We start from the raw sequence: 144,179 nt of genomic DNA, 5'->3' as shown, positions 1-144,179 counted from the left end.
GTTTTGAATGTGAGGCACACAGAAAGAAGGCAATAGCAGTAGGAAGAAGTTGAGGCAATAGGACAAAACCATAAAAGAGAAACTAACAGGAGGATCTTACGCCTTAAAGAAGAGAGCATGAGCTGTCCAAATCACTCTCAATTGCACTGAGGTTTCTGAAGCTTTTTATTCATGAGACTGAAAGCGTGGCTGTAGAACATTCTTCTATATACACTCAGGATCTCCAAAGGGAAATCCTCACCCACCTCCCCAAAAATCACACTTCTTCTCTGACTGGCTTTGAAACAATTTTAGCAGCAAAACAAGATAGAAGCCAGTAGAGACCAAAATAACACCTTCATTACTGAGAAAAGACCCATTGAGAACTGTTGCTTTGAGACAGAAAGAGACAAATTCACCCACTAAAACAGATCCTATTGTGGGTTGAACTGTGTACAGACTCCAAAACTCATACACTGAAGTCCTAACCATCACTACCTCAGAATCTGACCTTATTTGGAAACAGGGTTGATGCAGATATAATTTGTTAAGTTGGGATGAGGTCATACTGGAGTAGGGCAGACCCCTGATGTGGGATGACTGGAGTCCTTATGAAAAGGAAAAATTTGAACACAAACACATGCACAGGAAGAAAGCCATGGGAAGATGAAGGCAGAGCTCTACAAGCCAAGGACACTAGAGATTGCCAGCAAACCACCAGAGGGCCATGGAACAGATTCTCACTCACTGACCTCAGAAAAAACCAACCTCATGAACACCAAGTGGATCCAGATGAAGGTGTGGCCTAATTTCTGTGCAATTGAAAGGCTGCAGACTCCACTCTGAGCTGTTATCAGAGTGGATGGCTGCCTCTTAATAAAAAAATGAGTGGAATGTACTGAAAATGGATGAATTCATCCAGTGGGCCAAATGGTATGCAGTGGTGATGGCTGTGTAAGCCTCCCCGCCCGAATATCTTCACTACATTTTCAGGGATTCTTGGGATGTGGCAAGTGGTCTAGCCATCAATCAGGAAGTTGGCAACTAAATGATTGGACTTTTAAGGAATCCTCTGTGTGGGGACAAGAACTATAGCAGCAACTTATTGCATAGAATGGACAAATCTTTGCTGCTCACGTGGATGCTCATGACAAGCAGCCTTTCAAATGAGAACATAAAATGGAATTACCCACCAACGAGGCTTGTGCACAAGTTGAAACGGTCACCAGCAGGTGCACCAGCAAAGTGGTTATGGAAGGTGACCTCACGTGCAGCAATGGGTCAAATCCAGGAAAGTGAATTTCAAAGACACAGAAGCCAAGGATGCTATGCAGTTGGTTTTGCAATCCCTGCCAAGGAGCCCAAGCAGTACAATGTGTGGAGAATCAGGACATATTAGCAGGGACATTGGCTTGGCTTGGGTTTGGCAGATTGATCACATTGGATCTTTAATGCTCAGCTGTGGTTTCTGCTGGTGATTCATGGCAGTTGACACTTACTGTTGATCTGAAACTGCCACCCCATTACAGTACGTGGATGCTGGTGCCACCATTGTCACCTCAGAGAAAGATCTCTACCATATGTTCGAGTCCCCTAGCAGACTCCAGTCAGACCAGAGCACTTCCTTTACAGCGCAACACATAACAATGGGCACCATCCCATGGCATAGGCTGGACCTATCATGCTCCATACCACCCACACACAAATGGAGCCCTTGAACAGAATAGAAGATTAAAAGAATTAAAGAAGAGACATCAAAAAGCATTATTAGCAGGATGCTGCCTGCCTTATTAAGACCATTTGGATGTTCAGTACTTCATTCCTGCAAGAGGGAAGCATGCCTTTTAAACATGTTTTGGAATTCTGAGCTTGGCAGGGATGGAAGACTTGGCAGTTGCCCAGTTAGGAACCTGAGGAACCCCAGTATATGCAATCACTCCTTATTTTTTTCCCTCTGGAATGGTCTTCCTAGGGTGGGGTTTATGGTTCTGCAGCAGTTGAACCTGACACAGGCCCCCTGGCTCTGAACCCATAGAAGATGCCCTGGGATTCTACTTCTAGTGGTTGGCACTGCTATGAGCCATGCTCTTCCATTGGGAGGGAATCCTCACTTGGGGTTGGCAGTTGGTCCTTCTCGTTTGGCACTTTTCTGCAGATTTTGGAGCTAACACTTTGTGGTTTCCTCCTCTCCAGAATTAAATTCCAGCCACTACTGAAGCCTTGAACTTTGACCCCTGTCTTCCAAATTTCAGTAATATTTCTATTTTCTTCTTAGGCTCTATTCCCAGAATTGGCAAATACTGGAAATTTCTCTTAGGAGGAAATTTGGGTAAATATGGCACTTGACTCGTGTGAGTTCCTTATTTCAAGGGTCATATCCCATATAGCTTTTGTCTGCTTTGCTTGTTCTTCATTTCCTTTAAATATTTCCATTACCCTTACCTTATAACAAATTTTATAATTGTTATCATCAGGAGGTTTAATCTGACACAAAGTGATAGTTTCGTGATTGGAACTGGCACTTACTGATGAGGATGTAAGTGGTACATTGCACTTAGAGAAATAAGACAAGACTTTAAAATTTGGCATGATAAATTATTTAGTTTCTCAAGGAAATAAGGGACATTAACGTATTTTTGTGTTTGAATTAGCTTCAGTTACAGGGTTGTTACCAATTTGAACGTGCATGAAAAGCTGGAAAGCACATGGCTTGTGGACTTCTAGTTTCTTTGGCAGTAAAGAGCGCTTTGAGGAAAGCAACCTGTCCCCAGTGTAGAGATGAAATGTACTTGTAAGACATGATGTTGACACTTGAAAGCTGCCTTCCAATCTGCAGGCATTATGAGTTTGCAATGCTCAGTCTGTTGGAATGCATTTCCAGCTAGTGCCTGCCAAGAAACTTGGGTCAGATTCTCAGGAGACCGAGACATTTGACACCACACAGGTGGCTGGAAGTGGAAAGCAAATACCTCATGGGTAGTGCAGGGCCACTGAGTGTCAAGCTTGTAGAAGCATTCTGGAATTGGAGGTCCATGGGCATTTAAAACATCAGACCAAAAGATGGCATCCTTTGAAAATTTAGCTTGGCAAAATAAAGGAACAGTAGAAACATGTTCTTTATGTCAATTCAAGAGAAGTAATGCAGGGCTGGGAAGAAAACAGCTTTTGTAAAAGACTTTAGATGACATTTTGATGGTTTCAAGCTTTGAGGCATTTTTGTTGTTGATGTTAACTTGTTTTTCAGTTTTGAAAAATTGGCAAAGGACTCTCAAATGTCCTTTCTGGGAAAGTTGTAGACATTATACAACGTCCTAGAGAAAGTTGCAAACAAAGCCTTTTTAAAAATGTAAATAATAACACAGAGCCAGGAGCTTTTTAAAATCTTTTTTTATTTCTAGGTAATAATAGCTACCAGGTAAAGAAGAAGGAAGAAAAATAAGGCTCTCAGCCCTGAGACTTCTTGCACCAATGTTACTTGTAGGTGTAGCTAATTGACTTCTAATACCTATCACTAAGGCCAATTAGAGCTTTCCCATCATGAACCAAAAGTGCCCAGAATAAGAATTTAATTAAAATCCTATTGTGTTTAGAAGCTGTAGGTTGTGGGAATATCTTTTACTATAAATCAGATGATACTCATATTCTGTAACCATATTTTGGAAGGGTTGATAGATCCAAACACAAGAAAACAAAATTTAATGTTTACTCAGATTGCTCTTATAGAAAATTGAAATATTCTTTTATTTCTGTTGTATTTCCACATTCCCAGCTTTAAGGATGCTCTTGCTTGACTTGAGATAATTTCTTTTCTTTTTTTAGACGAAGTCTTGCTCTGTCTCCTAGGCTGGAGTGCTGTGGTACAATCTTGGCTCACTGCAACCTCCACCTCCAGGGTTCAAGCGATTCTCCTGCCTCAGCCTCCCGAGTAGCGGGGCCTACAGGCGCGTACCACCATGCCTGGCTAATGTTTGTATTTTTAGTAGAGACGGGGTTTCTCCACATTGGCCAGGATGGTCTTGAACTCCTGACCTTGTGATCCACCTACCTCAGCCCCCCAAAGTGCTGGGATTACAGGCGTGAGCCACTGGGCCTAAGATAATTTCTAATGAAGGAATTTCATCAATGAGGGAGGTCTTCACTCACCAATTATTTTCCCAGGTCCGGAGATAAGATGAAAAATGTAATACCCTATTCCAAAATTTTGGGAACTCGCCCTCTAAGCTTGCTGTCTTCTTTTCTGCTCTAGGAATCATCATGGACTTTGCTTGCAGCCTTCTACATCTGCGGGGGATTGGTTTCAGGACAACCCACAGAGGTGAAAATCTGCTATACTCAAGTTCCTTATAAAAAATAGTGCAGCACTATAGTACTGTGTTCTCTGCATGTGGGGAAGGCGAACTTTTTTCTTTTTCACTTTTATTGCCTCCAAATTCATTCCTGTCCCCTCACCCATGTGCACCCAGCCCTCTTTGCCTGGGCTCGTTAGTCCTAAGTGATCTCTTTGCCAAGTCTATTCCCTGACCCAGCTCCTTTATATGAAGCATTCCCAGAATGTCTTAATGTTACGGGAAGAAGTGGACTTCACTTCAGTGGATGGGGAAGAGTAGGAAAAAAGGTAATTGTAGGGGAAACGGTGATGTTGGTTAGCACTAAAGCAGCACGTGGAGGCATCAAGCTCTGGAGATGAACAGGGAAGGACCAGAGAGGACACGGTTTAGTTTCCAAGAGATAGCATTTCAACTTTTGTAAGGGCTGATGGTATTTTCTTATTTCCTAGAGATAAGGTTTGTTCTATTAACTTTTATTAGAGGTAAATAATTTAAATATCTTTTAATCTCTGCATTGTACAATATGCATTTACAAAAGTACAAAGGGATAATGTTCACAGATTTGTTTTTCTATCCCATATTGGACAATGACTTACTATTTTATTTGCTGCTTTTGGAATACCATGCTGTCCCCCAGGCAACAAAATTCCTACCATTCCAGACAACAAAAGCTTTTGAAATCGCCTCATAATTTTCTGCCTCTGCACCTTAAGTCATGATTTTTTTCTGCTTATATTTTTCCCATCTATCACCATCCAGCCATTATTCTGCACATGCATATGTGTTCCCCAGAGTCTCTGAGGACATGCCAGGTTCATTATTGCAATGCCTTATTCTAGCCTCTCCTTATTCAACCTTTTTTTCCACATTACAACAAAAAGCGAGAGGAAGGTTTTGTTGTTGTTCTTCATGGTCTCATCCAGTCCTCAGATCTTCTTCTCTCTTTTTTTTTTACTTTTTGTTTCTTCTTTATATTTTTGAGACAGAGTCTTACTCTGTCACCCGGGCTGGAGTCCAATGGCATGATCTCGGCTTACTGCAACCTCCGCCTCCTGGGTTCAAGCGATTCTCATGCCTCAGCCTTCTGAGTATCTGGATTACAGGCACCCGCCACCACACCTGGCTAATTTTTGTATTTTTAGTAGAGATGGGGTTTCACCATGTTGGCCAGGCTGGTCTCGAACTCCTGACCTGAGGTGATCTACCTGCCTCAGCCTCCCAAAGTGCTTTTTCTTAAGGTCTCTAGACATCTTGTGACCGGCAGTATCTGTCAGCTGGACAGGTCAAGTTTCCAGTACATCTGTGCATTTCCAGCATCTGAGTACCAAATATACCTCAACATACCCTCAACAGGCACACATCCCTGCACAGTACAATAAAATTAGGATGGGTTCAAATCTCAATGTAACCGTGTCTATGTTGAGCTTTGAACCCATCATGAGATGAACTTGTAGCCAAAACAAACAACATCAATGAAAGAACGAATATAAATAAACCTCAAAATCCTGGTGGTTTGGCTTGCTGAACTGACCTGCGTTCTTATAAAAAAATATGTGTTCTTTACAGAACTTGATCAGGGTTCTTGTTTTTTTTTTTTTTTTTTCTTTTATAATCAAAAAGCCTGTTTATATTTGCATTTTTATTTCATTGATTTTGAGATTATTTTATATTAAGAGTATCTTTATATCAATCTATAGATGTTGACCTTTGTAGTAAGCCAAAGGTGTTTTTAGAAACTTTTTAACACTATCACATTTTCTCCAGGCATTAGAATGTCAGATTGTTTTTACAATCGTGGAAAATTGTTGGAAACTTCAAACATTGGTTTTGGTATATTGCAAGGTAATTATTTGTGGGTTTCAAACCCCAGTATTTAACTATTCCTTCATCTGCAAGCACTGGCATACTTCCCACTATTGAAGTATAGACCAATTTCAGAAGACAGCTTGATCCAGGAGATCTGAGACAGTGCTACATTGGGGTCATGGATGCTGTGGGTTTTGCATAGTTGTATTTGAGGTGTGAGGCCCTTTATACAAAATTTTGTGCTTTTAGATGCTACCAGTAGCTGAATGCATTGTCTGCATTGTGGGTAAAGTGGGACCGTAGTGCTCAGCAAAGAGAGTTACATACGGCTGTAACACAGTTTGGATTTGCATCCCTCCCTTGGATATCTTTTGTTGAATTAGAATCCCCAGTGTTGGAAGAGAGGCCTGGTGGGAGATGATTGGATTATGGGGACAGATTTCCCCCTTGCTATTCTCATGATAGTGAATGAGTTCTCATGAGATCTGGTTGTTTAAAAGTATGTAGCACCTCCTTCTCTCTCTTCCTCCTGCTCCAGCCATGTAAGGCATGCCTCTTTCAGGGAATCCTTCCCAAGTCATTTTATGAGACCAACATCATCCTGATACCAAACCAGGCAGAGACTCGACAAGAAAAGAAAACTTCAGGCCAATATCCATGATGAACATAAACACAAAAATCTTCAATAAAATACTGGCAACTGATTGCAAGAGCACATCAAAAAGCTTATCCATCACGATCAAGTAGGCTTCATCCCAGGGATGCAAGGATGGCTCAACGTATGCAAGTCTATAAACATAATTCACCACATAAACAGAACCATAGACAAAAACCACATGATTATCTCAATAGATGCAGTGAAGGCCTTCAACAAAATTCCACAGCCCTTTATGCTAAAAACTCTCAATAAACTAGGCATCAATGGAACATATCTCAAAATAATAAAAGCTATTTACAACAAACTCACAGCCAATATCATACTGAATGGGTAAAAACTGGAAGCATTCCCTTTGAAATCTGGCACTAGACAAGAATGCCCTCTCTCACCACTTCTATTCAATATAGTATTGGAAGTTTTAGCCAGAGCAATCAGGCAAGAAAAAGAAATAAAGGGTATTCAATTAGGAAAGGAGGAAGTCAAATCATCTTTATTTGCAGACGACATGATTGTATATTTAGAGCACCCCATTGTCTCAACCTAAAATCTCCTGAAACTGATAAGCAACTTCAGCAAAGTCTCAGGATACAAAATCAATGTGCAAAAATCACAAGCATTCCTATACACCAATAACAGACTTAAAGAGAGCCAAATCAAGAGCAAACTGCTATTCACAATTGCTACAAAGAGAATAAAATACCTAAGAATACAACTAACTAAGAATGTAAAGGACCTATTCAAGGAGAATTACAAACCACTGCTCAAGGAAATAAGAGAGGACACAAATAGATGGAAAAACATTCCATGCTCATGGTTAGGAAGAATCAACATTCTGAAAATGGCCATACTGCTCAAAGTAATTTGTAGATTCAATGCTATCCCCATCAAGCTACCTATGACCCTCTTGACAGAACTGGAAAAAAAACACCTTAAACTTCATATGGAACCAAAAGAGAGCCCACATAGCCAAGTCAATTCTAAGCAAAAAGAACAAAGCTGGAGGCATCATGTTACCTGACTTCAAACTATACTATGAGGCTATAGTAATCAAAACAGCATGGTACTAGTACCAAAACAGAGATATAGACCAATGGAACAGAACAGAGGCCTCGGAGGCAATGCCACACATCTACAACCATGTGAGCTTTGACAAACCTGACAAAAACAAACAATGGGGAAAGGATTCCCTGTTTAATAAATGGTGTTGGGAAAACTGGCTAGCCATGTGCAGAAAGCAGAAACTGGACCCCTTCCTGACACCTTACACTAAAATTAACTCCAGATGTATTAAAGACTTAAACATAAGACCTAACACCATAAAAACTCTGGAAGAAAATCTAGGCAAAACCATTCAGGACATGGGCGTAGGCAAGGACTTCATGACTAAAACACCAGAAGCATTGGCAACAAAAGCCAAAATAGACAAATGGGATCTAATTAAACTCCAGAGCTTCTGCACAGCAAGAGAAACAATCATTAGAGTGAACTGGCACCAACAGAATGGGAAAAATTTTTTGCAATCTACCCATCTGACAAAGGGCTAATATCCAGAATCTACAAAGAACTAAAACAGATTCACAAGAAAAAAACAAACAAACCCATCCAAAAGTGGACAAAGGATATGAACAGACACTTTTCAAAAGAAGACATATATGAAGCCAGCAAACATATGAAAAAATGCTTGTCATCACTGGTCATCAGAGAAATGCAAATCAAAACCACCTTGAGATACCATCTCATGCCAGTTAGAATGGCGATCTTTAACAAATCTGGAGACAACAGATGCTGGAGAGCATGTGGAGAAAAAGGAACACTTTTACACTGTTGGTGGGAGTGTAAATGAGTTCAATCATTGTGGAAGACAGTGTGGTGATTCCTCAAGGACCTAGAAATAGAAATTCCGTTTAACCCAGCAATCCCATTACTGGGTATATATCCAAAAGTTTATAAATCGTTCTATTACAAAGACACATGCATACATATGTTCATTGCAGCACTGCTTACAATAGCAAAGACTTGGAACCAACCCAAATGCCCACTGATGATAGACTGGACAGGGAAAATGTGGCACATATACACCATGGAATACTATGCAGCCATAAAAAACAATGAGTTCATGACTTTTGTAGTGACATGGATGAACCTGGAAACCATCATTCTCATCAAACTGATGAAAGAACAGCAAATCAAACACTGCATGTTCTCACTCATAGGCAGATGTTGAACAATGAGAACACATGGACACAGGGAGGGGAGCATCACACATTGAGGTCTGTGGGGGTGGACTAGGGGAGGGAAGGAGGGACAGCAGGGGGTGGGGATTTGGTGAGGGATAACATAGCGAGAAATGCCAGATATAGGTGATGGGGATGGAGACAGCAAGCCACATTACTATGTATGTACCTTTGCAACAATCCTGCATGTTCTTCACATGTACCCCAGAACCTAAAGTGCAATAAAAAATATATATATGTAAAGACGTGTCTCTTTCCTGTTCACCATCTGCCATGATTGTAAGTTTCCAAGGTTTCCCCAGCTGTGCTTCCTGTACATACTTCCTGTACATCCTGCAGAGCTATGAGTCAATTGAACCCCTTTTCTTTATAAATTACCCAGTATCTGATATTTCTTTGTAGCGCTACAAGTCCAATGCCCCACCTTAATACATGGGTACTATTACAATTCAAGATGACCTTTGGGTGGGGACACAGCCAACCCATATCATGTGAATAACATTTGCATTTTCTTATCTAAAGAGGCATATCACACCGTCTTTCTTCCTTGGAGCTCTTATTGCTTGTGACTAGGGCACAATTATATACATGAAGATGAACCAGGTTTATTTATCTTACACAGGATTCATGAATATCTAATTTTGCTGTATGAATGTGAATGTCCTGTAAAATGGTCACCAAAGATCCTCATTTTCTCATATTCATGCCCTGTATAAATATGCTTCACTCAAGTGTGGGCTGGACAGAGTGACTTGGTTCTAATAATTAGAATACAGAAGAGGTGATGAATGCCATTTCCTTGTTTACGGTATTAGAGACCATTACCTCTGTCTTCCTAGTGGACTGTATTGCCTAGTTGTCTTGCACAGTTCAATGAAGCAAGCTGACAATTTCAAGAGGCCCATGTAGCATAAAACTGAGGACAGCTTCTGAACAATAGCCAGCTAGTAACTGAACCCATCAGTCCGACAGCCCAAAAGGAACTGAGTAAACTCTGTCAATACTATGGAGGAAAGTTAGAGGCAGACTTTTCCCCAGTCAAACCTTCAGATGAAACAGTAGACCCTGAGTCAACTTCATGGGACTGCAAGACCATGGAGCAGAGGACCCAGCTAAGCCATTTGAAAATGCCTTACATACGGAATTGTTAACTGAAAGATGTGTGTTGTTTTAATCTACTAATTTTAGGATTATTTCTTATGCAGCAAAAGATACTGAATACAATGGATGTTGGATGTTGAGGAACGATATGACTGGTATATTTGGTGCCCAAATGTTGGGAATGCACAGGTGCATCTGACACTTTGCTAACACGGGTTGACATGTGCTGTAGTTCATGGGATGTCTAAAGCCCTTAAGGAAGTATTGGATAGGATTCACAAAGAATGCCACCAAAGGATTTCTTCTACTTTTTGGTGACTTAGTGTTGAGAGAGGGGATTGACTAGAGGGAGGCTTCGGAATGCTATCACAGTAATAAAACAATTTAGATAGGCAACATGAAGTTAATGAAATATGTTTAGATTCTGGGAACCAGCCTGGTTTTCATTTAGTCTTTGGAATACAACAGGGACGCAGCTATCAATGGGCAGTCACCATGATGGTAAAAGCTTTGCGTGTTTAGAAAATTATGTAACTCAGAAATATTAGGATGAGAAGAGGCTATTAAAGCCAGCTCAAATTGCAAAACTATATTATTTCAGAAAAAAAATTGTAAACTATACTTGGTTCTGAATTGAATATTAAATAAGAGATTGTAACACCCTGTGGATTTGCCAAAACCAAGTTCCCATGCAGTTTTAGCTTTTACCTGAATCTAAAATTTTTCACCTTGCATTAATAAAGCCCACTCAAGTTTCAAGTGAAAAGCAGTAGATTTAAAGCACAAGGGATTGTATCCTGGATCTAAAGATCAAAGAGTGGTATGAATTAGATCTTGTGACTACTGTGAATACAAAGGCTTCAAATCTTGAGAAAAAGAGACAAGGCATTGAGAGAAAGCTAGAATTTTTCATAGAAGCTACAGGAAGCCGCTGTCATGCTGAGACTGCGTTGCTCAGCTCTGGAGTGTGCCTTAGCTCTCTGTTTTAGAAATATTGCACACATTTCATTAAGTGTAAACACATCTCTCTAATAAAACTGTCAAGGAGGAGATAAGTTAAAAATTAATCATAAACCACAGTATAAATAGAATCACTTCAAGATTTTCTTTTTAACAGGGTCTGGGAGGAAGAGTGGGAAAAACTGTCTAACAAATTCCTTTCCATGCTTCCTGAAAATAAATTTCTTTTTTTCCACATTGATTTGTTTTTAAATTGTCATAGTAAAAATGTATATATTTACCTTGTATAATATGATGTTTTGAAGTATATATACATTGTGGAATAGTTAAATCTAGCTAATTAAATTAATTACCTCACATAGTTATTATTTCTGTGGGCATAACACTTAACATTTACTGTCTTAGCATTTTTTAAGAATATAATATATTGCCAATAACTATAGTCATTATGCTGTACAATATACCTCTTACATTTATTGCTTCTATTTAACTGTAAATATATATTTGTTGACCAACATATTCCTAAGCTCTCCTTTCCCCTAGCCACCCCTGTCTCTGGAAACCACCATTCTACTCTCTAATTATGTGTGATCAACTTTTTATGATTCCACATATAAGTGAGATCATGTGGTATTTGTCTTTCTGTGACTGGCTTATTTCACTTAACATAATGTCTTCTGATTCATCCATGTTGTCACAAATGGGAGAATTTTCTTTTTTATGGCTGAATAGTATTTCATTGTGTATATATAGGACATTTTCTTTTGTTACATGTGCACTTTGTTACATAAGTAACTTGTATCATGAGGGTTTGTTGTACAGATTTATCACCCAGATGCCAAGCCTACCACCTAATTATTTTTTCTGCTCCTCTCTTCCTACTACACTTCACCCTCAAGTAGGTTGTAGTGTCTGTTGTTCTCTTTTTTGTGTTTTTGAGTTCTCATCATTTAGTTCCCACTTGTAAGTGAAAACATTCATATATACCACATTTTCTTTATCCACTTATCTGTTGATGGACACTTAGGTTGCTTTTATATCTTGACTATTGAGAATAGAGCTGTAATGAACATGGGAGAGAAGACATCTCTTAAAAAAGGAATTGCAAATAGCATTCATTTATGAACCGAATAGTTGTTGATGCTACCTGTTACTAATTTTTAAAACTGGATGTTTTGATGTTTCTAAGTTTCTTTACTTATACTTGCATATTTGGCTTTGGGATATTCATAAGGCAAGTTCATTCTAATGAAAAAGGATTTTAAAATGGGTCAACCTCTTTATCTTAACTCAAAACAAGTAATATTTATCCTAATTGCAGAAAACATGTGGTCACATGTTTTTGTACCTTTCCTCAACTTTTCATTTATGTAAGTTAGATAGATCATTCACTTCAAGAAGATTATCTGGAGCATATGGTACTGGGAAGAAAGATAAGTGTAGGCTTATGTTTTTGATGGCCATGTATCCATCAAAATGAAACTACAGCTGTTCTTTAGGTTTTAGGTAAAAACATAAATAAATCCTGTCCATTTTTATAGAACCTTAGAGTTTACTTGATGTTTTTGTAGTCTAGCAAGGAGAGGCTTAGTAATTAATATCATATTTACATTTTATATCAATTTTCATTTGTTGTATGCACAAATATATTTAGGTTAACTATTCCATAAACTGTATGATCCTCATTTCATTGGATTGTTTTTTTCTGAATTGTGGTGGGCTATTCTGAATTATGTTTTTATAAAGTATCAATTTGATAAACATCTTAAAATATTATTATAAATAGATTAGTAGCATCAAGGTTGATATAAATAGATCACTCAATTTTGACTGAATAAATGTAGAATGAATGAATTCTGCTGGAGGTAGAAAGACTCAGTTTTGCATGGTCTTGCCTTTGACGTAGTTCTCAAATTTCCGCTGGCACAGAATATTTATAACGAGCCTTCTAGAATTGCCATTTCATAACCAGCAACATGTTGCAAGATGTTGTTATAGCTACAACATTTACCACTTCTTTATGATAATTTGCCTCAACTTAAACCTGGCTCTGTCTTACTGTCATTGAGGAAGTGTCTATTTATGCATTCAACCTCACTTATCTCATGGTGGAGGGATGGGCTACCTATACTCTTTGCTGTCCGCTGCCCACTAGTACATCCCCATCTGTAAGAACAAAAGCTACTCATTTAAGACCCGTGGCATTTATTTATTCTACCCTTGCCCTTTCTCAATGCTGCTCTTGAATGACCACCTATTCACCATCCATTATTCATCAAAGACATTGGCATTTGTCTCATCACCTTCCTCTCCACTCTAACCTTGCTATCCTCCTGGGTATCCCCAGTCCTCCAACAACTGCATGCACAACCCGGTGAATATTATGGCTTCCTGGTTTCCAGTCTCCGCCCTTCCTATTTCCTTCTCCTCCATACCCCTTCAACCACTCGCTCCCACAAGAACATTTTGGAAGTATATCATCACCAACAACTGTCCCACTGACAGAATTAATAATTCAAGCATCTTTCCCTCTTGCCATAGCCCCTCTACTTTCAGATTATTAATCTATTATTAATAGACCATCTTTGATCATTTTGACAATGTCCAGTGTTTTCATCTTCAACTTTCTCACAAACTGTTGGCTTTTCCCTTTCCTCCCTTTCACTCTTAATAGCTCAAAATATTTAATTCATTTTTTCCGTGATACTGCCTCAAATACCAAACTGTCTTGCTAATCTGTTTTTTCTTTTTTTTACTCGTATGATAACACTCCAGTTAAACCAAACCATCTTCTAACTCCGTGCCTTCATTCAAGCAGCCAAGAGATCCATGACAAAGTCACGCCAACAGCAGATTCATTCCCATAAATTTTATTTTTAAAGTTATTTATTTTTATTTTTTAGAGACAGCCTTTTTCTCTCATCTAGGTTGGAGTGCAGTGGTACTATCATAGCTCACTGCAAACTTTGAACTCCTGGCCTCAGGTGATCCTCTCACCTTAGCTCCCCTAAAGTGCTGGGATCATAGGTGTGAGTCACTGTGCCCCACTGGCCCATTCCTGCAAGTTTTAACTGCTCCATATTTAAATCTAATTGCCCACTCTGATATTCTCCATAAATGATATCTTTTTTTAAAACAACTGTTGTGGGCTCTATCATCTGCATAAATTAGGAAATACAATGGATATACAGTGTAGAGGATACTGATACCATAAACACCTGTGTGCCTATCAATCAGTATAAGAAATAGAAAATTACGTGACACAGTGGCTTGTCAAATATTTTTTGCTCTCCTTCAATTTTTGACTTCCTTATCACACCCAGGCATAGTAGATATCATCAGAGTGCAGCTCTCATTTTTCCAGGTTCCAAATATACAGACCTGGCTCCATAGGCATCTACCATCCTCCTTCCTCCAGTTTCCATAAACGTGTTCATTTTTTTAGGTCATTTTATAAGTGATCCCTTCTCTCTCTTAGATTTTGCACATGGTTATGTTTTTTCATTTTAAAAATAATATTCCAGGCTGGGCACAGTGGCTCAAGCCTGTAATTCCAGCACTTTGGGAGGCCAAGGTGGGTGGATCACTTGAGTTCAGGAGTTTGGGACCAGCCTGGCCAACAGGCTGAATAAGTCTCATGAGATTGGATGTTTTTATAAGGGTTTCTGCTTGTGCTTGGGTCTCATTCTCTCTTGCTTGCCACCATGTAAGACATGACTGTTGCCTTCCACCATGATTTTGAGGCCTCCCCAGCCACATGAAACTGTGCGTTCATTAAACCTCTTTTTTTTTTTAAATAAATCACCCAGTCTCAGGTATATCTTTATCAGCAGTGTGAAAATAGACTAATACACTCCCCCTCCCTAATTTTCTTCTTCCATAGTCTTCCCCGTCAAAGTAAATTTGGAGTCATTCTTTAGCTGCCAGCTAATGCTGTTGGCTCCACCTTCAATTTCCAAAATTTGGTCTCCAGTGCTATCTCTTATGGTATCTCTCTGATACTGAAGCCCAATGAATTCTTTTAAAATATACCAGAGAAGAGAAGAATGCTCAAGCACCTATTTTTCTCTCTCTCTCTCAAGAAGTGAAAGACAAACTCCTTAAAATGTCCATAATCCCACACATGGTTGGTCCCTACTTTTTTAAAGCCATTCTGCATTCTGGACTGTTCTCACTCCATTCTAACTTCTCTGGCCTGCTCAGGCATGTGAGATGGGCTCTTCCCTCCAGATCTTGCCATTGGCTGTTCCTTCAACTGGGATTCTTATTATCCAAGATATATATATATGGCTTATTCCATCCCCATCCTCTTATTCAGGTCTTTGCTCAAATAATCAACTGTGAGGTCGTCTCCAACTCCCAATTGAAGACTGTATCCCATCCCTCCTCTACACTCCCAGTTCCTCATTCTTGCAACATTTTCTCTATAGCACTTTTCATTCACGATGTACTGCATACTTTACTTGTTTATTATTATATTATTTTTCTGTTTTCCTTCACTCTGCCTCCTATGAGGAGAGCTATCTTTGTCTGTTGTATCTCTAGGGCCAAGAACAATGACTGGGCTCATGGAGGGAATTCAATAGATATGTGTTGAACAGTAAGTAAATGAGACAACTATGCCACTAGATGGTAAAATGGAAAGATGTTTCTAGAGTGTATAAAGGGAGGAAGAGAGGGAGACAAGGAGCAGACTCCACCAGTATTTACTGGCTTCTTTTAACACCATTTGCCTGAGGAGTCACTAATCCTGGTTATGGCTCTTCAATGCGAATTTCTCTCTAACCTTAATATGTAACCTTAGTTACTATCAGTATTGATTTTTTCCCTTTCCATCAGCTTCTTGCCCCTCAATCTGCATTTCCATGATTCGGTCATTTACTTGGTTATTGTTCAGTCAAGGTGCTGGGTGCCTCATTTTCTGTACTTTACCATGTAGAGATGGTCACTTTGACCTCAGACCTAGGAAAGTCAAATTTCCAAATCTTAGGTTTGCCATCACAGAAAATGATGCAAGAATGATTCCTCGCTATGATGTGTCCAGCCATCATCTGATGGTCCCTTCTCGTATGAAATGTTTATTCTTAACTTTGAAAAGTCACATTTTAAAATACTAGCTTATTATTCTCGGTTGACATGATATTAGACTCCGTAAGGCTAAACGTTATCAGAATCTCAATTCTAATATCATAGAGTGAATAGTAAAGATTTTGTTTTTAAATTTACATCTGTTTATATCAGTTTTCAAAGAGCAGAAGTCAGATTCTTCACATCTAGAGGCCATCTAGGGCATTCACATAGGCTGCATTATGACAAAGGTTTTCATTCAGATAATTTTTGACAGATAATTTTGAGAGAGAATTCATGGAGAGGAGGAATTCTACTTGGAGAATGTAATTAACTATTTGGGACCCTTAACTCATTGAAAAGTGCTTTCTTTCTTATTCTTTTCTCTGTCTTCCTTCATTTTTCTTTTACAACTTTTTGCTTTAAAACTTGATAAATATCAGTCTCAGAGCTCGGGATAAATACTCCTCCCCATCTAAACGTCCCAGGACAATTCACGTTGGCTTTTCACCAGAGGCTTGTCTTCCTGAAAGTTTAGCCACAGGCCCATGGTGACCTTAGGACCTGAAGTTGTGATCCTGCAGTCTCAGGAATATGCCCACACCCTTCAGCCATGGAAGAAACCCACTCCAGGCTCAGTCCCTGGCTGTCACAGCATTGAGGAAAGAAGCCACTCTTCTGGCAAGGTGAGCTAATTATCTATGTAGCAGAGGCCAATGTAAGATTTCTGGCCTTGTGTTCTAAAGCCCTGCATGCAAAGCCCAAGCCACCCTCACTGAAATGCCTTCTGTGACTCAAGAGGGTTTTGTATTCTGCTCTCTCAGCATAGATTCTACATTTTCTTCTGCAGTTAAGACATTTCAGAGATTTGCAACTCATCGATTCTCAGAAGAGAATCAAAGATTTGTAATATTTTATTTTTAATTCTTCCTGATGAGGTTTGAGAGATGGGCCATCTTGCAAATGCAGTCAGCATGTTCTTCTGGGACATCCACCGAGGTGGATATATAAATATTTTTTTCTTGCTTCCCTTAACCCTCTTTTGTTCCAGATCAAAAACACTGACCCTGAGACTTGCTTCCCTCATTGGGTCAGCTGCCTTGCTTCCTCCTCTTGTTTGCTGATGCAGACTCCAGTCTGCTGCTCTAGTCTGTGGTTCCAGGAAGAGTTGGCTCCTCTCCTTGAGGAATTGGGGGCCTGGATGAGGAGTAAGCCTGTGTTTGAGCCAGATGTCTGGCCACATCTTGCAGCTAGGTCAGTGTGGTAGGGGATGCAAAGTTCAAGCTAATGTGCTTGACTCCAAAGGAGACATTGTGACTTAATAGTCTCTATGAGTTATCTAGATTGACTAGATTGACTGATAACCCTAATTCTTGCCTTGGTTTCAAGGTCCCTCAAGGTCCTCTATTTGGAGAAACTGAATTACTCTTAATGGGGCATTGTGTAAGAAGTTGTTTTCTGTCCACTGAAAAACAGACCATGGTCCCCTTTTCCACTCCTCTCTCTACACACTGTCTCACACACACCCCACAGTCATGAAAGGCATGTTGTGGTATTTAAGCATTCAGAGTGAGATCACTGGGGTTTGAAACTGGTTCTAATATTTACAAACTTTGTAAGAACAATGAGCAAGTAGCTTAATCTCTGTATGCATGAGTTTTCTCATCTGAACAATGAGAAAATTCTACTTATCTGGTAGAACTGTAATAAATTAAATAACACATCATAAGCATTTAGAACTATTCCTGACAGTAATGCTAAATAAATGTTAGTGATTACTTTTATGGTCACAATTTGAATTGCACTATAGGAAATTACACATTACCCATGTCTCCTGTAGTCAAGGCAACTCGGCCACCAACCTTCCAATGGCAAAAGGTTCCAGTTGGCAGAAGGGACCATCCTGGTGCTGATTTAAGTCTAGCATTCATTCATTACCTTGGAGGTGGTATGGTTAAAACCCAGAATTCTTGGCTTCAAGTCTTTTTTTCTGCCACTACCCAGCTCTATGAACTTAGGCAAGTTACTTAGCCTCCTGTGCCTTGTCTTCCTGATCTGTAAAATGGAGGTAATAATAGTAACTCACAAGGGTGTCAAGAATATTAAATGAAATAATATATGGAAAGGGCTGGACCATCAGCGCTGTAAAGCTAACATAAGGACCCCATTGTTTTCCATTTCCAGGTTCCTCTGGTTCCTTTTGGCCCCCTTTTTAAAGTGTATCTGGATTACTTGGATCTTTCCTTATGACCTTTTAACTTCTGGGCTCTCTCAGATGACTAGGGTCAACAGGATACAGAATACCAGACAAGGAGTCCTGGATTCTCCATAAAACCAAACACTTCTAGGTCCTGGTTTGCTAGAAGCTGGAGAGCTGGAGAGACAGTCATGCAAAATTCTGCCTACTTCTCATGCACCTGGCAAGTGCTTTCAGTCGTGGGATCCAGGAGAATTTCTAGCTCTATGTGCCCAGCTGAGGTGGAAAAGAATGGTAGCGACTGGGGAAATGGCTAAAGAAGGAGACTGTACTCAACCCCACATGGTCTTCCTGCACATTCTGTTCTACCATTGAGCCAGGCACCTCCCATCACATAAAAGAGGCCCCTTTTCACTGAACAATGGGCCCTGGTCCATTCTTCAAACTGTTTCTTTTTCTCTAGTTTTCCTACTTCTGAACTTTCTACTCTTTCTTCTATTTTATTCTTTGGACTTAGATGCCCATTTCTCTTTTCCTAATGACAAGCCATACTTTAAAATTAAGCATATGTAAACTTAATATGTATAAAACACAGGTAACTTTATCTGGTCTTATAAATTTGGTAGCACTTATCAGCAAAACTATCTGCCTCTGGAGCGTTTTGAATGTAAAGGATTTAATTATTATTACCATTTTTTGTGTGTGTCAATTTTGGCATTTCAGATAATTTTTCTAGAGGTATATTTCCATAATCAAGGATTCCTTTCTTTCTTTCCCTTCCTTCCTTCCTTTCCTTCTTTCTTTTTCTTTCTTTCTTCTTTCCTTCTCTTTCTCTCTCTCTCTTTCTCTCCCTTCCTTCCTTCCTTCCTTCCTTCCTTCCTTCCTTCCTTCCTTCCTTCCTCTCTTCTTTCCTTCTTTCCACCGGGTCTTCCTCTGTCATCCAGGCTGCAGTGCAGTGGTACAATCTTGGCTCACCGCAACTTCCACCTCCAAGGCTCAAGCAATCCGCCCATCTCAACCTCCCAAGTAGCTAGGACTACAGGTACATGCCATCATGCCCAGCTATTTTTTTTTGTATTTTTTGTAGAGATGGTGGGGGATGGGTCTTACTGTGTTGCCCAGGCTAGTCTGAAACACATGGGCTAGAGCGACCTACCCACCTTAGCCTCCCAAAGTACTGGGATTACAAGTGTGAGCCACTGAGCCTGGCTTACTCTAGGGTTTCTTCTGTTTCCATTGTGAATTAGCATTAATGCAATAGGACTCATTTATATATTTATCTGGTACTATCAATTAAGGTTAGAATTGCTATGTTTTGTCCCCAAACGGTTAAATTCCTGGACCAACTCTGCCACCTCTGTCTGCTCACTCCTCCTGCTCCTCCTTTGTTGATATCCTGAGTTTAGCTCTGGAATGTTATAAATAAATTTGTGGGTTTGCTGGGATGGGGTGTTACCGCTTACTTAAACAAAAATAAACCGTACCTAGTTAATCTTCTTACTCTCACTTCCTGTATCTTTTTGCTTCCTCTGGCATTATTCTTCTCTAGTGGTTTAATACTTCCTCCAAGAATGTTCCAAGAAACTGTTTGTTTGGTAAACTTTGAAAGGTCATGGATGCCAAAAATATTTTTATTTCAGTGTCATTTAAATTATAGTTTATTGGTATAAAATTCTAGCTTCAGAGTTTCTTTTTTGCTTCCACACAACCACAATATTACCCATTATCATCCCATGTCTAATAATCCTATCGAAAAACCTTTAATAATATGGTCTTTGTACTTTCGTGGTTCTGCTTGTCTTCTAACAATGCGTTTCAATCTTCCTTGTGTATCTGATGGTCTGACATTTCGTGACAACGTGATTAAATGTGAGCATTCCTTTCTAGCCTATCCTCTTCCCATAACTGTCTTCTCATTACACATGGCTGTGTGCTGCTCAAGTGTGCACTCCTCTTACCTCCTCCAAACCAATCCCTAGCCACCCTCTGCTGCTTCAAGAGTTTCTCAAAGATTTTTTTTTTCTATTTTTGGTGTATGCATCCGTACTGGGATTATTTGAAATGCATGTCAAATCTGTAACATCTCTAGGTTTGGCTTTAAGACAGGAAGACAGGCCCTGATGCCAAACTGCCATCTTATCTGACACTTGCAATTCTGCTTTACTTCTATATCTTAAGATGGAGCTCGTGGTTGGGAAGATGGGATCCAGGAATAGGTGTGGAGTGTGGCCCAGACAAAACCCAGAATGTTTGAGGGGCAGGTCTCGTGTTTTATATTTTGATGTCTCAGAAATTGTCATGAACTGCTAGAGGCTTCTCATCTCTTTTCTATAATTTTCTTCCTTGATGACTAGGGCTCTGTTAATTTCTATGGATGTCTCCATTGTCCTATCCAGAGTGACTCGTTCTAGAACTACCCATATGTGACAAAGACAACACATAAAAAGTAGTCTTCTCTGGGTGTGCATAAGCCCTCTCTTGACACCAACTTTCTCTTTAGGTCCTCAATTAAGAGCATCCAATGTATGGCATTCAGGTCATGATCATTTTAAAACTTGTATTCATTGAATGCCATTGGTACTTAACCTTCGATTCATGCCAGATTTTTCTGTATCATGAAAGAGAAGCTAATGAATGCTAACAAAGCTAATGAATGAATGAATTAATATAAAAATGAGCAAGTGCATTAATAAAGTGCTATTTGCAGTAGTATTGCTTCCCAGAGGATTGTATCATTATATGAATCGATGGTTATAACCTTAAACCCCAAGGAAAATTTCACTCTAATCCTGGAACATGCTCCTCCAAGATGGACCATAAGTTGCCTGTGGAACATCTGCAAACTTTTCTTGATTTTTAACATGTTTAGTTGATATAATCATGAATTCAGCATTCAGCATTTTCTCAGTGAACATACCAAGTTGGCAACTCTTCACGTTTTTGTTCACTCCATTTTCTTTATTTGGATCCCCCTCTACTTCTCAGAGTTTATCCAGAATCCCCTGTTTTCTGAGGTTGATACATAATCCTCTTGGAGCTAAATATTCAGTAAATACTGCTGAGTCCCCAAGCTGCTCTGTGTTCCCAGGACCCCTCTGTGTGCCAGGACAGAAGTGGAGAGCTGGCCACACCCTCTTCTCTGTTACTGTTTGCTTTAAGAGCATGAAAACAGTTCTGCTTTGTCTATTTCTTACTGGGAGTTCAGAGTAAACACAGCCATATAGTCTTACTTAACATCTCTCAGCCTCCTTATAATTCAGATAAATCCAAATGACAGACATGGTGATGTACTCCATTCATCCATTTATTCATTCCAGAAACCATTTACTGAACCTTCTAGGTGTTAGCCATTGGGTCAGCTCTATAGGATACAATGATGATACAATAGAGAGTGCAAAAAAAAAAAAAAAAAAAAAAAAAGATAACGACCAGAGAAAGTGATATAGAGAGAAATCAACAAATTCCCAGTCTGGGAAGCGAGGAGTTTGTCCTGGACAGAGCTCTGTGAATCTATGGTGTGGAGGCCAGACCTAGAGCAGCCTTTCCACAGACTTTCTTTAAATGATAGATGGGTATGAGTAACGGGATTGAAATAAGACCCCAAGGAATGCACACGGACACTCCAAAGTATCATTAGCACTATAAATATGTGTATGTGTGTGTGTGTTAACTAGAATTAAAGCATTAAAAAATTAATAAAAACGAAAACTTCTAATGAACTATTTCAAAAATTCTAAAGGAAGGGGTGTGGTAATAGTAACCACGGAGGTATCTATAAGTATCAAATGCTGTGTTTATATAAATGAGAGAGGGCATGGGTATGGGCAAGATATGCGTTGATAATAAATAATTATCCATTGACAGCTGGGAAGTGAAAAAACAATGGGAAAGTTTCTGGAGAATCTCAAAAAAACAATAATGCCTGAAGAATTGTTCATTGTGACACCTTTTAAAGGGAGTTTTGTGTATCTGGAGACCTGTGAGGCTCAATGGGATATACAGGGTAATCATGAAATCACTAAGAGCAACGTGAGTTCAGAGCCCTTCTTCCCTCTCTCCTTCCTTCCTTTCTTTTGTACATGATAGAATTAGTGAAGTGGAAAATTCAATCCACACTTTGGGAAGTTTTTTTTTTTTTATAAATGTGCTAATTAAATAGTGGGTAAAGGCATGGATAGAACTAGGTAAACATGTTGTCATGTGGACTTTTAACACCCTCGCCACGCTGGCCATGTTCAGCACTGGCCACGCTTCTGACCGATACCCACGTGGTGTCTCTGTTGTTCCCTTTCCTAATCAGAATCCCATTATATCACTGAACATATTTCTTGGGCAAACGAAATCCATTTGCGATTGCATCATTCTCATAAAAAGCATGGTTCTAGAACAACATTCTAAAGATAACTAACATAATAATTATGGCGATATTTTAGTTGAATGGGAATTGATCCCGTATAAGGTCATTTTCAGCACCTCTTTTTATCAATTTTTTGTAGCCCTTCTCTTGCTGTATCTCTCCTGAGTCTCTCATTCTTCAAGAGCTGTGACTGCGTTGTCTGCTCAATCCAGTGTCTGCCCCAACTGACCTAAAACATTGTCTTGAGACGCGAAGACAAACAAGCCCTGTTGAGGACCTGAGGGCTGCTGTTTATGAAGCAGCTCCGGCAGCCCTGGGCCTTTCTCTCTTGTTTGCCTCCTTACGATCTCATCAAGGCTCACCTGCTACCTGTCCATGTCCTGATGGGCAAGCAAAATGATTAAAGATGATTTACTAATTAGTCCCTACTGGGGAGATATTGATTGCATCTGTCACATTTTTTCACAAACTGTATCTTATTTTATTTATTTATTATTATACTTTAAGTTCTGGGGTACCTGTGCAGAATGTGCAGGTTTGTTACATAGGTATACACGGGCCATGGTGGTTTGCGGCATCCATCACCCCATCACCAAGTCCTTCTATGCTTCCAATGGAGAAGGGTTGGGATTTTAAGCAACTCTGAAGTTCACTGGGGGAACTCAGATCCCACCCCTTAATCTGCCATATGCTCACTGAAAGGATCATGTTGAGTACCCTGCAGAGTCAGAGGAGGAATAGCAAACTTTCTCTCATTGCTGTTTGCTATAAATTGAATTGGGTCTCTCCAATTCAGTGCCGAAGTCCTAACCCCCAATGTGACTGTATTTGGAGATCAGGCCTTTAAGGCAATAAGTTAAGTTTAAATAAGATCAGAAGAGTAAAGTCTTAATCCAGTAAAACTAGTGGTTTTTTTTTTTTTTTTTTTTTTTTTTTATTAGAGACAGGGTTTTGCCATGTTGCTCAGGCTGATCTCAAGCTCCTGGGCTCAAGAGGTCCATCTGCCTAGGCCTCCCAAAGTGCTAAGATTACAGGCACGAGCCACTGCACCTGACTTAAGATTGGTGTCTTTATAAGAAAAGGACACCAGTAGCATGCATGCACAGAAGAAAGCCATGTGATGACACAGTGAAAAGGTGGCTGACCACAATCCAGAAAGAGAGGGAAGAGAGACTTCCCCAGAATTCAACCTCGCCCACACCTTGATCTTGGACTTCCAGCCTTCACAGCTTATTAGAAAATAAATGTCTGTTGTTCAAGCTACCTGGTCTGTGGTGCTCCATTATGGCAGCCTGAGCAGACTAATACACTTGCCATTTTGAAAACAAACTCTCCTGCAGATTAAAAATGTATTTTAAAAGTTTAGATCAATAAATTAATTCAAATTATTAATTAATTAATTTCAAGCTTTTACATTTATATAGGGAAATTTGGGGGTTTAAATTTCTTCCAAAAAGGCCTTTAGAAAACTAGTTACCACAAACTGCTAAGCGTGATCTGGCCTTGGGAATAATTTGTGATGATTGATTTATCATTAATTAGGTTCTTGAATCACAAGGCAATGACTCGGTGTTTTCTTTTTTGTGTAAGACTGGAGCTGACATTCACACTGTAGGCTGGTCTCCCAGTTATGACTGCTTTGCTTTCTCACTTACTGTACTTCGTACCATCCTGGGCTGGATGTGTGGCAATCCTCACCACGTGGCAAGGCCACAGCTGACTAAACTGGCATCTGCACTTTGGAGCTCATGACAGATATCTATTGAGAGTAAAGATGGAGGAGATTTATTAGAAAACTATCAAGATTTTGGAGTCTATTGGTCACTTTTGGAAGCCTTGAAAGGTCTTGCCTGCCTCTTCTTCCCCAGGGTCGGAAGCAGAGCCCTGGAGAAAAGCGAACAGGCCTAAGGAGGGCGGGTAATAATGGCAGAAGCCCTCACATCTGTGCCAGGCTCAGGTTCAGAGACCAGGATGCAAAATGCTGTAGGCTTTTTATACCTGCCCTAGAAATTAAACCCAAAATGTCTAGCAGCCCAGTCGAGTTTCAAGGAAGCTGCTTTGCTGAAGAACCTTGTATTCGTCCCTTCTCACACTGCTAATAAAGACATACCTGAGATTGGGTAATTTATAAAGGAAAGAGGTTTAATGGACTCACGCTTCCACATGGCTGGGGAGGCCTCACAATCATGGCGGAAGGTGAAAGTCATGCCTCCCATGGTGGCAGCAGGCAAAGAGAGAATGAGAGCCAAGCAAAAAGGGAAAGCCCTTATAAAATCATCAGATCTCGTGAGACTTATTCACTAACTCGAGAACAGTATAAGGGAAACTGCCCCCATGATTCAGTTTTCTCCCACCGGGTCCCTCCCTCAATACATCAGACTTAAGGAAGCTACAATTCAAGATGAGATTTGGGTGCGGACATAGCGAAACCATATCAAACCTTTACTAGGCCTGAGAAGAAGTGGCTTATATTTGCTCACTCCCTCAGGTGGGTCCTGATCACCCAGGCTACCAACAACAGAGAACGGGCTACCAAGCCTGAGCAAGCTTCAGAAGAGAGAAACCTCTTCAGTGCTCTTTTCACACCACACATGGCCATGGAGGGAGTATGCAAGGCGCAGACTTCTGGGGCTACTAGATGGGTTAATCAGGATGCTCACCTGCATGCCTGGATCGGGGAGCTCCCAACCCTATTCCTGTCTTTCACAACAGATCAATGCGGGAAGAAATTAACAAGTCTCTTTGCAAAACAAAACATGCATTTGAAAATAAAACATTAAATCATAATTTATTGAAAGAATAGCACAATATGAAGGAATCTATTGGCATGATTAGAAATATTAAAAGAATAAGGCAATCATATAATCTTCTCTTTGGTCCCTTAAAGAATGAATCTGAAGAAATTCAATATTCATTCATAATTAAGGCACTTCTCTAGAAATTTAAATACAGGAGGAATATTTCCTTTTTAATTTTTTCTTTTCTTTTCTTCCTTTTTTTTTTTTTTGAGACAGAGTCCCCCTCTGTCACCCAGGCTGGCATGCAGTGGCCCCATCTCAGCTTACTGAAATCTCTGCCTCCTGGGTTCAAACGATTCTTGTGCCTCACACTCCCGAGTAGCTGGGATTACACACATGCACCACCACACCAAGCTAATCTTTAGCCTGTATTTTTAGTAATGATGGGGTCTTACCATGCTGCCCAGGCTGGTCTCAAAATCCCTGAGCTGAGTGATCCACCCACCTCAGCCTCCCAAAGTGATAGGATTATAGGTGTGAGCCACTGCGCCCAACTGGGAGGAATATTAATCTTAAGTGTGCCTTGCTCATTTTCTACCAGAGAAACAGAACCAATTGGATGCGCGCGCGCGCGCACACACACACACACACACACTGAAAACCTTTGGATTACGGGATTGCTGGGGCTGGCTGGGCATATCTGGTACATCTGAGCTGGGGAAGGGAAAGCTGGAAACTCTTGGGCAGGATCAGATCCTGCAATCCACAAGCAGAATTTTGTCTTCTTTGGGGAAACTTCTGTTTTGTCCATAAGGTCTTTCAATTGATTAGATGAGTCCTATTCCAGTTATCAGTGATAACCTCTTTTTAATGTCAACTGATTGTAGATATTGATCACATCTGCAAAACATCTCAGCAACATGAAGGTTAGTATTTGTATGACTAGCTAGGTGTTACGGCCTAGCCTGTCGTCAAAATATGAGATACTTTGAACTTCACATAATGAAGGACTTTCAAAATATCTTTTTCTTTTGCTGAACTGAGAAGCCTAAAGAGGCTTGTTCTGCCTAAGAAAACAGCAGTCAGAGCCTGGGTGATCTTGGGGGTGAGAGGAGGGATGAGAACAGGGCCCGAAAGCTGCAGTGGCTGTGGTCAATGATTGAGGTAGGAAAAAGGAGCACCTACCTTGGGAGGGTTTTGAGACAGGGATTTTAAGTTGGAGTTTAAAGATGCTTTGCTATGTGATAAGTGAGGCACTGTCTCTGCTACAGCTTCACAGAAACATCTTTTAGGCCAGGCACAGTGGCTCACACCTGTAGTCTCAGCACTTTGGGAGGTTGAGGTGGGAGGATCACTTGAGGTCGGGAGCTCAAGACCAGGCTGGCTAACATGGTGAAACCCCATCTCGACTAAAATTACAAAAAAAATGTAGCCAGGCATGGTGGCATGCGCTTGTAGTCCCAGTTACTTGGGAGGGTGAGGCAGGAGAATTGCTTGAACCTGGGAGGTGGAGGTTGTAGTGTGCCGAGATTGCTCCACTCCTCTCCAGCCTGGGAGACAGTGAGACTCTGTCTCAAAAAAACAAAATAAAACAAAAAAACTCCAAAACTTCAGTAAACATCTGTCATTGTCTCCGGCACTCTTGGAGTGGACTTCACTCTTCATTTCCTGATACTATTGTAAGGCAAGATCAGAGTAGCCTCAGGGCAATTACATTAGCGTTGCACAGGTTTACAGGAGTCCATGAATGAAGACCAGTATTGACAACATTCATGACTGCTGTGTTTGGATTGCTATGTTATAGTCAAGGTTAGGTGGCAGTAAATTGAGAGGATGCGGATACCAGGAATGTGGATTACACACAGTCTGGAACAAAGATTAACAGCAAATAATAGATGCTTTTCCTTAAGGGATGCTCCAATGAGCCTTGGTCACCTGACCTGAAGGTTCCAATTCAAACCTAATTATATTCCTTCCTTCAGCACCTATAAATTTTATTTTTACAATTCCCCAGTAGTAGAACACAGAAGTATATATTATCTTGGTTCTTAAAGCAAAACTTTCTTAAAGTTAATTTTGAAGAAAAATAGGATGATTCTTTTGTTCATCTTATTTTCAGAATAACATAAATTTGGATTTGTTAACTTTCAAATTGCCAAGCCAGCTGGAGATGTGAACTTACTTGTCGCTTACCTGCAGCACTGAGAGGCAAAATACTAACTGAAGCATCAGACTCCTCTGGGTCAGACTCCTCCAGCCTCCAGTCAATGTTATTAGAGACTTTCAACAGCTGCAGGAAGTGAGCAACTTAATAAGAAACATCACAAATACCTAATTTTTTCAGCATGATCACAACACTAAATTCCCATATCAACAGAGAGACAAATACTGATTCAAGCAACGTGAATCAAAGCAGATGCTAGCTGGCCTCCTATTGTTAAACTGATTCAGAAATGTAGGACATAGTTCCAAGACAAGGCTATTCTTGGTTGCACATCAATTTAGTCAGGTGTTAAGAGGGAAATTTACAGCACTAAATGCCCATATCAGAAAGTGGGAAAGATCTGAAATCAACACCCTAACATCACAACTAAAAGAACTAGAGAAGCAAGAGCAAACAAATCCAAAAGCTAGCAGAAGACAAGAAATAACTAAGATCAGAGCAGAACTGAAAGAGACAGAGACACAAAAAACCCTTAAAAAAAATCAATGAATCCAGGAGCTGTTTTTTTTTTTTTTTTTTTTTTGAGACGGAGTTTCGCTCTTGATACCCAGGCTGGAGCGCAATGGCGCGATCTCGGCTCACCACAATCTCCGCCTCCTGGGTTCAGGCAATTCTCCTGCCTCAGCCTCCTGAGTAGCTGGGATTACAGGCACGCGCCACCATGCCCAGCTAATTTTTTGTATTTTTAGTAGAGACGGGGTTTCACCATGTTGACCAGGATGGTCTCGATCTCTTGATCTCGTGATCCACCCGCCTCGGCCTCCCAAAGTGCTGGGATTACAGGCTTGAGCCACCGCGCCCGGCCTGTTTTTTTTTTTTAAATTAACAAAATAGATAGACCACTTGCTAGACTAATAAACAAGAAGAGAGAGAAGAATCAAATAGATACAATAAAAATGATAAAGGAGATATTGTAATATTGGGGTTCAGCCGTTCAGGGTGCCCTCAGCTCCCCTGAGAGGATGTTTCTCCAGGTTCTTGGTCTCCTGCCCTCTCAAAAATGAGAGAGGGAACCACGGCATAGTGCGCAGTAAATGCCGGACTCGAAAGTGTTTGTAGAAAGTGATTTATTGAGAAAGAAATAGGAAAAGGAGAGAGAAAGAAACAGCTAACTCTCACACTGAGTGAGAGAATCCAGAAAGATGGAATCCAGGAGAGGAAAGCAGCTTCCACACTGAGTGGAAGGGAATAGAGAGAGATGGAGTTTAGGAGGAGAAGACAGACTTCCATAAGAGAGTGTGGAAAGGAACTCCAGAGGGAAAATCCAGGATAGAGAAAAACAGCTTCCACGAAGGGAGTGTTCCTGGAAGGGGATCCAAACATGGAGTCCGAAGAGGTGTGGAAGACGGGGACTTTTATCCTGGGAGGACCCCCTCATCTTCTCTAAGATCCCTGGCCAATGAAAGGAGTTCCTTAGAACTTCTGCTGGAGTGATTGACTGTTAGTTTCTTCCCACGAAATTTAAACATAAACCATTAAATCTCCCGGATGGAGAGAGATGGGAGGTGGGGGGCATGGTGCTCTGAAGTTCTTGCCCTTAAAACTACGTCCCCTTGTGGACCTGGAAAGAGAACACATTCCCTCAATATCACCACTGACCCCACAGAAATCTAAGTGTCCTCTCTTGGGTCACAAGCTCACTGCTTTGAACCAACTGATATAGAGAGAGGGTTAAAGTTCACGATTGTCTCAGCTTACCAGGGTCAAATAGATATCCACAGTTGTCACGGAGGAGATGAAATTCCTTCTAGAAAAAGGGCATGGTTAAAGAATAAAGGAGCAGCTACGTGTGGTGGCTCATGCCTGTAATCCCAGCACTTTCAAAAGTTCAAGTGGGAGGATTGCTTGAGCCCGGGAGTTCAAGACCAGCCTGGGCAACATAGCGAGACCCTGTCTCTATTTAAAAAAAGAGCAAAGCATAAAGGGAAAAGAGATGCGAATAAACTAAAAGTAACAGCTGTCTACTACTGAGTATTTGTCTTACTTAAGTTTCAAATATCTTAAACTTAAGCTGATCAAATTCTGTTTGCCATTGCAAAAAAATTTTGAATATTCATAACCTAAAAGACAAAATGGTAATATCTTTTTAGGGAGGAACCTAGAAATTTTTAATGGGTTTTAAATAGTTAACTAAATAATAGATGTTGATAGTTTAATACCTAGATTTATATTTTACCAAAAAATAAAGTTTTTCTATAAATCACTAACACAGTCTAGGCCAAAACCATTAAAACCAAAAGAACTAGTTTAACACTTGGTCATGCTAATGTTAACACATTATTCCAAAATAAATGAAAAGCTAAATTCTTGATGAAGCTAACACAATACTTAAGTCATGTAAGTGTGGACAAAGATCAAAAGTTTAATTAAAAAAAAAAACCACTCAATTTATCCCTAGCAGCTCTAATCTCAAAAATAAGTTCCCCAATGATCAAGGTTCATTCACATTCATGCTCTCAGGAAAACCAGCTATTAAAACCATTCTTTGTCTAATTACATAATCGTATGGGCTATGTTTATTATGAACCTTAGACTGTTTCAATTCTGATCTACTTTTTAAACGTCATAATTCAAACAAGTAGTAACCAAAACGACTGCGTTGTGTCAAAACACGATGTCTGTAGGGGGAAGAGAGAGATGAGTAGGTAGAGCACAGAGGATTCTCAGGGCAGTGAAACTATTCTGTATGATACTGTAATGGTGGATACACATTGAAAAACATAAAATGTACACCACCAAGAGTGAACCCTAATGTAAACTACGGACTCTGGTGATCATGAGGTGTCAATATCAGTTCATCAGTTGTAACAAATGGGCCACTCTGGTGGGAGATGTAGATGATGGGTGAGGCTGTGCATGTGTGGAAACGGGGAAAAGGGAAATTTCTTACCTTTCTGCCTAATTTTGTTGTGAACCTAAAACTGCCCTTAAAATATAGTTTATCAAAACTAAAAACAAAACAAAACAGTAAAACTGCCCACTATATCTGGTTTGGAAGAGATTATTTTCAAAGGTAGACACAGCTTTCAAATTATATCCACTGGTACAGTTAACAGGAGATGCTACATTTCTCGGTCACATTAGCTCATTTCTCTCCCATCTGTATATTCCAACAGACACATGTTTAAATTTGTGCCCATGTGTTGCTGAAGTCCTATAGACATGAAGAATTCCAGTGATGGGGAATTTTCTGTAAATTTGCATTTTGGGGGTAGAAGGTAGAAGTAGACACATGGCAGAGGGTGTGAGTCACCGGGGATATCAGGGCCAGAGATGCCAGCAGGTAAAGATTGGCAACACGCCAGGTCAACATGCCCAGGCAGGAAGTGATGCTGCTTGAGTTGCCTTTTTCAGAGCACTCAAGGCTGCAACATCCCCAGCAAACCAAACAACCCCTGAAAAATCAGATCAGACTTAGCTAAAGGAAAAAGAACCAGGCTAGGGAAAGAAGAATGAATGGCAAAGCTTAATGACTTCAATGGTAAGAATTTATCACTGAGAAGCAGAAGGAAACCACTCATGTGGATAGCAGATGTTATGCACTTGATTTAAGTAACCAAGTGAGGGTGAAAGCTTGCAGGAAGACATATTCAGGACCAGTCTATTAGAAATCCAGTGTTAATCCCAATGCATCCCTTCACCTGTCTCGCCTTTTTCTCTCTATTATTCCCCAGCCATGTTGCATGAATATTAGTGATCCAAACAAGGGATGTTGTAAAGAGCCGACTCACTGAAAAAGACTTGTCCCGTTATGTGGCTTCCCCCTTGTTCCCCAAGTGCTAAGCTAAGTGTGGAGTACCGTTCCAGGGTAAGTTTCCTTTCCAAATGTGCTCTTGTTAGCTCTTCTTTTTTTCAGGAATTCTTCAGTTGCTAGTTCACCATGCTCACTATATGATTGTTTTTCTATAATGTCTGAAGATCAGAGTGGGAGGGAAAGATGCATTTATCTTGAAACATAAATATTCCATTAAAGTTGAGAGAGCAAATAACAAGGAAATCAAGCACCAGCCTCTTTCTCTTCTCCCCTCTCCATGCTCACGAGACTCACTGCCAACTGAAGTAGCTTCTCTGCAGGGATTCTTTTGCTTTCTGCTCCAGGCTCATTGTGGACAACTGCATACTTTGCTATTGTACATGACTTAGAATTCTATCTTGTATTATGCTTCCTCATTACGAGCTTTAGTGGAGATGTACGTGGGTTAGGGGCAGATCGCATATTTCTTACTTTTCTTCTCTTTATTTCCCCAAAGACTCCTCATAAAGACTTTACTGAACAGTAGGGGTAACCAAGGAAAGTAAGGCCACATTATTCTTCTATTTAAGCAAAATCCTAAGCACGCATGGGAAAGATTCTTCAAGTCATCACAGGATAGGGTGGTGAAAACTGGATTTACTACATGCTAAAGTCTCAAAGACAAGGAAAGGATAAAATGCATTTAATGGCTTTTTTAAAAGCTAATTTATGTAAGAATCCAAGTGATTTGTTTTTCTTCCAGCACTTATCAAAGATGTTTAATAGTTCAAATCTGAGCTTATTTTTTTGATGTATAAAAGGCACAAAATAAGTTATACCAAGTTCTTAATAACATGACTACTGAGTTTCCCAGTTGAAATAAGTTCAAAGTAAACCGGATTGTGAAGATTTTATCTCATTTGTTTCTAATATTTAATCAAAAGTTGGTGAAACCTAAGATTTCCCTGTTGACCTTGACTTTAGCTTTACTTGGCAAATTATTCAAATTATAGAGTTATTTCTTGTTGAGGAAAGTGTTTGATGTTTGGCTCAGAAATGTACAGGCACTGCAACATTTAGACTTAAGAGAGAAAACACCAGAATACATCTTAAATAGAAACATGGAATCCAATAACATTTTTGGTATTCTGGAGAGTCTCAACTCTATATCACTGTTGTCATTGGAGAGGCTCGGGACTAGGAGAACAAGGTGGCCATCAACCTTGTCAACATATGAGAAGCTATTTGAAATATATGTAATGTCTCAAAACCCACCAACAAAATGATTTACAAACATAACGAAGTAGATAAAGCCAATTATTTACTGAGGTCCTTGGTCATGATGTTGGGAACTCCCAATTCACGTAAGGAATTGGTCACCAGTATGTGATTTTTAAATTCTTCTTTCTATCATTAACAAAATAAGAGTATTAACAAGAAAAGCTTCTGAGATGAGAATTCTATGGCAAGTGGCTTTGTTTTGGTTCAGGATATGTTATTGGATAAGAGAGAAAATCTTTTATGCAGTCTGAATATTTAAATATTTAAATTTGAGATTCATAATGATTGATGCATACCAAGAAGAGTATGGAGATCCTGTAGTAGTGACCAAAACAAACAAACAAGCAAACAAAACACAGCAAAGAAACTCCTATGATAAATTTGATTCTGTTTGTCATTGAGCAATTTTTCTCTCTCCTATACACTTCCACAGCTGTTCATCTTCCAGATGTTCTCTCCTGTGAAGCTTTGTCTTTTAAGGGGTTTGTGTTCCTTCAACGTAAGTCATTCTTTTCCATTCCCCAGTGTATTACTTGGTCAACACAAATCATTCTTCTAATCCTCATTTAACCTTTCCTAAATTTAATACCAGTCTTTTGAACACTAAACGGAACAATTTATAGACTTGAAGTCTTGGTGGAAGGCAAAAACTGGCTGTCCACTGTGGCAGCCAAATGGACCAATCATCCTTCTTGCCTTCCGCTGTTAACCTGGGGGCAGGCAGGCTACTCAAGCCCAACAAATAAGATGCTCCTGCTCAAGTCTTTGGAACCAGAGAAGGGGAGGCAAAGATAAAAGATGGTAGAGATTATTCGCAATAGCAAAGACATGGAATCAACCCAAATGCCCACCAGTGATAGACTGGATAAAGAAAATGTGGTAGATATACACCATGGAATACTATGCAGCCATAAAAAGAATGAGATCATGTCCTTCACAGGGACATGGATGGAGCTGGAAGCCATTATCCTCAGCAAACTAATGCAGTAACAGAAAACTAAACACTGCATGTCCTCACTTATAAGTAGGAACTGAACAATGAGAACAGATGGACACAGGGAGGGGAACAACACACACTGGGGCCTGTAAGGAAGTGGGGTGAGAAGAGAAAAAGCGTTGGGAAAATTGCTAATGCATACTGGGCTTAATACCTAGGGGATGGGTTGATAGGTGCAGCAAACCACCATGTCACGTGTCTACCTGTGTAACAAACCTGCACATCCTGCACATGTATCCTGGAATGTAAAATTAAAAAAAAAAAGATGGTAGAGATATCATTTCATGGTGGCCATGTTGAGAACCCAGCAGCAATGACAGCTTTGAGAATTTAGTGGCTGCATTCAATGCTATTGGTGTTGACAGTCCTACGGTAGTTGTCTGGCACTCTGATCGTGAAACAGATTGTCCTGCAGTGTGACATTAGTTGCATTTTCCTACTATCTAGCTTCTTCTAGTTCTTGACCACATTTTGAGGCTAAACCTAGAGCTTTCCCAACATTTCTGTGAACTCTTTATTTCTTTACAGTAAAGCCTTTAACAGCTGGCAGAGTTGACTCCTATTATTTCAACCAAGATTGTTACACTGTCTACAAAATAATTCTTTGAGGCTGGGTGCAGTGGCTCATGGTAATCCCAGCACTTTGGGAGGCCGAGGCGGGTGGATCATGAGGTCAAGAGATCGAGACCATCCTGGCCAACATGGTGAAACCCTGTTTCTACTAAAAATACAAAAAATAGCCAGGTGTTTGGCATGTGCTTATAGTCCCAGCTACTCAGGAGGCTAAGGCAGAAGAATAGCTTGAACCCGGGAGATGGAGGTTGCAGTGAGCCGAGACTGCGCCACTGCACTCCAACCTGGCGACAGAGCAAGACTCCATCTCAGTAACAATAATAATAATAATAATAATAATAATAATTCTTTGAGGCTTTGGATTAGGAGTGGGACCCTTCTTGTGTTTCTGGTTTTGGCGCCAAGGCATAGATGTATGTATTCATGGGTCATTTTGTAGAATAGTTAGCTTCTCTTTGCAGAAAGTTGGCAGAGAGAAAGGGAGATTTAACGTGTTGGTGTACTTTGCTTTCTCGATTCAGGTTCTTTTTCTATAAACTGCACTATGTAGATTAAGGAAGGCAGAGGGTTTTATGTGCCCACTGACCCTTGTTGGTTCCTGTCTCTAATCAGGAACTCTTGTGATTTAAACATTCTTGTGCTTTTCTTTTCCAAATGGGTATATTTTCATACCATGTGCTATTCCAAATTCCTGAGTTCCTGGTGAGAACCACATCTTGCCTTGTTCTGTGTGTCTGCACTGGGTGTATTTTTTATGGTGCATGCCCATCTCTACCATTAGCTCCTGTTGCTTATATAGTCATGATTTGTAATAAGCAACTCTGTTCCTCAACCCCAACTGTCCTAAAGAAACATGGAAAACAAGGTTGAGTTGGAGCCGAGGGAGAGAGAAAACCCTTGGTATTGGGTCATGAAATAGGGCAAAACAGGCACGCAGATTATCGCTGGCTTCTGGAAGGGCTTCTTCTTCAGATGCTGGGCTTCTTCCAGTGCTAGGCTGCTGTTTCTTCTCCCCAGCATCTTTTTGCTTTGGTGGTCAGACAACAATTTTGGTGGAGATTATATTCTGGACACTGTGCTTGTAAGACTTCTTTCTTCAGCTGCATGAGCTCTGTGTGAGTTGAGGAATGCCTTCACAGAGCCAACAAGTTCTTAAGTAGCTCACATTTCACCAGGCTATCATGGGCATCACCCATGCATTCATAGGTTTGTAGACACTGAGGTATGTACAGAGAGTTAAGTTTCTCAGCCTTTCTATGCTGTGGACTTCTATGGTTCCTCCGTTAAATTTCTCACTGGTCTGCTTACTGCCTTGAATTGCATTCCCTGACTCCAGGTATAGAGCTGTGAGTTTTTGCCACCAGCTGCAATCTGGGATCGCCATCTCTTCCCACCTGTAATGATGCAGGTTCTGAAGGCTGAGTGTGCTGGAAAGGAGAAGAGCAGCTCAAGGAAAGAAGGCCACATACTCAGCAGTATACCCTACCAGATACAGCAACCCCATTTCAAGAGGAAAATCTTCACAATGTCTTGTTTCTCAATTTTTTCAATTTTTTTTGGTCATTTTTTTCAGTACCTCAAAATGATTGTCTTAAATAGTTTAGTCCAGTTTTATGCTTGTTCTCTAGGTAAACAGGAATTATCTGACCTCAGGCTGCCTTTACTGGAAGTAGTCTTACAATTGTTCTGGCAAAGAAGACAAATGAATTTTTATGGGACTTTCAGTTCTCATATATGAGTGTTTATTATATTTCTCACAGAAAAAGTTAAGTTGCTCTTGATAGAATGTATCATTATGGAGTTATTTTCTGACCTACCTACAGGGACTATTTTTTAAAATTTCCTTTTTGTTTTGTGGAATGTTCCAGATTGATACAGCTCTCTCTCTAGAGGTCTTTAGCAGCTGCAGTATTTTCAGGGATTCATTTGTTATGAAATCTGGCTGGCCAGAATAGGTTAATTCCTTTGAGATACAGCTGCAGCCATTTTTAATAGCAAAAAAAAAAAAAAAAAAAAAAAGACACTATTTTCTTTTAAAATCATTTGTACAAATGGAGTATAATTTTACACATTCCTAAATTTTTCTCCATCCTCCTCTCATTATGTGTTTTGTCGGTATTGTTGCTGTTTTAGTTTTTCTGTCATTTTGCCCCTTTCCCAATAGTTTGGTTGTATTTTTTTTTTAATAAGCTATTTGAAATCCTTTTTATCAATCTGAGAGAGTATGAATAAAACAATGAGAACACTATGTTTCATAAATTCTTGTACGTGTAAGCTAAGAGGCACATTCATTATATGGGGCAACTAAGAGTTGTGGAATAACCCATAGTCTGCTTTCCGCATCTGGTACTTACAAAAATCTCAACAGAGTAACAGAGAAAGAGCAAATAAACCCCTCAACCTGTGTCACTCAGTCTTTTAAAATCTGAGATCCCTTTAAATCAGAAAACATACTTTTATTGTGCTATTGTGTTATGTGAAATGTAAAACAAAATATAACAACCTCAGTTAATTTGAGACTAATCTGTAAGTTTAACAGTTTATCTTTTTTTTTTTTTTTTTGACAGGATGTCACTCTGTTGCCCAGGCTGGAGTGCAGTGGTACAATCTTGGCTCACTGTAGCCTCAAACTCCTGGGCTCAATCCATTCTCCCACCTCAGCCTCCCCAGTAGCTGGGACCACAGGCACACACCACATGCCTGACTAATTTTTGTTATTTTTTGTAGAGATGTGGTTTTGCCATGTTGCCCAGGCTTGTCTCAAACTCCTGAGCTCAAGTCAGCTGCCCACCTTGGGCTCCTAAAGTGCTGGGATTACAAGCGTGAGCCACTGTGTCTGTCCCAGCTTAATGTCTTTGACTCCCAATGGAGGAGGAGGTTCGAGTTCTAATACTGCCTCTTGGAACATTGCTCTACTTCTGTTTTAATTCACAAATGTAACTAGATGTTCTGGAAAAGAAATGTAGCTAATTTGATTTAATGGCATCAAAGACTCAAATGCGACATGAATGCATTGGGAGGGGCTGAGATCCCAGATCCTTACCTGCTCAAGTGACCTATTAGATTACTACCAACTCTAGGCTGGGTGCGGTGGCTCATGCCTGTAATCTCAGCACTTTGGGAGTCCAAGGCAGGAGGATCACCTGAGGTCAGGAGTTCGACACCAGCCTGGCCAACATGGTGAAACCCCGTTTCTACAAAATACAAAATTAGCCAGGTGTGGTGGTATGTGCCTATAATCCCAGCTACTCAGGAGGGTGAGGAAGGAGAATCACTTAAACCCGGGAGGCAGAAATTGCAGTGAGCAGAGATCACTCCCTTGCACTACAGCCTGAATAAAAAGAACGAAACTCTCACTACAGCCTGAATAAAAAGAGCGAAACTCCATCTCAAAAACAAACAAACAAACAAAAAGTTTATCACCAACTCTATACTTACCTATTATTGCCATCAAAAAGTAAGGAAATGTTATCAGACTAAGTGCTTATTAATTCCTTGTTCTGAAGCCTTTGGAGTATACACTTAAGCAGCATGGTTTAATAAAAACACAAACAAAAGCAGCATTATTTTTGAAGTCCGGATTATCAGAAGTAACTTGCATAGTGGTTTTGAGTGGAGAAAAATTAATCCTCTTATAGTTTTACCTTAAGTTGGAATATTTATGTAAATTGCATCATTAGCTCTTCATCAGTAGTATTAGAGGTTCCGATAGTTTAACAGGCCTTTCCTGCTTTTGTAAGTTCAAACTTCTCAAACTTTTGCTCTTCTAGAGAGCTCTGGCAAGTTTTTGTTGTGATTCAAAATGGCAGCCAATCAGCTCCCTCCCTCTCCAGCCTGGGATTCTTTGGCCCCATCCTGTCATCCCAGGGCTCATTTTCTTCCTTTCTGCATTCTTTGCCAACACTCTTGTTTCTGCCCTGCTAGAATTTCTTAGAAGAGCCAGGCTTTTTACCTTTCTGAACTGCAGAACCCCTGTTCCCTGAGACACAACAGTATTGAGATTAGACCAGGTAATGACCCAAATAATAATCTTGCAGGGTGCAAGATTGGATTCAGGAACAACAAGGTGGAGGCTAATGCAGAAATCTGGGTGACAGATGATGGCAATTTGGACTAGGGTGGTAGCAGCAGACAAAAAGAAGTAAATAGATTTGGGATACCTCTTGAAAGCAAAGTCAACAGTACCATTGGATCACCTGAGGGGAATAGGGGAGAGAGAAATAAAGAAGGGCCCTTAGCTTGGCAACTAGGGTGTTGCTATTTACTGAGATGGAGAAGACAAAGAGAAATTTGAAGATTTCTATTTTGGACACATTTTCTTTGAAATGCCAACAAGATATTCAACAGGAAAAGAAACCATCCAAGGGGCTGGATAGATGAGTGAGGCTCAAAAGAAAGGTCTGGCTGGTATTTGAAAGTTCTGTTTTATTTAAAAGATGGGATTTCAAATTTTCTCCCACCCTCCTTCCTGTGTACTTTCCAGTATTGCAGAGGCCTGGAATTTAAAGTGACATAAAGCCTCCTCTTCTTAGTTTCAGAACGACCACAACCATTCCAGGGAGTCAGGTTTCAAATCAAAGCCAAAGTAAACGGAACTTCTAGCATTTGCTATGTTTTACCCTTAGTAGTTCTCTGACCAGTGGCAGCAAAACAACTTCAGCCAAGGTAGAACTGTGGCTGGGCACAGTGGCTTACGCCTGTAATCCCAGCAGTTTGGGAGACCAAGGAGGTGGATCGCCTGAAGTCAGGAGTTCGAGACCAGCTTGGACAACATAGTGAAACCCCATTTCTACTGAAAATACAAAAATTAGCCGGGCGTGGTGGTGTACACCTGTAGTCCCAGCTACTCGGGAGGCTGAGGCAAAATAGCTTGAACCTGGGAGGCAGAGGTTGCAATGAGCCGAGATCATGACACTGCACTCCAGCCTGGGTGACAGAGCAAGACTCCATTGAATAAAAAGACAGAACTTGGATACACGCTACCTCTAAATCCCAGCACCAAGACTTCAATCACTCAGGCTCCCAAAGGCTAAACCTTCAACTCCAGAACCTCTATTTAGTTTACGGGTAGACCTTGTTTTATTGCACCTCCCAGATGCTGTATTTTTTACAAATTGAAGTTCTGTGGCGACTTTGTATACAGCAAGTCTATCAGGACCGTTTTTCCAATTGCATAGGTTCACTTTATGGCTCTGTCTCACGTTTTGGTAATTCTAGCAATATTTTAAACTTTTAAATTATTATGATATCTGTTATGATGACCTGTGATCAGTGATCTTTGGTGTTACTATTGCAATTGTTTGGGCCACTACAAACCATACCTAGGTGAGACAGCAAACTTAATAAATTCACGTATTCTGATTGCTCCACTGACTGGCTATTCCCCTTTTTCTCTTCCCCTCTTTGGGCCTCCCCATTCCCTGAGACACAATGATATTGAGATTAGGCCAGATAATACCCTAATGGCCTCTAAATGTTTAAGTTAGTGCAAGAGTCACATGTCTCTCACTTTAATCATAAGATTAGTGAAGAAGGCCTGTTAAAAGCTGAGATAGGTTGAAAGCTCGACCTCTTGTGCCAAACAGTTAGCAAATTTGTGAATGCAAAGGAAAATTTCTTGAAGGAAATTGCAAGTGCTATTCCACTGAACATACGAATGAGTAAGCAAAATAGCTTTATTGCCAATGTGGAGAAAGTTTTAGGGGTCTGGATAGAAGACCAAACCAACCACAACATTCTCTGAAACCAAAGCCTAATACAGAGCAAGGCCCTAATTCTCTGCAGTTCTATGAAGGCTGAGAACAGGCCAGGAAGCTGCAGAAGTAAATTTGGAAGCTAGCAGAGTTTGGTTCATGAGGTTTAAGGAAAGAAACCATCTCCATAACATAAGAGTGCAAGGTGAAGCAGTAAGTGTTGATATAGAAGCTGCAGCAAATTGTCCAGAAGATCTAGCTAAGATCATTGATGAAGATAACTATACTAAATAATAGTTCTTCAATGTAGATGAAACAGCCTTCTGTTGGAAGAAGCTGCCATCTAGGACTTTCCCCATAGCTAGAAAAGAAAAGTCAAAGTCTGGCTTCAAAGTTTCAAAGGACAGGCTGCCTCTCCTCTTTGGTGATAACGTCACTGGTAGCTTAAGTTGAAGCCAGTGCTCAATTACCCTAAAAAAATCCTCAGGCCCTAAAGAATGATGCTAAGTTTACTCTGCCTGTGCTCCATAAATGAAACAACAAAGTCTGGATGGCAGAACATCTGTTGACAGCATGGTTCACTGAATATTTTAAGCCCACTGTTGAGATCTACTACTCAGAAAAAAAAGATTCTTTTCAAAACACTATTGTTTATTGGCAATGCACTTAGTCAAGAGCTCTGATGGAGATATACAAGGAGATGAATGTTGCTTTCATGCCTGCTAACACAACAGCTATTCTGCAGCCCATGGATCAAGAAGAATTTCGACTTTCATGTCTTATTAGTTAAGAAAGACATTTTATAATGCTATGGCTGCCATAGATAATTTTTCTTGTGTTGGAGCTTGGCAAAGTAAACGAAAACTTTCTGGAAAGGATCCATCAGTCTAGATTAATTACATTTTACAGTAATAACATTTGTGATTCATGGGAGGAGGTCAAATACCAACATTAACAGGAGTTTAGAAGTTCGTTCTAACTGTCATGCATGACTTTGAGGGGTCCAAGACGTGATGGAGGAAGTTGCTGCAGATGTGGTGAAAATAGCAAAATAACTATAATTAGAAGTGAAGCCTAAAGATGTGACTCAATTGCTGCAATCTCATGATAAAGCTTGAATGGACAAGGAGTTGCTTCTTATGGATGACCAAGAAGTAGTTTTTTGAAGTGGAATTTACTCCCAGTGAGGATACTGGAATGTAGTTGAAGTGACACAAAGGATTTAGAATATTATATAAACTTAATTGATAAAGCAGCAGCAAGATTGGAGATGATTGAGCCCAATTTTGAAATAAGTTCTACTGTGGATAAAATGCTATCAAACAGCATTGTATGAGACAGAGAAATCTTTTGTGAAAGGAAACGTCAATTGATGCAGCAAATTACACTGTTGTCTTATTTTAAGAAATTGCAACAGCCACCCCAATCTTCAGCAATCAACACCCTGATCAGTCATAGCCATAAATATTGAGGTAAGACCTTCTACCAGCAAAACGATTATGATTTGCTAAAGGATCAGATGATTGTTAGCATTTTTTAAAGCAATAAAGTACTTTTTCATTAGGGTGTGTGCATTATTTTTTCTTTTTGCACTTAATGCTACTGTACACTCAATAAACTAGAGTGTGGACATAAATTTCATATATACTGGGAAACCAAAGAAATTGTGTGACTTGCTTTATTTTGATATTAACCTTATTGCAGTGGTCTGGAATGAAACTCACAATATTTTCAAGGTCTGTCTGTAGGTCTCATCTATGTTTTTCTTGGTTGTGAGGAGAAGGATCAGGACACAAATTTTAAATTATCAGAAAAAGAATAAGGACATTCTGGAATTCATAAAAAAGAACATTAAGCCTCTCATCTTTCAAAATCTTGCTATTTTCTCTGTATTGTTTGGTGGTGATGGTTTACTTTCTTCTTTCAGTTCTTTCACAGCTGGGAATGATCTTATATGAAGGAGGAAAAGGATGTCTCTTGAGGCACTCAGTTCCCACCATTTAAAGACATTGCATATCATATATTCTCTGTTCTCTTTAGCATCTCTTGTTGAACATGATATACTTCTTGGCCTCTCTGGGATCTTAGATGATGATACATATTTTTTTTAATTGCAGGAAAAATCCTCCCCTATAGTTTTAGTTCAATAAAATCTTTAAAAGACTTTGTTGAAATTGACATAGGCCTAGAGAGAAGGAGAGGTAAGAAACATGAAAGCAGAAAAGCAATTTAAAGCACAGAAACTGGAATAAGCAGGAGCCCAGGACAGAGAGACAGAAACCATGTTTCCTTTACCCCAGTTTACCTGGTTGAAAAGTGATGAGTTGGTTCAATAGGCATCAGAATTGTTTTTACCATGCCAATAAATTAATTTTAATTGAATGTATCTTTCAAATACTATTTGGTATAGTGTCTACAGAACCAGAGTAAAAAGAAAACAAAGAGAAGTTAAAAGAATTTTGTAAAATATGACAAAAAAAAGAAAGATGGTATAAGGTTGGTCATAAGAAGGGAAAGGAATTGCCTTTCACACAACAATATGTTTCCTGCCTTTTGTGGCCTATAAATATAACTAGTGACATGTTGGGGGTAATATAATGCTTTCAGTTACAGATTTTCTCATTGGCCTCTGAAATGTAAATATCTGCCAGCCAGTGATCACCTTTTTACAGTTCACCATGCTCTGTGTGGTTCTAGGTTTGTAATGATGGGTTTCCTTTGCAGATGTATCAGGTGACATCAGCCTGGGGCCCACATAAAGTCACGTGAAGAGTTGGGCGACCTTTTCCTTGCAAAACAGCAGGTACAAAACATGAGCTCATTTGATACAGTTATCAGTCTCATTTTTCCAAAAATATGGTTGTCTATGATATCAATTCTGGTCAGATCCACAGGTTGAATAAAAATCCTTCTGGGTGCTGAAACTCTGCCTGCCGCAGGATCTCTCTCCCACTGATCTGCCAAGTACCTTCAGATAACAAAGATTGAGCTAGTTTGTACTGTTTCGTTGGATGACAGCATAAATTCTTCTATTGAAATAAATCTGTTTAGTGCATTATTTGCAGACATTTCAGTTGGCCCTTGGGAAATGATGTTAAAAAAAAAAAAAGGTACATTTTCATGTGTTTGTGAAGAACTGAGGGAATAGGAGCAGGAAGGGAACTGTCCAGGACATGAGAGAACTTGGAGTTCTGGTAACAGGCAGGGAGCTGCTTAGTGCTGGTATTGCTTTTGTCATTGTTGGTTACTATGGTCACTCTCTGAAGTGTGTACTGATATCTCCATTTTCCGGGTGACGCAACAAAGCCTGCATAGATGGTAAATGGTAGATCCCAAATTAAATCTAGGTCAAGATCTTAATCACTGTGCCCTTCAGCGACATTTACTACAGGTAAAAAATTGTTTCCCAGAAGAAAGGATGTGCAAAAAGCTGGCAGGGAAAGCTCAGACAATCATCTCCCTGACTCAGAAAATCTTGCTTAATTATATTTTACACATGTAGATGATCATGTATCTTGTATTTTTAAAGGATTCTTCTAAGAAATGTTTCTGCTTTCCACCACTTTTTACTGCCTTAATCATGGTGTGGTGTTTTCTTTGTTTACATTTTGGTGGCAGGTGGATTCAAGCAGCAAACTAGCTCTAATTGCATATTTATAAATATTCTTTAATCTTCCCAAGTGTTTACCTTTCTCTTCCTAATTTGATTATAAGCATTTCAAAAAGCAGAACTATTCATCCAATTCATATTGAGTTCCCCAAAAAGTGTTTAGTAAATGCTTGGAAGCATAATGGGCTAATGGAAAATGTACGAACTTTAGACTTAAGAGGGAATCCACTTGGTTCTGCCTCTTAGAGAATGCCTATGGCAATGACATAATTTTGCTATTATTGATCCTAAACAACCTCAAGATACAGTAGAAACTGTGGTCTTATTTTTTTTTAAATTTTTTGCTTTTTTTTTTAAATTGTACTTTAGGTTCTGGGGTACCTGTGCAGATCATGCAGGATTGTTGCATAGGTTCATACATGGCAAGGTGGTTTGCTGCCTCCATCCACCCATCACCTATATCTGGTATTTCTCCCCATGTTATCCCTCTCCACCCTCTCCACCCCCTGCTGTCCCTACCCCAGCTCCCCACAATTGACCCCAGTGTGTGATGCTCCCCTCCCTGTGTCCATGTGTTCTCATTGTTCAACACCTGCCTATGAGTGAGAACAGGCAGTGTTTGATTTTCTGTTCTTGTGCTGGTTTGCTGAGAACGATGGTTTCCAGATTCATCCACATCCCATGAAGGACACAAACTCATTGTTTTTAATGGCTGCATAGTATTCCATGGTATATATGTGCCACATTTTCTTTATCTAGTCTATCGTTGATGGACATTTGGGTCTTATTTTTAAAAAGAGTAGTCTTAATGCAAATTTCAAAATGTGACATTCAAATACACACCAGTGTTAAATGCTAGTTTAATACACACACACACACACACACAATTATGATATTTTAAGATTCACTATCCATAAAATCTCCATACTATTCAAGATAGTGTTATTAGAAGTTAAACCAGTAAAAGCATACATCTTTTGAAATAGGTATAAATCTTATCAGAATATAAGAAGAATTTATGACTCTGGAATAACATATTCAAAGTGCTGAAAGAAAAAAAAAGAAAAGACATTTGATATCTAGCCTACCTACTCTTCAAATGTGAAATTAGAAAAAATACATTTTCAGATAAAAAGAAACTGAGATAATTTTTTGCCAATAGACCTGCTATAAAACAAAACAAAAACTTAAAGGACATTATTTCATCTGAAGGTAAATGAGACTAGATGTCATTTCAGATCTTTAGGAAGAAATGAAGAACACCAGGCATTGTAAAAATATAAGCCAATAAAATAGATGATACATATATATATTTTTTGTTTTCTTAATTTTGTTGAAATAAGATGGCTTTTTTAAGCAAAACACATAACATCATATTGACGGTTTTTATAACATACATAGTTGAAATATATAACAAGATGTAGTGCAAGGATGGGAATAAATTGAAATATATTATTGCAGAAGTTCTTTGTTATGTAAGAAGAAAGTCAGCATCAACTCTAAATAGAGTAGCGTAAGTTTAATATGTGTTGTAATTCCCAGAGCAACCACTAAAATGTATGCAAAGAGAATCTCCTAGAAAGCCAATAGAAAAATCAAAATTGAATGCTAGTAAAAGGCACGATAGGAATAAAACAAGGCAACAGTAATAACTATAATATCTGAAAAAAGAAAAGAGACAAAAATATTAAATGATATAATCATATTAATAATTACATTAAATGTAAATGAACTTAACATTCCAATCAGAAAATAAACTACCAATACTTGATATAAAAGCAAGAACCAAGTATGTGCTGTGTATAAGAGACACATTTTAACTACAAAGACACAAATAGACTAAAGGTAAACACATGGAAAAAGATATACCATGAACAAGATAGCCAGGAGAAAGCTGCAGTAACTATATTAATATTAAAAACAGACTTCAAGATAAGGAAGGACACTACAAATGATAAAAGAGTCTGTGCATTAGGAAGATATAACAATGTATATTTGCCTAATAACGTTGCGAAAATATGTGAAGCAAAATCTGTGACAGAAAAATAAGGATAAGCAGACAAATCCACAAGTGTGGATGGAGACTTTACAACACTAAATAGCTGATAGAATAATCAGATCTAAGAAGAGACATAGTCTAAATGACACTGTCAATGACTTTATCCTAATTGATATTTACAGAACACTAAAACAATAACATTTTAAAAAGTGCATCTATATAGATATGCATAGTTAACACCCAGTATTTGCGCTCTGAGATGCCTAGTGAGGTCTGATTACATAAAAATTAAATAATACAAATAATGGTGAGAGGAGGGAATTGTCAGCAAAGGGTCTGAGAGAACTTTTGTTGCAAATGGCAAAATTGTATATCACAATTGAGGCACTGAATTTTATATACACATATTGGATTATATATGTATACACACACACACACACACACACACAATTTGATGAGTTTGACAAATGCATATATTTGTCAAAAATATATATCTGTGCTGGGTGCAGTGGTTCAAGCCTGTAATCCCAGCACTTTGGGAGGCCAAGGCAGGCGGATTGTGAGGTCAGGAGATCAAGACCATCCTGGCCAACACGGTGAAACCCCATCTCTACTAAAATATAAAAAATTAGCCAGGCATGGTGGTGTGCACCTGTAATCCCAGCTACTCAGGAGGCTGAGGAAGGGGAATCGCTTGAATCCGGGAGGTGGAGGTGGCAGTGAGCTGAGATCCCGCCACTGCACTCCAGACTGTAGACAGAGGAAGAATCCATCTCAAAAAAAAAAAAATATATATATATATATATATATATATATGTTTTCTTTAAAATCAAGGTTAAATTCATTTTCACTCAGAAAAATCTTCATTTGATAATCTTAGTTCAAATGGATCTTCTTAATTTTTATAGACAGCACCTTTGTTGATAGCATGCTGTGTAATATTTGGTTATATAATACTGTTATCTTTTTGCTTTCTACTAAGACTAAATTGTGAGCACATTAAGAAGTTTCCAGGTTTTCTGTGTCCACTGCCTTCTGAATTAAGTTGTCAGTAAGTGCTTGAGTCAGCTTGAGGTAGTGGGAAAAACATGGGCTTTGATATCAGACCTTGCTGAATGCTGGATGGGCTTATTACCAGTTGAGTGAACTTGATTAAATTACTTATCCTCTTTGAACATAGATTTGCATTTCTAAAAATGAAAAGAGTTTAATTCCTGAAATCCACCCCAACTAGGCAATGGGATACAAGAAGGCTTGACAGGGTTATAGGATTTACTCCAAGTGTATACGTAAAAAAGGACAGCTAAGACATAATTTTTGGAATTCCAAATCCCAGCGTATTTCTATATAACACGAAAGTTGAATTAGATAGGCAAACTGAAGCCCAGGCAAATAGAAATATGACTATTCTTTTCTATGTTAACTCTCTGGTTTTATGATTACGAACATGAAAAGGTGCACTATCAGGAAGTATGTAGAGTTGGTGTTTCATTTTTATACTTGGTAAACAAGGGTAATAATTAGGCTAATATCCCAAACATTAGTTCAAATATTAGTATAGCACAAAATCCTATTATGATGGTCTTAAAGTCCAGTAATTATGCTTACATTAGAAATTATTTTAAATGAAATTTGTAAATAGGAAGCCACTGAGTTAAGAAAAAGACACATGAAATAGAAAACATTTTCAAAACCACATATATGAGATTTATTTCACATTTTCTACCTACTCAGTCATGTGACTTATTGGTACATTTGTGAACTTTCTGAAACCCAATGACAAATATCCACAAAAGATCAGTTAAATGTAGACATCACTAAAGTCTAGATTTAAAAGTTCAATGAAAATGGCACACAGTTGGCTTACAGAAATAAAAAAGTACAATATATTTCAAACAGTAGGTTTCTGGTTTTCAGTTTATGTCTATATCATGGTGTTACCTGTGAATATGTTATCAACTATATTGATATTAGATACTATGATCCATGACATTTAGTATTTTTAGCAATAGGAAGCACATTTAAATCTATTTCAAAAAGTATGTCACATTAAATTCTTAGGAAAATAGCAACTTTACCAAGTATCAAACACCATAAACATGAATTTCTCAGTCTAGGTTAGAAAAAAAGTGCTTTAAGATTTTTATTAAAAAATTTAAACAAAATTTGTTTATCATACCTAGAAACTTACATGACCTTATGAAAGTAAATTTATTTATTCGGTATTATTCAGAAAGATGGAATCAGGGTGGCCTGCAGAGGTACAGAGGCTGTGAGAGGAGGTTGGCTTAGTCAAATGCCTCTGTCCACGATGTCATGGCACTTACCCAGCACCTCCCTCCTCTCCCACCACCTGAAGAACCATTTCAGTACTTATAATACAGTTTCTAAAAATAGAATATTGATGCTATAAAATAAATGTATTTAAAAAGAACACCATGGGCTAAAACAGGAACACAGAATTTGGGCTTTTAAGACTCTTCCTGGGGAAGGAGCTTCCACTTCACCGAGGGATCAAAGTCCTCCTCAAAATTACCCAGCTCCTGCTCCTTGGAGAGCTCCAGGAAAACCTGAAAGGGAGGAAACAAAGAGCGAGCAATGCCCTATTGCCTCTGCAGCTCTGAGTGAATGCATTATACACTTATTCCATGGATGATATGGAATCACGAAAAATGACCCACCTGCTCCAGAGTAGACTGTGAGAGGCTATACTCCTCTAGGTCGAAGCTCTGTTTAACTGCATAGGGATGAACATGTATGAGGAGCTATATATTTCATATCTAGAGGTCTGATAAATCAGCATATAGTACAAATGATACGTTTTTAAAATAATCTTTAATTAATAGGTTAAGGTAATATTCATTCATGTCTTAAGTACATCATTCAGTTAAAAATATACCAATGCATTTACTTAGGTTTAGGGAAAAAAAGTGCTTGAATTATGCTTGTATGTTGTGCAGTTTTTGTGAACTGTATTTAAAGGAGGAAATGATACTAAGTAAGCTTTTTTTCTTACATGTGAGCCAGTGGGTTTCGCACATTCAACACAGAAGGAGGTGGAAGGCAGACACATTTTAAAAAGGCTAGCATCCGAAGATTATAGAGAAGGATTTGTGAGGTTTGTTAGAGAGCAGGTATCTTCATGGACCTCTATCCAAAACCCCTGCAGCGTTCCCTGAATGGTTTGGAAACTGTTTTTATTCACCAAAATAGACTGAGAGATGCAGTTAGAGCTCTAATAGGAGCTCAGCAGACTAGAAATATGCCACCAAAAGTCTCAGGTGAGTATTGGGCTTGGTGCCAACCTGGAGAGTGCTATGAATGACCACGTGGCCCAGAAAGTTGGGGTGCTCAGATCCATCAGAGAGTGAAAAGAAGATGCAATCACTGTGACCACAGATGCTCTCAAGGAGAGCATCAGACAATTCCTGATGCTCTAGGAAGTTAGACAATTTCTCTAGAACCGGAAAATCTGAATCTCTTCCTTAGGGCAGGGGATAAGGAAACAAAGACATGCCACTGAGCAGTGACAATGAAAACAGTACAGTGAGAGAGTTCTGACTAGCACAGTTCAGAGTAGCAGAGTTAATGAGCTAGAATTGCAAGGAAAACATGAACCTGTGATGACAGATGCAGGGCAGTTAGTTTTAAAATGTGACAGATGCAAGAAGATTTTTCAATGACCAGACAGGAGTCAGTTTCTTAATACACAGCCTAATACAGTAAAATAATATGCTGGTCTATGGAAAATTTAATTTTAAATATGTATGCATAGACGTCCCAAAAGAAATTTTTCTTAAATGCATATATAACTGAGTTTTGACTTAGACATGTGCAAAAATACATGACAAAAACCCACAAAGCAAAAGTGAAATCACTCTCATTCTCTGCCACAGACACAGATAATCCCTCTATCGACTTGGTTTTGGTGTTCCTAAAATTAAATTTGAAACTGTAACTTTGAAATTTAATGAATTTTGTCATGTTTCATTTTTGTCATCACTATGGATTATTTTATAATTTGAAATTATCTTCTTTCCAGGGTCTTATTTCAAAATTATATTTCTTACCCTTCTCTAATTTGAAGAAAGTTTGGGCTAAAGGTCGCACATCTTCCACTGGCAACTTATAAACCATCAGAGAAGAGTACCTGAGAGAAGAGGAAAGGAAAGGAGAGTGATGCTACCTATGGCAAATGTGAACTGATGGCAACCATCTCTCGGGTCTTTCTTTTTTTCTTTTAAAAAGTGGTAGATCTCTTAACATGAGATCTACCTTCTTAACAAATTTCAAAGTGAACAATCCAGTACTGTTGACTATGAGTATGTAGGGTTCCCCAGTTTTTATCTCTCAATGAACACTTAAGATTGTTTACACATCTTGGCTATTGAGAATAGTGCTGCAATGAAAATGTGGGCACAGGTATCTCTTTGAGATCCTAATTTCCGTTATTGTGGATATATACCCAGAAATGTGATTGCTAAGACATAAGATAGTTCTATTTTTGATACTTTGAGAATCTACCATATCGTTTTCCATAGTGGCTGCACCATTTTGCATTGCTACCAGCAGCGTGCAAGGGTTCCAATTTCTCCACCTCCTTAGCAACAGTTTTCTTTTTATTTTTTTTGTTTGGGAATAACTATCCGTCTTAGTCCATTTTTTGTTGCTATGATACAGTACCACAGACTGGGCAATTTATAATGAAAAGTAATTTGTTTCTTATAGTTCTAGAGGTGGGGAGGTTTCAGGTTGAGGGGCTGCATCTGGTGAAGTTCTTCTTATTGTGTCATAATTTGGCAGGTGGCACTATAGGGTGGGAGGGGCACTCGAGAGAGAGCCAAAATGGCTTTTATAACAGACCCACTCCCAAGATAACTAACTTACTCCCGAGATAACCAGCAATCCCCTGAATAGATTAATCCACTCATGAGGGCAGAGCTTTCATGACCTAATAATCTCTTAAAGGTCCCACCTGTCCTACCTTTTCATACCATCACAATGGTAATTAAATTCCAACATGAGTTTTGGAGGGGATGCTCAAACCATAGCACCATCCTAACAGATGTGAGGTGATATCTTATTGTGGTTTTGATTTTCATTTCTCTGATGACTAATTATATTTAACAGTTTTTCTTGCAGATGTTCGTTTACATATCTTCTTTGAAGAAATGTCTATTCAAGTCCCTAGCCACCCCACCTTTTCTTTTTTTGAGATGGAGTCTTGCTCTGTTGCCAGGCTGGAGTGCAGTGGTGCAATCTCAGCTCATTGCAACCTCCGCCTCCCAGGTTCAAGGGATTCTCCTGCCTCAGCCTCCTGAGTAGCTGGGACTGCAGGTGTGCACCACCATGTCCAGCTAATTTTTGTATTTTTAGTAGAGACTGGGTTTCACCATGTTGGCCAGGATGGTCTCAATCTCTTGACCTCGTGATTTGCTTACCTCGGCCTCCTAAAGTGCTGGGATTACAGGCGTGAGCCATCGTGCCCAGTCCCTTAGCCCATTCTTAATTGGGTTATTAGTTTTTTTGCTACTGGAGGTTAGGCGTTCCCTATATACAGTCATGGGTCACATAATGATGTCTTAATCGATAATAGACTACATATATGACAGTGACCCATAAGATTATAATGGAGCTGAAATAGTCTATTGCTTAGAGATATCATAGCCATGATGACATCATATTACTCATGTGTTTGTCGGGATGCTGGTGTAAACAAACTTATTGTGCTGCCAATCATAAAAAGTATGCAACTGTGTACAGTACATAATACTTGATGATGATAAATGAGTATGTTACTGGTTTTATGTATTTACTATACTATACATTTTATCATTATTTTAGAGTGTACTACTTCTACTTATAAAAAAAGTAAACTGTAAAACAGCCTCAGGCAGGTCCTTCAGGAGGTGTTCCAGAAAAAGGCATTGCTATCACAGGAGATGACAGCTCCATGTGTGTCATTGCCCCTGAAGACCTTCCAGTGGGACAAGATGTGGAGATAGAAGACAGTGATGCTGATAATCCTGACCCTTTGTAGTTCTTGGCTAATGTGTTTGTGTCTTAGTTTTTAATAAAAAATTTAAATAGAAAACATAAGTGAATAATTTTAGAAATAGAGAATAGTTTATAGAATATAGATATAAAAAGAAATTATTTTTGTACAGCTGTACAATGTATTTGTATTTTAAGCTATGTGTTATTACAAAAAAGTTCAAAAGTTAAAAAATTTTAAAGTTTATACAATAAAAAGTTACAGAACATTAAGGTCAATTTATTATTAAATAAATTTTAAAAATAGGGCCAGGTGCGGTGGCTCAGGCCTGTAATCCCAGCACTTTGGGAGGCCGAGGCGAGTGGATCACGAGGTCAAGAGATCGAGACCATCCTGGTCAACATGGTGAAACCCCATCTCTACTAAAAATACAAAAAATTAGCTGGGCATGGTGGAGCGTGCCTGTAATCCCAGCTACTCAGGAGGCTGAGGCAGGAGAATTGCCTGAACCCAGGAGGCGGAGGTTGCGGTGAGCCGAGATCGTGCCATTGCACTCCAGCCTGGGTAACAAGAGCGAAACTCCGTCTCAGGAAAAAAAAAAAAATTAGTGTGGCCAAAGTGTACAGTGTTTATAAAGTCATATACAGTAATGTCCCAGGCCTTTGCATTCACTCACCACTCTCTCACTGACTCACCTGGAGTAACATAACATCCAGTCTTGCCAGCTCCATTCACAGTAAGTGCCCTATACAGATGTATCATTTTTTATCTTTATGCCTATTTTTACTCTATCTTTTGCTGTGTTTAGATACACGCGTTCTTATTGCATTACAATTGCCTACAGTATTCCCTGCAGTCACATGCTGCACAGGTTTGTAGCCTAGGAGCAACAGGCTATACCATACAGTCGAGGTTTGCAGCAAGCTATGCCATCTAGTTTTGTGTAAGTTCACTCTGTGATATTCACACAATGATGAAATTGCTGAACGACCCATTTCTCAGAAAGAATCCCTTTTGTTCAGCAGTGCATGATTGTATTTTGGACATTAACCCCTTATCATATATATGATTTGCAAATAATCCTCCCATTCCACAGGTTGCCTTTCACTTTGTCAATTGTTTCCTTTGCTGTGTAGAAGCTTTCCAGTTTTATATCATCCCACTTGTTTATTTTTGTTTTTATTGCCTATGCTTTTGTTGTCATATCCATGAACTCATTGTTGAGATCAATGCCATGAAGCTTTCCTCCTATGTTTTCTTCTGGGACTTCCATAGTTTCAGGTCTTATGTTTACGTCTTTCACCTATTTTGAGCTGATTTTTTGTGTATGGCGTAAGATGGGGTCCAATTTAATTATTCTGCATGTGAATATAGTGTTTTCCCAACACAACTGGTTGAAGAAATGATCCCTACCCCATCATGTATTCTTGGCACTCTTTGTGTAGATCAGTTGGCTGTATACTCAGGGATTTATTTCTGGGCTCTCTATTCTGTTCCACTGGCCTGTATATCTGTCTTTACACTAGTACCATATTATTTTGATTTGTGTAGCTTTGTATCTGGGTTGTTAGATCTATAAATGAGAGTCAATCTGGTGGAGAACAAAAGGGTGGGGTGAATCAGTAATAATGAAAAGGAGGAAGTTCACAAGGAAAACTAGGGGAAGGGGATGTAATAATACTCATACCGTTTAGTGTTGCTGGCTCCTTGGATGGAAGTGAGTAGGTCCTGTCCAGATGATATTTCAAGATTTGCCAAAGTCACTTTCCACCTTATTTTCTAACTGAATACCTGATCTTCAACTTCACCCTTCAACCAGGAACTTATACTGCATAGTTTCTTAAAGTTCCTCAAATAGGGTAGAAATCTAGATATATGCCCCACAAGTTACATATCTCTCCTTCTCCTCCATCCTACTCAAACTGCCTTCCTAATATAGGATGATATAATCGAGGCTCTGGTTAGAAGAGCAGGAATTCAGCACCAAATAATGTCAGCAACAACAATTTTTAGTACTCTGTTTCTCAGATAAATGTTTGTCTTTTCATAATTTGAAAATAAGGAAGATTTACTTTTCATTTCATAAAACATCATTACATATATTTATGGTGCAACGATTCTCATCTATTTTGCTCATTCCTTGTGGTTTCATGATATATTTCTATACAGCCATGAGCTGGACATTGAATTATAGCATTGCTTTTACATTTATATTACACTGTAGAAATATACTTTCCCACACTGTTATTATGACTTATTTCTCCTTATTATCACTTTTCTCACCTAACTCTTAAATGATCTATTATCTGCTATAAATTCTAGGTATTAAAAATGACCCTAAGGCTACTCTTCAATTTTTTCTGTCTATGAAAATAAATACATCAGGATGGTGCTGTTACCAAAATTTACATAAAATTGGAAATGTTAATAGATTTGAAATAAAATAATTAAGTTTACCTCTTGGTTCTGCCACTTGTTAACACGTGACCTAATCTGTCTCTTGGTCAATTTCCTGTTCATAAAGATAATAATCAATTTCATTTACAAAGGTTCCTGTAAAAGCCTAATACTCACAACCCTTTTTTGAAGTTCACTCATTTTTTATGGAAATAACTATGTCTACACTGAAAAGTCTCTGTAAGTTTTGGATAGGATAACACAATACCAGGACAGCCCCTGGCGCATCGTTGGACAATGACACTTGCTATATCAGCTCTTACATCTGCTCTCTCTTTTCTAGTTTACTTCCTGCAGAATCCAACAAATAATCTCTTCCTTTTAGTTTTCCTTTTGAATGACTATAGATCAATGTAACTGACAAGGAACAGTGAACATGTGGTACCATTTCCAAAACAGCAACCATGTTTACCTTTCCTGACGAGCGGCTTGGGGGAAAAGCCTCAGGATCTCTGCATGGAGGGGCTCCACTTGTGCTACGTTCTTCACCTTCATCTCCAGCAGGTAATCTTTGCCAAATTTGCTTTTCAGGTGTTGGATGGAACCGATGCATCTGGAGGTAGGAGGAGGATGAGGTCATATGAGAAAGGAGAAAAAAAATCATACAGTATAATGTTTGAGAACCTTGATTCACTGCTTGCATTGTCTCAAGGTCCCTATTGTTAGACCTGGGCACAGTCGTTTCAGCTGTTTTCAGTGATCTCTCCCAGCCCACAGACAAAATTTTCCAGCAATGCACCTTGGGTTCAAGAGTGGGTCCAGGACAGGCACTCACCTCAACCTCCCAGACACCATGATGGCCACTCGGTCACACACAGCCTCAGCCTCTGCCATGTAGTGGGTGGTCAGGAGGGCACCCCTTTCGGTGTTTCTAAAGGTGGCCCGGATGGCCTGCCTATATTGTCAAGAGATTATTTGCAATTTAGGAAATCTTCTAATTAATCAGAAAGTGATAAAGAAAAGAATTTTTAACTGGCATGCATGTGAATAATTAGCAAAAAGAGATTAAGCAAAAGAGGGCTCTTAGTACAGGCAGGATGAGGAAGGGCAAGCTAGGCGAGAGCAGTTAAACTGGAATCATGCATTGGAAGAGGAGCGTTTACAGAACACATTCATTACAGGGTTGTATTCAAAGAGAAGTGCTGAGCAAGAGAGGCTTGTTTATGAGAAGTGTGTGAAAAGGGGAACAGAATGACATAAAATTTAACAACAGCAACTCACAACCTAGTGAGAAGAAAATAAATGCACAGTAAATGCATACAATGACAACCACATTTACATCTTAATGAGAACTACTGTTCTCATGCTAAGTACTGAACACTAAGTGACTGTGATCCAGAAATCCACCTAAAAGATCAGATGAGCACTTATGAAACTCACGAGTGAGACCTACAGGCCCTGATAATGGTAATTCTTCAATGAGAAATGGTTTTATTATCAGGGAATTTTTTTTTTCAAAGAATTGGTTTTACAAGTGACATTGATAGTTTTTTTTTTTTTTTTTTCCTCCACAAGAATTTAAGGGACCATTTTTACAGAAGGAAAATGGTTCACAAACTCCATGCAAGTCATCCTTGCTGGCCCTGACCATGGTAATATTCCTCACCACATTTGCTGCTGTCCCTCGGGGTCCATCCCAGTCGACGGCTCATCCAGAAGCACCACTGATGGGTTCCCCAGGATGCTCAGCACAAAGCACAGCTGCAACAGGAGGAACAGCCTGTCTGGTTCCCATCTATGGCACTTGCAGAGCAACACCAAGCCCTGCACGTACCTTTCTCTTTATTCCCTCTGACAAGGTCTTCACGGGAGCCTTCAGCTGGTCCTGCAGCTTGAGTGCATCCACTAACCTGAAGAAAACAGTAGAGCTGTACAGTCTTCTTGACAAGGAGGAAGTAGAGAAGAGGATAGGCCAAGCAAGGGTGGAGGAGCAGAGCTCAGAAATACAGTTCTGGAAATACATGTGGTGGTGGCAGTGGTGGGTAGGCGGGGTAATATTACTGGCTGACTTGCTCCCCCACAAAAGGTAATGTTGCCTTTTGAGGAAATAGAAGGACATGTCATGATATCCAAATAGTTGTTCTATGACAGTCTAAATTTTAGTATTTTTGGCTGGGTACGGTGGCTCCCAGCACTTTGGGAGGCCGAGGTGGGTGGATCACCTGAGGTCAGGAGTTTGAGATCAGCCTGACCAACATGGAGAAACCCCATCTCTACTAAAAATACAAAATTAGCTGGGCATGGTGGCTCATGCCTGTAATCCCAGCTACTCAGAGGCTGAGGCGGGAGAATCACTCGAACCTGGGAGGCAGAGGTTGCAGTGAGCCAAGATCATGCCATTGCACTCCAGCCTGGGTGACAAGTGCGAAACTCCATCTCAATAAATAAATAAATAGATTTTAATATTTTTGATATATTTTACCAATGAATACTTTCAATTTTTAATTTTATTATTATTATTAGAGACAAGGTCTGACTCTATCCCCCAGGCTGGAGTGCAATGGCTCAATCTTGGCTCACTGCAGTCTCTGCCTCTTGGGTCAAGTCATTCTCTCACCTCCATCTCCTAAGAAGCTGGGACCACAGGCGTGCACTACCACCATGCCTGGCTAATTTTTGTATTTTTTTTTTAGAGATGGCATTTCACCAAGTGGCCTAGGCTGGTCTCAAACTTATGAGCTCAAGTGATCTGTCTGCCTTGGCCTCCCAAAGTGCTGGGATTAGAGGCATGAGCCACTGTACCCAGTCTTTTTAAACTTTCTTGTTTAATATGAGAAAGAAAATTAACACTTTGAAATCCAGAAGAAGTTTCTAGTTGTAAATCTACCCAGTGTGACCTGGGTCAGCATTTAGAGTCTCCCATCTTGAATTTCCTCTGAGGTCCGTCACTGCCGACCTTACCCTCCCCCCTCCCTTGTGGCTCCTCTGTGTACCGTGTGATGGCAACCTCGGCATCCTCTCTCCTCAGCCCTTTCACGGCGGCGTACACCTCCAGGTGCTGCCTCACTGTCAGGTTGGGCCACAGTGCATTCTCCTGAGGGCAGTACCCCAGGAACTCGAGGGCATCCCCTCCGGCACTCCCTTTCAGTAGCACCTGCAGATGAAAGTTCCCTCTGAGAAACTACATTCTGTACTGCTTCTTTGAGTATTTCCATGACATCTTTCTCTTCACAAACCTAGAAAAACTAGGGAAACTCTAGGACCTCATTTAGTTTAATAATCTGTAATCATTTTGCAGTGGAGAAAGATTGTCAGAAAGTAAACACATGAAAATGAGTGTGTGCACAGCCAGCAATCCAATCTCAGCTGAAAAATCCAATATCCCATAAATGTGGTGCCTGTCCAACCCGGCCAACAGTTGATATGTATTTTTTAATTACTGTCAAAATGAAGCATACTGATTGAATTACTATTTAACTTCACTCATGGATCAACATCTTTTGAGTACCTCCTATGTAACAAGTGCTGTGTTGCCTGTGGGTACAGCGGAAGGTGGAATAACTAGTGCCTCTGTTATTTGGAGTTTTCATTCTGCTGAATGAATAAATCAGGCAATAAACAAGTAAATAAATGCACACACAAAGACAGATCAAAAGTGGTGCTGTTGTGGACATTCAAGAGGCTTGGGTAGAGAATAACTGGGGAAGTGACAGTAGGTAGGGCAATTACAAAGAGTCTGTCTGCTGAGAGGCCATTTCAACAGAAAAGGAGAAGGTACTAGTTATGGAAAAAAGGCAAGAGGCAAGGAATTTGGGGCAGAGCAAAGAGCAAGACCAAAGCCCTGTGTGGGGATGAAGCTTGATGTGGAAACTTGATGCGGAGGACAAAAATGTGGCTGGAGGGACAGGAAGGTCAGCTCCTGCAGGTGCCTTCAAGACAAGGAGGGGTGTGTCCTTCCAGCCATAGGGCAGCAAGAGGTTGCTGAAAGTATTTAATCAGAAGAATGTAGAGGTTAAAAGAAAAACTCACACTGGCTGATCCAATTAAGCTCATTTTGTGACACTAAAATAGCTGGCTTTCTACTTCAGATCAGACTTACCTTTTAAAAGATTTCATTCCAATGTTTCAGTGAGCAGTTATTTCCTTTCCTCCCATGCTTAATGAGAAATAAAATACTGATTTAGGGCACAGGTGGTGACTGAGTTGGACGGTGTCCATGATTGAAATTAAGAAGTAAGTTAGAGTTGGCCAAGTCACCAGCAGAGAGGCACCTTCATGAACATCTGCTCTCACCGTGGCTACAGAGGGATCGTGAATATTCATTTTCTCTTCTTTCTTTAGTGCGATATTTGTCAATAGCATTCCAAGCTGTCTTTTCCTTTCTTGGTTTGACTACTAGCCCCTTTCCCATGGTACAGCTTCACAGACCTGTGCCTTATATTCTGTTCTGCACTTTCCCTGGACATTCTTTGTTAAAGAGCTCTTAAGGTTTTCTATCTTCTGTCATGGAATTTGAGAGAAAATGTTTTACCTCTACCCCATGGTGTTGCTCTGTTAGATAAACCTGAGCTCTTTTTCTGTTTGCCTAGCCACCTTATACAACTAAATTGCAAGTACAATTAAAGTTGATTTCACCTCCTTGTATCTCATTTTTGAGCTATTTCTTGAAAATACTCCCAAGAAATAGTTGCATTTGCAGAAAAATGTGTGTTCCAATAGCTAAGCACTTTGTGAAGGACAACTGTCTAATACAGATTTTTTTAAAAAATGTTTTACTAAATATTAAATATTACATACTGGAAAGACAGTGCTCACTAAAAATGCAAATCCATGTGACTGATGGCAGTATAAATAGGATTTGTATGAATTCTGGCATTGATTTCAGCTCTGATGCTGAACATTCTCTTTTAATGCCTTTAATAATTACTCCTTGAAAGCAGCAAACCACATTGCCATGTGTGTACCTATGCAACAGTCCTTCATGATCTGCACATGTACCCCAGAACCTAAAGTACAATTAAAAAAAAATAATAAAAATATAATAATAATTACTCCTTGATGGTGGCCACAGCCTGTCTGCAGCTACTGCAGTGAAGATGCTGGCTGTAGCAAGGGAGGCATCTTAATGCCTTTAATAATTATCCCTTGATGGCAGTGGCAACCTGTGTGGAGCAGCCACAAAGAAGATGCTGGCTGTAGCAGTGGAGGTGTGGCTGAGGCTGTGCACTCTGGGGAGCTCGTGGAGGCCAGAAACAGGCAGGAGCCCTGCCCTTTACTGAATTGGGGCATCCCTGTGCTCCTGGGGAGCTGGTGCATGCTCCAATTTTGGAGCAAAGTTGTGGCCAAGCCCAGGCACTCTCACAACCCTGCCAGGTGTGTGAGCACTCAGTGGGCACTGATATGCCAGCCTCCTGCTGCCTCAGCCCCCTCTGGACTTTGAGCCCTGACAAGCATGGGAAAGAGGCCGGGGGGGAGGTGCTGATGGAAGCTTGGCACAGGCCTGCAGGTGCCCCTCAGCACAAACAGCCTGGGTGCCATGGATGGCATGCTGATGGCTGGAGGCAGACAGGTTCCTGGATAGAAAGGAGTGGGTCCTTGGTGAAACTCCATCTTCAGGCCAGGGATGTCCTGAAGCCTGGGTGCCAGGGTGCCAGTTCCAGGTGGAGTCTGTGGCCCAGAATGAGAACTTATGGTGCTTTATCCAGGTCTGCCCATGGCCACCCATGGACCAATCAGCCCACACTTCCTCCCTTCTGAGACCATAAGAAACCTGGACTCAGCCAGACTCACACAGATGTAGGGACTACCAGCTGCAGAAAGGAGCTACCCACTTTGGATCTCCTCTCAGTTGAGAGCTGGATAGTCATTGGGATGACCTGCCTATAAATAGAAGCTACCCACTTTGGGTCTCCTCAGAGCTGTTCTGTCACTCAGTGAAGCTCCTCATCTCCAGTTGTCCACATGACTCATTCTTCTTGGATGTGGGACAAGAGCTCAGGACCTGCTGAATGGTGGGACTGAAAGAGCTGTAACACAAACAGGGCTGAAACATGCTTCCTGCTTGCCACAGGGAGCCCAGACTTATGGAATCCCTGAGCCAGGACTGTGACACCCTCTTTAGGGCTCTGTGCTTCCTGTCATCTCCAAGCTTCAGGATGCCACTATGTTTTTTGGTGCCTGCAGTGAAAGTGGCTTGCAGTATGCCTGGTCCAGACACAGCTTTACATGGAGCTGGTGCCTGTGCCAGTGCCTGGAGCTGCCTGCCCCGCCACGAGCAGCATGCCTGGCTGTGTGCAGCAGCCAGACCCCATGCTTGCTCATACACCCATAACTGCTCTGCATCTGGCTTGCCCTTGGCAGGCTCAGGATCTGGGCTGGTAACACGAACCAGCAGCCTGCTGAGCCAAGTGGGCAGAATGAGTCCAGTGGGTCTGAGCAAAACTTAAGCAAAGGTGCCACCAGCTACAGAGGTTTTGACTGGAAAAGCAACACCTTTAGGATTTGGCAACACTCTTTCAGACTTAACTTCTGTGTGCATTTAAGTGATAATTTGTGAATTTATTCTCCTGTGTATTTCATTAATCACTTCAGTTATCTAATTCTTAAATGATATTTGTTGCTTTTAAGGTCATCAAATCTTATAAACCTATTTCACCATTAGATAACATATTTTGCACCGAATTCACCTACCTGTCCAGCAGTTGGTTTTGTGTCTCCAGTTATCACCTTAATGGATGTGCTTTTGCCAGCTCCATTATGTCCTAATAATCCTAAAACCTCACCTGAAAAAAAATGGTTATACTTAATATTAATCTATTTTAATGGTAACATTAAGAGTAAAACATAATTGAACTCTCACTATGTGACAAGCATTTGCTATTAGTTGTCATTTAATAATCACAACCACCCTGAGAAGTTATTTTACCCCCTTCTTATGTAGTTGGGGCAGAAGCTCTCAATGATGAGGTTACTTGTGCAAAGTCACACGATGGGAAGTGGCAAAACCACTCTTGGAACCAAGTGAGTCAGATTCTGCCTCCTGTGATTCTAACGTTGGTGCAATAATGGCACAAACTGAGGTCATCTAACACTTGCTGGCCTCGCCTTCAGAGTGTGCTAGCACAACCTGTCAGTCCTTTTGTGAAAAGCAATGAACATTAGGAAACCAATTGTGTTCATTTAATAGAAATGCTATGTTTTCAGAAGTTCATCTTATTAGAGAGCTTACAGTTTCATTGTAGATTTGACTAGGCTCCTCTTCATTGGTTGAATTAATTTAAGTTAGAAATGGACATGTAAAGGAAGCTGTCATTGTCACTCTCCTCTGGGTCTGCATGTGAACCAAGAGGTGTCCAGAATAATGCTCATTAGGAGCCAGGAAGCTCTAAGGAGGGCTCTGAGCCTGCAGTGAAAGAGCCCCATGGCCAACCTTTTCTAACACAGAAGGAGACATTTCTTGTGGCTATCTTATTCTTCCTCCTGGAAAAACAGCCTTTCCTCTTCCCTGCATACTCCTTGCGTAGACAGTTGGCAATGATGACTGGCTTCTGTGAATGACAAGAAGTTGTGACAGACCTTAATTCTCTCCATTAACTTTGATACAAAGTTTCATCTTCCCATTGGTTGGACCCTTTGTTGCCCAAGCCATGCATCAGAGAAGAACTTGTATTTGGTGACATGCTCCTTGGCCATGCCCCTATCCTAACACTTGGTTTTGGAGAGAAGAGACTATCATTTCCTCTCCTACAGAGGCAGTCTTTCTCAGGAGCACATTATTTTATACAGCTTGTCTGTCCTTTCAGAACAAATGGGGCAATGAGATTTAGAGAAGCGCTGATTATCCTCAAACAACAAAACAAATGCTGTGGGCTGGACTTGACCCTGAATTTGTACTGTGCGCTTTCTCCAACAAGCAATGATGTTTGTTGCTTAGCTCAGTTTCTGAAATTCTTTCTTGGATTTAATAATTTCTGTTGCACTCTATTTTTAATTTATTCTAAGAACAACAAAAGAATTAACAACTTTTAATCTGCTCATTTAGTTGCAAAAATGGCAACTACCTACTAAAATAGTGATCCTCATTTGTAAGGAATAGAGAAACTCAAGATTGTTTGAGAATTAGGCTAGTAGATTGACTAATAAAAAACATTTGTGTTACATTTTACCTCATCAAAATTAGTAGAACTCAAGGCATTTGCTGTTCTCACTCTTTCCATCTGAACATCTTCATCTTCCCCTTCTGGATCTTCTGGATTTTGACACACATCACTGCTTCTCGGATAAATTCTAGGGTCAAAACCATCCATTAATAATTGATTTCTGGCTTTCATCTTTGTATCAAAAGTTGCATTCTTTAAAGCTCATTTTTGAGTAGTACGAGCAATTAACAAACTGTCATAATCTCCCTTCACAACTCCCATCCCCTTACAACTTCCTTGCTTATCTTATCTATACAAATATGTTTTTATCAATATCAATAGTAACTTGAAACCTAATAGCCAACAAAGGATTCTTATATCATAACTCAATAAAGTAATTTTTCTGGGAACCCTAGCTTTGACACCAAAATGTTGACGTCTTATGTTTTCATGAGGAAAATGGGATAGGATATTTGTAATGAGGAGTTTCTAACAGCATACAAGTTAGATGCTTGATCTCTCATTAAGCCTGACCATTTCTTTGGAATATGTGGCATATTTACTTTTCCTCTCCATTCTAAGTCTGATCATATCCAGGATATACTTATTCTGGTCTCCCTTCCCTTACGTGCCTCCTCCATACTGATCTCAGAAGATTTCCTAAAGGTCTGCTTTCATCTCGGCAGTCTCCCATCCAACTTTCTATAATAGCAAAAGATGAAATTGATGTGGTATGGGAGACACAAAGGGAGTAAGATGCTTGTGGTTGCTTCTTTGTATGGTGCCAAAACCAGTCTCAGCTTTTAGTCCCATTAATAACTGAACCAGCCTGTGATCCAATGACTGGGATGCTTGCTACCAGGGAAGAACACAGCTATTGGTGTCCTTGGCCAGTGGACCGCTCTGTTCCTTCTTCCTGGATGGACAGCATTTCTTCAACTGGCAATATACTGTTTGTTAGATGATGCTGGCCACATGAAACTTTCCTCAGTGCTCCACTGTGCGTAGTGTTAGATAGAGCCTTAATACTCCATGTTTCAGGTCTGTTTCTTCCTCTAGATCATAATCTTCTTGGGTTTAGTTATCTGGATCTGTATTTTTTGTATGGGCACATGGTTCCTACTCCAGCCTATCCTAGCATGTGGCACCTCTTTGTTAATGATTTGATTTATGCATAAAAAAGTTACGATATTAACCAACAAAATAAAAATCTGATTTGATTTTCCCAACCTAAAGAAAGGATCCTTTCTCATTGACTTTTTTCCAAACTTCCATTCCAGACATCGAAGAATAAAAAGAAAAATGATAAAATGAAGGAAAGGCTAGGAATAAAGAGAGATGCACAGTTAGAAACATAAAAAGATAATTATTTAATAACAGAGATGCACTATAAATAAGTGAACTTCTACAAAAATACATTCAGTAAAATAATTACAAATTTCTAATAACCTATCTACCAAATTATAAAACTATCAAGTTCATTTTCAATCTTTTTTATAGAAACATTGGAAACAACTATAGTTATGTGACATCATTACTTTTTCATCTCCTCTAAGAGTTGTGTCCTTAAAATTTGAGAGGCACATTTTCTAGTCAGTTGATCTTTGTAAAAATAACTCTTCCAGATTTTACAAGCATTGTATCTCCTTGAGCTATAGATACCTATATCTCTACCTTAATAAAAAATTTTCACAGTGTGTACAGGGATAAAAATTATTAAATTTAGTAAAAAGCAATAATTTTTAAAGAAGACTGTGTTCTTACAATTAGGAACACCAGAACTGCCTGTACATTCTTTGGCTCTCCACCAAAGGAAGGAGATAAGAAGAGCTGCAAAAGAAAAGACAATTGTTAAACAGGAAGTTTTTTGTTTCCTGAATTTTGTCCACATATATGTGAATTGGCCCTAAACAGCCCTACTAATATTTGACCATGATATCACCTAAGTGCCCTTTCTAAAGTGTACAGCAAGGGGCTGTCTTCCTTCCTCCCAAGGTCGATGAGCTTTTATTTGAAGCAATAGGATTTATTAATTACCAATCACCTGGCGGAGATCCTTGCTAACATCCCCAAACAGTGAGAGACAGTGTTTATTCCATTCTTCTCACATGGAACTTCACACCTGCCTGTGCCCATTGTTTCTCTCTGTGGGGCCCTTTCTCTTCCTTTCCCCTTCCCATAGATACCTCTTCACTCATGTACTATAACTTCCTTCCTTTTGCAGGAGTATAGGTATCAGTCAGCCAGAAAAAAAGGACTTTGTTTATATTGGGTGCTTCTTTAGAACTCTGAAATCCCGAAGATCAGGAACATTTCATTTTCTTCCTTCTAAAGCCGAGCATATCCAGGAAGGAATAAGGCCCCAAATGAGTAGAAGGACTGCTCTATTTCCCACCACCCCTTACCCTTCCTCCCAATATATTAACCAGGACCAGATTTTCCATCACAAGTCAGCTAGAACATATTGTCTTATCTGGGAGAAAATCAGTTGGATTCCATGAGGTGGAAATCTTTGACCCCACGCATATTAAACATGTTGTAGTACACCTTCCACACTGGGCAAAGCTTCACAATTGGTCATGAGTTTCAGGGCACTGGGACAGACTGTGTCATTACTTACATGATAAGATAAGAACAAACAGCCAACCATTGTGGAAGGTGGTACTAAAAAGGTGAAGAGAAATGGAATTTCAATTTCAAAGATACTGAATGTAAATCCAGCCACAGAGAATAAAGTGATCTAAAAAAAGAGTAAATATAAATGTTAATCACTCTGAATTTCAATGTAAGTTCCAAATTGAGATGGCTTATCTTGAAGATATGACTAATTTCAACTCCAACCTCACAAACTAAGCTGAAATCGGTATATCTTCATTAACAGTTTATTTTAGTGACTTAGCCAAATTCCTTTGGCCTAGGGTTTCATGAATGAGGTATTACTTGATAAATCTAGGATTCGAAATATAGATTTTTTTTTTCTCTGTTTTTTTGCGATGGAGTCTTGCTTTGTCACCCAGGCAGAAGTGCAGTAGCGTGATCATGGCTCATTGCAGCCTTAAACTCCTGGGTTCAAGTGATAGTCTTCCCTCAGATTTTCAGATAGCTGGGACTACAGGTGTGCACCAACATGCTCAGCTAACATTTCTGTATTTTTAGTAGAGATGGGGATTCACCATGTTGCCCAGGCTGATCTCTAACTCCTGGGCTCAAGTGATCCACTGACCTAGGCCTTCCAATGTACACCCAGCACCAATAAATATGATATTTTAATTAAAGTACATAAACTTTAAAAAATAAAAGTAGATAAGCAAAAAACAAAGAATAAAATTGAAACTGATATCTAACAGGAATAAAACAACAAGAATAGGAGAGCTTTGGTAACTATACCAATGGGAAAATAAAAGCATTTAACAACATGGAATGGCTTAAGCAGAAGTACTAAAATACAAAATTCAGGGATAAGAGAAAGTGATAGGTATACTGGAAGCCCTCACATTTTACCTTCTAAAACACTGCAATGACTTCTTGAAAGTTTTTGTACTTCTAATTTCTCTGTCTTCCAAACCATCATCTTTATGGCTATCAAAGTATTCTTCCTCCAAGTTTATCTCTATCCTATTTATGTTCTGCACTATAAGCTTTTACGGCATCCCATAGCCCATAGAATAAATTCTTGAGCACATTATCTAAAGGCAGCCATAATTTTATTTTTTGCCATAACTAGGACCATGGCCATTCTGCACCTTGTTTTTTGTCCCTATCTAGACAAGATTATTACCAGTTCCTAGGATCAGCTTGAGCTTTTTACCTTCTAGGTTTCTGTTCATTATTTCTATTCACACCTCATACTTCTCTCGGCTGAAATCTTACTCTTTTTCAGATTTCACCTTTTATAAGAAATCTCTGCTTTCATTTTCATAAATGAATCTCTCCCTTATCCGTTTTTTCATAGACCTCTTTATTCAGTTGTATAATAGACTCTTAAGATGGAAAATAACTCATGACTCTGTTTTAATAAGTGGCTGATCACTTATCTGTTTATCTTTTGAGAGCTCTTTCAGGGTTAAAACTGTCTGTTTAATATCTTTTCTCCCATTATCAATCTTAACCTGGACATACTGCAGATGTCAACAGTTATTTATTGAATTAATAATTTACTTTTGCCATCCTGAAATCATAGGATTAGAATACATACTCTTAAATCATACAAATTTTTCCTCCTAATTTAGACAAAAGAAAGATGGCTTTACAAAATTAATTCTCGGTAGGGAGTTTGTTGAAGTAGTTTCTAGTTTTAACCATGTCAGTAACAGAATTTGTAATCTTGTGTTTATGAGGGTTTTGGTGCTTATTTCTTTTTCAGTAAAAAGTAGATATAGATGGTTTACAGGTTTCCTTCTAGCTCAGTATTTTATAGTTCCAGAAATAATTTGGCTACTTTAAAGAAAGACAAGGATGAAAAAAGGTGCAGATTTGGAAAATAATCCATATATAAAGCAAATGTAAAATATTTTAGACCATAACATTATCATCCTACAGAGGGTAAAATTTAAATGATTAGCTCAGAATTATATATTGAATATATACAGTATACATCCACAAGAAACATACTTACAATATAGAAACAAAATGACCAAATGCCACTATTTTTTCTCCCTTTGTGAAAGATGAACGAAATCACATATGTCATGAAGATAAGGGAAAAGGAATAACCAACAGCACATGGGATCTAAAATCAACAGGAATGTGAAGCTTAGTTAAATACAAATGCAATCAAGGAAAACATTTAGATCCAAAACATTGTCATAGCCCAGGGTTTTACAGTTCTTTAATTTATGACCATATAAATATTGATGGAAATATTTCAAATTTTCAAATTAAGTCACACAATGATATTGTGAATATTTCACTTACTTGAGTATTGTCACTTACTTGAATAATATGAATTACAGTTAGAAATATTTCTTCGAACTCTAAAACGTAGCTCATTAAATATATAAAAATGAACATCAAGAAGTACAGGGGAACATCCACCAGCGCCTGCCCAAACCAGTAAGCAGAAGGGAAGAGTCCCGAAATCCGTAGCTGGGACCGAGCTCTGTTCTAATTAGGAGACAGCAAAGATACAAAGTTTGCTGCTTAAGAAAATGTGGATTATGCAAGGAACTATTCCAGCAAAATCTTTATTTGTAACAATTCTAGATTATGGCTACAAATGTAATCTGGACTAAGGGATGTGGGTAGTTACAAACGTAAATAACCAGTCTGCTGCCTTAATGAACTACACTGACGTTCATCACACACCTGGTAGAAATATGTAAATAAAGACCTTAGAATAATCAAGGCATGAACACTGCGGCAAACAAAACAGTGATTTTATGACTTACAAGGGGGTAGGGGTGAGTGGGAAAGACAGTTTATTCCTCTAAACAACTAACTTCTCATCACAGTGATTCGAAGTACATATGTATATGTATATATACATATACATATACATAGACATACACACACACATATATAATTGCTTTATCCTTTAATTGGAATAAAAGAAATTGGGTTGTTCTGCCATAGTCCACATTCATATATTTATCACTCATTCAAATATTTATGTGTGTGTACATAAATATAAATACATTTATAAATGTCAGTATAATCAATATGTTTATACATTAAACTATTCTAATAGTTGTGAAATTAAAAAAAATACTTAAATTCACTTATTGATGGGCTTTGATGAGCTAAATGATGTTTCTGCCTGAGACATAATTTGACCTAAAGATTCATATCAGAGCCTCCCAACATCAGACACAGGTCTATGCAGGTAGTTGAATTGGTAAGGAATTGATGATTGACTCAACACATGAGTGGAGGTGAGAGAAGAATGAAGGATGATTTTTGGATCTTTAGAAATGACTGAGCACGTGGTGCCACTATTTATGGATAAAGTAGGAAGGAGGAAATATGTTAAAGTAGCTATACATTCAGTTCAGGTTTGGAGGCACAAAGCTTGAGACATCTGTGTTGCCTATAGTGGAAATGCTGAGAAGGGATTTGTATCAACATTGGAGGTCAAATTAGATACAATTATAGATCAAATTAGATACAATTATAGATCTGGGATAGAGTCAGATCTGGGGATGACCAGCTGGTAGAGGGGATTTGAAGTCATGGAGCTAGATGGGCTTGCCTAACACAGAATAGCATCTAACATGAGAAGACAGCCAAGGGCCAATATCAGGATTTCAGAAATTTAGAGATTATATAGAGGAATAAGAATCTCCAAAGGAGACAAACAATGGATAGTCTTAGGATAAACATGGAGAAATTGTGGCCTCACAAAAGCCAAAGAAAGTGTTCATGTTTCCTGTGGAGGAAGTTTTAAAGTTTGGATTATGTTAGTTATGTCACACTACTAAAAAGAATTTCTTGAGATTCCTGCATGTTCCACCTGGAAATGGAACATCACATAAATCGCACACTCTTTTTGTGGGCAATAGAGAGAAAGAAAAAATGAAACAGATGAAGATGACACAGTAGAAATGCTTATACGAGGTTTCATGGGCTTTTTTCATAAAGTCACAAAAATTGAGTGTTAAAGGACATTTTTTTGAAACCTGTAAGTAAAGCCAATGCAAGTTGGCCTGTGTTGATTAATCACATAAATTGACCGCCTGTGATTGCAACTCAAAATCTGGTTCCACTGCAGAACTACCGAATCAGAATCATCTTTTAAACAAGATTCTCATGTAATTTGTAGACACATTATAGATTCATTTGGATTAATGAAAAAGTGTCTGTAAATAAAAATTTGTAGGTTGTCAGTTCCATATTGAAATTCTCTCCTTATCTTTTCAAGTTCTCACATTTCCGAAAACATCATTTCCTTTAATTTCAACAATCTTTTTAATTAATTTTTTGAGGTATAATTCTCAAACAAGAAAAAGTACCCATATTACGTATATAGTTGAATGAGGTCTGATGAATGCATATGTTCCTGTACCACAATCACAGGTAAGGCGTGGAACACCCTCTGAAGTTTCCCATGATACTTTGCGGTCCATAGCCTTTACCACTGATTACAAGTGACGCCCCCCCTCAAAACATCCTGAGACTGCCTTATGTCACTTAGATTAATTTTACCTTTCTAAGAATTTTATATAAATTAAATCATCTGAATTAAAATTACCTAATCATTTGTGGTTATCATTCCCTCAGTGTAATGGTTCTGAGATTCACCTGTGTTGGTGTATTTATTAGTTGTTCGTCTGTTATATTGCTGAGTAGTATTCCATTGTATGGCTAAATCAGAATTTGTTTATCAATTCACTGTTTGGGGGGACACTTGGGTCGTTTCAAGTTGTTGGCTATTATAACTAATGCCGTTCAGAACATTAATGTTCAAGTGTTTAACTGGAAAGATATTTTCTTCTGAGTAAATACTTAGGAGAAGAATTGCTATGTCATAACAATAAGTATTTTTTAACTTTATAAGAAACAGCCAAATTAGTCTGCAACGTGATTGTACAATTTACATTCCCACCCAGTGCATGGGAGTTCTGGTTTCTCCACATCCTCATAAACTCTTGATATTGATAGTCATTCTAACATTATTAGTTTTATTGAGTGTGTAGAGCTATTTCATTGAGGTTATTTTCCTGATTACTCATGATATTAACAATCTTTTCATGGGAGTATTTTCCATTTGTACATCTTCTTTGGTACAGCATATATTCAAATACTTTGTCCATTTTAAAACTTAGGTTATCCTCTATTACAGAGGTATGAGAGTTCTTTACATATTCTTGATACAAATCTTTGTCACATATGTAAGTATTGTGAATATTTTTCTCCCAGTCTGTGGCTTGCCTTTTATTTAATTTTTTTTGAGACGGAGTTGCACTCTTATTACCCAGGCTGGAGTGCAATGGCGCAATCTCAGCTCGCTGCATCCTCTCCCTCCTGGGTTCAAGCAATTCTCCTGCCTCAGCCTCCCACGTAGCTGGGATCACAGGCACATACCACCACACCCAGCTAACTTTTGTATTCTTAGTAGATACGGAGTTTCACCTTGTTAGTCAGGCTGGTGTTGAACTCATGATCTCAAATGATCTGCCCACGTCAGCTTCCCAACGTGCTGGGATTACATGCGTGAGCCACCGAGCTCAGCGGCCTTTTGTTTTTTATTGGTGTTTTACAAAGAGCAGAAGCTTTTAACTTTGATGAAGTTCAAGTTATCTTTTTTTTAATTACATAAGCTTCTTCTTCCCTATCTGAAAAATATCACCTATGGTAAGATCTGTGATTCATTTCAAATTAATTTTGTGCATGGTGTGATGGATGTTAAGAAATTTTTTTTTTTTCGGAATGATACCAACTTGTTCCACCATAATTTGTTGAAAAGTCTAATCTTACCCCCATTTAAATTATTTCGTAATTTTATTGAAAATCAATTGATATATGTGTGGGTTTATTTCTGAAATGTCTATTTCATTTCAAATATCTACATAATTATTCTTAATACAACACATTCTTAATTACTAAAAATTTGTAGTGAGCCTTGAAATCAGAAGCATATTTTCCAACTTTGCTTTTTTTTTCAAAGTGATTTTGTCTATTCTAGTTTGTTGGCATATCCAAATAAAGTTCAGAATAATTCTCTATCACTTATTTATCTATATATTTCAATTTACAAAACTTTCTTTTATTTTTATAACTTAGAATTTATGTCTGAATTGGCTGTTCAATTAAGCATGTATAAGTTTTCTTATGAAAACTCCCGTAAAATTACCTTCAGCTTCTGATTATGCAAAATAATGGAAGTTGCAATTACTCATTATTACCTTATAATCATCAATGCTGCTCATGGCAATGTAAGGTGGGCAACTCGATGTTAAAACCAGCCAGAACACGATAAATACCAGGAATCCGAGTGGATAGCTCTGTCCATTCTGAAAATGCAAAGGATACAATGAATTGAATGAAGACATTTTAGACTAAGCTTACATAATTCTGCCTTAGGTCCCTTCTGAGATTCCCAGACTCTCTCATTATCCTTCCAGTTTTGACACTTAAATCTTGGCTTTATACTCAAATTTATAGATAAGTGATTGAAGAAGATGAATGCACTGATAACATTTGGAGAATAATAAGAGCAAGATTTTTCTCTTTTCTTGCCTTATGATTCTAAAATTTATTTTGATGCTAAATGACAAATTATAATTCACAGTTACGTTCAATTTCTTAACTGATCTTTATCTCAAATGTCACAGCTTGACTCAAAAAATACCTGACATTTTATGGGTACAGTGATAATAAGTGAGTTTTTTAGGTACATCATGAGACCAGATAAATATTGGTTGAGGATTCAAAAGTAGAGATGAAGTACTAGAAGGGAGAGCAAAAGCACCAAGAAAACCTTTCCCTAGTTCCATCTGTTGTTGCTCCTGTTCGTAACAATCTTTAAGGATAAAAGATCACACAAACTGTCTTGAAAACCAGTCCCATGTTGTTTTCATGATTCACATAGTTGCTTGTTTGATTAAATACACTACTGAAAAAAGTTATAACCAGATCCTGGTGGTCTTCAGCTTGGTCACCAGAAAGCCACTTGCTAAGGTTCCAGCTTATTGTCGGGATGCTTCCAGAATGCCCTGAGTTCAGTACTTAGTGGCCAATCTATTGATTTTGGGGAGGATAGAAGCAAGTTCTGAAACTCCAGGAAACTCTGAGTTTGGGGGCAATGAGCAGGTAAAGTACAATAGAGAATGAAATGAGTTGCTGGGGATATTGGTTAAAGTGAATATATCGGGCACATAGATACAGAGTCAGCTGAGCTAATTCGTTCATTATTAGCTCCAATAATTAATGGTATCTAATTCATTCTAGTTGAACAGGATATCTTGATAGATAGAAGTCTGAGTCAATTTGCCCAGTTATGTATACTGCTCTCAGAAACCAGAAAATTAAAAGGTCTTCACAGTCACAAAACGTTAATTAAATGAACCATAGCATATATTCCAAAATTAATTCATACTTGATGGGTGACTAAAATCTTTTACTTTAATGATAAAATTTCTTGCACATTCTTAATTAAAGGAAGTTTTACCTCCTGAGCACACAGTGAAATATGGTGTGAGAAGGTAACTGAAGATCTTGCTGAAACATACAAAAATAATAATGGCAGCTGGGTGCAGCGACTCACACCTGTAATCCCAGCACTTTGGGAGGCCAACATGGGAGGATCTCTTGAGCCCAGGAGTTCGAGGTTACAGTGAGCTATCATCCCACCACTGCACTTCAGCTGGGTGGCAGAGCGAAACCCTGCCTCTAAAAGTAAATGTAAAAGAATGACAGATATGTGGTCTATTTTATGTATACAGGAGTACATGGTTATTAGCCATATATATTATCATAAAACCCTGGAGTGGGATGTAGATAATTTGATGACCCTAACACTGACTTGTGTACTTAACAATTAAGTTGTTTCACGTTTATCGTGTTGCAAGTTTTTTCCTGGGTACAAGGTATTTATATAGTGTTAAAAACACATGATCTTTGTGCGTAAAGAACTCTCTGATAGGGAGAAATATATATATACAATAATTAAAAAGGAATCATTACAAACTGTGATAGGTATTCTGGTTCTAAACTTAAAGGGCTATATATATTCCAATCACTTGGCCTGTTGTTTAAAAATAAATTCCATCCTCTTACCATCTCTATAAAGTGTTTGATTGGTCTGGAATAGGGCAGGGGAATTAATATTTTTGACAAGAATCTGCAGTAATTCTAATGTAGACAGTCTGCAGTTCTAGCCTGAACTTTGTCTTGAATTTCTTTTGTAAAATTTCTATAAGTAATAATAAAGCCCTTCTTCCTTCGTTCCTTCCTTCATTCTTTCCTTCATTCATTTGTTCACTTCTTCCTTCCTTTCTCCTGTTTCATTTGTTCATTATTCTTGTGCTGTCACACTGCTGTATGATTTCATTTTTATTGCTTCATATTCTCTTTGAAAAATGTTTTGTTAGCTTTATTTTACTTTAAAAAAATAAGGCTCTGAAAACGTATTGATTTTCCAAAGTCACAGAATTACAATGAGTCCAAATGTTAATTTATTATGCAGTGGTTTACTCAATAAAGACAAGATTCCAGCATTTAAACAGGTGATCTGGGAGATTCCTGACAGAAGAGAGTCAGGAATTGTGAGATTGTATATACTTACCCCCAAAAATGTACCTCTTTCAGTGTGGATATGTACTGATGGTTTAACCATTCCAAGTAGCCCGTTACTAACAACATCCATAAGAACTGGGAAGCAATTCAATCTTTTGGCATTGCATGCTAACGAAAAGCTGTAATTCTAAAATATAACAAATAAGGATACAAGTTCTCATATATCTTCATTTTGTTTTCTAAAAAAGTCAAAATTCCATATTTAAATTTAAGATATTACATTTTATATGGTGTCAAATAATCAAAATAAAGGGCCAAACACTGTATAAGTAAAAGCATACACTATAAGTAAATCAAAACATGTATATAGTAAAACAAAATCATGTATCTGACATTTAGGACACCAGATATCTTGCTATAATCATATGTTCAGTGTTTATTGCTTAAGAACAAAACAGAAGTTTTGGAATATATGTATTATAAAATCCTTGAGAGGAAATATAAAATTTTTTGAACTTAAATATGGACTTGACAGTAGGTATTCTATAGTATACATTTTGCTAATAGTTCGTGCCAGTAGACAATGATTGATACATGAATTATTTATGCCAGTGAATACAATTCACTAAGTAATAAATGAAGACAGTATTTGTTTTTCACTTTTTCAATATTTCTGAAGTTGGAGGCCTGGGTATATTGATATTATGTTAGCTTTTCACATTTTTTCAGAAAGATTATTAGAGACCTGCATACCTTTTCATTACCACACACTGTGATGGCTCCATTATAAGATGGGTCATCTGTGCCATTTCTAGTTCCAAATGCATCCACTTCTAAAGCTATCTTCTGGTGTTCCAAAGAATGTATAAAGTCATCAATGCTTGCCCCTAATGTGTAAAGATGTTAGATATCACAAAACTAAAAAAATTAATGTCAAGTTGTGTAGTCAGATTACAATTAATGTTATTATGTGATGCAGTAATGTGGACTGTCAGGATATTTTCCACATGCTTGTTAATGTGAATTAAAATATCTATTTATTTCTCATGGAATTACTTCATGTTTTTTTTGATTTTTTAAATTGTACTTCATATTTTTATTTGCTTATGATTACTATTAATGTAAAAGACTTTTTTAGTGCCAAATGTCTTTCAACATGGATTTCTTTTTAGAATCTTACAATGAATGGCCATAACCAAGAATGATACAGATAACTTCTGTATCATTTAATGATACAGAAAACTTTGTATCTGTATCATTATCATTATTAATGATAATGATACCTTTAATGATACAGATAACTTCTATTGATTAACCACCAAATTTGCTAAAACTCACTTTATTACTGCTAGATTAATTTTCAAAATTTTCTTGACACAGGAAGACAACACATAGACTAGCAATGTGAGTAGCTCTGTAGACCTTCTCCCCAGAAAAACAATCGTAACTTACAAAATTCCTTAAAAACCAACAAATCAAAATCTTTTAAAATTGTTCTAAGAGCATACAGAAAATGATGACACATATATTTAATAAAATCTACTAAATCTAAGTAAAAACACTATGAAACTGTGGCATTTAAGTCACCACCTGATCCCTCCACTCCCCACTTCTTTCCCAGATCTGTCTAATAGAAGCTTCACTCTAAAAGGGTGTAGCCAAGAACTGGGGATCCTTCTTCCCCAAGCCCAGTTCAGGGCTACACTATCTTCCTGGGAGGGGCTGCCCGTCAACTTTTCTCATTTCCCCACAACTGTGTTACAGAAGATCAATACCAGGCAAGAGTGGTTAAGAGATCTGGAGGTCTCTTCCTCCACCCAGTCCCTGATCCTAGGTAGAAGCTCTCCTGTAGGTATAAGGGGCCAAAAACACCGAGGCACAATCATCCTTGTCCCATCTCATGTGTAGGGCAGAGTTTCCATGACAGGAGAGGCAAGCGGAGAAGACCGGAGGCTACCAACCCCGCCAAGTACCCTGCTCATAAAACAGGGGCTCCACACCAAGAGAATCAGGCATGATCCATGCTTCCAAATCTGAAGCAACAGTGAGATTCTTGTTTCAGGAGCAGAGGCAAGTCATAAGAATAGTATGTGCTGAAACTCTCCCTAAGGAAACTGACTTTAGCTGGAACAGAGTTTGGGGAGGTTCAGGCGTAAAGAGTGCACTAAAAACCATCAAGATTTTGCTAGTAAGTAACTGACAGGAGATTGCAATTCACTATACATCAGCTTAAAGTTTACTAGAGAGAGCAGCAAAACCGTTAAGAAGAGCCCTTCTGTGGCAAGGACAAACCTCAACAACTGGCCTCAAAGACTTTTCCTACAAACAAGACCATATTTATATTAGTGCTCCCTTATCCATGGTTTCACTTTCCACTGTTTTAGTTACTTTTAGTCCACTGAAGTTCTAAAATACAAAATGAAAAATTCCAGAAGAAAAACAATGTGTAAGTTTTAAATTGCATGCCATTCTGAGCAGCTTGATGAAATTTCATATTGTCCACTCTGTCCTGTGTAAGATATGAATCAGCCCTTTGCTACCTACTCATTAGTCGCTTAGTAGCCACCTCAGTTATCAGATCAACTATCAAAACATCACAGTGCTTGTGTTTAAGTAACCCTTATTGTACTTAATAGTGGCCCCAAAGCACAAGAGGAGTAATGCTGGCAATTTGGATATGTCAAAGAGAAGCCATATATTGATTCCTTTAAGTGAAAAGGTGAAAGGTGTTGACTTAATAAGGAAAGGAAAAAATATTGTATGCTGAGGTTGCTTAGATCTTAGCAAATCTCTTCTGTGAATTGTGAAGAAGAAAAAAGAAACTCATGCTAGTCTTGCTGTTGCACCTCAGACTGTAAAAGTTATGGCCACAGTACATGATAAGTGCTTAGTTAAGATGGAAAAGGCAATAAATTTGTGGACAAAAAACATGAACAGAAATGTGTTCTCATTGATGGCTATTAGGTTTGGTACTATCTATGGTTTCAGGCATCTATTAGGGATCTTGTAATGTTTCAGATGAGAGGGAATTACTGTAATTGGATTAAACTGTGGAGCAATTTGTGCATATGGGCATTTTTGAAAACAACCGACCAATCAGCTTGCTACTGGTGGTGACTAACAACTGAATGTGATACCCGTAGAGTTAGCTAGTTTAATGGAGAGATCAGGGAAAGAGTCAAAGAAAGGTCTGCCAAATCTATTGCCATCTCAGGAGAACAATGCACTTGGCAAACTTATGTCTCTCAAGAATGGCATCAGAGTTGTATAAAGCAGGGGAAATGAGCAAATAATAATAACAAGCTTCAAGACATTATCCAAAGTTGTTACAAAGTATTATTTTAAATGTCCAGTTTTCAACCAAAACTATGAGACATCTTAAAAAATAAGAAAGTGTCACCCTTAAACAGGAAAGAAAAGTAAGCAACAAGAACTGCCTTTGGTAGGCCCAGGTAACAAATATAAAAAACAGACTACAAGGTAGCTATTGTAAGTATGCTCAAAGAACCAAAAGAAAACATGTTTAGAAAAGTAAAGAAAGGTATGATGACAAGGTCTCTTCAAATACATTATACCAATAAAAAGTTTTTTTAAATAATAAAGAGCCAAATAGAAATTCTGGAGTTGAAAGTACAATTATTGAAATGAAAAATTCATTGGAGGAGCTCAACAGTAGATTTGAATTATCAGCAGAAAGAATTAGCAAACCTGAAGATAGATTAAATGTGATTGTGCAATCTGAAGAATAATAACAAAAAAATCCCACAATCTAAGAAAAATGTAGGACATTATTAATCACACTATTTCACATGCATGGAAGTACCAGAAGAAGAGAAGCAAGATAAAGGAAGAGGAAAAGAACCATTGAAGAAATAATGATTGAAAACTTACCGACTTGATTGAAAACTTTGTACATCTGAGAATTTCAACAAACTCGAAGTAGAATATATGAAAAGAGATCCAAACCCAGATCCATCAGAGTAAAAATGGTGAAGACAAAGGCAAAGAGAATGTTTCCTTAATGATGTATAAGGAAATACCAATAAGAACCCAGCTGATATTTCATCAGAAACAAAAGAAGCCACAACACAGGAAAATGACATATTCAAAGTGCTGAAAAAAATTCAGCCAACCATCTTATATTTAGCAAAACTGGCTTTCAAAGATGATGGCAGTAATACATATGATGTACACTATTTGAGTGATGGTTATGCTAAAAGCCCAGACATCACCACTACACAATATATCCATGTAGCAAAACTGTACTTTTATACTCCTAATCTATAAAAATAAAAATAATAAATAATAAAAAGATGAAGATATAATAGAACTTTTTTTTACAAAGACTTGCCTTATAAGAAAGACTTAAAACTGAAAGCAAATAACCCCAGATGGCAATTTGAATCCAAGTGAAAAGGCCAAGAGGATCAACAAAACAACTCTGCACTTTTAATTGGTAGTATAAATGCATGGTTTTCTCTCTCTTGTATTAACTCATTTTAAAAGCAATTGTATAATGCATTATGTATATAATTTTATTATCAAGGCTATAAAATATAGACACGTAAAATATTTGAAAAAAATGGCACAAAGGAGGCAGGTGGAAGCCTAGCTGTATTGGAGTAAGGAAATCACATAAAATGATAATATAAATTCACAGGAACAAATAAAGAGAACCAGAAATGGCAAATAATTTTAACTCTTTCATTTTATATGGCTGTATTCACTATTCCACATTTTGATGTTATTATTACACATATTACATCTATATATTTTAAAACCAGCAACACATTGGTACAATCATTACTTTATATGATGTCATATCTTTTAAAGAAGCTGAGAGAAGAAAGGAGAGCAAGTGTGTACTTGTAGACTTTGTAACATTAATCTTAAATTTGTGTAAACTTTAAGCAGATTAAAATAAATTAAGATGTATATACTAAGCCCAAAAACAACCACTAAGAACATAATTCAAAAATATACCAAAAAAATTATTAAAATAATTAAATCATTAAACTAGAAAATACTCAGTGTAAAAGAAAACAGTAAAGAAGAAATAGAGGAACAAAAATGACATGAGACATTCAGAAAACAAACAAAAACTGGCAGATACAAATATTACATTGTTGGTAAAAGTAGGTGAATATGATAAATAATACACTCAAAAGGCACAGATTGGCAGATTGTATTTAAAAGCACTATTCAACTATATACTGTTTATAGGAGACACATATTAAATTAAACTAAATTTATAGGGGACACATATTAAATTTCACTGATAAAATTAAATGGTGAATACAAATAGATGGAAAGCAGAAGGTGGAACAGTACATCATGCAAAACAAGACCATAAGAAAACCGGAGTGGCTCTTCTAATATCAGACAAGATAGATAAAAAATGTTACTTGAAATAATAAGAGATATTTTATAATGATAAAAGGGTCAAAACAAGGTTAAAACAGCAGGAAGTTACAACATTTATAAACATATACACACTTTTAACAGAGACTCAAAATACAAAATAGCACTGAAGAGTGAAATAGAAAAATTTTCACCCAACAGCAGAATGCACATTCTTCTCAAGTGCACAAGGAATATTCTCCAAGATGAGCTATAGGCAAGGACATCAAATAAGCCTCAATGCTCTGAAAAAGGTTGAAATTTTATAAACTATGATCTCTGACCACAGGGGAGGAATTTAAAATTCAACAACAAAAACTTAGAAAATCACACATTTCTGGAAACTAAAAAGTCTGCTCCTAAATAACCAATGAGTCAGAAAAGAAATCACAAGGGAAGTTAGAAAATATTTTAAGATAAATACAAATTAAAACATAATGCACCAAAGCTTATGCTATGCAGTGAAAGCAGAGCTTAGAGGGAAGTTTATAGCTGTAAACACCTATGTTAAATAAAAGAGGAAAAATATCAACAGTAAGTGAAACTTTTGTGTTAAGACACTGAAAAGAGAGGAACAAGATAAATACAAGGCAAACAGAAAGAAAGGAAACAAAGAATATTGGTTTGGAAATGAGTGACGTAAACAATAGAAAACCAATAGAGACAATTAAGCTAGAAGTTGGTTCTTCGAAAGCATCAATAAAATTGATGAACCCTTACCTAGGATGACCAAGAAAAAGTAAAATAAAATGAAAATTACTAAGATCAAGAACAAAAAGAGGGTATAAATACCAATCTTATAGATAAAAAGGATTAAAATGGAATATGTTTGGATAACAACAAATTAGATAATACAGTATAATGGAAAAATTCCTAGCAAGATAGAAACTATCAAACTGATACAAGAAGAAATATAAAATGTAAAGAGACTTGTAACAATTAAGATTGAATTACTAATAACAAAACTTCCCATAAATAAAATCTCTCACCCAGATAGCTACACTAGTACATTTCTACCTAATAAAGAAGAATTGTCAATCTTTCACAAAGTGTCAAAAAAAAAAAAAAAAAGAAAGTTCAGGGAATATTTGCCAACTTATTATATGCAGCAAGTATTACCCTGATCTTTAAAGACATTACCATAGAATAAAACTACAGAACCATATCCCTTATGAATAGAAAAACAAAACATTATCAATAAAACCCTAGAAAACCACATCCAGCAGAAAATGGAAAGGATTATGCACCGTGACCAAGTAGAATTTATCCTATAAATACAAGGTTGGTTTAATATCTGAAAATAATATGATATAAAAGTCACATGATCATCTCAGTAAACACAGAGAAAACATTTGACAAATTCAACATCTGTTCATAATGAAAACACTAAAAAAAACTAGAAAAAGACATGTCACAGCCTTCTTCCATTTAGAAACATTAGATGACACTTCAGCACTATGCTTTGTATCATTTTAAACAGCAAAATCACCACAAAAACACACACAAAAATGTGAAAAATGTAGAATGAATTAGACTTCAAAAAAAGGCATTTGTTTATAGTATGAAAGCTAAAACAAGAAGGCAGTGTCATTTTGTTCAATCTTTGTTGAAAATGTGTACATCAGTTGGCTAAAAATGTTCACTTCTTTGAACATATCTGTAAATATCATGAAAGTACAACAGATATGTATTTGGGGGTTACCAATAAATTTTAGTGAAGAGAAAAATTCTTAGATACAGAATCTGGGTAATGAAGACCTACTGTATCTGATAAGATAATTTTATTTAGACTATATAATTAACATTTAGAACCCAATAAAAAAGACAATCCATTTTAAAAATGGGCAAAGAAAATAGATATTTTTACAGAGAAGATGTACAATGGATCGTTATCACATGAAAAGATGCTCAACATTACTGGCCATTAGCAAAATACAAATCAAAATCACAAGATACCACTTGACATACACTATGATGCATGTAAAGAAAAAACAAACAAAAAAAATGTTGGCAAACATATGTAGAAAGTGGAATCCTCAAAAATTGCTGGTATGAATATAAAGTGGTGCAGTCACTTTGAAAAACAGTTTGGAAGGTCCTTCAAACTCTGAACAAGTTATCAGATGACCCAACAATTCTACTTTTATGATTACACCCCAGGGAAATGAAAACACACGTTCAAACAAAAACGTGTACATGAACATTTATAGCAGCATTTTTCATAATATCCAATTATTGGTAAAAAATATCCATCTGCTGATGAATGATAAATAAATTGTAGTATAACCATAGAATAGAATATTACTGAACAATAAAAAGGAAGTATTGATACATAGATAAATGCTACAACATAGATAAACTTTGAAAACATGCTAAGTGAAAGAAGTCAGTCACCAAATATCACATATTGTATGAGTCCATTGATATTACATGTTCAGAGTAGACAAATCAATAGAGATAGAAAGTAAATTTGTGATTGCCTAGGACTGTGAGGAAGGACTACATGGGGGTAATTGCTATTCGATATCGGGTTTCTTTCTGGGGTGATGAAAATATTCTAAAACGGATTGTAGAGATGGTTTCACAATTCTGTGAATACACTAAAAACCATGGAATTGTACATTTAAATGGGTAAATTATATGGCATGTTAATCAAATCCCAATTAACCTGTTAAAATGCTTTTTTGGTACGAATGCTTTCATTTTGCAAGTTGCTATCAGATAATGTTTCTCCTTTAGAAAATACTTTCCACTTTGGGAGGCCGAGGTGGGCGGATCACCTGAGGTCAGGAGTTTGAGACCAGCCTGACCAACATGGAGAAACCCCATCAATACTAAAAATACAAAATTAGCTGGGTGTGGTCACACACGCCTGTAATCCCAGCTACCCAAGAGGCTGAGGCAGGAGAATCGCTTGAACCCAGAAGGCGCAGGTTGCGGTGAACTGAGATCATGCCATTGCACACCAGCCTGGGCAACAAGAGTGAAACTCCATCTCAAAAAAAAAGAAAAAGAAAAGAAAAGAAAATACTCCCCCAGTTCCTGCTTCTTTTGTGACCTGTATTTATTATCTTCAAGTTTCATAAATTGTTTTTTAACACATACTGAATAAGTGGAAAGCTATTTCCTTTCTCATGATTATGTTTTCTAAGTATTGCTCTGAACAGTAAATGTATTTGGAGATCAAGTATTGACCACCTTACCTGTTTTATTGATGATCAGTAATTGAGTGAGAGGGTCATGTGGTTGTTGTCCAGGAGCAAGGAAGTACAAATGAGGAGAAAGTTCCAAAGTATAACTGTTTTGATACATTTTCATCATAATATACTCCACCAGAAAAGGGCAAAATCCAACTATTAGAATTAATAACCTACACAAAAGAAAATTGCCAACATGAATGCAATGTCATTTCCTAATCTAATAATGTCTGAGCAGTTTATAATGTAATGGGATAAAGAAATTATAAAAATTAAACACATAATTATCTGTCACATTTCTTGAGTAGTTTGTCCTTTCACTACCTCCAAATTGGAGATGATAAACCATACATTTGTCCTTTGTTCATTTCCCCTGTTGCGTTTTGGCCATTGGATATTCCATAAAATTTCATGCAATATTTGTCCTTTATATGTCAAGATTCTACCTTGCTCCTGTGCTTCCACTGTGATGCTTTCCCTTTCTGCTGCCTAATTCATCATCAGTGCTTTACTCCCAATTTTATTCATATCCACTCCTCATAATTCCTGTTTTTGTTAGTGGACACATGATTTCTTTAGTATCCAATCTCAAATTTCAAAATCACTTTCTACTGCTTATTCTCCTATATTTCCCACTTAGAATAAATTTAAAAATCTTACTATACAGTCATATTTTTTACTTTGGAACCTTTCTCTATTCTCAATTTTTAATTACATCTTGTCTGAAATCTTGCCAAATGGCTGGCATTCTTCCACTTTTCACTCTCTCTAGACTTTCCATACACTGCTGGCAGATTCATATGAAAGATTTTTCTTAAATCATGCAAATCTTTTTGTCATAATTTCTCAATGAACTTTCATTATTTATTTGTTTGGCAAGTATTTGTTGAAATTCAATTATGTGCCATGTCTTGTATCTTTTATTGCTTAGAGTATTCAAAGACAAAGTATTGATTGACAGTCAAGGTACCATGGGCACCAGAGTGCTAATGGGAGGTGATGTGCTTCTTGGGAGCAGGGATGGTGCCTATTCTACACAGCAGATAAGGAGAATGAACCACTTTCACTAAAGAGGGCTGAAGCGAAGAAAGGGCATGTAGGGAAGGGTCTATAGGATGACAATGAAACAGTCAGGGTACCCAGAGAAGAGTCAGATGCTATATGGTTAGCTAATGGCTAACGTAGGGCACTGGCATATAGATACTGGGAGAAATAGTCCAATGCATCTGTCACGTACAAGAGTGGAGAATTTGAGAGAGAAAACATTACAGGAAAACTTACATTACTTCAACTTTTTTTCTACAAATGTCTCTAAAAGATTACAAATTCCACCCACCAGTCTCCTAATAGGTAACTACTAGGACCATTGACTAAACTGGGTATTATACTTTCTCCAGTTTTGTAGATGCAAAAATCTATTCTCATATTTTTGTGTTTTTTCTCTTGCCTTTATACCTCGGATTTTCTTTTTAATGCAATGAGTTAAAAAAAAAAAAAGCCTGTGGCAACTCTGATACCTACAGTACTAAAAGAGCTTTTCTTTCATGCTTTAACTTTAACAAGCGAACTCTTGCAATTGCACATAATTGCTGTCGCCAGAGAGCCACACCACCTATTGTCTTTCTCATCTTGTTAAGTGAAGAGAGGACTTGCTCCAATTCAACAAGCTTTTCAGTGTCGCCAGCTTTTTCCACTTGTACTTCTCCCAAAGTAGCAATGTCTGCAAAACATAAAATAAGCAACTCATATGAACTTTATTGAGCTTACAAAAGGGATTTGCTCTGTTAAGGGTATATATCACGATTAGACTGTTCTGCATTACTATAGGTATGATGTGGTTTTGCTGATTACTGCCTTAAAATAGAGAAATAGATGAAATATTTATTTCCTGAACAAAGGGATAGAAAGGAGACCTTAGGTAATTTGGATACAGACAATATATTACAGAGATCAAGATGAATAGTTAAGGTTATCACAGTGCTTAGGAATGACTTGGAAATTTAGTAAAGGAAACAACTATCTCACACGTTCAATTAAGCTACAAATTGACATGCTCTGAACTGGGAGTAAACTGTAAGTGACAAGCTATAAGCTGAGAGTTAGCTATAAATTGTTGTTACTGCAGAGATTTCAAAACTATTCACAGTTTCTGAGACTGCATTCTTTTGTGTATTCTCTATAATCTCTGGATACCCAGGATGACGTCCATTGTATAATGCAAAAATAAGCCTGATATCAAACCTCAAAAAGCACATACCCAAAAATGTATAAGTACAACGGCAGGATACAACAACACATGTGAAGGAAGATGTAAGGATCTTAAAATAGTGGTCAAAAGTAGATTAAAAGAATAATTCAGGGATATTCTGTTTCTCATTAGTTGTAAGAGACTGCCATCTGGTCTTACCAAGGGAAAAAATATTAGTTATTTTTAATCCATCAGATAGGCTAGAGCACAAAGAAAGCTAAAAAATACCTAACAGGTACAGAGGAAGAAAACATTTCTAGGGGGAAAAGATTCCTGTGGAAGCTTTCATCTTTAGGAGCACGGCAGAAAAAGGAAAAAGGAGAAAACCCCCAAAGGTAGGTTAAGAGAAAGCAGCCCAGATTACACAAACTCTGTGGTTATATGTGAGCTGATATAACTGACTAGAATCATGTGGCACCTTAGCCACAAAACGAGTTTACACCATCTACCAACTTTTATTCATGGAGCCCTTCCTAAGTGCATAGAAACAGTACACCAGTAGCTGGGGGCAGATACTGAGAAAAACAGAGAGAGACACAAAAAGCTGCACAGCGTCTTGAGCAAGACGTCATCAGCGTTTTTGGGTGCTTCCTTTTGTGTAATACATTAGTCCACTAGGGGCCAGTCACTGAATGAGAGAGTGGAGAGATATATACAAATAAATAATAAAGAAATACTAACAAATAAACGAAAAGTGATGGCAGGCTGAAAATCAGTGAGATTAATCCTGTTATTGAGGTATTTGATAGTGGGGCTATAGAGAAATATATAGAATTTTTCCAGTGCTATAATTCAAAATCATGTCTAAGGGAAAGACCTGATTCTACCTTTAAAACACTCGAAGCTGGGAGTGAGCTGAATCTAATAAAACCTGTGCAAAAGCCCAGAGGCCTGCAAATACAAATTAGATCAGTTCTGCCATCCACATCAGCATGGATGTGGACAGAGTAAGATTCATGCCATTTTCTGGGCATTGTTTACCTCAGTGCTCCTGTTTTGTGACAGTAATGCCCATGATAAAATACAATTTCAAGACATATGAAGAAGCAAGGAAATATAATCCATAGGGAAGAGGAAAAAGTCAGTTTCTGATAAGGGTCATCAGTCACATGGTCCACATGTTAGAATTAAAATACATGAATTTAAAAATAACTACGATAAATATGTTATAAGATCTACTGGAAAATTTGGACAATATTAGGAGCAGATGAGAAATAGTAGAGAAACTGAAACTACAAAATGTTAGAATGGAAAAGTACATTATCAGAAATAGAGAGTTTATTAGGTTCGGCTTCAAAACGGTCTGAACATAAGAGAGTAAGTTATTTGTGACTTTGAAAATAGGTAGATAGATATTGTCCAATTTCTAACATAAAGAAAAAAAAAGAATAAAAAACCTGACACCAGAGAATCTGAGATCTGTGGAACAGTACAATATGTTTAATTCAGATTTTATTGTTTATCACTGGTGTACAGAAATTTAATAGTTTCATTTTTAAAGTATTGTTTGGGGTTCTTAAGTGTTATAGATCTGGGGGTTCATGTTTTATATTAACTAACTATTTAGAATAAATGTTTTATCTGAAATTGCTCTTGGAAGCCCAGGGATACAATGAGTGCAGTGAGCCTTGGATGTAATTTTTAACTACAAGGCAATGTTGACAGGGATGCGTTTTATTTTTACACAAGCTTGTCTAAGGAAAGCCTTCATCATGAACCCCACATTTTGTAATCACATCTTTGGAACAGTGTGTTCTTGAAATATATGCTGCACTGGGTATTGTGAATACTTTTACATAATAATATTCATGCATTTTATTTACCCGATTCATTAATTGTTGATTTTCCTTCTAGTTTCAGGAATACTTCATTTAAAGTTGTCATGGAAACACCATAATTCTCAATTCCTAGGTCAGGATAGCTATCGAGATCCTTGTAAAGTTCTAAAGAATACACACACAACAGTGAATTAAAACAAGACTCACAAATGAACTGAAGACAATTTTTCAAACTAATAAGCACAAATATATGAAATTATACTTGTGATATGTCAAAGATATTTGAAAATTAACATCTCATAATAGATAACCTTATTCTGCAAATTCTATATATTATTTTCTATTTTACATCCTGTATTACAACCCAAATATTACTTTCTTATTATCAAATATTAATTTATGTTCATTTGCATGTCTATTAAAATTTGATCTTAGTTTCTTCTGACTTGCTTTTAAAATTTAGTTAATTATGAAACTTCGGATTTTTCAACTCTAAGCCTAATTAATTGAAGAGTCTCTTCTAGAGAACAGATATAAATGGGAGCCATTTATGCTATAACTGACAAAAGGAAAGGAATTAATTTTTTGAGAATTAGTTGGATGGTGCAGCATCTTCTGTAGTTCAGAAAATACTTGTTAAAGGAAGGACATAGAATATAAACAATTTAAAAGTATTCTGCTTCTAACAATGGAAGAAAAAATTCACGAGATCTAATAGGCAGAGAATGTGAAATTGAATCAGGGAATTTTCCTGGAATTGTGATAGTGATTATTCCCTCTAGCAATTTTATATCTATTCATTCTTTAGTTCATTCACCAAAATAAACTTATGCGTCAGTCATTGTTCATGAAGCAATGAACAATGCTCCTGCCCACATGGATTTGAATTATAGTGGTTAAATTAAGCTTAAATAAAAACCCAATTCTAATGCTAGGGTGATTACAGAAGTCCTGAGGCTTCATCTGGAGCTCCTGCTTGGGCAAAAGGATAAGTTAAAAAGCTTTTTGTTTTGACTAGAATATCACATACGGAAAGGTAGGAAATAAGTAAGCAATTGCTAGTGAGTATTATGCGTCATTCATCATTCTACTTCAAACGTTTACAAATTTTCTTTAAATTATAATTACTGTTAAAAACTGCTAATTAGAATGTACTTAACACTTTACCTGATGATTTTAAGGAATGATTGTGCTGTCACCATAAAATGTGTATTTGAATGACTTTGTGGGGAAATGTATATGTCTTTCTTAGCCACACATAGAACAAGGTTAATGGTTTCAACCACTAATGCAGGCCCTCCTAGTGCCTATTGTCAAGGAATAGATTCCCTGAACAACAAACGTAACTAGTAAACTTTTATGCATTAGCCTGAAAAACACAAAGTTATTGCAAAAGTCTCGCCAAGAGAGATAGCCACATCACAGGGTTGTTTAATATAGTGTGTAAGCCAGAGGTTTTCAACTATTTGTGTTTGTGTACATTTATGAATATCAGAATATTATATTACACACTACAAGGGAGGAAGGACTAAAAGAAGCTTTCTAAAGCACCCAGGCATTACAATAAAACTATTAGAATATAATATTATTTCCTACTATACAGAAAATAATACAGTTATTGTACTATTCTTTTGATTATGTTTCAATACCTGAGCATACTATAAGACCTCGATAAATGTTAGTTGTAATAATAATTATGATTATCATGATGACTATTATTTACATATTTTATTTCACAGTGTTCGTGTACATTACCTGGAAATTTATTTGTCCTTTCTAAGGGTAATGTATATACAAGTTTTCCTTCGCTTTTGGCTGATAATTTGGCATCAGGGATGTGCTGTTTAACAAGTGATGTTATGTTTTCCTCAACACATATTTCATTTAACTGCAAGCTGGCATTCAGAAAAAAAAAAGACATATGTTACTTGAAATAGTCTCCAATAGCAAGAAAAAAACAATGACTAGTCTCTATAGGACAAAGAAAATCAATTAAAATCTAATTTCAGAAATGGATCAGACAAATATGAAACATGTGGACAAAAACCCAAGAAATAAGAAGACAAAAACCCAACCAAATCATATAAAAGTGATGGATAAAAGAAAAGAATGAGCTAATCAGAGTTACTGGTGAGGTTACTCAGGGGTGGTGCCCAGAGAAGTCTGATATTGATCCAAGCCCCTTAAGAGAGAGTAGTCACACAGTGGAAACACCAGGGTTGCAATACAGCAAAGGTCAGGACTATGCAAAATGGACAACGTTGCAGATTATGTTCAGTTTTAAGTTGACTAAATAGAATTGTTGTATTGATTCAAAAGAACAAGAGACTTGTGATAAGTATAGATGCCAAACAGTTTCATTTATTCAATTTAGTCATCCAATGCAAATTTACTAAGTTCTTAGTATGTGACAAACATCATACTATGTGCGGAGGATACAATGGTGACTAGACAACATTGTTTTGCTCTTATGGAGTTGATTGTCTAGTAAGGGAGACAGGAAGAAAACATGTAGACAACCAGATGAGTAACATAATTATTAATAGTAATAAGTACTATGAAGGAAACTAGATTATAGATAGAAACTAAGAATGGATGAATATGGGTTTGCTTTTCTTGTCATGCTAAGCCCAGAACTGTGAACAGGAACAAAGTATTATTGAGAAAATCAGTCTATCCATTGAAAAACACCACAGCTATTTCTCCATTATAGAGAAACAGATACACAAAATATCTATTAATTAAGGCTATAAAGTATACAGTAGGTAAAATATCAGTAGTGACTTGGCTTTGAAACATAGTTTTGCCATTTGGAATGTGTTATTTAACTTATCCAAACAGTTACTTTGTTAGAAAACTGGAATAATGATTCCTAGCATCTAGGTTTATTCTAACAACTGAATAATAGTGATGTTTGCACGTAGCAAGCCCTTAAAAACGGTAGCAATCTTATTTGACCAAATGCATAAGTCAAAATTATTCCACTGACACATAAGGCATGTATGAACTTACAAGAATATAAGCTATTTTTGGAAGTAGTGAAATCCACTGAAGGAATGAAGCAAAAAATGTCATAGTTGTTTTCCATGATGCTGACTCCTGAAATTAAAGCAACTTAAGAAATGTTCCTTGGCCACTTGTAAGAACTTGTGCTGAGTGCTACAGGAGAATGAATGAATCATGCACAAAGTCATTCCTTGAGAAGCTTACAGCTTGAAAGGGGAGGTTATAAAACTTTTTCTGTAAAATATGTACTAGATAGCAAATTTTCTAGGCTTTATGGGCCAACAGAACTCTGTTGAAACTCTTCTACTCTGCTGTTGTAATGTGGAGGCAGTCATGGCAGTATGTAAAAGAATGGGCGTGATTGGGCTCCCACCAAACTGTGTTTACAGAAAGAGGAAGTAGGCTGGATGTGGCTCATGAGCTACAGTTTGTTGACCCTTAGATTGGAAGAAACTAAGGCAACTGCACAAATAGGAGTCCATGAAGGGACATGCAAATTGGGCAGGGATACTGACTAGCACTTTTTATTTTGAGAACATGCTATGTTTCCATGCAATGTGCCAGGCAGCATCTTACTTATTTTTCTCTAACCATTACTTGCAAGTAGGAGTTACTAGTCTCATTTTGTAGGTGAAAACACTAGGTTTTAGATAGTTTAATTTCCAAGAAGAGATTCAAGCAAAGTGCTATAAGAAATAAAAAATTGGGGGACATTACACAGAACTGGAAGATTAATAAACTCTACATGAGATATTTTGCAAATAACTCTCTACGACTTGAACAAGTGCAGATGAGTTCAAGGAAACTGTCATCCTATTTTCTTTGTCTTGTTGTCATCAAATGGTTGTTTTCTTTCTTAAGTATAGATGGTATAAATTTACACAAACAACTGATCATGTAACAAAAGTAGTTTAAAATATGAATTTGACTACTAGATTTAGAAGTTAAAAATATTCAGGTTCAATTTCTGGCTCCAGCACTTATTAACCTAGAGAGTCTGTAATTTCATCTGTAAAGTTAAAAGTAACAACACTTCTATTTTAAACAATAAAAGATTTAGAAGGTGAGGTGGAGCAAGATGGCCAGAGAACCCTCCAGAAATCTCCCCCTCTGCAGGAACACCAAATAGAACAACTGTCTACACAAGGAAGCACCTTCATAAAAACAAAAAAATCAGGTGAGCAATTATAGTGGTTTTAACATTATATAAGGAAAATAAGCCCTGGAGAGGCTAGGAAAGACAGTCTTGAATTGCTGACACAACTTCCCATCTCCTGCAGCAGCTGCATGACACAGAGAGAGAATGTTGTACGCTTGGGGGAGGGAGAGCACAGTGATTGTGGGACTTTGCATTGGAGCTCAATGTCGCCTGTCACAGTGAAAAGCAACACAGGGCAGAATTCAGCCAGTGCCCACAGACGGAGCATTTAGACCAGCCTTAGCCAGAGGGGAATCATCCATTCCACTACCATGGACTAAAGTGCTCTGGGGATCTAAATAAACTTAGGACCACAGGGACTGTAATTCCGGCCAAGTACTGATGCTGTGCTGGGCTCAAAGCCAATGAACTTGACCTACAGGGTGCACAAGACCTACAGAGACACCAGCTGGGGCAGCCAAGGGAGTGCCTGTTTCACCCCTCCCCCAGCACCATACAGTGCAGCTTGTTGTTCCAGGGGAGACTTGTTCCTACTGTTGAGGAGAGGAGAGAGGAGTAAAGAGGATTTTCTCTTGCAACTTGCACACAAGCTCAGTCACAGCAGAACAGGACATTAGGCAGAGTTCTGAGGCCCCCATTCCAGGCCCTTGCTCACAGATGACATTTTTAGACATACCTTAAGCCAGAAGGAAACCTGCTGCCTTGAAGAAAAAGACCCAGTTCTGCCAGATCCATCACCCGCTGACTAAACAACTTTTGGGTTTTGAATAAACACCAGCAGTAGCCAGGCAGTACTTGCCACAGGCCTTGGGTGAGGCCCAGTGCTGTTGCTGGCTTCAGGTTTGACCTAGCACGTTCCCAGCTGTGATGGCCCTGGAGAGAGACTTTCTGCTTGAGGGAAAGAGAGGGAAGAGTAAAGTGGATTTTGTCTTGCAGCTTAGGTACCAGCTCAGCTACAGTAGAGTAGAGCACCAAGTGGATTCCTAGGGTCCTGGATTCTAGGCCTTGGCTCCTGGATGGCATTTCTGGACTTGCCCCAGGCCAGAGGGGAGCCCATTGCCCTGAAGGGCTCACTGCAGGCCTGGGGCAGTGGTGACTATGGGAAGAGACTTCTTCTCCTTGAGGAGAGGGAAGAGTGGGAAGACTTTGTGTTCTAGTTTGGGTGTCAGTTCAGCTGCAGTAGAATACAGCACCAGGTAGACTCCTAAGACTTCTGACTCCAGGTCCTTGCTCCCAGATGGCATTTCTGGACCCACCCTGGGCTGGGGGAAGCTTGCCACCATAAAGGGAAGGACACAAGCCTAGCTGTATTTGCCACCAGCTACCTGATGAGCTGTTAAGCTTGGAATGAACATTGGCAGTAGCCAGGCAATAGTCACTGCAGGCCGTGAGAAAGACCCAGTGCTGTACTGGCTTTAGATCTGACCAAGCATAATACTTGTGTCACCCCTCTCCCAGCACCCGACAGCTCAATACTCTCTCTCTCTCTCTCTCTCTCTCTCTCTCTCTCTCTCTCTCTCTCCCCCTCTGTCTCTCTCTTTATTTGGAGAATGTTAAGGCAAGAGAACACAACAATGTCTCTCTCTCTATTTGGAGAATGTTAAGGGAAGAGAACACCTCTCTCTCTCTCTCTCTCTCTCTCTCTCTCTCTGTTTGGAGAATGTTAAGGGAAGAGAACACAGAGTCTTTGCTTGGTAATCCAATTATTCTCTAAAACCACCAAAGTGGTACCTCTAAGAGTCTGCAAGAATCATAGTGTTACTGGGTTTGAGGGTGCCCCCTAGTGCTGATATAGCTGCAGTGATCAAAGACTTAGACCACAACATTCTATTCCCTTTGAATATTTGGAAAGCCTTCCCAAGAAGGACGGGTACAAACAAGCCCAGACTGTGAACATTATAATAAATACCTAACTCCTCAATGCTCAGACATTGACGAACATCCACAAGCATCACGACTATCCAGAAAACATGACAGCACCAAATGACTAAATAAGGTACCAGGGACCAATACCAGAGTGACAAAGACATGTGAGCTTTCAGGCAGAGAATTCAAAATAGCTGTTTTGAGAAAGTTCAAAGAAATTTAAGATAACACAGAGAAGGAACTCAGAATCCTATCAGATAAATTTAAAAAGAGATTGGAATGATGTTTAAAAATCAAGCAGAAATTCTGGAGCTAAAATATTCAATTGACATACTGAAGAATGTATCAAAGTCTCTCAATAGCAGAATTGATCAAATAGAAGAATCAATGAGCTTGAAGACAGGTTATTTGAAAATACACAGAAGAGATAAAAGACAAAAGAATAAAACAAGAATGAAGCACACCTACAAGATCTAAAAAATAGCCTCCAAAGGGCAAGTATAAGAGGCATTGGTCCTAAGGAGGAGATAGAGAAAGAGATAAGGATAGAAAGTTTATTCATGGGATAGTAACAGAGAACTTGCAATGCAAATAGAAAACAAGAAAGAGCAGAAATAGCTATCTTTATATTATATAAAATAGATTTCAAGACAAAAACCATAAAAAGAGATAAAGAATGTCACTATATAATGATAAAAGGATCAATTCAGCAAGAGGATATAAAAATTGTAAATGTATATGCACCCAAGACTGGAGCACTCAGATATGTAATGCAAACATTATTAAAGCTGAAGACACACACACACACACAGAGAGAGACCCAATACAATAATAGCTGGAGACTTCAACGCACTACTTTCAGCATTGGACAGATGATCCAGACAGAAAAATAAAATCATTGGACTTAATCTGCACTATAGAGCAAATGGACCTAAAAAATATTTATAGAACGTTTCATCCAATGGCTGTGGAATATACGGTCTTCTCCTCAGCACATGGATCATTCTCATGGATAGACCATAGTTAGCCACAAAACAAGACTTAATTTTTTTTCAAATTGAAATTATACCAAATAGCTTCTCTGACCACAATAGAATAAAACTAAAAATCAATACCAGAGGAACTTTGGAAACTATATGAACACATGGAAATTAAAAAATATGCGCTAGAATGACCAGTGGGTCAAGGAAGAAATTAAGAAGGAAATGGAAAAATTTACTGAAACAAATGAAAATAGAAACACAACATACCAAAACCTATGGAATACAGTGGAAGTGTTACTAAATAGACAGTTTATAGCAATAAGTGCTCATATCAAAAAGATAAAAAAACTTCAAATGAACAACCTACCAATGCTTCTTAAAGAACTAGAGAAGCAAGAACAAACCAAACTCAAAAGTCATAGAATAAAAGAAATAATATACATCAGAGCAGGAATAAATAAAATTGAAATGAAATAAACAATAAGAAAGATGAAAAGTTAGAAAAGTTAAACAAAATGGACAAACTTTCAGCCAAACTAAAAAAAAAAAAAAAAAGAAGAGCAAAGACAAAAATCAATAAAATCAGAGATAAAATAGGAGACATAACTGATACTGAAGAAATTCAAATAATCATTAGTGGCTACTATGAGCAACTATATATCAATAAATTGAAAAACCTAGAAGAAATGGACAAATTCCTAGACATGTCCAATCTACCAAGACTGAATCATGAAGAAATCCAAAACCTGAACAGATCAATAACAACTAACAAGGTTAAAGCCATAATAAAAAGTCTTCCCACAAAGAAAAGCAAGGGACTTAATAGCTTCACTGCTGAATTCTACCAAGTACCTAAAGAATAACTAATACCAATCCTACTCAAAATTATTCTGAAAAATAGAGGAGGAGGGAACACTTTCAAACTCATTCTATGAGGCCAGTATTGCCCTGACCACCAAAGACACATCAAAAAAAGAAAACTACATTCTCAGCAAACTGACACAAGAACACAAAATCAAACATCGCATGTTCTCACTCATAGACGGGTATTGAACAATGGGAACACAGGGACACAGGGAGGGGAGCACTATACACTGGGGTCTGTTGCGGGGGAGTCAGGGGGACAGCAGGGGGTGGGGAGTTGGGGAGGGATAGCATGGGGAGAAATGCCACATATAGGTGAAGGGGAGGAAGGCAGCAAATCACACTGCTATGTGTGCACATATGCAACAACCTTGCATGTTTTTCACATGTACCCCAAAACCTAAAATGCAATAAAAATAAAAAAATAAAAAAAATAAACTGAAGTAAATGAGCCAAAAAAGAAAAAAAAAAAGAAAACTACAGGCAAGTATCACTGGAATATGGACGTAGAAATCCTCATCAAAATATTGGCAAATCAAATTCAACAACACATTAAAAAGATCATTCATCTTGGTCGTGGGTGGACTTATCTCAGAGATTCAAAGATGGTTCAATGTATAGAAATCAGTGTGATACATCGTATCAACAGAATAAAGGACAAAAAAGATATGATCATTTCAATTGATGCTGAAGAAGCAGTTGATAAAATTCAACATCTCTTCATGATAAAACCCTCAAAAATCTGGGTATAGAAGAAAAACGACTCAACAAAATAAAAGCCATATATGGCAAACCTACAGCTAGTATCATACTCAATGAAGGAAAGCCTTTTCTCTAAGATCTGGAACACAACCGTGATGCCCACTTTCACCATTGTTATTCAACATAATACTGGAAGTCATAGCTGTGGCAATCAGATAAGAGGCAGAAATAAAGGGCATCCAAAATGGAAAGGAAGAAATCAAATCATCCTTGTGGGCAAATGATATGATCTCATATTTGAAAAATCCTAAAAAAAAAAATCTACACCCAAAAACTATTAGAACTGATAAAGTCAGTAAAGTTGTAGGATACAAAATCAATATACAAAAATCAATAGCATTTCTATATGCTAACAATGAACATGCTGAAAAAGAAATCAAGAAAGTAATCCCATTGACAATAGTTACAAATAAAATATCTAGCAATAAACTCAACCAAAGAAGTGAAAAATCTCTATAGTGAAAACCATAAAACATTGATGTAAGAAATTAAAGAGAACACAAAAAAGGAAAGATGTTCTATGCTCACAGATTGGAGGAATCAATATTGTTAAAATGTTCATACTACCCAAAACAGTCTACTTACTCAACACAAGCCAATGACATTTTTCACAGAAAATAAACAAACAAACTAGAATTTTTATGGAACCACACAAGACCCAGAATAGACAAAGTCATTCTTAGCAAAAAGAATAAAACTAAAGGAATCACATTATCTGACTTCAAATTATACTATAGAGTTATAATAACCAAAACAGCATGGTACTAGCATAAAAACAGACACATAGACCAATGGAACAGAATAGATAATACAGAAATAAATTCATACCTCCACAGTAAACTCATTTTCAACAAAAGGACCAAGAACATACAGTGGGGAAAATCTCTTCAATAAATGGTGCTAAGAAAACTAGATATCCATATGCAGAAGAATAAAACTACACTCCTATCTCTCACCATTTATAAATATCAAATCAAAATGGATTAAAGCCCTAACTATAAGTCCTCAACCTAGGAAACTACTACAAGAAAACACTGGGGAAACTTCTCAGGACATTGGTCTGGGTAAAGATTTCTCTACCCCACAAGTAGAGGCAACTGAAGCTAAAATGGACAAATGAGATCACATCAAGTTAAAAAGCTTCTGCACAACAAACCAAACAATCAACTAAAGAGACATCTCATAGAGTAGAAGAAAATATTTGCAAACTATCTGACAAGTGATTAATAATCAGACTATATAAATAGCTCAAACAATAGGAAAAAAAATCTAATAATCCAATTCAAAATGGGTAAAATATCTGAATAGATATTTCTGAAAAGAAGACATACAAATGACAAACAGGCATATGAAAAGGTGCTCAACATCACTGATCATCAGAGAAATGAAAATCAAAACTATAATGAGCTATCATCTCACCCCAGTTAGAATGGCTTTTATCCAAAAGACAGGCAATAACAAATGCTGGCAAGGATGTGGCTAAAAGGAAATCATCGTACACTGTTGGTGGGAATATAAATTACTACAGCCACTATAGACAACAGTTTGGAAGTTCCTCAAAAAAACTAAAAATAGAGCTACATATGATCCAGCAATCCAACTCCTAGGTATATACCCCAAAGAAAGGAAATCAGTATGTCAAAGAAATATCTGCAGTCTCATGTTTATTGAAGCACCATGCACAATACTCAAGATTTGGAAGCAACCTAAGTGTCCATCAACAGACGATTGGATAAAGAAAATGTGGTACATACACACAATGGAGTACTATTCAGCCACGAAAAGAATAAGATCCTGTCATTTACAACAACATGGATGGAATGGAGATCATTGTGTTAAGTGAAATAAGCCAGGCACAGAAAGACAAACGTCGTATGTTCTTACTCATTTACAAGAGCTAAAAATTAAAACAATTTAGAGAGTAGAAGGATGGTTACCAGAGGCTGGGAAGGGTAGTGAGGTGGAGAGGGGGAAGTCAGGAGAGTTAATGGTTACAAAAATATAATTAGTAGAATGAGATCTAGTATTTGATAGCACAACAGGGTGACATTCTTCACAGATTATATTACATGTACAATATATTAATATGACTATACAGGCTAATTAGTCAACAAATTATTTTACATAGTAAAATTACTAAGACAGTATAACTAAATGTCTGTAACACAAAGAAATGATTAATGCTTGAGGTGGCCAGGCACGGTGGCTCACGCCTGTAATCCCAGCACTTTGGGAGGCTGAGGCAGGAGGATCACGAGGTCAGGAGTTCAATACCAGCCTGACCAACATGGTGAAACCCTGTCTCTACTAAAAATACAAAAAAAAAAAAAAAAAAAAAAAAGTAGCCAGGCATGGTGGCACATGCCTGTAACCCCAGCTACTTGGGAGGCTGAGACAGGAGAATTGCTTGAACCCAGGAGGCAGAGGTTGTGGTGCACCGAGATCATGCCATTGCACTCTAGCCTAGGCAACAAGAGAGAAACTCTGTCTCAAAAAAAAAAAAGCTTGAGGTGATGAATACCCCATTTATCCAGATATTATTATTATGCACTGTTTGCCTGTATCAAAATACCTCGTGTACCCCATAAATATATACACCTACTATGTACCCATAAAAATTAAAAATTAAAAGATTTAAGTAAAATAATGTTAAGTATCATATCTGAGTCACTCAATAAATTACAGCCAGAATATGCTGCTATTCATAATAAAGATAATAAAATGAAGAGGATGGACAGGAGGAGAAGAACAAGAAAGAAGAGGAAGCTCTAGGAGGAGTGGAAGCAAGTAGCCTATCTAAGAATATATTAACAACCTGGGTGAGAGATGATGAAGGTGTAGAATACAAGTGTGTCAGTTGAAAAGGTTCCCTTAATATACACCTCTGTTAATAAAAACTGTGTTGCAGATGTATATTTTTAATCATGTTTATCTAAACTTTTGTGGTTATATTCTCAATATCTAAAACCTTCAGATCAGTATCTCTTACATATACATACTAACTAGGTAGACACGAATATGTGTATATGTTTGTACAAACACCTGTGTATAATAAAAGTTTTTCTTATGTGTTGTAATGTTTTGCTTCAAGCATCATGCCTTACTTTAGACCAGTTCTCACTTACTCCTATCCTTCTTAAGTGGCCTTACCTTAAGTGATATCCAATTCCCCATTTCTTCTTTAGAAACAAAGAAGAGCCCACACACTTTAGCTTCCCTTTGGAGAGAAATACTTTCCTGTCTGAAAAAGAAGAAGGGCAAAGAAGAAAGTTTGTTAATAAGTTGCCCATTCATTTCCAAGAAAAGACAGGTAATCATCTATATAATCAAACTTTAATTCAGGAGCTTCTATGGTTTTAAATGCAGGGCTTGATAAGGATTCAATGAAATAGACACATTTTAATCTCATTTATGTACCGTGTTTTGCAATCCATCCCATTAGCGAGGTTAAATTTTGTGGATATATGTTCCAATATAGAAAATTATCACATTACATATTTTAACATATGAAATATTAAAATCATTTGAATATTTCAAGTGGATTTCTCTCAATTCTGAGTAAAAGGGTTGATCTCTTAGAAAATAAACTTCATTTATTTTGCAGTAAGTGAATTTCCTGGCAGATCATGCTTCTATGTGACCAAATAATACAAAATTCTGCAAGATAATCTGAAATTACAAAATACAACCGTTCAGAGACCAATCCATATTTTTTAGATCTATTAAAGTCCTCCTCAGGATACTTAACAGAAACCAATGATTACCCGCCAGGATGTCGGCCTCATCCATGAACTGGGTACTGAAGAGGATCACACGGTCTGTTTTGCGTTCTTTCAGAAGATTCCATACTTGGTGTCTTGAAAAGGGATCCAATCCAGCAGTAGGTTCATCCAACAGGAAAATCTACAAATGTGGCAAGTATATAAAGCAGTTTTCCACAAAGGTGAAGTTCTTCCAGAAAACAATGCAAAACCCATATTGATTATATTTAAGAGGGTATTATGGTTAGGATTTAGATACTATATTTAATGTTCTATTATGAATATTTTATAACACATGTCCTTTGCAAATAAAATATTTGAACTATTACCTAGTTCCATTTTTTAAAATTTGAATTCATCTGCAAATTCAGTGTGACTCACCGGAGGATCTCCTAAAATGGCAATCCCAAAGGTTAGCTTTCTTTTCTGTCCACCGCTTAAGTTTTGAGCAAGAACATCCTGAATATTTTTCATTTCCAATTCCAGCAAAACTCTTTGTATCTAACAAAAAGACAGTATTGATGTCATACACCAAAATTTATTTATTTTTTAAAATGTATAAATACAAGGCTGTAAAGTGTAAATGGTTAAAAGCACAAACAATGGAACCAAACTTCCCAGGTTTGAATGTCACCCACATTAACTGAGTTGGTAAAGTTACTCGCTGTCTTGAACCACATGAATAAAATGAGGATAATAATAGCACCTGTCTCATAGGGTTGCTGTGAAGAATAAATGATTTATTACATTTAAAGTTAATTATCATCGTGATTTTATTAAGATATATCTTAAACATTATCTTGATACTAACTTTTCCTTTGTTCCAGGTTCAATTATTGTCAACTATATGCAATGTTAGCTAATGTTTAAATTGGATTTTCTTGTCCAACAATTATACAATAATTTGCACACAAGTAATTTAAAATTAAAAATTAAAACTCAGTGCAAATAGATTTTAATAATCTCATTTTGACCAACACATTATCTCTAACATATTTATGTACCTCTTTATCCACTTCTTGTGGCAGAATCCCTTTAATTTTAGCAAAGAGTCTGAGGTTTTCTTTCACAGTGAGGAAGTCAAATTGCACATTAGATTGTGGACAAACTCCGGTCAGCTTGCAGAGATTTTCTAGGTAAGCCATTTCTGAAAGCTTATTGTTATAGATGGTGACTGAACCTGTAACAAAGGAAAAGTTAGCATCAAGATAATGCTTAAGATATGTCTTAGCAAAATAACTATGTTAATTAAATTTTGTAGGTATAACTTTATCTTCACAGTTTGTACAATTCAGGCATTAGAAACTTATACTTTAGTGGCACAGTATATTGAAAAAATGTTCAGATCTGCAGCTTTTCCCATCAAAGTGTAGTCTTTTTGTCTACCCCTGACATTTAGGTTTGCCTGTCTACCAAGTAGGATCTTAGCAAATGTGATAAAAGCAGTCTGACGAAGAGCTTCCACACAGTGATTCATCCTCGCTTGCTGCTGGGATTATGGGGACCATTGGGTGAAGAATCCCAGCTAGCCTTCTGAAAGATATATTTCCATGCGGGAAGAGACATGCAGCTGTTCTAACAGAAGCCCCAGATACATGAGTGAGGCTATGGTAAATCATCCAGCCCCTGTCACTTTGGTCCAGAACAGAAAAAATTCCCAGTCAACTCACAGAATCACGAGGAGCAATAAGACATGAAACCAACTTAAATGCCTAGCAAGAGAGACCAGATAAAGAAAATGAGATATATATATATATATATGCCATGAAATATTATGCAGCCATAAAAAAGAATGAGATCATGTCTTTTGTGGGAACATTGATGGAACTGGAGGCTATCATCCTTAACAAACTAATGCAGGAACAGAAAATAAAATGCTGTACATTCTCACTTCTAAGAGGGAGCTAAATGATAAGAACTTGTGAGCGCAAAAAGGCAAATAACAGACACTGAGGTCTACTTGATGGGGGAGGGTTGAAGAAGGGAGAGGAGCAGAAAATATAATTATTGGGTACTGGGGCTTAATACCTGGGTTATGTAATAATATATGCAACACACCCCCATGACATTATTTATCTGTGTAACAAAGCTTCACATGCACCCCCAAACATAAAATAAATATTAAAAAAAATACCTTATTGCTAAAAAAAAAAAAAAAGAGAGAGAGAGCTGACAGATACAATCTGGAATGCCAAATGGTAACTAATGACCATGAAAATAATTATTATGAAATATTCAGATTCCATATGCAGTATACCAATTAAATATTACTTACTTCTGTTTAATATTACTATTAAATAAAATTCCATTTTTCCCTAGGTGTATGTGTTTGTGATTAACAATTGAGAGAACTTTATATTAACAGCTGATTTATTTGTCAATCTGACTTTTAAAACAAACCAGTTTGTACCTTTGGTGGGAACAGACAAGCCACTGAGAATGTTTAGCAGTGTTGACTTTCCAGCTCCACTGTGACCAAGTATGGCAGTGATTTGGCCTTCGTAAATGTCAAATATCAGATCTAGGAAGAAAAAAGGAAAGGAAAGAAAGATAAGATAAAGAGGTAAAGAAAAAGAGGTGGAGAGAAAGAAAAACAAAACCACAAATAACGACTATTAGGGAGCCAATCAATTGTTGTTAATTTCCTTGAATGATTGTCTTTTCCAGGTATAAATAAATAAATATAAATAAATTTGTTAAATTCAAAATGAAACATTAAAATTTCCCTTTGTAAACTAATTCTCAAAGTAGCTTCTTTGAAATTTTGAAACTACTGAGTTTAAATGAGTGGAACATGTCTATATCATAGGTTCATTGACATTGCCTGCATACGGTAGGTCAATGTTAATGTTGATTAAATGGAAGAATAGATAAGTAGTAAATCATTACATGGCTAAAACTCCTTTGAGGTAAGTGACATTTTCACATGCACATGAAAATACAGCATCTACCAATAGCTTTCAGATTACAGAAGAAAAACTTGAGTTTGTAGGAAAAAAACCCCAGAATATCAATATCACCCATTATAGATTCTAAATACATCTATTTCTAAAACATATTCATTTTTTCTAACTTTTATGAAGTAAAAGTAATAGAAGAAAAAAATTATTATCAAGCTCAAATAACTCGTCTGAAATACCACCACAAATTACTCACCAAACAAAACAAATTGAATTAAAATCATGAAATCAATATTAATATAATAACTAAATATTTTCTCTCTCTCTCTCCCCCCCCTTTTTTTTTTTTTTTTTTTTTTTTTACCTTTCAAGGCTTCTATTTTGTCAGGCTTTCCTTTGTATTCTTTTGTAACACTTCTGATTCTGAAAAAAAGAAAAGATACTTCAAGGTGACAATTTTCTTCAGTTTGTAATTTCCCATTTGGTAGACAGGATTGGATGAATCTTATCTTCAGGGTACATGAAGATCTAGGTCTTCACTCTCATGCAGTCATAGTTGTGTGACAGAATCAGCTAGAATACTGCCTGCCAACCCTGTCTGCACATTGGCATCACGTGAGGAGTTACAAGAATTTAACTGTGCTTGGGACCCATAAGCAAAGGTTCCATAGATTGGGGTTGGAGAATAGGATCACCTTTGAACGGCAAGGCTAAGACATCTGATACCAAAAGGCTCCTGTGAACCACGGGCACAGGTTGGAAAGATCTTTGGTTATCCTGAGTCAAGGTTTCCAAATGTTCTTTAAGAGCTACCGTAAGAAAGGCAGTCAATGTATCATAATAGCAAGAGCAAAGGCTTCACAGTACTGCTCATCTAAGCTTAACCCATTACAACCACCTCGTGCTCTGTTACCTTAACCAACGTACTTATATTCCAGGCCAGTTTCAGGTTTCACAACCTGAAAATTTGCAGGGCTTTAGGACTGTGTTGGAAGGTAAATACAACATTTCATCTTGCATGTACAGTGTATATAAGATGATACTGGTTACATGGTGATGATGTCTATAGAAAGGAATGAAATTAACTTATGCTGTGTACTACCAAAGGTCTGGAATCCTAGGCACTTAATCTGTATAGTTTTATTCTACCAGGTAAGTAGATAATCCATAAGTCAAATCAAATTTATATTTCTTATTTTATGAGCTACCATTCAGTCTCTATTCATATGAAGCTGTTTAATTAGATTTTTTTTTTTGAGGGACGGTCTTGCTCTATCACCCAGGCGGGAGTGCAGTGGCACAATACTGGCTCACTGCAACCTTTGCCTACTGCGTTCAAGTGATTCTTGTGCCTCAGTCTCCCAAGTAGCTGGGATTACTGGTGCGCACCACCATGCTTGGTTAAGTTTTGTATTTTCAGTAGAGATGGGGTTTCACCATGTTGCCCAGAGTGGTCTCAAACTCCTGAGCTGAAGCGATCCACCCACCTCAGCCTCCCAAAGTGCTGGGATTACAGGCGTGAGCCACTACTCCTTGCCAAAGCTGTTTAACTTAGACCTAGTAAAGCAACAAGGGAGGCTGAGGATGCAGAGAAATAGCAAGTAAAAGACTTAATCCAGGCAAGGGTTTTGCTGAATTCTATTAGCTGGTAAAATTTAGGTTTTTATTTAGTGTAAATGTCAACAATGTTAGGCTGTAAGGGGTTGGCAAAAGGATCTTTCTTTAAACTTGAGTTGGGAAGTGACAGAAGCAGCATAGGTGAAGACAAGTGGGAACTGTCTACAGAGCACAAAAGAAAACTTTGCTTGTCTCAGGTGCTGACTCTTAGCTTCCTGCCTTTGCCCTGTTCTCCACCTGCAGCCTTATTACCTGATGGCTTCTTTCCCATGAAATTCTGGAGGCACTGGTTCAAAAGAGTCGTTAGATGAAGGATCAGAATCCATTTCATCTTCAAGGGCCACATGATCAGCCTTTTGTGTCTGTGACCAAAATGAGGACTTCAGGAAAAACAAAGGTGAACGTCGACGTCCATATTCATCTACATGATCAAAAGACAATTAAATATTGGATCAATCACCACGTTAGGGAGAGAGTCAAAGTAATGTAGGATGGGAACGCATCCCCTTTGTCACTAAAACTGAATATGTGGTCAACACCAGGTAATGCACATTTTGACACATGTAGCTTCATAAGGAAAAAAAAATTACCAGATATCTCTATATAATAGATCCCATAGGAAGCAATGAAATTGTGATTTTTAAATATTCCAAAAGGAATCTAAATAAATGTTTAAAATTTCTTAACCTCAAGAAAGACAGATTGAACTACTAATGTAAGGTATGCAAGCATGCTGAATTCTGTCTAGAAGACCAGGTGTCATTGCATAGGCAAAGAAAGAAGAAATTCAGAATTGACAATTGGATACCTTAAACAAAAATCCAAGAGAAGACAGAATAGGATTTAAGAAAAGTAAATGACACATTTGTAACAAAGGAAAAGAACAAGATAAAATAATCTATTGAAACTTAACACAAAGTGAATACTTTTAAAGCCATTGTGTATTTCTGCTTTATTTCATCCCCATACCATAATTTTCCTCTTAAGTAAATTTATGATCTGCTTTAAAGACATATTATTCTTGAATATCTTGCTGGAAACTAATCCAGCTGTATTAGTATTCTATCATCACTTCTGCTTTTCTTCATATTAGGAGACATTATGAAATGGAAGAATCATACTTCACTGATATTCTGCAACTGACCTCCACTGTAAGGTTATGGGTTTTCAAACTTCTGTGTAATTCTCACATGTTCAGACCTTCATTCATGTAATAAATACCTTACACTCTCTGTATACCTGGCATATGGTATGTTGTTAGTACCTATCTCTCCCTTTTGACAAAAGAAAAATCCAGCAAATAAAAGCATGTCACCATCACTGGATACCTTTTGCCACCAGATTTACCGTGAAATAATTCTGTCATTTTATCCAGTTAATTTTTCTTTCTGTCATTCATATTTATCTTTAAAAGTATTTTAAACAAAGTCACCTCTGGTGTTAAATTCAAGCTTAGTGAACGATAATAATTAGGAAGAAAATGGAATAACTCATTATTTGGATGAAATACATTTTCCAGTTATAATAATAATATGCTTTTGAAATTGAAAGAAGTGTGGATGTGAAAGACATTTTGTAATATAATGTTAAGTAAAAAATAAAATGAAGACATGAAAATGTAACAATATGTGATATAACCTGATGAAACTTACACAGAGTATTTAAAGTAGTATCATTAGAATATGTTTGAAACAGGGACTAAAATAGATGGAATATATTACATAATGCACACCAAAATAATATTTAAATTAGAGAAAACAATTACCTAAGAGGATACTATTAAGCAATTGTAAACACAGTGACAAGTGACATCTGTTTGTGGATCCACTGAGAATAAACACATTGGAAAAACAAACAAAATTGAAAAATAATATAACCAGGATGTTTTAATAAGTAGAAGGAGAAAAGAAAGAATTAGTAAGTACAAGGGTCACAAGAGTAAACCTCCCCAACTACCCCGAACACCAGGGATATAAACTATGACAGAAACACAAAAAAAGGTCATTGAGATTTTGCCATAAAAGCAAAAGCAGAACAGAGAAAATGTAATTAAGTATGTGTCTTAAATAAGCAATGTTAACAAGCAGTAGAAAGGCTTAAAATATTAGTAAGCAAAAATAATAATAATTTTTCTATATAGTCATGTAATTTTTACCTCTACTGAAGCAAATCAAATGAAAATAGTTTATTCAAGCAATTCTAATTGTATAATAAGTATGCTAGCCAACAATAGTGAATTCTGATATCTTTTGTTCTGGGCTCTTTTAAAAGGCAGAGACAGTAATTCTTAAAGGATTATCTTAAAGACAACAAAAACAACAACAACAAAACCAGGAAATTCATGCCACAAGATGCTGCTTTCTGTCTTCCTGCTCACCCTTTCCTCTTCTTCCCTTTCCACAAGTGTGTATTCATTGCTTTATGAATAAAGGGCCCTTGGTGTTCTGTCTTGAATAGGAAATGCAGAAGGGAAACTCAGGCCCTGCCTTTGGTTATAAAAGGAGGGAGAGAAAAGTGAAGCAATATTTCAGCCACAAGAACCTACTGAGTCTCTAGGGTGCATCAGACACTGTCATGGGTGATTAAACTTCATCTGTGAACAAAACAAATCCCTGCTTTTGTAAAACTCATATTCTTTTATGTTGCAAGGTGATACAAATGAAAATGTATGATATATTGGCTTTCATATTGTGAAATTCTGGGGAGTTTTTTTTTTTTTTAAATATAGATGCTTTGATTAATTGAATCAAAATCTCTTCAGGTTGAGCTGTGCTTAGAATTGCTTTAAAATTCTTCACATGGGTCTGTTTTCCAGCCAGAGCTCAGAACCATTGAGCTAAATAGTTATACAAAAACAGTTATAAATGTCCATGATTACCAGACCTGTTTAGGAACTAGCTTTCTAAGATCTCTTAAAAAGAAAAAAAAAACAGTATGTGTTAGGAGATTTGTTTTCAGAAATAAAATCATTTAAATAATGTTTGATTTTAATCATATCACTACTCACTTGGCAAAATTTTGTCAAAGTAAATCACCAATGCCAGATAGAGGCAAGTATCAAATGCCAACATGAAATTTGTTGCTACAATGAGATTTGAGCCGTCCGATGGATGAGGAAATGCATTAGAATTCAAATCATAGTCCAAATGTAAAAGCTGAAAATTAAAAAGTAATTAATTAAGGGAAATTAGGTTTAAGATACATTTTAAACAGTTAGGTTTAGCATAGGAATAAAATGGCTACTCATTGCCTCATAATGCGAATAGAGTTAAATAAGGAGCTTGCCTACTTTATGGTTTTCAAATCTATGCCTTGGAAAGCATGGACATACGAGCAACTAGAACGCAGTTTAGTAACTGCTATGATAAAAATAGGTTCCAAATGAAATTGAAACATTAGGAGGAAGTAGGGAAGTATGGGAAGAGATGGCATTTGAAATCAAACTTAGATGAACTTTTACCAAATAGGGCACAGTCAAAAGGTGTGGTGATGCATGTAAATTGGTGCCATGAGGGAGAATTTCTGGGCAAAAGGCACTGGTGCGTTTAAGGAGGACCAGAAGTGGGCTGGTCTATGATGATCAAGTTAATGAGCTCTTTATAATTAACAATCCTTTTGTTAAACACTAAATAATGGATATTTAATGGTTGGCATTTTCACTTAATTAGAGGGAAGGCAAAGGGAATTTAATAAGAATCACATAAACAGAAAAGATATTTTATGAACAGAAATATAATTTACTAATGAATGTTCCAGATGTTTAAAATTTTTAATTTAATGGTTTTTTAAATCATGTATTATCTTCAATTACTAGGTAAAAACATGAATTGGAATAGTTATTTAGAATTAGATTTGTGACAAGTCCATATTTAATTAGTAGCCTAAGAAAATACTTTATATTACCTTTAAATAATTGTATATTGATCCTCTTTTTTTCACTTTCTAAATGTCTTATTTTGCTGGGATAAATAATTTCAAAGCTTTTAAGAGTTCCACCTTTGTAACTTCATAACAGCCTTCACTAGAATTTTAAGTCTTACAATGTTGAATTTGAAAATGACTACAGCCTACTGAATTCCAGAGAGGACAGATGTTTCAGAAATGCCATTAACAGACATTCAAGTCATATCTCACCTGGGCCATTCCAAGCATGAAGGCAAAGGGACTAAGCAAGCTTAAAATCCACTCCAATGATGCAGGAAGGTGTCTGTACAGTGATGTGAACCCAAGACTCCCACAAAAGACAGTGAGAAGGAACCCAACCAGGCCACTGAGGAAAGATTTCTTTACCAAGATGCTCATTAAGAAAGCCAAAGGTACCTAAAATGAAAGAAAATGTAGTTTGTTTATGTAACATTATTAATAGCATAATAAAGTAGATATATAAAATTATAGTTATTATTTCATATATAACATACAAAACTGTGTTCCACAAATTCCACTAAAAACTGGCATTACAAAATACCTCAAATCAAATTGTTCCTGTTTATAGATTTTTCACATGCAAACAGAGTAGACAGGAAAAAAAGGAAGCATATAATCACTTAATCAAAAACAAACACTTGATTTTTAGGCTATGAGGTGGATGGAGAGATATTTAATTCACCAACTCACCAAAGACAATCCATATAGTAGAAAGAGGCTGAAAACCACCATGAAGTCAGACAAAATGATAAACTGGATAGATTTTATAACAAATGACAAGAAAAGGGCCATAATGAAGATGAAACCAGCATAGAGCAAACCCCAGGAAAGCCTAATGTGGAAACAAAACATTATTTTAGTATTTTATGTTCACTTGAAAAGGAAGACCTGAAATGGATTCTAACATAATTTTTTCATTCACTTATTCATCCATTCATTCTCTCTTTCAACAGGCATTTTTTGGGTGTTCTAAGTACATAAATACAAGTAAAAGTTTTGGATGGAATTCTTTAGGAATTAGAAATATTCTTTTGGAATTAGGAATTGTTTTTCCTAAAATTGATTTCAGAAATACATTCACACACATATGCACATTGTTCTGGGGGATGGAGAGACAGGAAAAATTGGGTTTCCAGTCTGATAGATTTTGGATTGAATATTTTATCTGCTGCATTCTTGCTCTGTAACCTTGGGCAACCTCTGTAACCATTCTATTATTCCTTTATGTTTCTGGACACCAGGAATTACATTACACTGAGGGCTCAACGAGACGATGGATATGTAGGGCACTGTCTTAACACAGGGTAGGCCCTCAGTGAATCTCAGAACCTTCTCTCCTCTCTGGAGTCTCTCCAAGTTCAGGACCATCACAAGTTTCCTTGGACATAAGAAATCCTTCCTCCTGTAATTCTGTCATGTCACTTTTTTTCCAAAAACTGTTGTCATCTTTCTCTGGATGTGTTCACTGAAAAGTCTACATACTTGCCTTTAATTCCATTCATTGTTTTTGTTAAGAAAGAATGTTTTTTTAATCCCATTTCTTTTATGTCAGAATAATTCACTTTCCTTTCCTCATCAATTTCTTTTCTTTTGTTTTACAATATTATTTGAAAATTATAATGCAATAATAATTTTAAAATTAAAAAAGAAGCTGCAAAACCAACACAATAATAACTCACACACAGCAATTAATATGTATTGGAGAATACTTTAAATATTTTTACTTATTTGTGCTGTGTTTGACTCACCAGAATGCTGAATCCCGAAGACCCATCATTGTCATCAAGCCCTTCATCCTTTTCCTCTCCCTTGCGACATTAACAGATGCATAGTAAATGAATGGAGAAAAGGAAATAATGCAGGCAAAAAGAAATAAATCAGTTATAATTCCTGATTGGCCAATGAAGGAATGTATCTTCATAATTTTTCCAGTAACTGACATCAGCTCTTCCATCACTGAGTGATTTGCTGTAATCTGAAGAAAAGCATTAATAAACAAAATTTGTATATTAATAAATAGCATGCTCTGTTTTATTTTAACCATCTGTTTTCCTGTGAATGTATAATTGGCCTATTGGGATCTGATACTAACCTAAATTTCCACTTCTATGTCCTGCCATTGACCTACTGGGAGCCTGGAGTCTGGGCATTCTCAGTTACTCACCATTCTCAGATTTACTACGTGTTTCAATATCTCCCTGCCTAACATTACTTTATGATTTGTTTGGCACGCCTTTTCTGAATTTATATATTCAGTAAGCCACCCTTCACCTCAAGCTTCAAGCTGAAATGTTATTTCAATTAGGAATTCTTCCATGGCATTCTAAGGCTGAGAATCCTCCTTTACCTACGAGGACCTGATTTATAGTTCTGTAATAGTCTACTTCTGTTCTAATAATTTTCTTATTTGCCTGGCTTCCCAACAAAGTTGAGTCCATGAATGAGATACTTTTTCTTCTATTTGTATCTACATTCCATGGTATATAGCAACTTCAGTAAACTTCAGAGTGAGTAAATGAAATAACAAGGCTACCCATTTAAATTTTCTTTCATGAAACTTTTGATGTCTCTAATATTATTAACTTGCATTAAACATTAGCTTGCATTGAACAGTTTGTACTCACTTCTATAATAGCGGCATTAATGGTAGCTTGAAGAACCACAAAACCTTCCTTCCAGAATTCTGAAACTTCACAGTAAACATCTTCATATGTTTCATAACAATGAGCTTCGTGGAAAAAAAGAAACCGTAAATATCATTACATCACTATCTATATTATTGAAATATTATTTCAATACTGATTATAGCAAACAGTGGACTTTATGATAGCTCCAAATTCCAAATGTTCTTATTTTGACTCAAAGTTTATAAAAACATAAGTTATAATAATGATTCTCAAAATGAATCAGGCAGACTCATGAGGCAGAGCACTCCTAGGAAATGTTTTACATTAAGTTACAACACTCTAAGCTTTCCCATATTATGTCCTGTGCTTTTCTGCTGATCAAGAATTTTGTTGATGTCTTTTCTTTTGTAATTTGTATTGTGAAAACAATACATTTTTATGTTTTTCAAAAGTTCACAGAGCCTAACATGGATTGAGAAACACTGAACTAAAGCTTTTTCTAACACTGAATATAACACATGCATAGTAGGCAAATAGAAGTTCAAATAATATTACTTACTGTGCTTAAATCATGCCAATCAGAATCTCTTTTGAAGAAAAAGATTTATTAAAAAAGACCTACCAGCACATTTAATATTAAACTATATTGAAAAGATATTCTTGAATAAGATGAATTAAAATTGAGTAGAGGAATTAAATGCGTATTACAAGAAAAGTGTAAATATTTTAAAAATCATCTTGAAATATTTCAGATATACAAATGATATAAAAATATAATAAACACAAATGGACCCACTACAAATTTGCAAAATAAATACATCATTTTAAATACAGTCAGAACCCCCTGTACACTTCCACTAGCACCAAGTTTCTAGCTAGCTAACTGCTTTCCTGAATGTTCTGTTTATATATATGCCACTATATATCTCTAAACTATATATGTAATATAAAAAAATTAAACTCTACTAATTCCATATAGCTTGTTATGTTTATCATTATAAACTTTGCTCATTTGTTCCATATCATAATTTTGAAATGTATACAAATGTCCACAATTAATTTTTTCCTTTTATGGTTATAGAATCCCATTGCAGGAATGTAAGTCAATATATGTATCCATTCTTCTGTTGATGATAATTGGGTTAGTTCTTTTCTTCTTTTTGCTATTACTGGAAAAAAAATCTTCTGCTATAAAAATCTGTATATATATCTTCTTGTAAATATATCTATATTGGTCAGGATAGTCTCTTATATGTTACAGTAATAACCCCTAAATCTCAGTGATTTATCACAGCAAAAGTTTATTTCTCACTCAGGCTACAAATTCAGCATAGGTCTTTGGTAGGAGGGCTGAAGGGTGGTACTCTATTCACATCAGATTTAGGATCCCAAGTTGGAAGGCATTTCTTCCAACTGTTAGTTGCACTGTCTGTGTTATACATGATTCCTTAGTTTGCAGAAGCAGGTGAGAAAAGGTGAAGAACTCATACCTGCTTTTAAATCCCTTGGGTTTAGCTATCTTATTATGGCTGCAAAAAATATTCTATGTCCTCAGGAAGAAGAACAGAATAGGCCGCAAGTCTTTAATGCAGGTACGAGAGTTTCACTAACAAGATTTCTATGATGATGAGTTGTAGGTTATGTGCACATCAACTTTAAAATAAAATTTGTCAATTTTTGTGGAATTTAAAAATTATGTAAAGTTGGATAGGTGTCCTCTTTGCCACATATCCTTGTCAATACTTTGAATTGTTTTTTTGCTAATTTTTGCAAATCTTATAAATGTGAAATGATATAACATGTGGTTTCAACATGCATTTTCCTGGTTGCTGACGCAAAAAAGCACCACTCCAAGTACTTATTCTTGATCTGTGCTGTTTTATGAAATTCCTATTAATAATGTCTTTTTATTATTTTCCCATTTTTGATCTTTTTCCTATTTATTCCAATTAAATATTTACATATTTTGGAATTCATTTTTTCTTAGTTTTTTTTTTTGTTATAAACACTTTATCACCTTTTTAATTTTTTTGGAGGTGGAGTTTTGCTCTGTTGCCCAGACTGGAGTTTAGTGGCACGGTCTTGGCTCAGTGCAACCTCTGCCACCCAGGTTCAAGTGATTCTCCTGCTTCAGCCTCCTGAGTAGCTGGGACTACAGGTACACATGTCTCTACACTCGGCTAACTTTTTTTTTTTTTTTGGTATTTTAGTAGAGACAAGGTTTCACCGTGTTGCCCAGGCTGGTCTCAAACTCCTGAGCTCAGGCAATCTGCCTGCCTTGGCCTCCCAAAGTGCTAGGATTACAGGTGTGAGCCACCATGCCCAGTCACTTTTATCATAATTTTTGCCTTTATTTTTCACTAACTCTCTGGTGTCTTTTGATAAAGGGAAGTTCTTAATTTATATTTAGTCAAATTTATCAATATTTTAATTTATGGCTGGGTAGTATTCATATATATATATATATAAATAATATTTTCTTTAACCCTCTGTTGATGGACATTTATGTTAATTCTCTATCTTTGCTTTTGTGAATGGTGCTGAAATAAACACACGAGTGCAGGTATCTTTTTAAATCTAACGATTTTTTTTCCTTTGGGTGGATACCCAGTAGTGAAGTTCCAGGATGAAATGGTAGTTTTGTTTTTATTTCTTTGGGAAATCTCCATACTGTTGTCCATAAAGGTTGTACTAATTTACACTTCTACCAATGATGTATAAGTGTTATATTTTCTTTGCATCCTTGCCAACATCTGTTTCTTTAAGACTTGTTAATAATTGCCATTCTGACTAGTGCAAGATGGTATCTCCTGGTTTTAATTTGTATTTTCTGATAATTAGTGATGTTGAGCTTTGTTCTTACATCGGTTGACTGCTATGTGTCTTCTTTTGAAAAAAGAACTCAAACAACTCAAATAACCCCTTTGAAAAATAGGTAAATGGGTTATTTGTTCTTTGAGTTGTTTCTTGAATGTATAGTTTGCAAATTTTTTTCCATCTGTAGGTCTTCTGCTTACTCTGTTGATTATTTCTTTTGCTGTGAGAAGTTTTTTTAGTTTAATTAAGTCTCACTTGTCTATTTTTGTTTTTATTGTATTTGCTTTTGAGGACTTAGTTATAAATTCTTTGCCTAGCCCAATGTCCAGAAGAGGTTATTCCTAGTTTTTGTTTTCTGAATTTTTATAGGTTCAGGTCCTATGTTTAGGTTTTAATGCATCTTGAGTTAATTTTTGTAGGTGGTGAGAGATATGGGTCCAGTTCTATTCTTCTGCATAAGACAATTTAATTTTCCCAGTACCATTTATTATATGTATATAACCATATATAATGACCATTTATCAATATGTTCTTATGCCCAAAAATGAATATACTTTTTTTAAATGTTGAAGGACATTATGACAGATAGTGATGCTCTAATTTGGCATACTAACCTCTATTCCCACACACGGCTTATGAAATAATTGAAATAGAGAGCAGTGAAATTTTAGAGCCAGAAAATTACCTGTATGGTCCTTGTGTTCCTTCTTTGTTGGGATTCTGGGTCCTAGCAAGAACTTCAAATGATATGAGTATGTACTAGTAAAGATGACTCTTACTATATCTTCAGAATGATTTGCTGTGAATTCTTTAATACTTTCTTCATCTGGCAGTCCCAAGACCATTTTACCTTTTGTTATAAGAAGAGAATATAATTGTTAGTAAATTACTAGGAGACACAGGATGTCATGTTGAATTGCTTTTACTAAAGTTTTCTATGGAAGTAAAACACAATCAAGTATTAACTTTCAGAAAGGTAGACAAAAAAGTTGGGTGGGAGAGAAATTTCTAGAGTTCCATCCAGATACAATCAGAACGCATGAAAATTAGTTATTTTATTTTCATATGTTGTGATTACTGAACCAATTTCAATCACATACAATGTCATACTATACCAATCAAACTGTTCAAAAATAATTAACATTCCTAAAATTCTGAAATGGTAAATATAGAGAGATAGATATTTAAATTGCAATTAGGCACTGTTTTGTATCAGGTGGACATACCTATACAAATTTGTTTTTCTTTAACAACCCTGATGGTATGGTTAATAAGTTTAAAAAAGTGATAAATTTAAAAACATGTTAAGAAATTATGTTAACCTCACTGAAAGAATCTATCTTTGTTGTAGATATTGTATCCAAGGCCACAGGCGGGTTTTATTAATACTAAAAAATTAGACAAAATATAAGAAAAGTTCTGGATTGAGGTGAAAGTGTTGAAGATCAATGTAGAGGGAGAAGGCAGCATGTATTTTGATAGAATTAATTTTATTGTCAAATTTGTGTCATCATGAGCAAATTCCTTAATGTTTGTTACTCAATTTCTATATATGTAATAAACTTAATAACTATTATTATTATAGAATATTAATAGAGTACAGAATATAGAATACTATCATTATAAAATATTCTTTTTACAGAATACAGCTTTTGTAAAAGTATAGCATATTGTAGCATTTAATGAATATTTATTATTATAATTGCATGTGGTTTTGAATGAGGTAATGTTGAGAAGCACAAGTTTCTGACATTGGGACTTGTCATGGACATTTGTGAAACAGAGAGCAAGCACAGACACATCTCAGGGCTGGACCTTAGGTGATAGTCTATATCATGTGATCACCTTGAATCAGAAGTGGATTCAGTGTTGGTAAGTAAGATGCACAGTGTAGACATTAAAATCCAGGGGGAACTAATGGTGTGATGGTTGGTGAGATGCCATTGGAAAGCAAGCTTTGGATGGCTCACAGGAAGGAAAAGTCTGACATACTCTGGAAACTGTGGCCAGAGAGGTTCCATATAGCAAGTGCTTGAACTGGATTACTGGATACTAAATCCAGTGAAGGGGTCAGAATCCAGGCATAAAATCAGTGATTACTTAGGCTGGAATGGAATTTGGACAGAAGTTGACAAAGAAAGGAAAAAAAGAGGTTATGCAGACTTTCAGTGACTGGGTGGAGCAAGATGTATAGGCTCTCCTTAGAAGAACATCCTTGGTGGAAATTATGTTGCTTAAAATGAGTAGCCAGTACCTTGTAAGTCACATTTTTATATTCTTTTAAAAACTGAGATATAATTCATATACTGTAAAATTCACCCTTTTAATAATTTCATGGTTTTTAGGATACTCACACAGTTGTTTTAGCCACCCAGTGGGTGGTATTTTGTTATGGCATTCCTAGAAAATGAATACAGTGATACATACAAACAGAAAATTATTGGTAATATTAGGAGTAAATAAGGCATGAGTCTTTCATTTTAAGAAGCCTTGTTTAAATCTTCCAAATCTATTATTGGATCTGGTCTCTCAACCTCCTTGATCTTTTTCTTTAGCATCTTTAATTACAATCCTGTCACCTCTGCTAGATGAATCTTCAAAAAATTCCATTTTCATTATGCCACTTCCCTGATTTAAAACTGTGTTGGTATCATATCACTTATTGAATCAAGTTTAAGATTCTAACTCTCCATTAGATCCGATGGGCAAAGGAGACCTCTTTGAGGAACTTATAATTATTTTCATGGTTTTTAGGCTACTCACACAGTTGTACAAGCTCAAAGTCACTTTAAAATTATAACTCAACTCATAATAATTCAACTCATCAAATAAAATCTCACTTTCATCCAACCATCATTTCTGACTTGAAGCTGCTGCCTGATACTGACATTCTGTAGATATAGTCTGACTGTTCCTGCACTTCTATCTCTATTTGTTAATGAGAATCTTCTTTTAGTATTAGCACAGTTGACTTTCAATTAGTTAGGTTTGGTATAATACAAAACAGAATAATTAACCTCCTATTAACTTTATTAATTATAAAAATAATACATTGCTAGCATTATTTTTTGTAGTTATTCTGATTATAACAACTAAATATTTATACAGAAAAAATCATATCCATATGAATATGGGTCTGATCTAATAGGACACACCTATATGCCATTCTTTGCAAAATTCTTAGTAGCTATTACATTTTTACTAGCTGATCTAGAAATTATCCTCCTGTTACTATTACCCTGAGCATCTCAAACAACTTAAAACTTATACCCACTATAGCACTAATTTTAGTCTTTATCCTAGCCCTAGGCCAAGCCTATGAACAAGTGACAGGGCAATTCACCACAGATTTCCCTTTGAAGTATGCACTTATAGTTGTAAAGGACATATATTGTTTTTATTTCTTGACATCCAGTTCTTCTTCTAGTAAAACACACTATGATCCATTTGGGATACTTCCCTTCCTCCACTCACATATCCTGTTGGTTTGGATGTAGTTCATGACCTGGGAACTCAAGTGGCCAATGAAAATACTGCATCCCCCTATCCAAAGAGATTAGTTCTTGGTGAACCAATATCAACACTAACCCAAAGTCACCTATTTGTTCCCATGGATATAATCCTTGAAGTTATTGTGAACTATCAGGAATGATCTGCAATCTTTTCACTGGAGTTGCTAATCTGGTAGGGCTTAAATCTGGAGAGTCTGCAGACCAACTCTGCCCCTGGGAGAACCAATCTGTGAATGAAGTCAGCAAACAAAGCTATAGATCTAAGGGACAGAGACATAGTTCCTCCTCTGTTAATGATAAACCTCTATTCTGCCTTGCATTAATACTCTGCTTCTTTAAGCTAGACGAAGGATTCTTTTTCTTAAAAGCAATGGCAATAAAAGCCAAAATAGACAAATGGGATCTAATTAAACTCCAGAGCTCTGCACAGCAAAAGAAATGACCATTAGAGGGAAGTGGCAACAAACAGAATGAAAAAATTTTTTGCAATCTACCCATCTGACAAAGGGCTAATATCTAGAATCTACAAAGAACTTAAACAAATTTACAAGAAAAAAACAACCCCATCAAAAAGTGGGCAAAGGATATGAACAGACACTTTGCAAAAGAAGACATTTATGCAGCCAACAAACATATGAAAAAAAAAAAGCTAATCATCACTGGTCATTAGAGAAATGCAAATCAAAACCACATTGAGATATCACTCATGCCAGTTAGAATGGCAATCATTAAAATATCAGGAGACAACAGATGCTGGAGAGGATGTAGAGAAATAGGAATGCTTTTACAATGTTGGTGGGAATGTAAATTAGTTCAACCATTGTGGAAGAGAGTCTGGCAATTCCTCAAGGATCTAGAAATAGAAATATCATTTGACTCAGTAATCCCATTACTGAGTATATATCCAAAGGATTATAAATCATTCTATTATAAAGAGACATGCACATGTATGTTTATCTTGGCACTGTTCACAGTAGCAAAGACTTGGAACCGACCCAAATGCCCATCAATGATAGACTGGATGAAGAATGTGGCACATATATACCATGAAATACTATGCAGCCATAAGAAAGGATGAGTTCATGTCTTTTGCAGGGACATGGATGAAGCTGGAAACCATCATTCTCAGTAAACTGACACAAGAACAGAATACCAAATACCAAACAGAACAAATACCAAACATCATTCTCAGTAAACTGACACAAGAACAGAAACCAAATACCACATGTTCTTACTCATAAGTGGGTATTGAACAATGAGAACACACTGACACAGGGAGAGGAACATCACACACCATGGCCTGTTGTGGGGTGGGGGGCTAGGGGAGATACAGCAGGGGGTAGGGGGGTTGGGGAGAGATGGCATTAGGAAAAATACCTAATGTAGATGACAGGGGTGATGGATGCAGCAAACCACCATGGCACGTGTATACCTATGTAACAAACCTGCATGTTTTGCACATGTACCCCAGAACTTAAAGTATACTAAAAAAATATAGACAGATTGAGTTGGTCCTTTTACTCTCAACTGAAATATTTATGAAAAATATAGTATTTTTATAGATTATTGTTAACTAGTCAACCTACTGATCTATCAAACACAAGGTCTTATATTCTTCGAACTGTAAGAATTTATTGTTGCATAAATTGTTAATCTTATTTTGCATATGCTAATAATAAGGCTATGAGAAGCTGATGATTTTCAAAATGTACTCCAGACACATATACATTACAGCAGTTCTGGGTGGACTCTCAGAACTACTTTTAATCAAATATCCTGACTCTAAGTCTAGTTCTCTTGCCTTTGTACCGGGTTGCATCTCCTCTAATTTCAGATCATCGTTACAAAAATGATTGTTACAAAAATGATCTTGACCCTTCAGCTTTAGGGTACTCATTAAGTAGCCTTAACCTTAACTCGACCTACGTACTTAACCTTAACTCATTAAGTACCTTAATGCTGGAAGATGAAAATCTGAAATAAAGAATATTCAAAGGAATATCCAAATATAGCAAGGACATGTTTTTGGTGTTAAAAGGTAAGGTTGAAATTCCTATAATCAAATTTAAGAAAGGAAAAGACTGGTTGTTCTTTGCCTATAAGAACAAGAAAACACTATAGCAATGATTTCATTTTGGTGACAATGCTTTCAGCGTCACATGTTAACATATCCCTAAACACTGCTGCTCTAAATGTGCACCAGTCTGCATATTCCATACTTCCTCAAATCCTGTACCAGATCAAACACGTTTCTTGTTGAGAGACTGTGTACTCCAAATGGTAAACCTTTGTTTGGCAAGTAATACATTTAGTTTTAACTTAGATACTGAGTGGTGGTGTCTTACTTCCAGTAAAAGAATGATATATTCCTAATTCATATACTCCAGAAAGTTTGACAATTAAGATTTATCAAACTAAAAGACAAATTAAATGCATAAATCTGCAGACAAATAAACCAAATATTCACACCAGATATTTCTCTTAAGTAACTAGAAATCTCACCTGCCAAGAAGGAAGCAGAGGCTACTTTATTCATTATCTGTTGGGTTGTTTTGGTGACAGGTGTGTATGCAACAGAAAATCCGGATTCATTAAATGCATCTAGCCGTCCCAGGTCATTGGTAAGCAGTGAAGAAAAATCATTTACTTGATGACCATGAGGATATGTGTACAAAGAAAGCAGTAAGACCAATGCATTCATCCATTCCTATATAATACAGGAGAAAGGATAAAGAAAAATCTTATTTAAAATTAGTCATTCACAATCATTTTGACATAAAGGTTGTCTCTTTTTTTACTTTTCTAGTTTTAATATATTCCATATTATAAACTGTTTAAAGTCTGCTGAAAGTCTATGTGTTGTAAGAGATAGTTTCAAGGCATTGCTAGCTTAGTAATAATATACTGGTTACATGCCAAAATTCTAGAATTACAAACTCAACAGTATGCCAGTTTGTAAGGGCATTCTGATCATTCTAATAATAAGATAGTGTCTGAAGTACACTATCTTAATCAGTTATAAATCCTGATTACATGCGAACTCTCAATAAGAAATCACTTCATTTCCGAAATGCATTATCTTAGGGGAAAAAACTTCACAATGTTTACATAGTGGAATTCCAATTTAGTTAAAAATGCTATCTAGCTATATCTATCTGATTTTTAAAATATACCAAAGTTTAATCAAGGTTTTTTACTTGGTAAGATTATAAGATTATGCCAATTTTCTTCTTAGAACTTAATACGATTTCAACTGTTCTATTTTTGAAGAAAACAGATTTTTTAAGAAGAGAAAGAGATCCCACAGAGAAAAAGCCAGTTACTCATTGTGGTGGGTTGGTTTGTTTACCGTATCTTTGGAATGTCAGTATCTTAACCCTAGGATCCATGAGTGGGGACACTAGTAACAAATCTGAATCTGACCATTGGCTTTTAAAACATGTTTTGATGTATTAATTGCTGACCAGATTCAGTGCTTTCAGACCTCAACTTGTGAGCCCATGTCAATAGAAATGTCTTCTAACAGATTCATGGCCTGAAGAATAGCGTTTTCTGTTGTATAAAGGTGCTGTATTTTAGTGTTTTTGGTGTATGTGTCAGGGGAGATACACGTGGCATAGATACCTCCCAGGCAACATGTATTTTCCTACCATAAACACAGAATAATATAGATATTGAGTCATACCAGTAAGGACTCTCTTTTCACTCTCCATTTTTTAAGAAAGTTCTTGCATAATAAGGCCCCAGTTTGTTGACACACACTGATCTCTCTCTTTCTCATCTTGTCCTGTTTAATAAAAAAGAAAGAAGATAAAATTAATATGAAGTTTTTAATAAGAAGAAATATCCTGCAAACAACAACAAAAAAACAGTAGCCTAATACTCCAATGTTCCAAATGATTGCAAAGAGTCGGGGTGTTCCCAAGTCAGCATTGTATTACTCCCATGTTCTCCTGCCTTTCCCCACTTACAGACTCTGTTCCATCATTTATTTGTGATGCACTGTGCCAGTTATCAATTTACTGTGTCTCAGACCTAAATTCACTCTGCATAGCCTGCTCTATAAAAATGGATCTGACTCCTTTAAGTACTTTCTTTTGCCAGCTGGCATGATGTTATGCTCTTTCAATAGAGAGGGTAGTAGAGACACCGCAGGCATCTGATGCCATCCAGGTATCAGAATAGTCCATTTGCCAGGTTTCTATAGAATGTATTTTTCCCCACTGAATAAATTATTTTCTCCAATGCAAAGTACCTACAGTATGCAGGATTCACTGTATGTTTCCTCTAGCTCTGGACTTGGGTAGCATAGTATGTCTGGGAGCCCCAGATAGCTACAGTCCTTTCCTCGAAGCTTTGTTTCCTTCGGCTGTCCTGTTGCAAAAGCAGCGCACTCCAGTCCTGGTGTCCCCAGCTTGCCATTCAGGCTTCTCTGCCATTCAGTGGGCTTCAACCACACTTTATCCAATTGTCAATACCTTATCTCCTCATGTTTATTCTTCCTTGGATATTCTCTCTCAACCCTAGGAAGCCCTCTTGAGCTCAGTCCATCTTTATGGTTATTCTCCTGTCATCATTTAATAGTTCTGTATATTAAACTTACTTTGTTTAATTACTGTATAGTTTCTGTCCCTGGATTGCACCCAGATCAACACCTACACATACACCACTCTTAATTTCAATAAATACTTCCTTGTACACTCAACCTAATGTTTCTGTAATATTTAGCTTAAGAACCTGAATAAATAATCTGTTTTAGGAATTGATCTATCTAAGACAATACAACGGGATCTTTGCTCTTTCTAGCAGAAATAATTACACTCTTTACTAGGTTGTGGGATAAAAGAAAATTTTCTTTCCCTAGTGAAATAAATCGTACTTTTCACTTTCTTTCTTTGAAAAATTAAAATCTTAAGATAGGGTCACCATAGTTTAGCCTGGAAGATTGTAAAGAGATTTTACATTGCCATTTTAAAATGTCATTTGAATCAAATGTCATTTTAAAATGACATTTATTTCTTGTTTTCATCTTTAAGAATTTATTTATGTTTATTATGCAGAGCCATCAGGAAAAATATACACACACACATATTTGCATATATATAATCTTTGTGTATGTGTATATATTTTTTCTAAAATCATTTGTAGCAATTTATACTATGATATGAAGTATTTCAAAATACATCTTTCCCACATTTTCATCTATAATGATACTGCCATTCTCTATAAGATTTCCTAGATTTTTCTTTCACTTACAATGCATAAATTCTCAAGAGAATATTGCTTCTTTCCTAATGAGAGAAAGCCACATAATCTACAAAATTATAACTTTTCTTGAGCCCACCTAAGAACTGAGATCACAGATAAATAGGTAAACTAAAGTCCAAAGGGTAAAAGCCTTCTTCAGGGATAAATGGGACCCATGAACAGTTTTAGAATTGGTAGAGTATTACAGAAAGACATGGCTACTATAAAAACAGTGGGAGGAAAGCAGCTGAAATGTTAAAATTTTAATGGCTGAGTGTGGACACTAGTCCTGGTACCCACAGCTTGCATGTTTCTTTACAACTACTGGGAAGCCAGCAATTATTTGTCACTTCTTTTTTTATAGGTTTCACCTAGTATTAATAAAAAAATTTACAATAGCAAAGACTTAGAACCAACCTAAATGACCATCAATGATAGACTGGATAAAGGTGGGTAATAACAAACTTCTCTGAGTTAAAGACCATGTTCTAACCCAATGCAAAGAAACTAAGAACCTTGAAAAAAGGTTAAACGAAATGCTAACTAGAATAATCAGCTTACAGAAGAACATAAATGACTTGATGGAGCTGAAAAACAAAGCATGAGAACTTCACGAGGCATACACGAGTTTCAACAGCCGAATCGATCAAGCAGAAGAGAAAAAAGAGTGAAAAGAAATGAACAACGCCTCCAAGAACTATGGGATTATGTGAAAATACCTAATCTACTCGATTGGCATACCTGAATGTGATGGGGAGAATGAATCCAAGTTGGAAAATCCTCTTCAGGATATTATCCAAAAGAACTTCCCCAACCTAACAAGGCAGGCCAACATTCAAATCCAGGAAATACAGAGAACACCACAAAGATACTCCTCAAGAAGAGCAACCCCAAGGCATGTAATTGTCAGATTCACCAGGGTTGAAATGAAGGAAAAAATCCTAAGGGCAGCCAGAGAAAAAGGTCAAGTCACCCACAAAGAAAAGACTATCAGACTCACAGCGGATCTCTCAGGAGAACTACAAGCTGGAAGGGAGTGGCGGCCAATACTCAACATCCTTAAAGAAAAGAACTTTCAACCCAGAATTTCATATCCAGCCAAACTAAACTTTATAAGTGAAGGAGAAATAAAATCCTTTACAGACAAGCAATTGCTGAGAGATTTTGTTGCTACAAGACCTGACTTACAAGAGCTCCTGAAGGAAGTACTAAACATGGAAAGGAACAACCAGTACCAGCCACTCCAAAAATACACCAAATGGTAAAGAACAGTGACCCAACGAAGAAACTGTGTCAACTAATGGGCAAAACAACCATCTAGTAACACAATGGCAGGATCAAATTCAAACATAACAATATTAACATTGAATATAAATGGCCTAAATGCCCCAGTCAAAAGACACAGACTGGCAAACTGGATAAAAAGTCAAGACTCATCAGTGTACTGTATTCAGGAGATCCATCTCACATGCAAAAACTCACACAGACTCAAAATAAAGGGATGGAAGAAGATTTACCCAGTAAATGGAGAGCAAAAAAAAAAGCAGGGGTAGCAATCCTGGTCTCTGATAAAATGGATGTTAAACCAACAAAGATAAAATGATACAAAGAAAGGTATTACACAAAGGTAAAAGGATCAATGCAACAAGAAGAGCTAACTATCCTAAATATGTATGCACCCAATGCAGGAGCATCCAGATACATAAAGCAAGTTTTTAATGACCTATAAAGAGACTTAGACTCACACACAATAATAGTGGGAGACTTTAACACTCCACTGACAATATTGGATAGATCAATGAGACAGAAAGTCAACAAGAATATCCAGGACTTGAACGCAGATCTGGACCAAGTGAACCTAACAGACATTTACAGAACACTCCACCCCAAATCTACAGAATACACATTCTTCTCAGCACCACATCGCACTTACTCTAAAATTGACCACATAATTGGAAGTAAATCACTCCTCAGCAAATGCAAAAGAACAGAAATCATAACAAACAGTCTGTCAGATCAGAGCAGAATCAAATTAGAACGCAGGATTAAGAAAAGCACAAAACCACACAATCACATGGAAACTGAACAACTTGCTCCTGAATGACGAATGGATAAACAATGAAATGAAGGCAGAAATAAAAATGTTCTTTGAAACCAATAATGTACCAGAATCTATGGGACACATTTAAAGCAATGTCTAGAGGGAAATTTATAGCAATAAATGCCCACATGAGAAACAAGGAAAGATATGAAATCAACACCCTATCATCAAATTGAAAGAGCTAGAGAAGCAAGATTAAAAAAAAAAAAAAACCTCAAAAACAAGCAAAAGAAAGAAATAACTAAGATCAGAGCAGAACTGAAGGAGATAGAGACACAAAAAACCCTTCAAAAAAATCAATAAATCCAGGAGCTGGTTTTTTGAAAAGATCAACAAAATAGACAGACTACTGGCCAGACTAATAAAAAAGAAAAGAGAGAAGAATCAAATAGATGCAATAAAAAATGATAAAGGGGAGATTACCACAAATTCCTTGGAAATACAAACTACCATCAGAGATGACTACAAACAGCTCTATGCACACAAACCAGTAAATCTGGAAGAAATAGATAAATTAAATTCCTGGATACTTGCACACTCCCAAGACTAAGCCAGGAAGAAGTTGAAACCCTGAATAAACCAATAACAAGATCTGAAGTTGAGGCAGCAATTAATAGCCCACCAACCAAAAAAGGTCCAGGTCCAGACGGGTTCACAGCTGAATTCTACCAGACATACAAAGAGGAGCTGGGACCATTCCTGTTGAAACTATTCCAAACAATACAAAAAAGAGGGAATCCTCTCTAACTCTTTCTATGAGACCAACATCATTCTGATACCAAAACCTGGCAGTAACACAACTAAAAAAGAAAACTACAGGCCAATATCCATGATGAACATCGATGCAAAAATCTTCAATAAAATACTGGCAAACTGAATCCAACAGCACATCAAAAAGCTTATCCACCACAATCAAGTAGGCTTCATCCCAGAGATGCAAGGCAGGTTCAACATATGCAAGTCTATAAACATAATCCACCACATAAACAGAACCAAAGACAAAAACCACATGATGATCTCAATAGATGCAGAGAAAGCCTTTGACAAAATTCAGCAACCCTTTATGCTAAAAACTCTCAATAAACTAGGTATCAATGGAACGTATCTCAAAATAATAAAAGCTGTTTATGACAGCCAATATCATACTGAACGGGCAAAAAATATAAGCATTCCCTTTAAAAAGTGGCACTAGACAAGGATGCCCTCTCTTACCATTCCTATTCAATATAGTATTGGAAGTTCTGGCCAGAGCAATTAGGCAAGAAAAAGAAATAAAGGGCATTCAATTAGGAAAAGAAAAGTCAAATTGTCCCTATTTGCAGACAACATGATCGTATATTTAGAAGACCCCATCGTCTCAGCCCAAAACCTCCTTAGCAACTTCGGCGAAGTCTCAGGATACAAAATCAATGTGCAGAAATCACAAGCATTCCTATACACCAACAACAGACAAAAAGCCAAATCATGAGTGAACTCCCATTTACATTTGCTACAAAGAGAATAAAATACCTAGGAATACAACTAACAAAGGATGTAAAGGACCTCCTTAAGGAGAACTACAAACCACCGATCAAGGAAATAAGAGAGTTCACAAATATACGGAAAAACATTCCATGCTCATGATTAGGAAGAATCAACATTCTGAAAATGGCCATACTGCCCAAAGTATCAAGCTACCACTGACCTTCTTCACAGAACTGGAAAAAAACACTTTAAACTTCATATGGAACCAAAAGAGAGCCCAAATAGCCAAGACAATCCTAAGCAAAAAGAAAAAAGCTGGAGGCATCATGCTACCTGATTTCAAACTATACTACAAGGCTACAGTAATCAAAACAGCATGGTACTGGTACCAAAACAGAGATATAGACCAATGGAACAGAACAGAGGCCTCAGAAGCAATGCCACACACCTACAACCATCTGATCTTTGACAAACCAGACAAAGACAAGCAATGGGGAAAGGATTCCCTGTTTAATAAATGGTGTTGGGAAAACTGGCTAGCTATATGCAGGAAGCTGAAACTGGACCCCTTCCTTATACCTTACACAAAAATTAACTCCAGATGGATTAGATATTTAAACATAAGAACTAACACCATAAAAACCCTAGAAGAAAACCTAGGCAACACCATTCAGGACATAGGTGCAGGCAAGGACTTCATGTCAGTTGGAATGGTGATCATTAAAAAATCTTGAGACAACAGATGCTGGAGAGGAAGTGGAGAAAAGGAAACACTTTTACACTGTTATTAGGAGTACAAATTAGTTCAACCATTATGGAAGACTGTGGCGATTCCTCAAGGATCTAGAAATAGAAATTCCACTTGACTCAGCAATCCCATTACTGGGTATATACCCAAAGGATTATAAATCGTTATATTATAAAGACACATACACACGTATGTTCGTTGTGGAGCTGTTTACAATAGCAAAGACCTGGAACCAACCCAAATGCCCATGAATGATAGACTGGACAAAGAAAATGTGGCACATATACACCATGGAATACTATGCAGCCATAAAAAATGACGAGTTCATATCCTTTGTAGAGACATGGATGAATCTAGAAACCATCATTCTCAGCAAGCTGACACAAGAACAGAAAACCAAACACTGCATGTTTTCACTTATAGGTGGGTGATGAACAATGAAAACAGTTCGACACAGGGAAGGGAACAACACTCACTGGGCTAGGTGAGGGGATGGAAGGGAGGGATAACACTGGAAAAAATGCCTGATGTGGGTGGCGGGGGTGGGGGATGAAGACAGCAAACCACCATGGCATGTATGTACCTATGCAACAATCCTGCAGGATGCAAGATGTGCACATGTACCCCAGAGCCCAAAGTACAATTTAAAAAATTTATGTATAGAATAATGTTTTCGATAAAGATAATTCTACTTCAAAAAAAAGAAAAGAAAAGAAAATATGGCACATATACAGCATGAAATACTATGCAGCCATAAAAAAGAATGAGTTCATGTCCTTTGCAAGGACATGGATAAAGCCAGACACCATCGGCCTCAGCAAAGTAACACAAGAACAGAAAACCAAACACCACATGTTCTCACTCATAAGTGGGAGTTGAACAATGAGAACACATGGACATAAGGAGGGGAACATCATACACTGGGGCCTGTCGGGGAGTTGGGCGAAAGGGGAGGGAGAGCCTTAGGAGAAATACCTAATATATGCAGGGCCTTAAAACCTAGATGATGGGTTGATAGGTGCAGCAAACCACCATGGCACATGTATACCTATATAACAAACCTGCACATTGAGTGCATGTATCCCAGAACTTAAAGAAAAAAAAAAAAATACATATATATATATATATATATATATATATATATATATGCAAACAGAAGACCTGAGAGACCCCCAGTGGCTCACAGGCCAAAAAATATACCCATGTTTTCTCCAAAGGGCAAATCTAGAAGCCTTGGTGGAAGGACAGGAATCTCTGTCAGCCCCACAAAAAGACCTGCTGTTGCATCTTGGGGAGGAGTTAAAGTAAAAGCTAGCAGCTAACGGGAGGCAATCTGTAAATTACCAACAACCCCTTCCCCCAACACTTACTCCCGTTCCAAGTAAACATCTACTGCTGCTAAGTTATGGGTAGAAGCAAAAAGCCACTTCGTGGCGGGAGAGGAAGGAAACCACGTCGCTCTATGATAAGCCTTGCACCTAGTAAAAAGCAATAGCCTTCTGCCGCTGTGGGTGGGGTGGGAAACTTCCAGTCCCAATTCCTAAGCAAAGATAAGTTGCAGCTGAGATTTGCGACAAGGATCTAGCATAGATACGAAGCAGAGACAGGTTATCACCACAGGAGAGAAGAGGAAGCTCTCTCACAGGTCCAGAACCTCCAAACAGATACAAGGTGGGAATTGGCTGGTATGTAGGGGAAAAAACATGCTGAGGAAGCCCCGCGTCAAGGACCAGATCTATAGTATCTGTCTAATACTGAGGCTGGAGCAAGAAATCTAGAATTCCTCCTACCCACACTTCAGGCATTGCACTGAGCAAAACCTATAGCAGTCTATGGATGGGGTAAGGGAAAGAGAATGGAGAAGGTCTCCTTTATGGCTTGGGTGCACAAGGTCTTTGAAGTAGAGGGTGGAACAGGAACACAGAAAAAACAACTTATGGCTCTCCAACATATATTGCCAGTCTGAAGAGTGCGTAAGGTATCTCATTATTTGAATTTGTGTTGTCTTCTTTTTCATAGAATGTGGGCATCTTCTTATATGTTGAATGGTTTTAGACTTCTGGAAACAGCTTTTTGTACTTAATTGGTTTTTTTTTTGTCATACCTGTTTGTAGTTCATTATATATTCTAGATATTTGTTTGCTGCTAGTTCATTAATTTTGTCCATCTCTAATTTTCTTTTTTTGTATTCAAGTTTTGTTGTAGTCAAATTAAACAACCTTTTCCTTTGTGATTGTGTATTTGGTGTGTGTATCCCGTTTAGAAAGCACTTTCCTTTTCATAAGTCATAAATACACATTCCTTCATTTTCATCTAATAATCTCAAGTATTTGTTAATCACATTTACCTCTCTCATATATCTGAGTTTATTTTTGTGTAAGACCTAAGAGAGTGATCTAAGTTGTTGGTGACGAGATTTTTCTTTCTGCATTTGTTAAGCAAACGGTTCCAACATGAATTACTTTCTGGTTCCTTCTTTCTGTATTCATTTGTTATGCCTTCTCTCTCAAATAGGTGTGTGTGTGTGTGTGTGTGTGTGTGTGTATGTGTGTGTGTCTGCATATGTATATATATTATGTGTGTAAGCACTTTGAAGTATTCTATTTTTTAATTAATCTCTTTGTATATTTCTTGCACATAGTCTAGTCACTAGTAGTTGCTAGAACTTCATAATAAACCTTCATAAATGCTAGGACGTGTTCTTCATCTTATTTTTTTTCAAAATTGTCTTGGCTATTCAAGGAGCTTACTATTTGTGACAGACACTGCTAGCTTTTTATCAAAATTTATTACTTTTTCTTTCTGAGCACAGAGCTATACTCCATTCACAACGACATAAGATTGCTTTCTAGTCAATGTTATATAAGCAGGAGAAATAATGTGCCATTTCTAAGTCATAATATTAAGAAGTAGGTGAGTCTCTCCATATCCTCTTTTTCCTTCTGCTAGGTAAATGCCTTAGAATACGGCTGGGCCAAAAGATGGATGGAATTCAGTTTCATAGATTATCATGGAAGAAAAACTGTGAACACAAGCCGATGTCTTAGTTTACTGGGCAAGAAATTATATTGTATTGGTCAGGCGCACAGTGGCTCACACATGTAATCTCAGCAATTTGGAAGGCTGAGGCAGGCAGATCACCTGAGCTCAGGAGTTTGAGACCAGCCTAGGCAACAAGGTGAAACCCCATCTCTACTACAAATACAAAAAAATTAGCCAGGCATGGTGGCATGCACCTGCAATCCCAGCTACTCCGGAGGCTGAGGCAGGAGAATCACTTGAACCCAGGAGGGTGAGGTTGCAGTGAGCCGAGATGGCACCACTGCACTCCAGCCTGGGTGACAGAGCAAGACTCCATCTCCAAAAAAAGAGAAAAAGAAAAAGAAATTGTATTGTATTGTAATTGAGCCATTAAATAATTTTTGTTAGATTTATTCTATAGTTCAATTTATATTAACTACTTATACTCTTCTAAATGCATATTGGAAACATTTTGTCATGTTTCATGATAAATAAAGACCTGATTACTATTGTATTAAATTTATGAATTCACTCAGAGATAATTAAAATGTTTATGGTATTGAGTTTTCTTCTACACAGACATTATTTTTTCAGTAACTATATCATATCCTCTAATGATGTTATTTACATTTTCATATAACTATATCATATCCTCTAATGATATTATTTACATTTTTATATATCTACAAAAGTTTCATTGATTACTTTCATCAAAATTATTTACAAAATTTAGAGCTTGTCACTGGCATTTTGATTAATTATGTGCATTCATCATTGCTTATCTTTAGAAATGCCACTGACTTCATTTATGTAAAAACATCAATGAATTCTCAAGTTAGTAAGACATTTTAAAAATAAATCTTCCTGTTTTCTAATATAAACAATAATAATGTTTTAAAATAACCTTTTAATCTCTTAAATTTTTTCTTGTCTTAATGCATAAGGTGCTACCATTATGCAACACTGAAGAGTTAGTTTATAGAGCAGACATCCTTGTTATCTTCCTGACTGGAGAAAAAACATACAATTGTTATCATTCAAAAGATACTCTTCACATGTTTTTGTTAAATGGTCATTGTTACTATAGTATAAGAAACATCAACTGCTAGTCTACATTCCTAAGGTCTTGATTCATTAATGAATTTTGTATTTTAGTAGATATTTTCTCATATTCTTTTGTGATTATGATTATATCTAATATAATCTGCTAACATGTAAATTAGATTGATGTTTTCTCTCATATTTTCCAGCAAATCCTATAATTTGTTATAAGGTATTTTTTAATACTACTTAATTGAATTTGCCCATATTTTGCCTGGGATTGTTTATAATCAAAAATTACTGTGTACTATAATGTAGTTGTTTATACAGTGTGCTTGTCTGATTTTAGCCTCAATGTTATATTAGCTTTATTATGGCTAGCATTTTCTCTTTTTTAGTTCTCCAGGGCAGTTCGTAACACATGGATGATCTGATCTTAGAAGGCTAGCAAATTTGCTGATAAAACCTTATGAGCTTTTTGTTTCTTTTCTTTCTTTTTTTTTTTTAAGACGGAGTCTCGCCCTGTTGCTAGGCTGGAGTGCAGTGGCATGATCTTGGCTCACTGCAACCCCCGCCTCCTGGTTTGAAGTGATTCTCCTGCCTCAGCGTCCCGAGTAGCTGGGACTACAGGTGCACACCACCACACCCGCCCAATTTTTGTATTTTTAGCAGAGACAGGGTTTCACTTTCAGGGATAAGGATGGGCTAGGTTATCATTGCTGTTAACAAAGGTTCAATTAATTAAACAAGACTGGCCTATTAGGGTTGTCTGTTTCAACTTGATCCAATTTAGATTATTTATTTATTTATTTATTTTTATTTTACTTTAAGTTCTGGGATACATGTGCTGAATGTGAAGGTTTGTTACATTGGCATTCATGTACTATGATGGTTTGCTGCACCTATCAACACATCATCTAGGTTTTAAGCCCCGCATTCATTAGGTATTTCTCCTAATGCTCTCCGTTCCCTTGTCCCCAATCCCTAACAGGCCCCAGTGTGTGTTGTTTCCTTCCCTGTGTCCATGTGTTCTTATTGTTCAGCTTCCACTTATGAGTGAGAACATGTGGTGTTTGGTTTTCTGTTCCTGTGTTAGTTTGCTGAGAGTGATGACTTCCAGCTTCATTCAAGTCCCTGCAAAGGACATGATCTCATTCTTTTTTTTATGGCTGCATAGTATTCCATGGTGTATATGTGCCACATTTTCTTTAGCCAGTCTATCATTAATGGGCATTTTAGTTGATTCCAAGTCTCTGCTACTGTAAATAGTGCTGCAATAAACATATGTGTGCATGTGTCTTTATAGTAGAATGATTTATATTCCTTTGGATATATATGCAGTAATGGGATTGCTGGGTCAAATGGTATTGCTGATTCTAGATCCTTGAGGAATTGCCACACTGTCTTCCACAATGGTTGAACTAATTTACACTTCCATCAACAGTATAAAAGCGTTCCTATTTCTCCACAGCCTTGTCATCATCTATTGTTTCCATACTTTTGAATAATCACCATTCTGACTGGAGTGAGATGGTATCTCATTGTGGTTTTGATTTGCATTTCTCTAGTGATCAGTGATGATGAGCTTTTTTTCATATGTTTGTTTGCTGCATGTGTTTTTTTATATGTTTGTTTTTCATATATTTGCTTCTTTTGAGAAGTGTGTTCATATCTTTTGCTAATTTTCTGATGGGATTGTTTGTTTTTTTCTTGTAAATTTATTTAAGTTCCTTGTAGATTCTGGATATTAGACCTTTGTCAGATGGGTAGATTGCAAAATTTTTCTCCCATTCTGTAGGTTGCCTGTTCAGTCTGATGATAGTTTCTTTTTCTGTGCACAAGCTCTTTAGTTTTATGAGATCCCATTTGCCAATTTTCACTTTTGTTGCCATTGCTTTTGGTGTTTTCGTCATGAAGTCTTTGCCAATGCCTATCTCCTGAATGGTACTGCCTAGGTTTTTTTCTAGGGTTTTTATGGTTTGGGGTTTTACATTTAAGTCTTTAATCGATTTTGAGTTAAATTTTGTATAATGTGTAAGGAAGGGATCCACTTTAAGTTTTCTGCATATGGCTAGCCAGTTTTCCCAGCACCATTTATTAAATAAGGAATCCTTTCCCCATTGCTTGCCTTTGTCAGGTTTGTCAAAGATCAGATGGTTGTTGATGCATGGTGTTATTTCTGAAATCTCTGTTCTCTATCATTGGTCTATATTTCTGTTTTGGTACCAGTACCATGCTGTTTTGTTTACTGTAGCCTTGTAGTATAGTTTGAAGTCAGGTAGTGTGATAAACTAGAAAAGCTAGAAGAAATGGATAAATTCCTGGACACATACACCCTCTTAAGACTAAACCAGGAAGAATTAAATTCCCTGAATAGACCAATAACACTTTCTGAAATTAAGGGAGTAATTAATAACCCACCAATCAAAAAAAGCCCAAGACCAGATGGATTTACAGCCGAATTCTACCAGGGGTACAAAGAGGATCTGGTACCATTCCTTCTGAAATGATTCAAAACACTAAAAAAAAGAAACTCCTCCCTAACTCATATTATCAGGTCAACATTATCCTGCTACCAAAACCTGGTAGAGACACAACAAAAAAAGAAAACTTCAAGCCAATATCCCTGATTAATATTGACGTGAAAATCCTCAGTAAAACACTGGCAAACCAAATCCAGCAGCACATCAAAAAGTTTATCCACCACGATCAAGTCAGTTTCGTCCCTGGGATGCAAGGCTGGTTCAATATACACAAATGAATAAATGTAATCTATCACATAAACAGAACGAGTGACAAAAACACATGGTTATCTCAAAAGATGCAGAAAAGGCCTTTGATAAAGTTCAACACCACGTCATGTTAAAAACTCTCAATAACCCAGGCATTGATGGAACATATTTCAAAATAATAAGAGCTCTTTAAGACAAAGCCATAGCCAATATCATACTGAATGGTCAAAAGCTGGAAGCATTTCCTTTGAAAGCCAGCACAAGACAAGAATGCCGTCTCTCACCACTCATATTCAATATAGTGTTGGAAGTTCTGGACAGCGCAATCAGGTAGGAGAAAGAAATAAAGGGTATTCAAAATAGGAAGAGAGAAAATCAAATTGTCTCTGTTTGTAGATGACAAGATTGCATATTTAGAAAACCCCATCGTCTCAGCCCAAAAACTTCTTAACCTGGTAAGCAACTTCAGCAAAGTCTCAGGATACAAAATCAATGTGCAAAAATCACTATACATTTCTATACACCAACAATAGAGAAGCAGAAAGCTAAATCATGAATGAATTCCCATTCACAATTGCTGCAAAGAGAATAAAATATCTAAGAATACAACGTACAAGGGACGTCAAGGACCTCTTCAGGGAGAACTACAAACCACTGCTCAAAGAAGTAAGAGAGGACACAAACAAATGAAAAAACATTCCATGCTCATGGATAGGAAGAATCAAAATTGTGAAAATGGCCATATGCCCAAAGTAATTTATAAATTCAATGCTATTCCCATGAAGCTACTATTGACTTTCTTTGCAGAATTAGAAAAAAAAAATACTTTAGATTTCATATGGAACCATAAAAGAGCCTGTGTAGCCAAGACAATCCCAAGCAAAAAGAACAAAGCTGGAGGCATCATGCTACCTGACTTCAAACTATATTTATATCTATTAGCATGAATTTAAAATATCTATAACTAAAAATACTTTTGAAAACCTATTATATATGGATATATTTTTTCCTTCTATTTTTAAGCTTCTTTTTATTTTTATTCATTAGTCTTGCTCAAATGTATTTATTTGCTAGAATTTATTAATGGCCTTTTAAAACAGCATCATTTTGATTGTTTACTATATTTTCTAATTCATTAATTTATCTCCTTTCTTTTTCTGGTTTTATTTACACTCTTTTTAGGGTTTGTTTTGCTGCTTTTCCCTTTGGCTTCTAGGCTAAAATGGTGAACAAATATTAGCAGAGTGACTGAGAACGTGGACTCCAGAGTTGGGTGATTGCATCAGTGACCCAATTATCTACCTCTGCCTGTGTCCACCCTTTGTCTGGTAGTTGTGGAATATTTCTCATTAAGGCAGGCTATTACTTGGGCCAAGAGAAGAAGGGAGGTGTGATGACACAGCAGTTCTGAGCCTCAGCCTCTCGAGACCTTGAGTATATCTGCTTGCTTTCTTGTGTTTCTTCCATTGCTATGAGAGCAGGCCTGGCCTAGCCTACTGCAGAATGAAACCAAGCTAAGTCATCCCAGTCATCCAGTTGAGAGTGCTAGCCAGTCAGCTCCCAGAGGTATGATCAAGCCTATTCAAGATCAGCAGTCTCTTAAGAATCACTGCAGACACCGCAGCTACAAATGCTTATTGCTGCATATTATTATTTGTGTTTGTTTCCTTTTTGCTAAGTAACATAAATGTGACACTAGACCATAGATATGTTACTTAGGATTGCCTCTTTAGCTTCCATTATATTGAAGTTTCTTTGTTTTCAGTGACTTTTTATTTTTGATTTCTAACAATTATATTGTGATCAAAGAAATGATTTCTAAGTAAGACTGCTCCTTTAAAATTTCCTAAGACTTCCTTGGTGGTGCAGCACATTTTAATATTTGAAAGTGTTCCATGTGCACTTGACACACCTGTAAATTACCATTTACATTGTTTTGTACATATCTATTAAGTCTTTTTAATTGTGTTCTTCAAATCTTCAGCATCCTTTCTAATGTTATATTTACTAGATCAATCATTTCATAATAGAGTTCAATTAAACATTGCCACTATAATAATAGGTTTGGCAATTTCTTATTATGTCTCTGTTAGTTTTTAGCATGTGCATTTAAAAGCTAGGTAGTTAGGTACATAAAACATTGCCCTTTCTTATGTTTTAATGGTAAGTTGCTTCTATTTCTATTTTTTTATCTTAAGTCCATTTTCTGTTTCTGTAGCATGCTTCTATTTCTGATAATGACATGAAGACACTAGGTTACTATAGGTTAATATTTGCCTAATGTCTTTTTCTATTTCTTTGTTGTTAACCTTTTGCTGAGTTTTTAAATATTTGGTTAATGTATAAAAAAACTCATCAATGCATTGTGTTTAGAAATCTAAACTGATAGATAACCATATTTTAAGAGATGATCTCTCACTGTATCTTATTCTCATGTTAAACCTACTTTTCCTTTGCTTCTAGTTTTGTCTACATCTTTACCTTGTATTGAATTGAAAATGTTTTCCTCCTTTTCTCCATTTCTTCTCTTACCCCAAAGATACGAAAGGTAGTTATATGTCTTTTACGGTTACTGTTAAATTTTAGACTTTTCTAGGGAACTGTAACTTATTTTAAGAAAACTCAAAAGTACTTATTGTCTCTATTCTCTTCTTACAAACAAATACCTTATAGATATTTTAACACTGCTGAATTCCAACCTAATTATTCTGGTTATTATTATGTGGACGTGTGATTCAATTTTTAATTTAAAGTACATACAAAGTAGATTCATTTTTTACCATCAAAGGTTAATTAAATTTGCCAATGAATTATGCATTTCTGTGCAAGAGGCTGTAATATTTTTGGGCTTGTGCTTGAGGTGGAGTATAGAAATTTCACCTGTATAGGACTTGGATTGGCTTCAGCTGGTTTAAGAACCCAGAAACTTTTGTCCTCTCTGTAGGCTAGTTCACTGTGAAAATATCCCATGGATTTTATCCAAAATTGTGTACAGAGAATAGCATTATACTTCTACAGATAATTGCATCAGTAACCAGAGAGGAGAAGTAGAGCAGTAGACTACACTCTATCCCCTGGTAGAAGTAGCACATCACAGTTTTCAGCATATTCAGTCTTGAGCAAAGAACATGATGTGAGTGTGTGTGAGTATGTCTGTATATGGGGAGTGATTTTGTAGGGGAATTTATACATACATTTTATTGCAGCAGGCACATAAAATACTTCACAGAAGATGATAACTCAGTGCATAATAATAACACCACATCTTTCCTTAACTTCAATCAACCAGTACTACACATATACAATTTGCTAAGCCTCTCCTGAAAACTGTAGAACTACAGCACTCTCAAATGGTCTTTGCCATGGGAGAAAACAGGGTACCTAAGCTGAATTACAGAAAGTAAAGAGATTCTGGTGGGTACCACCATCCGTTTTCTGGGAAGCATGCAAAGGACATGACTTGGAAGAATGGGTCCAGACTTTGAGCACTAATCCAGCAGCTCCACCCTGAAGACCATCATTTAGCTCATAAGTTCTGACTTCTGAAGCAAGTGATCTCCCTCCATATGCATGCCATGTTGGCCATGCAGTTTCTATGAACTGCTCCATAGTGATGAGGATTGAATGAGCCCCAACTGAAGCCATCATCCTATTTATGGGACAGGATCACGCACAGGGTGCTGCTACTTCCTAGAGTCAAAGCTCAGGTAAGGTGTCTGGGGGTCAGTTGCCACAGGAGACACATTAGCCATGGCAGTCTTAGAGAACACTGCTGGAGGAAGAGTCTACACATGGCCATGTAATAAGGCTGAGAGGCAAGCCTAAGTAGAAGCAGACCAAGTGAAGACATCAGAAAGTCCATGGAAAGAGAAGAGGAAAAGACAGTTCCAAGAGTAAAGCAGCCTAGGTTAAGGTGCAGAAAATTCAGCATGCATACTTTTAAGAGAGCTGTGCAAGGCTGCACAGGACCATGAACTGGCCAGAAGAATGGTCTCCTCACTATGGAATCAACCACAGTCTTACGTAGCAGGCAAACTCCAGTCTGACTCCAATCCCTTATACTTTTCATTGTAAATTATTGCCTACTTTGTTTCTTTCCAATTTTTGTATGTTATGCAGTTTATATAAAGGCTAGCAAAAACATGAATTCCTTATTATAAATATGGCAAATCGTCTCAAATTGTAATGACTCATCTTTTTCCTCTAATACTGTTGTAAAATTCAGAACAAAGTGTATACACAATAGGAACATGAAAATTCTTTTTACCAAAAACAGTGACATTTGAAATAACATGGTGTTAAAGAGAAGCTGCATATTTCACATTCTGATTCAACTCACTGTATCCAATGAGTAAAAGATCCTAGAAAGCATCTTACATTTTAAAATTCTTATAGTCGGAGAGTTAGAGTTAAGAACAATAAAAATATTTCTGTAAATGTTCCTGATGAACAGTCCCAAAGTCAGAAAAACAGTTATCCAAAAGACCTAAATTATTCTACAATAAAAGCAGATAACTTTAACTTCAAAAAAAGCCCAGTCTTCCAATCCAATTCTTAAAACTCTAAGTTCTTCACAAATATTTCTTTTTAGCCAATTTAAACTTGTTTCTACACTCAGTCATGTTTAAAACAACATAATGTTTGTTTAATTTTTTAAAAAAACATTCTAACTCAATATTTTTATCTATCTAATATTAATTACTAGATATAAAATCTTCAAAATAGCCCATTAATTTTCAATAATTTCTCCATAGAGGGTTTTTATTCAGTTTATAAAAGCTTTATTTATAATTTTGTGATAGGAATAAGAAAAGAGAAAACCTTCAAAACAAACACACACAAAAAAACAAAATACAAAACAAAACAGAAAAAATACAATGAACTTACTTCTGGGAAAACTGAAGCGGGGACTCTAGAGGTATGGTTTATCCACTGATCTCCTTGTTTAGAAGAAATTTATTCATATTTTTTCCTGGTTTCTACCACGTATCTAGAATTTTCTCTGACTGTTTGACTTCTGTGAAAAGTTTCTGTGAAGACTGCTTTCAGAGTGGCTATTATGATCTCAATTCTGTGTTTCTGCCAAACATCGTATTCACGTGATCGTGCTTGGACTCTTTATCTTCTTGTTGATGTTCAGTCAGTTCCTGCAGAGCAGTGGGATTTATACTAGGTTGCCTGGCTATCATATATTATTGGGAGCAAAATTAATAAGTTTTTCTATTATGTCCAAGATTATTTGTGGCCAATATATAAATTTAAAGAACTATCTTTAAGCCATGAGAAAGTAAACAGCTTAATCAGAGAAAAGCATTTCTCTCTACCCAGAGCTCTAGTATGCTTAATTGACAGCTTTACCTAGATAATCAACATTTTCATTCCTCTGCTTCCCAGCTTCATTTTCACTCAGTTCACTCAATTTCAGCACATTTCTGAATAATCCATATTGGATTTTTTTTCCAATTTATTTGACCCATGGATTATTCAGAAATGTGCTTCATTTCCAAGTGTCTGAAGATTTTCTTATCTCTTAGTTATTGAATTCTAGTTTAATTCAGTTATACTCAGAAAAAATACTTTGTATGTCAAATTTGTAAAGGCTTATTTGATGACCCAGGATATGATATACCTTGGGGAATATTCCACAGGCACTTGAAAAGTATATTTTGTTAGTGTTGAGTGGAATATTATATAAATATCTATTACATTTAGTTGGTTTATGATATTGTTCAGTTTTTTCCTACATTTTTCCTAATTTTCTGTCTCCTAGTTCTGTTGATCACTAAGAGAGGAATGTTGAAGATTTTTTTCTTTTTTTTTTTTTTGAGCCAGAGTCTGACTCTGTCACCCAGGCTGAAGTGCAGTGGCATGATCTTGGCTCACTGCAACATCTGCCTCCCGGGTTCAAGTGATTCTCCTGCCTCAGCCTCCCAAGTAGCTGGAAGTACAGGTACACGCTGCCACGCCCAGCTAATTTTTTGTATTTTAGTAGAGACGGGGTTTCACTGTGTTGCCCAGGCTGGTCGTGAACTCCTGAGCTCAGGCAATCTGCCTGCCTCAGCCTCCCAAAGTGCTGGGATTACAGGTGTTAGCTACCATGCCCGGCTGAATGTTGAAGATTTTAACAAAAATTCTGGACTTTTAAACTTCTTCCCTTAAAGCTATCATGTTTTGCCTGATGTATTTTGCAACATTTGGAATTGTTACATCTTCTTGGCGAATTGACCCTTTTATCATTATATGATGTTAATCTTTATGTCTAGTAACTTTTGTGTTCTAGAGTCTACTTTGTTTGATATTAATAATATAGCCATTCTTACTTTCCTGTGATTATTGTTTTCATGGTATTTTGTTTCCATCTTTTAATTTTTATCTATACACACACACACACACACACACACACAGACTATATGCTTTCAGAGTGGCAGTTATGATCTCAATTCTGTTGGCCCTGCCAAACATCACATTCATATTGTGTGTGTGTGTGTGTGTGGTGTGTGTGTGTGTGTGTGGGGTGTGTGTGTGTGTGTGTGTGTTTGGAAATGAGGGTCTGGCTATGTTGCCCAGGCTGGACTTGAACTCCTGGGCTCAAGTGATCTTCCCATCTCAGACTCCTGAGTAGCTGAAACTACAGATACATGCCACTGTACCCAGCTCTTTATTGTATTTCAAGTGAGTTTCTTGTTGATGGAGTATAATAGAATCATGTGTTTGGTTTTTAAAATCTAGTTTGACAATGCATGTCTTTTAATTGGTGTGTTTAAATCATTTTCATTTAATGTAGCTACTGATTTTTTAAATTCAGGTCTGTCATTTTGTTATTTGCTCTCTTTTCTCTCTGGTTTTAATTCTCCTATTTCCCATTTTCTGCTTTCTTTTTGGTTATTTTGAAATTATTTTTTAGTATTGCATTTCAACTTACCTGTTATGTTTCTTAACTATATTTATTTGTAGTTATTTTAGTGATCACTCTCAGGATTACAAAAGACATACTTAACTTGACATGGTCAACCCAGAATTAATGTTTCTTCATTTTAAGTGAAATATATAAGCAGAAAGGAGGCCAACAAGCGTGCTTCTCAGTAACTACAACCAGAAGGGGAAGAAATGGAGGAGTAAAAGGCTCAGCATGGTCTCCATCACCCCAATAAAAAGTCATGATCTCTTGTTCAGCTCCTAGTCCAAAGCTACTTTTCAGATACAGAACCTATTGATTGAAAAACTAGTCAGACCCCTAGAAGAAAAGATCCTGCAACATCTCGACAAGTATATACTGTGATGATTATACTTCCTAGTCCTCCCTCAAAGGGACCTATAGCTGTTACTTTGGTGATTATACATTGAAGAAACAAAAATCCCCAGACATGTCAAGAGTTGCTGGGCATAAAGTCAGAGTGGACATTGATAACTGGAAACCCAAAATGTCACTAAGGCCCTACAGCTAGATTGAGAGTATGGAGGCAAGGTCATAAATGGAGTTCTGGTTAATGAGCAGCTCTGTGTGGTCTCACTGGACGTATGGGCATACCCAGTGGTTATGTGTCTATCACCAAATGTGCTGTTAGATTTGTTGATATATCTGGTAGTTAGAATAATTTCCATGCTGGGTCCTTGGCCTGTAGGGTAAAAACTATCATAATGCAGAAGGGAAAGTAAGCACCTCTGACAATCCCCCAGCCAAGACACTTAATCAAGAACAGTATTGCACATGGGGAGAAGGAATGCAGAGACTAATGACATAAGGATGAAAGGTAGTGTTGCCTAGCACACCTTAATTTAATTTGCCAATATGATCCTTGCAGAAGCCAGAAAGATTCTAGAGAATGCTTAGACTATCTCAAGCTTAAACAACTAGTGGTCCTAATTATAGTTGCTTTGTCAAACATGGTGTCTATTCCTAGAACAGTTACATGATTTTTAGCCAGTGATTAGTCAAATGCATTCTTTTCTATCCTGATTAGAAAACAGCATCAAAAACAATCAGATAGGTTGAGTAATATTATTTCTTTACAGTTTTCCCTCAGTGCTCTATTGACCCCCTAGCTTTTGTTATAATATAGTCTTAAGAGTTCTGGACGATGTAGGCACCCACGGAACATCATATTCACACATTGATGGCATCATGCTGATCACACAAGATGAGCAAAAGGTGACTAGTATGCTGGAGATTTTGGTAGGACACATGTTTAAGAAAGTGGGAGACAAATTCTGTGAAGATTCTGGAGGTTTTCACTTTAGCAAAGGTTTTATGGATCCAGTAACTAGGGGTGCTTTGCCTATCTCCTTCAAGGTGAAAGACAAATTACTGCATCTTGCAGCCCCAACCAATAAGAAGAAAGGTCAGCATGTGTGATGTCTCTTTAGGTTCTAATGGCAACACATTCAATGGAGATATATATATATAGATAAATATATATATACACATATATATACATATCTTGCCATTTCAGCTGTATACTCTGCAGACCACATAGTATTGGAAGTGTCAATGGTTAAAAAAAAATCTGTTAAAATGAAAGCAGTTCATTATGTGGGATCTTACCCTCAGGAATAGTTCAGCAACTTAGCAGGATGTGACTTATTTATTAATGAAGATATGGAGTGTTGTTAGAAAAGCACTTTGCTTAGTCAACTTCACACACAGTATAACCTCACACACATACTACTTGTGGCATTCTGCTTTTATAGATAATTTGTGTAAAGAATTTTACAATTATTTTTTTAAATTCCACCTGTAATTTCTTATTTAAGTCCCACATAACCTAGTACATAAGTAGAATTAAGAGGACACTAGAATCAGTAGAGTTATGGGATTTACTCTAGAATCAAATAGTTAGAAAGAAGCTGATCTAGCTTCAAAGGATCTGGGGATCCAAATCTTAGTATTTTCCCCTAATAATACACAATGCAAAGCAGATGCTTAAGCTTCTGCCATAGCAAATAGATAGTTGAGGATGATACTCTAAATAGATCAATCACCTGTTTTTATGCTTCTTTTCTGGTTTTGATTTTATTTTTATCATAAACCTGAAAGGGGTCCATCTAAAAAAATAACTGGAGTTAGTGTTTGCATTAGGCTGTTTTTGTGTTGCTACAGAGGAATACCTGAGACTGGGTAATTTATAAAGAAAAGAGGTTCAATTGGTTCATGGTTGTGCAGGCTATACAAGCATGGCACCATTTGTGTGGCTTCTGGTTATGGCCTCAGGAAGCTTACAATTGCGGGGGAAGGTGAAGCACATCAGATATGATAAAGATGACATTACAATCAATCCCAAAGAAATATAAAACATCCTCAGAAACGACGATAAACTATTCTATGCAAACAAATAAAAAAATCTAAAGGAAATGGGTACATTCCAGGCAACATTCAATTTCCCAAGATTGAACCAGGAAGAAAGTGAAAACCTGAACAGGCCAATAACAAATTTCAAAATTAAATCAGACTGACCAAATAAAAGCCCTAGATCAAATATATTCATAGCCGAATTCTATCAGATGTACAAAGAACTGGTACCAATCCTACTGAAACTATTTTAAAAAATCAAGGAGAGGGATCTTCTTCCTGACTCATTCTACAAACCCAGCATCAGTCTGATACCAAGATCTGGCAAAGACACAATGATAAAAGAAAACTTCAGTTCAATATTTTTGATGAACACAGACATAAAAATCCTCAACAAAATATGGGCAAACCAGTCACTGTGAAAAGCAGTTTGGAGATTTCTCAAATAACTTATAACAGAATTACCATTCAACCCAGTAACATCTTTACTAGGTATATATCCAATGGAAAATAAATTGTTCTACAAAAATGACACATGCACTTGTATGTTCATGGCAGTGCCATTTACAATGGCAAAGACTTGAAATCAACCTACATGCCCATCAACAGTGGTATGGATGAAGAAAACTTGGTATATATACACCATGGTACGACACTATCATAAAAAAAGAATGAAATCATGTCCTTTGCAGCAACATGGATGCAGCTGGAGGTCATTATCCTAAATGAATTCACACAGGAACAGAAAACCAAATATTGCATATTATCACTTACAACTGGCAGCTAATCATTGAGTACACATATACATAAAGATAGGAATGATAGACACTGGTACTACCAGAGAGGGGGAGGCAAAGAGAAGTGTGTGGGCTGAAAAAGTACCTACTAGGTACTTGTTTATGACTTGGATGATGGGATTATATATACCCAAAACCTCAGCATTACTCAATATGTTCATGTAACAAACAAGCCCCCAAATCTAAAATAAAAGTTATAATTCAAAGATCAGATGGTTGTAGATGTGTGGTGCTGCTTCTCAGGCCTCTGTTCTGTTCCATTGGTCTATGTCTTTGTTTTGGTACCACTGCCATGCTGTTTTGATTACTGTTGCCTTGTAGTATAGTTTGAAGTCTGGCAGTGTGATGCCTCCAACTTTGTTCTCTTTGCTTAGCATTGTCTTGGCTATGCGGGCTCTCTTTTGGTTCCACATGAAGTTTAAAGTGGTTTTTTCCAGTTCTGTGAAGAAGATCATTCATAGTTTGATGGGGATAGCATTGAATCTATAAATTACTATGGGCAGTATGGCCATTTTCACAATATGGATTCTTCCTGACCATTAGCATGGAATGTTTTTCCATCTGTTTGTGTCTTCTCTTATTTCATTTAGCAGTGATTTGTAGTTCTCCTTAAAGAGGTCCTTTGCATACTTTGTTAGTTGTATTCCTAGGTATTTTATTCTCTTTGTAGAAATTTTGAATGAGAGTTTGCTCTTGATTTGACTCTCTTTAAGTCTGTTATTGGTGTATAGGAATGCTTGTGCTTTCTGCACATTGATTTTGTATCCTGAGACTTTGCTGAAGTTGCTTATCAACTAAAGGAGATTTTGGGCTGAGACAATGAGGTCTTCTAAATATGCAATCATGTCATCTGCAAATAGAGACAATTTGACTTCCTCCTTTCCTAACTGAATACCCTTTATTTCTTTTTCTTGCCCAATTGCTCAGGCTAGAACTTCCAATACTATATTGAATAGGAGTGGTGAGAGAGGGCATCCTTATCTAGTGCCAGATTTCAAAGGGAATGCTTCCAGTTTTTGCCCATTCAGTATGATATTGGCTGTAGGTTTGTTGAAAATTGGCTAGCAAAGCAGAAACTGGACCCCTTCCTGACACCTTACACTAAAATTAACTCCAGATGGATTAAGGATTTAAACATAAGACCTAACACCACAAAAACCCTTGAAGAAAACCTAGGCAACACCATTTAGGACATAAGCATAGGCAAGGACTTCATGACTAAAACACCAAAAACAATGACAACAAAAGCCAAAATAGACAAATGGGATCTAATTAAACTTCAGAGCTTCTGCACAGCAAAAGAAACTATCATTAGAGTGAACTGGCAAGCAACAGAATGGGAAAAAATTTTTGCAATCTACCCATCTGACAAAGGGCTAATATCCAGAATCTACAAAGAACTAAAACAGATTTACAAGAAAAAAAGAAACAAACCCATCCAAAAGTGGGCAAAGGATATGAACAGACACTTTTCAAAAGAAGACATTTTTGAAGCCAACAAACATATGAAAAAATGCTCATCATCACTGGTCATTAGAGAAATGCAAATCAAAACCACATTGAGATATCATCTCATGCCAGTTAGAATGGCAGTCATTAAAAAATCTGGAGACAAGAGATGCTGGAGAGGATGTGGAGAAGTAGGAACACTCTTACACTGTTGGTGAGAGTGTAAATTAGTTCAACCATTGTGGAAGACAGTCTGGTGATTCCTGAAGGATCTAGAAATAGAAATTACATTTGACTCAGCAATCCCATTATGCAATCCCATTACTGGGTATATAACCAAAGGACTATAAATCATTATATTATAAAGACACATGCACACGTATGTTCATTGTGGCACCTTTTACAATAGCAAAGACCTGGAACCAACCCAAATGCCCATCAATGATAGACTGGACAAAGAAAATGTGGCACATACACACCATGGAATACTATGCAGCCATAAAAAACGATGAGTTTGTGTCCTTTGTAGGGACATGGATGAATCTGGAAACCATCATTCTCAGCAAACTGACACAAGAACAGAAAATCAAACACCATATGTTCTTGCTCATAGGTGGGTGTTGAACAATGAGAAC

The 144,179-nt window shown here is 37.1% G+C and overlaps 1 protein-coding gene across 1 annotated transcript; it reads right to left on the bottom strand.

The window, feature by feature from the left end:
• Positions 1-47,217: 47,217 nt before the first annotated feature.
• On the bottom strand, positions 47,218-137,081 carry LOC105718188 (ABC-type organic anion transporter ABCA8). The gene is made up of 39 exons (XM_021670883.2): positions 136,900-137,081; positions 119,344-119,445; positions 118,161-118,365; positions 112,832-112,996; positions 109,327-109,430; positions 108,451-108,677; positions 107,393-107,534; positions 106,913-107,098; positions 105,786-105,933; positions 103,031-103,199; positions 101,526-101,584; positions 100,672-100,782; positions 99,266-99,441; positions 98,643-98,762; positions 98,265-98,403; positions 97,651-97,741; positions 87,616-87,755; positions 85,906-86,025; positions 83,356-83,554; positions 81,841-82,007; positions 73,991-74,124; positions 73,287-73,424; positions 70,906-71,013; positions 66,998-67,168; positions 66,681-66,794; positions 64,686-64,805; positions 63,830-63,895; positions 63,296-63,387; positions 62,093-62,213; positions 61,357-61,474; positions 60,618-60,709; positions 56,921-57,081; positions 55,762-55,837; positions 55,594-55,688; positions 54,763-54,882; positions 54,400-54,540; positions 49,606-49,685; positions 48,217-48,272; positions 47,218-48,105 (listed from the first exon to the last, which is right to left on the bottom strand). Exons 2-39 carry the CDS (start codon positions 119,437-119,439, stop codon positions 48,007-48,009), a joined length of 4,866 nt encoding a protein of 1,621 aa, XP_021526558.2. The 5' UTR covers positions 119,440-119,445; positions 136,900-137,081; the 3' UTR covers positions 47,218-48,006.
• Between the last annotated feature and the right edge of the window lie 7,098 nt (positions 137,082-144,179).

This window comes from Aotus nancymaae, unplaced genomic scaffold (genome assembly GCF_030222135.1).
Source record: "Aotus nancymaae isolate 86718 unplaced genomic scaffold, 86718_ANA_hifiasm-v0.15.2.pri h1tg000089l, whole genome shotgun sequence".
Taxonomy (NCBI): Eukaryota; Metazoa; Chordata; class Mammalia; order Primates; family Aotidae; genus Aotus; species Aotus nancymaae.
Note: the sequence above shows the minus strand (reverse complement) of the source record. Positions and strands in the feature narration are given on the sequence as shown.

Bases quoted from the DNA above. Each gene is read 5' to 3' on its own strand.
- LOC105718188 (XM_021670883.2), bottom strand. From the start codon at position 119,439: ATGAGAAAGAGAGAGATCAGTGTGTGTCAACAAACTGGGGCCTTATTA. The intron at 107,099-107,392 runs GTGAGTTGGTGA...CTTTCATTTTAG, and splicing joins TACTATATGGATTGTCTTTG to GTACCTTTGGCTTTCTTAAT. The intron at 98,763-99,265 runs GTACATAAATAT...TCTTTTTGTTAG, and splicing joins CACAAGAAGTGGATAAAGAG to ATACAAAGAGTTTTGCTGGA.